The 144,179-nt window shown below is 42.5% G+C and overlaps 2 protein-coding genes and 1 long non-coding RNA gene across 3 annotated transcripts in view; 1 reads left to right on the top strand and 2 right to left on the bottom strand.

Moving 5' to 3' along the window:
* Positions 1-29,500: 29,500 nt before the first annotated feature.
* On the bottom strand, positions 29,501-122,904 carry LOC130080585 (transient receptor potential cation channel subfamily M member 4-like). Its single transcript, XM_056246014.1, has 28 exons — positions 122,813-122,904; positions 116,232-116,293; positions 115,982-116,159; positions 111,891-112,071; positions 111,077-111,246; positions 108,543-108,711; positions 106,052-106,116; positions 105,735-105,968; positions 105,529-105,631; positions 105,265-105,386; positions 71,569-71,805; positions 70,590-70,691; positions 70,321-70,449; positions 69,257-69,386; positions 69,021-69,166; positions 68,811-68,923; positions 59,928-60,032; positions 59,793-59,833; positions 59,417-59,652; positions 57,252-57,367; positions 56,546-56,678; positions 48,770-48,944; positions 48,459-48,624; positions 48,180-48,361; positions 47,856-47,988; positions 32,064-32,136; positions 31,883-31,976; positions 29,501-29,618 (listed from the first exon to the last, which is right to left on the bottom strand). The coding sequence occupies exons 1-28, from the start codon at positions 122,867-122,869 to the stop codon at positions 29,590-29,592; spliced, it is 3,681 nt and encodes a 1,226-aa protein (XP_056101989.1). The 5' UTR covers positions 122,870-122,904; the 3' UTR covers positions 29,501-29,589.
* LOC130080587 (uncharacterized) lies at positions 102,965-103,211 on the bottom strand. The gene is made up of 2 exons (XR_008806682.1): positions 103,102-103,211; positions 102,965-102,997 (listed from the first exon to the last, which is right to left on the bottom strand). It is a non-coding gene; the product is annotated as an uncharacterized LOC130080587 (long non-coding RNA).
* A 13,751-nt stretch (positions 122,905-136,655) lies between the features above and the next one.
* Positions 136,656-144,179, top strand: part of si:dkey-94f20.4 (synembryn-A) — a 15,435-nt gene continuing 7,911 nt past the window's right edge. The window contains exons 1-7 of the mRNA XM_056246013.1: positions 136,656-136,830; positions 138,049-138,134; positions 138,360-138,407; positions 141,152-141,169; positions 142,224-142,310; positions 142,406-142,980; positions 143,670-143,805. Coding sequence (XP_056101988.1) covers positions 136,800-136,830; positions 138,049-138,134; positions 138,360-138,407; positions 141,152-141,169; positions 142,224-142,310; positions 142,406-142,980; positions 143,670-143,805 — 981 coding nt within the window. The 5' untranslated portion in view covers positions 136,656-136,799. The remainder of the gene's footprint in view (positions 136,831-138,048; positions 138,135-138,359; positions 138,408-141,151; positions 141,170-142,223; positions 142,311-142,405; positions 142,981-143,669; positions 143,806-144,179) is intronic.

Raw genomic sequence — 144,179 nt, 5'->3', positions numbered from 1 at the left:
GGCGATGTTCCGTCTTGCTGGTTGTTGGTATCTACTGCAGGCGATCCCAGTGCTAATAACCTCTGCAATGACCCTCAGTACTTGGTCATGGCGCCAACGGTAGCGCCCCTCTCCCAGTGCTTTTGAGCAGCAGCTCAAAAGAGAACACAGTGAAGGATCTTTGTTGCCCCTGAAATCCGAGAGGCAAACATGGGCAATCTATTTCTCTCATCTGCTGAGGTTGCCAAAACATTACAATACCTTAAATAACTATGCTTTCAATCCTTTAAATAGTTATTAGATGTTATCAGAACGTATATTAAAATGTAGTCTAATACAAAAACAACAGGCAAATATAATATCATAAAAAACAACAACAATGAAGAACTCTTAACTCTTTCCCCGCCGTGTTTTCACTTTTATACAGTAGGGGGCACTATTATGCATCTTCTGAAATAATTCTGAATCCCCTTATTAATACAGAGGCAAAGAAGAAGCAGAAACAAGCGATAGCATACAGTGGGGAGAACAAGTATTTGATACACTGCCGATTTTGCAGGTTTTCCCACTTACAAAGCATGTAGAAGTCTGTAATTTTTATCATAGGTACTTTTCAACTGTGAGTGACGGTATCTAAAACAAAAATCCAGAAAATCACATTGTATGATTTTTAAGTAATTCATTTCTCAAACACGCGCGTTCGGTGTTTGTTTGTGTTTGGAGCTCCGTCGAATTGATTCATTAATCCTTGATTTTCTTCTTTACCACTCATTTATTAACAAGCACTTTCTATTTTTATATCGTGTGAACCTATCCTCGATACTATTCCCTATAAAAATCAGATTGCTTTGATATCGCTACTTAGATCCAACTTTGCGAATCTCGGCTACTAGCCTTTAGCCCGCTAGCATTTCACACGTGGGCTCGCGCCTATCGAGCGTCTGATTTTACACCCGTTTCACTGAAAGGATACAGGTTATATCCAGCATTCCAGTCCTAAATTAGTAGTGATATTGGTAGTATCACTACTAATCTACTGTTCATCTGTTATAATGGCGAACATATCGGATGTGTGTCTAACGTTACCTCTGAGTGCAGGTGAGGACACATTCGAGCTGATTTCGGTACGATTGGAGCTGGAATCGGTGGAGAAGCAGATCCGTGGTCTGCTGGAGAAGCAAGCCGAGCTGCGGGATCGCCGATCAGCGCTTGAAGCGTCACGCGCCGATGCTCACAAGTCAGTGGTTAGTAACTTTTTGACTCCGACTTCGTCTACTCCGTGCATTTCTCTGCCAAGGAGGACGCGATCATCTCTGGCTTCATTCACTCCGGCTCCGACACAACACCATGGACCCTGGGTGATCCCACAGCGGAAGACACGAGCCAGGACCAGAGCAAGAACCTCTCCGCCCCTCCCGGTCTTCGAGATCTCCACCCGGAACCGCTTCTCCCCTCTTTGCGAGTCGGAACGTGATGACGCCGTGATCATCGGCACTTCCATGGTCCGTCATGTCCGCGCTACCTCAGGTAAGGGTAAGGTGCGCACTCACTGCTTTCCTGGTGCTCGTGTTCTTGATGTCGCCGCACAGGTTCCCGAGATTCTGAACGGTGACGAGCGCGTCGGAGCCGTTGTCCTCCACGCGGGAACGAACGACATCCGGCTGCGGCAGACGGAGGTTCTGAAGAAGGACTACAGGAGCCTGATCGAGACGGTACGCAGCACAGCGCCTGAGGCAACGATCATCGTGTCTGGACCGCTTCCCACGTACCGACTAGGACAAGAAAGGTTCAGTAGACTATTTGCTCTTAATGAATGGTTAATGTCATGGTGTAATGAACAGAAACTGCTCTTTGTAAATAATTGGAATCTGTTCTGGGAGCGACCTAGGCTCTACCGTGCTGATGGCCTGCACCCCAGCAGAATCGGAGTGGCTGTTCTGTCGGACAACATCTCCAAGACGTTGCACACCCTCTGACTAGTAAGTCAAAGTCCAATACACAGTCTTTGCTGTCCCAACTTAATTGATATAAGTAGTGTTGAACATTATATAGAAACTGTGTCTATTCCTCGTCTAGTGAGGCCAAACAAAAAATCTAGTGTAGGATCTAGGAAAAATCTTATTGTAATTAAACCAGAAAATCTAAATATCAGTGAACAAAAAAAAATTCTAAAACTAGGTCTTCTAAACATTAGATCGCTCACACCTAAGGCGGTTATTGTAAATGAAATGGTCACAGATAATAGCTTTGATGTACTTTGCCTTACTGAAACCTGGCTTAAACCAAATGAGTATTTCGGTCTAAATGAGTCTACTCCGCCAGAATACTGTTATAAGCATGAGCCCCGTCGGATCGGTCGTGGCGGCGGTGTTGCAACAATCTATAGAGATATTCTTAATGTTACTCAAAAAACAGGTCACAGGTTTAATTCGTTTGAAGTACTTGTGCTAAATGTTACGCTCTTAGATGTAAGAAAGAAATCCCTATTATCTCTAGCCTTGGCGACCGTATATAGACCTCCAGGGCCCTATGCTGATTTCCTAAAAGAGTTTGCAGACTTTCTCTCAGATCTATTGGTCAATGTCGATAAAGCAATAATTGTTGGAGATTTTAACATACACGTATAAAACACAAATGATGCGTTAGGGGCTGCGTTTACAGATTTATTAAACTCCTTTGGGGTCAAGCAAAACGTCAGTGGTCCCACTCATCGTCTAAATCATACACTAGATTTAATTATATCCAGTAGCGGTTTTAGGCACGGGCGAACCGGGCAGTCGAGCCCGATCTCATGAAAGTGCGTATCTATACCACGAATGTCATTTCTCGTGCCATTTATACGCCAAAAATGTTTTTTGCGTCTATAGGATACGCAGTTTTCGCGTGCATATGATACGCACTTTATGGCGTGTAATATGCACGCACACCCCACCCCCCTCCCCCCTAAACCTACCCAAGGGGTTTTCAGTGCGTAGCATATGCACGCAAAAACCATTTTTGGCGTATAAATGGCACGAGAAATGACATTCGTGGTATAGATACGCACTTTCATGAGACTGTGTTGGGCAGTCGCCCGGGGCGGCATTTTTTCATGTCACATGGGGGGCGACACGAACAGTTAAAAAAAATCCTCTGCGCCGCGAAGGTTTTCTATTTTCTATCATTTCAATTCAATTATTGGCGCCCCTGCTTGCTGAGAAGGTGCCGTGCACAGAAGCTATGTCAAGGTAGCTAGTTGTGCCCAGTAGCTCACCAAGGGGCCGTTCACATATCGCGTCTTTTGCGCGCTCGAGGTCGTTATTTCAAATGAAGCACGCTCATAATTGAAGCGACGCGCTCATTTTTTCCAGGAGCAGAGAGATGAACATTTTTTATCTTTTCAGTATGGGGGTGCACCCAAACACGTGGGTGTTTTTCTCTTCTCCGTAAATAAATCTTTTAGCAGAGCTACAGCAAGCGTTTTTCTGTGGTGGAAATCCATTAGCTACTAAAACTTCTTTGTTGTTGTGGAGAGCGCAGTGCATGGTTGTATAGCAACGACAGCCATGGGAAAATCGGACCGAATTTTACTATTAATAATAAAAAATAAGCTACTGTGCATTATAAATGTCAGGAATTTATCTTTATTGACCCATTCTATTTATAAAGATGATTTAAAGGCTGAAATATGTGAGGTTTATCTTTTTATAAAACCTTTTTTGTCAAAAGTTTATTTGAATGTGTACATGTTATTAGATAACATAAAACACACTCCTTTAAAATTTGGCCATCATCTTTAATGTTATTAACTTGGTGAATAGATTTCATTGTGTATTAGGCCTACTTTTTGAACAAGATTCTGTGTTTAACCGTGATCATTTTGGTCACTATATTCATGAAATGAAAATAATTTTCATAATGATCAACTAAAATCAACTATAATTATGTGTTTTTACAGTAGCCTATAATATGCAAAGTACAATTTTCTATTTAAAAATAATCTCGGATTCTGTCCTTTTCTCTGACATTTAAGGCCTAAGCTATTTTAGGTCTAAAACAGTTTGGATAGTTAATATTAGAGTTATTAGAAATTATTTAAGAGATAAGTATTGTGTTACTACATAAGTATCTCTCGGCCACTTTCACTTTTAAAAACTCTATTTCGTGACAAAGTATAGTTTAACAAGTCATAACTAAAAGTGTGCCATGCATAGAATTCGAGGCAGTAACCAATGAGCTAATGGTTCCTCCCTGAAAGTTAGATTAATATAGCAAAATAACTGGATTTTCTTACTGTTTTTTTTTCCAAATGAACGGTATGTGATTTTATTGTTGTTGTTTTTTTCGAAGGGGGTCTCGCCCAGGGTGTAATTCAATGTAGAACCGCCACTGATTATATCATACGGAACCAATCCAACCGATATAGATATTATACCGCAAAGTGACGATCTCACTGATCATTGCATGGTAACGTGCATAATACGTACTGCTGAAATTTGTCATGTTGCGCCACGTTATCGACCAGGCAGAACAATCCTTCCAATCACTATAGATAGATTCTCAAATAGCTTACCTGATCTATCTCAGCTGCTCAGTGAACCCAAACAAACAGATGAACTAGAGGAAATGACCAGCAGTTTGAGCACCATTTTCTCTAGTACATTAGATATTGTTGCACCAATTAGATTAAAAAAGGTTAGAGAGAAAACTAAAGCACCATGGTACAACAGTGCTACGCATGTTATCAAGAGAGAAACTCGTAACTTAGAGCATAAATGGAAACAAACTAATTTAGAGGTCTTTAGAATCGCGTGGAAAGACAGTATGTCACGTTATAAAAAGGCTCTAAAAGCAGCCAGGGCTGAGCATCTCCGCAAACTAATAGAAAATAACCAAAATAATCCAAGGTTTTTATTTAACACCGTGGCTAGACTAACAAATAAACAGACATCACCAGAGCAAAATATTCCGTTACAGTATAGTTGGAATGATTTTATGAATTACTTCAATGAGAAAATAGAAAGCATCCGAAATACAATTGTAAATGTACAATCCTCTATGGTGTCTTATGATTCAGCCTCAATTATGGCCCCTCAAGAACAACTACACCACTTTACAACTATAGGACAAGAGGAGCTAAATAAACTTATCTTTGCATCTAAACCAACAACATGTTCATTAGATCCAATACCCACTAAACTACTGAAAGAAGTGTTACCTGCACAGAAACTCCGCTAGTTAAAATTACAAATGATTTACTTTTAGCTTCTGACCAAGGCTGTATCTCAATACTAGTTCTACTCGATCTTAGCGCTGCGTTCGACACTATAGATCATAAAATACTCTTGGATCGACTACAAAACTACACTGGTGTTCAGGGACAGGCATTAAGCTGGTTCAGATCATACTTATCAGACCGTTACCATTTTGTCTGTTTAAATGGGGAAAAATCGAAGATAACGTCAGTAGACTATGGAGTGCCGCAAGGATCGGTGTTATGCCCTCTGCTATTCTCAATATATATGCTGCCACTTGGTAATATTATAAGAAAACATGGAATTAATTTCCACTGCTATGCTGACGACACTCAATTATATATTTCATCACGACCAGATGAAAACACTAACTTATCTAAATTGACAGAGTGTCTTAAAGATATAAAATGCTGGATGACGTGTAATTTCCTGCTATTAAATCCAGATAAAACGGAGGTATTACTTATTGGTCCAAAAAACTACCCACAAAATCTCTTACAATACAACTTTAATTTAGAAGGATGTCCTGTTACCTTATCCACTACAGTAAAAGACCTGGGTGTTATACTAGACCGCAACTTGTCTTTCGAAAATCATATTTCATATGTTACAAGAACTGCCTTTTTCCACCTTAGAAACATTGCTAAATTACGTAACATGCTATCTGTTTCTGATACAGAAAAGTTAGTTCATGCATTCATGACCTCGAGACTAGATTACTGTAATGCTTTATTAGCTGGTTGTCCTGCATCCTCATTAAACAAGCTACAGTTAGTCCAAAATGCAGCTGCTAGAGTTCTTACTAGGTCAAGAAAATATGATCATATAACACCGATTTTATCATCTCTGCACTGGTTACCTAATAAGTTTCGTATCAATTACAAAGTACTACTACTGACCTATAAAGCCCTAAATGGTTTAGCTCCTGTGTATTTAATGGACCTTCTATCGCCCTACAATCCATCGGGTTCTTTAAGATCCCTAAATTCGAGGCTTCTGGTCATTCCTAGGATATCTAAGTCCACTAAAGGAGGGAGGGCGTTCTCACATTTAGCTCCTAAACTCTGGAATAGCCTTCCTGATACTGTTCGTTGCTCAGACTCGCTCTCCCAGTTCAAAACTAGATTAAAGACGCATCTCTTCAGCCAAGCATTCACATAATGCTTACCTTTTATACTACTGTTGAATCAGATCAAATGCATTAATATTATGAACAGCAGCTACGCTAATTATTTCCCATCTGCTTTTCTGCTGTTATCTCGGGACGCCAGTCCCGAGGTAAATAGCGTTCGTCAGCTCCAGTTTGTTTATCAATTTACCTGAGATAAAATGATCGAGCAGACTTTATAGTGTCTAACGTTAACAAAGATGAACAAATACAATAACACATGTATTGCTCATGGTTAGTTCATGTAAGTTAACACAAACGCTTGAGCCACTTGACACACAAGATGGCGCCGTAAGGAGTTACGGGAGAAATGTGACGTCATCGTAAATCTATCTATAGGCTATTGTTATTATTTTATGCAGCCATATGCCTACAAGGCACAACATACCCGGTGTTCATTATATATATATATATATATATATACACAGTACTTTTTTTTATTTATTATTATTGTTTGCCCACAGTAGAAATTTTACATTTACAGTATCACAACATAAAGTTCTATTCGTATTACAGGGTGTACAAAACATAAAAGACAGGAATAAGTGAAAGAAATTAAAATAATAACCACGGATAAACAAGGTCACATTGACTTAGAGCAGTAGTTCCCAAACCTGTCCTGGCGACCCACCAACACTGCACGTTCCCTTTCAAGGGAACTTCGAGCTGCGTCAAACGCTGTGGGAACGCCCCTGCGTTGTGCGTCATGAAGCATGTATGGAATCAGCCCAATGGAGAGACGGAACGTCATAGGCGGGTGACGTCATCAACCAGGAAACTATACAGCACCCCAAAAACACAAGCGCATCAGCTTCTGTGCCTTCAGTCGCGCTATATGTGAATCTGTCTGAATGTAACACTGTGTCTGTCTTTAGTATTTGCTAGGCAGGAGTTATCACATTTACACCACACAAACAATTTTGTATGAGAGACTATGGCGAGCGAACGGCATTTAAGAAGTGTGTTCCTCCCTGCTCGCGCTACCTAACGGGCGGGGGTACACACGTTCTTTGTGTTGTTTGTTTGGGAGTGCAGCATGCCCAGTCAGCTCTCGAGGGGGCTGGCTGCGAGCATTGCGAGCGTCTGTTATGGACGCTCCGCTCCCGCCGGGCGCTCTTTGAGGAGAGTGCTCGGTGCGCGCTCCCCGAGGTTCGAGTCCCGCTTCTGCCGAGGCTGAGCGGCGACGCTTATCGTGGGGATCGCAAATGTATCTTTCAGCGGGGTTAGAGACGGGCTCTGCCTTATCTCTGCCTTTACCTGTTAGATTCAGTGTCTCAGCCCGGTTTGGAAGCACGCTCTGCGGTTTCTTCCGCCCGGGCTGAGGCACCAGTACTGGGTACAACTATCTAACGTTTGTTATAAAAACTAGGAGATAAAAATAGCAGTATTGACGTGGGAGATGTGGAGGACTCGCCACCTAACACTCCCGAAAGCGAAGAGCTCATGGAGGTTCTCACTCGAGCTGTATCAGAACTAAGCATTGAGTGGCCAGTGGCTATAGGCAGGAGTCTGTTATTAAATCTAAGTTAGATGAAAGATTTCTCCCTTCCCGTGTGCAACCTCCATGCCGGTGCTTGCCGTTTTTTTTCATGATCTCCATACTGAGGTGTCGAGATTATGGAAGAAGCAGGCTTCTGATATAATTTTAGCCCCCAATCATTCACATATTCAGATTTAGCGGGGGCTAGGGTTTTGAAAAGAAAAGATGGCGCTTTGCCGCGGGTAGAAGAGACGCTTGCGAGCTATCTCTCTTCCGAGGCTGCATTGTCATTTAAAGCACCGGCATTACCTTCCAAGCCATTATGAAATATTTCGGCTTTGTAAAGTGTATTTGGCGGCAGGTCAGGCTGCGTCGTGTCTGCATACAATGTCTATATTGCAGGCATATACCAGGCTGATTTGCTAAAGGACGTGAGCGTGAGTGAGGAGGCAGTACTGATGTGGTTCGAGAACTGCGTCAGGCTGCCGATTTGTGGTAAAATGATTTTTTCCAACATGAAACAGAAAGAGAAAGCTTTCTTTTAGATGATCCTCTCTCCCCTGCGGGGTAATTCAGTGACTTAGTTAATACTGTCATTGATAAGCTCAGGAAGAAAAGAAGCAGGCAGCAGCTTTTAAAAGGTTTCTTCCATTAAAAGTTCACGTCCACGGGGCTGCTGGGCGGGAGCAGCCCCGGCCGTCCACGAGCTCATCGCATAGGCGCAGCAAAGCAGAGTATCGCGTCTATCAGTATACTCTCACTATCAGCAGAGTATCGCCGATTTTTCATCGTTCCAAAGTAGATTGGGGGTTGCGTCCAATTTTAGATTTGCGCCTATAAAATCGCTCGGTAGGGAAGCTCAATTCAAGATGCTCACTATCAAGCAGGTCGTGTCACAAATCAGGTCCGAGGGCTGGTTTGTCACGATAGATCTAAAGGACGCTTACTTCCACATTTCCTTACTTCCACAACACAGGAAGTTCCTGAGGTTTGCCTTCGGGGGCAAGGCATTCCAGTATATGGTTCTTCCGTTCGGTCTAGCTATCTCCCCGTACTTTACGGAGCAGATGGCGGTTCGACATCGAGATGTCGTCCTCGCGCATATCAGGAAGTTGGGGTTGAGGCTGAATGCGAAGAAAAGTGTTTATCTCCTTCCCTGGAGACCACTTTTCTGGGCGTTGTTTGGGATTAGGTCACCCGCATTGCTTCGATTCTTCAGCCTTGAAACAGTAAAGCTAGGCCAGCTACTCATTGTAAAGCAGTTTCAGAAACTGTTGGGTTTGATGGCAGCAGTGTCCAACGTTATACCTTGGCCTGTTGTACATGAGACCGCTGCGGTGGTGGCTCAGGACCAAGGGATTCTCCCCGAGGGGAAATCCACTCCGCACGATCAAAGTCACGCAGCGCTGCCTTCGTGCTCTGGTCTTGTGGAAAGAAACTTGGTTCCTATCCAAAGATCCTGTGCTGGGGGCTCTTTGTCGTCGCGTAAAGCTAACGACGGATGCTTCCCTCACAGGGTGGGGGGCGGTCATGAGTGGTCGTCCAGCCCAAGGTCTGTGGCAGGACCATCATCTATCAGGGCATATAAATTGTCTAGAGATGTTGGCGGTGTTTCAGGCTCTGAAACACTTCCTAGCAGACCTGAGAGGTCATCATGTGCTAGTTCAGTCAGACAACACGTCGGTGGTCTCTTATATAAATCGTCAGGGGGGCCTGCGGTCTCGCCGGCTTTACAAGTTGGCCCGTCAGGTCCTCCTGTGGTCCCTAGGGAAGTTACTATCACTGAGAGCAATGTATCTTCCTGGGTATTTGAATGTGGTAGCGGACTCTCTGTCGAGGCAGGGGCCGAGGCCGGGGGAATGGAGACTCCACCCCCGAGGTGGTGGAGCTCCTTTGGGTTGAGTTTCGGTCGCGCCGAGGCGGACCTATTCGCTTCCAAGGAGATATCGCACTGTCGTCTATGGTTCTCCTTCAGTCATCCAGCCCCTCTGGGGTTGGACGCTATGGTGCAGCCGTGGCCGAGGTCACGTCTGTACGTTTTTCCCCCGATTGCTCTGCTACCAGGAGTTCTGGAGAGGGTTCGCCGGGATGGGGTCAGCCTACTATTAGTAGCCCCGTTCTGGCCGGCCCGAGTATGGTTTGCGGACCTGGTTTCTCTCCTGGACGGCTCTTCTTTGGAGCTCCCGGTCAGGAGGGATCTACTCTCTCAGGCGGGCGGCATGATATTTCACCCCCGCCCAGAGTTATGGAAACTGTGGGCTTGGCCTCTGAGGGGGCCCAGCTCTTAGATTCCGGTATCTCAACCGAGGTTGTTGAGACCATCCTTCACTCCAGAGCTCCATCCACGAGGAAGCTATATGCCTTTGAAGTGAAAACTTTTCACTTCTTGGTATGGAGAACACCTGTAGGACCCAGTTAACTGCCCAGTGGGTGCAGTGCTGGAATTCCTGCAGGAGCGTTTCTCCACAGGGTTATCCCCCTCCACACTAAAGGTGTATGTGACGGCACTGGTTGCTTACCACGTCCCTTTCAGTGGAGTTTTTCTTGGGAGACACCCGCTTATAACTCGTTTCCTTCGTGGCACTTTGAGGCTGAGGCCAGCAGTTCGTGCCTGGAATTTTCGCCTGGTATGGTTAAGGCTTTTCTATACCCTAGGCCAGGTTATGTTCCTAAGGTCCCTACTAATGTTGTTAGACCTACAGTTCTGCAGGCTTTCTGTCCTCCTCCATTTCTGTCGTCAGACCAGGAGAAACTTAATTTGCTCTGCCCAGTGAGGGCGTTAGACGCTTATGTCCACAGAGCTGCCCTGTGGAGGAAATCAGAACATTTATTTGTATGTTTCGGGCCACCCAGGAAAGGGTGTCCTGCGTCTAAATAGAGAATGACCAAGTGGGTGGTCGAGGCTATCTCACGTGTTATGAGTCGGCTGGTCAGCCTTTACCTTTGGCTGTACGAGCCCGCTCTACTAGGAGTATGGCTGCATCCAAAGCTTTATTGTCAGGAGTGTCCCTGAGTGAGGTTTGTGATGCGACTGGATGGTCTTCACCGTGCAGGTGCTCTCGTCCGCTGTGCGCTAGATCTCACATGACGGTCACTTGCTCCTATGGCGACGTGGGTATTCGCGTTCCCACAGCGTTTGACGCAGCTCGAAGTTCCCTTGAAAGGGAACGTCTCGGTTACGTATGTAACCCTAGTTCCCTGATAGGGAACGAGACGCTGCGTCGTTCTGCCATACTCCCGGCATTCCCGTTAAGCGCTCCTTCAGGCCTATCAGAAGCTGATGCGCTTGTGTTTTTGGGGTGCTTTATAGTTTCCTGGTCGATGACGTCACCCGCCTATGACGTTCCGTCTCTCCATTGGGCTGATTCCATACGTGCTTCATGACGCACAACGCAGGGGCGTTCCCACAGCGTTTGACGCAGCGTCTCGTTCCCTATCAGGGAACTAGGGTTACATACGTAACCGAGACGTTTCTTTGTCTCCCTAATCAAACACACCTGATTCAACTCATCAGCTCATTATCACATGGGTTAATGAGCTCCTTTTCAACAATTCATCCCTCTGATGTTCAACAAGCAATCTTAGAAATAAAATCTTCTAATGACGCTGGTCCTGATGGTCTGAACATGAAGTTTATTAAACTTTCTTCTCATGTCCTAGCATTTCCTCTTTGTGATTTATTTAATTTATCACTTTCAACCTGTGTAATTTCATTAATGTGGAAATTTGCGAAAGTAATACCACTACACAAAGGTGGTGACTCACTTGATGTCAACAATTATAGGCCAATTTCTATAATCAGTAATGTAGCTAAGATTTTTGAAAAGCTAATTTTTAGGCAACTGTCCAAATATATTAATGACTTTTCCCTCTTGACTCCAAATCAATCTGGATTTAGACCTTATCACTCTACAACAACAGCCCTTACAATATTTACCAATGATATTTTTTCTGCACAAGATAATTACAAGTCCACTGGTGCAATCTTTATTGACCTCACTGAGGCATTTGATATGGTCAATCACTATATTCTTTTTGACAAACTATATGCTATTGGTCTTTCCAAATCAGCTGTTCTCTGGTTTAATTCATATCTTCATTACAGACGTCAAAGTGTGTCTTTTAATGCTGCTCTCTCCCAGCCTAGAGTAATGGAAACAACGGGTGTCCCTCAGGGTTCTTCCCTAGGGCCCCTTTTATTTTCTATTTTTATAAATGATCTCTGAATTATGGTTTGGGTAATTCTTTAATTAGAATTACGATTTGGGTAGTTCTTTAAGTAGAATAATTGGGTTGAGAAATTTGGATTGGATTATTTGAGTAAAATAAGTTGGGGAGTGTCATATAAAAGGATTTGTTTTGTTTATTTATTTTGATTAGTGGTTTTTGGACTGGAGAGAGAGAGATAAAACCAACCGACAGTCGCACTAAATTGTTTAGATGTTGCGGTTTAGACTGCAATAAGCCATATAACCCTGTGTTAGGCTGAAGAGCGCTTAACGCTTTTTTTTATTTTAGTTTGTTGTGTTTGGTGCGTCGGACGCGGGTAGACTGGTTAGCAGTTGAGCTGCATGTGGGCGTACTGAAGACTAGGGTTGAGTATAATTAGTTGTTTATGTATTAGTTAGATACGGGGTGGCTTTTCTTCTTGCAGTTAAAGTGTGATCTGTTGGATCTGGTGAGTTGTCTATTTGGTTGTTCAAATGTTCTTTTAGTAACAACAAAATAAGGTAAAAATGGAATTGTTACAGGATTTTTTAATTGCTCCTACGATGGGAAAATTAGGGTGTCTTTCAAAAGAGCAATTATTTAAAGTAGCTGAACATTTTGATCTCGAATTAGCTTTAACAAAAAGTAACAAAGGTACAACCTCTTCGAGAGGCTGTAGAGGAGAAATTAAGAGAGATACTAATTTTAACTTCAGAGACACATCCTGAAGAAGAGTTGACACCTGCAGGTATTTCGACGCCTCGTGCGTTGTTAGTGCCTATCGGGTTAACATTCGAGCAACAGTTGGAAATCCTTAGTATACAAAATAAAGAACGTGAATTGGATAGACAACTTGAATTACAGAAATTGAAAATCCAAGAGCGAGAACAAGAACGAAAATTTGAAACATTTAGAATGCAACAAAAAATGGAAGAAGCTAAATTAGAACAGGAGGCAGAACGGTTAGGATTGATCGGACAAGGAAAGCTTTCTGGTGGTAATGTTGATTCCTTAAATGAGCAGGAACTTGCGGGGGCAAGTGGAAATCGAATGACAGGTTTAGTACAGATGATTAAACTCTTGCCTAAATTCAATGACCGGGATCCGGATGTGTTTTTTTCTCTGTTCGAAAGCTTGGCTGAGGATAGGGGTTGGAACGATGCTGAATGTACACTTACTTCAAAGTGTTTTGGAAGGTAAAGCTCAAGAAGCCTTCATCTCACTTTCTTCTGAAAACCAAAAGAACTATAAGGTAGTAAAAGAGGTTGTGTTAAAAGCATATGAACTTGTCCCTGAAGCGCATCGGCGACGTTTTAGGGGATGGAAAAAAGACGAGCGTAAAACGCACGTTGAAGTGGCAAGGGAATTGGCAAGTCTTTTTAATCGTTGGTGTACATCATTGTGTGTTAGTGCATTTGAAGAGCTTTCTAATCTAATAGTTTTGGAGCAGTTTAAAAACATTATCCCAGAGAGTGTCGCGATGTATGTAAATAAACATAAGGTGACAACGGCTGCTGAGGCTGCCATTCTTGCGGACGAATATGTAGTAATTCATAAAAGCACCGGTGATTATTTTTATAAAAGGCCAAAAAACAGCGGAAATACAGTAAGGATGAGTCCGAACAAATCAGAGCATGCTAGAAAAGTGGATCCAGATTTGAGTTGCAGGTATTGTTTGGAAAAGGGTCATTGGAAAAAAGAGTGCCCTATATTAAGAAATAAGTTCAAGTCCGTGGTTCCAAAAGCCGTTGGTCTCCTGTCTACTACCGGAATGAGTTTAAAATCAGATGCAGGAGAAGTAAAGACTTACGGAAGGAATAAGGTTCCCCTTCGAGGGAACTCGAACTGCGTCATCGTTGTGACACTTTGGGGAACGCCCCCAGCGTAGCGCATCTGAAGCATGAATGAAATCTGTCCAATCCTGATTGGTGCTGCGTCATGACGTAGTAGATGACGGCATAACCGGAAGATACAAAGGTACGCTTGGCAAACACAAACACTAGCTTTTTCGCTCTTCAGCAAGCACTCTGTGTCAAACTGTCATCTTATTTGGTGTTGTTTGTCCCATAAGAATTGCAATATAGAATCTATAGTGGCTCGGATCTCGCGTTTGCCGAGGCAGCGCGTTGATTACGGGCTACTCTGCAATAACGATTCTGTGAATGGGATCTCGCGTTGTTGAGGCAGCGCGCAGATTAAAGGTCTGCATTGCAATACAGAATCTATAGTGGCTCGGATCTCGTGTTTGCCGAGGCAGCGCGTTGATTACGGGTCTACTCTGCAATAAAGATTCTGTGACCTGATCTCGCGTTGTCGAGGCAGCGCGTAGATTAAAGGTCGTACATTGCAATACAGAATCTAGTGGCTCGGATCTCGCATTTGCCGAGGCAGCGCGTAGATTACGGGTCTACTTTGCATTAAAGATTCTGTGTGTGTGCGAGGCATGAACAGTCAGCTCCTGAGGGTGCTGGCTGTGTTCATTGAGAAATATCTCGACGCGCACAGCCGTGCGTTTTCGGGTGTTTCAGCCTCGCGGCCGTTGATTTTCTTCTCGAGAGATGAAAACCAAATATATTGTGAACGACTCGAATCTCGCGTTTGCCGAGGCAGCGCGTAGAATACGGGTCTGCAATGAAGGGTACACACGCGATCTGTGAAATAATACTGTTTGGGTGCGAGGCATTCACAGTCAGCTCCTGAGGGTGCCGGCAGCTGTTCATTGAGAAATATCTCGACGCGTATATCTGTGCGCTGTCGGCTGTTTCAGCTTTGCACCTATTGACTTTCTTCTTGAGGGATGAAAGCCAAATATATTGTAATGACTCGAATCTCGCGTTTGCCGAGGCAGCGTGTATGAGATCATATAACACAAAACAGTATTCTCTGGTAATTATGGCTGCATTTAATTTTAAGAAATTAAAATGATGAAATATTATCTGACTTTAAGGAAGTTAGATATTTTAATTCAGCCTACCACTCAGACCGTGTTTCACATGCAGTGTTCCTTCTGCACATCAAAAATCGTTTTTCGATTTTTCCCTGCCGGTCCTCCGCTTCAGGGTCGAAAACGAGACAAAAATAGCAGGGCTATCCCCCCCGTGAAGGGACGAGCGAGAATCGCTCCTCCGCGGAGCCCTCAGGAAATCGATGCTTGTATCCAGCGTCAAGTGCGCTTCGGGACACATCGGTTTTCAGCGAATGCACGCTGCAGTGTCCGCCCCAAGGGCTTGCGGCCAGGCAGTGCTCGTGTTCGCCCATCGGGAACGGTTTTCGATTATTCCCTGCCGGTCCTCCGCTTCAGGGTGTCGAGAACGAAACCGAAAGAGCCTCCCTTCAGGGAAGCCCTCAGGAAGTCGATGTCTGTATTCCGGCGTTAAGTGCGCTTCGGGACACATCGGTTTCCAGCGAACGCACGCTGCTCTGTCTGCCCCACAGGCTTGCGGCCAGGCAACAATCGCGTCCGCCCATCGAGAATCGTTTTCGGTCGAACCCTGCCGGAGATCCGCTTCAGGGGGTCGAGAACGAATCCCGATTAATACCCGAAGCCAGCCTCGAGAGGCTGGTTCCCTTAGTAGATTATCTCGGCGCATGGTCATGCCTTCCGAATATATCTGCGTGGGCCCTGCGTACTGTAGAGCTGGGTTACAGGCTGCAGTTCAGCTCCCCTCCCCCGAAGTTCAACGGGGTGGTCTGGACTGTGGTCGGCCCAGAGCAGGTTCGGGTTATGGAACAGGAAGTTAAATCCCTGTTGGTTAAGGAGGCCATAGAACGTGTTCCTCTGCCAGACAGGGAGTCCGGGTTCTACAGCCGGTACTTCATAGTTCCCAAGAAGGATGGGGGGTTGCATCCAATAATAGATCTCAGGCACTTGAATCGGTCTCTGAGGAGATTCAGGTTCAAAATGCTCACAATTCCAGCCATCGTGAGTCAGATCCAGTTCGAGGACTGGTTCATCACGATAGATCTGAAGGACGCATACTTCCATATTTCCATCCTTCCATGTCACAGGAAGTTCCTGAGGTTCGCTTTTGGGGGCGAAGCGTACCAATATCGGGTTCTTCCGTTCGGCCTAGCTCTCTCCCCTCGCACTTTTACAAAATGCATGGATGCAGCTCTAGCACCCCTGAGGCTCGAGGGCGTCAGGGTGCTCAACTACATCCACGACTGGCTGATACTGGCCCAGTCGCGAGAGCTGGCGATTCGGCATCGAGGTGTCGTCCTCGCCCACATCCAGAGCCTGGGGTTGAGACTCAACACAAAAAAAGAGTGTGTTGACGCCCTCCCAGAGGACTACGTTCCTGGGAGTTGTATGGGACTCCACGACGATGCGGGCACAAATGTCTCCCGCACACGTGGAGTCCATACGGGCGATGGTCTCCAGAGCGAAGCTAGGCCACAACCTCACTGTGAAGCAGTTTCAGAGACTGCTGGGGCTCATGGCAGCAGCGTCCAGTGTTATACCTTTTGGCCTGCTACACATGAGACCCCTACAGTGGTGGTTGAGAACCAATGGATTTTCCCCGAGGGGAAATCCGTTCCGTATGATCAGGGTAACGCGCAGATGCCTTCGTTCCCTCGTCATATGGAGGAAACCTTGGTTCCTGTCCCAGGGACCGGTGCTGGGAGCATCATGTTGCCGGAAAGCCGTTTCAACAGATGCCTCCCTCACTGGTTGGGGCGCGGTCATGGATGGCCGTTTTGTGAGAGGTCTGTGGGAGACCCGGCATTCTTCCTGGCACATCAATTGCCTGGAAATGCTGGCGATCTACAAAGCTCTGAGGAGTTTTTTCCCGGACCTCTGCGGCCACCATGTCCTGATACGCTCGGACAACATGTCCGTAGTCGCGTATCTGAATCACCAGGGAGGTCTGAGGTCGCGCCCTCTATGCAGACTGGCACACCAGATCCTTCTGTGGTCCCAGGGGAAACTGTCGTCTCTCAGAGCGATGTATATCCCCGGGGACCAAAATCAGGGAGCAGACGTCCTGTCGAGGCAGGGGCTGAGGCCCGGGGAGTGGCGACTCCACCCCGAGGTGGTGGAGGCCATGTGCGTGAGATTCGGCCCAGTGGAAGTGGATCTGTTCGCGTCTCGAGAGACGTCCCACTGTCCACTGTGGTTCTCTCTCAGGTATCCAGCTCCGTTGGGGCTGGACGCTATGACACAGACGTGGCCGAGGCTGCGTCTGTACGCATTTCCCCCGATCGCTCTGCTCCCGGGAGTCTTGGAGCGGGTCCGCCGGGAAGGGATCAGCCTACTTTTAGTAGCACCCCGCTGGCCGACCTGGATATGGTTCTCGGACATTGTAGCACTGCTAGACGGCCTGTCTCAGGCAGGGGGCACAATATTTCACCCCCGGCCAGAGCTGTGGAACCTCTGGGTCTGGCCCCTGAGGGGGCTCGGTACTTAGAGGCTGGTCTGTCAGCAGGTGTTGTCGAGACCCTACTTAGCTCCAGGGCTCTTTCCACTAGGAGACTGTACAGCCTAAAGTGGAATGTGTTTTCCACTTGGTGTAGAGAGCGTGAGGTGGACCCAGTTAACTGCCCAGTGGCTTCAGTGCTGGAGTTCCTCCAAGATCGTTTCTCCGCCGGTCTTTCCCCATCCACACTTAAGGTGTATGTGGCTGCCATTGCGGCTTTCCACTCACCTATAGGTGCTGGGCCTTTGGGAAGGCACCATATGGTTGTACGTTTCCTCCGTGGGGCTCGGAGGATTAGGCCTGCGGCTCGCTCCAGAGTCCCAACTTGGGACCTGGCGGTGGTTCTTGAAGGGTTGGCTGAGGCCCCCTTTGAACCACTGGAGTCGGCTGAGGCAAAGAACCTGACCTTCAAGGTGGCCTTTCTCCTTGGCATCACTTCTCTGAGGAGAGTGGGGGATCTCCAGGCCTTGGCTATGTCGCCAACTTGCCTGGAGTTTGCCCCTGGCGGAGTTAGGGCCATCTTACATCCTAGACCGGGCTATGTGCCCAAGGTGCCGTCTAGTGCGGCACGGTCAGTGGTTCTTCAGGCCTTCCATCCTCCACCTCATGGGACGGCGGAAGAGGGGAGACTTCACCTGCTCTGCCCAGTCAGAGCCCTAAGGGTTTACTTGGAGAAGTCTTCTCAGTGGAGGAAGTCAGACCAGTTGTTGGTGTGCTTTGGTTCACCCAAGAAAGGGCTGCCTGCATCTAAACAGACAATCAGTAATTGGATTGTCCAGGCTATAGCCACGGCTTATCAGGTGCGCAATTTGCCTTCACCTATGGCCGTGAGGGCACATTCCACCAGGAGCATGGCCTCCTCGGTGGCCCTCCTTTCTGGCGTCTCGCTTCAGGAGATCTGCGAGGCGGCCGGGTGGGCCACCCTGCACACCTTTATACGTTTTTACAGTCTGCAACTCCCCGTGACGCCTGGCACCAGAGTGCTCGCGTCCTAAGTGTGCCTGGTCTTCCAGCTTCACACTAGGGGCGGGCGTGATTACGGTGTGGCATAGTGGGTATTTCGTTCCCCAAAGTGTCACAACGATGACGCAGTTCGAGTTCCCTCGAAGGGGAACGTCTCGGGTTACGACTGTAACCCTTGTTCCCCGAGAAGGGAACGAGACACTGCGTCTCGTCGCCACACCTATCACAGGCAGAGCGCTAGCTTCATCGCGAAGAGCTAGTGTTTGTGTTTGCCAAGCGTACCTTTGTATCTTCCGGTTATGCCGTCATCTACTACGTCATGACGCAGCACCAATCAGGATTGGACAGATTTCATTCATGCTTCAGATGCGCTACGCTGGGGGCGTTCCCCAAAGTGTCACAACGATGACGCAGTGTCTCGTTCCCTTCTCGGGGAACAAGGGTTACAGTCGTAACCCGAGACGATCTTTTGCGAGCAGGATACGAACCGTTCATAACTATGGGGACGGTGTCTTTGAAAGATTTGATGAAGGTACCTGTTAAGATATTACCTGTTATATGGATAGTAGGATGAACCCAATAGCAGACAGCAGATAACTCAAACGGGATTTATTAAATACAAAAACAGAAAACAATACCCACAATGGGGCAAAACAAGACAGGATAGACTAGACTAAGATTCAGACTAATAACTAGGGATGGCTGCCGCGAAACAGTCGTTCCGAAGCTTTGCGAGATCCCGAAGCGCAGATGTTTCGAAACACTGATTCGAAGCATGATTCAAAACACCCATGTCACGTGACTATGGCCAAACGAAGCCTCAAAGTGTTTCACTATGTTTCATCAGGTGTGATCCGCCGAATCAGCGTTTGATTGACACGGTCGGAAACAGACCACACAATCGCACATCTGTATAAAAGTGAAATCAACGCATATTGACCTCGTGGGTTTTTGTGAGAGAAGTTTGATTTTGAGATAGTGGATTTTTGGTGATATAGTGCGATTTGTTTAGTTATATTTAGGCTTACATTTAAATTTACACAACACATTGACTGATAGGCTAGAGACACAGAGTATACATATAGTGACACATTAATAGATATATATAAATATATATAGACAGCTAGATTAATAGATAGATAGATACATATATAGATAGATTAAAGATAGGCTACATAAATAAATACATAGATTATAGATACATTTATAGATACATATCTAAATACATAGATAGAATATAGATACATATATCTAATTACATAGATAGATTAGAGATACATATCTAGATAGATTTGGATAGATAGATAAAATGGAGGCTCCCCAGAAGAGATGCCGTACATCTGTGGTGTGGGAGCATTTCCATTTAGAAACCCCAAATAAAGTGAGATGTGTGTATTGTGATCGGCAGCTCGTCTACTGCAACAATACATCATCCAGTAGAAACACAGGACAGTTTATGGGAGCTTTTTGATACTCGTATCCATCAAACCCAGATTATACACAATGCTACAGCTGATGCCACAGTGGAAGTGAAAAAATACATCAACGATGCGTATTTGCTCAGTACTCATGATCACCTAACTTACTGGAAAGAGAGAGCAGTAATCTTTCCTCATTTGTATGTATTAGCTAAAAAATATCTTTGCATGCCAGCAACAAGTGTCCCTTGTGAGAGGATTTTTTCAAAGGCTGGAGAAATTACCTGTAAATAAAAAGAAGTAGGCTAAGTCCTTCCACAGCAGAGAAATTAATATTTTTTAATAAAAATATGTACAAAAGTGAGACATTGTGGCTTGATTTATTTTATTAATATTCATTTTGCAGGACCAAAATAACATTATGCACAGTGAGGAGCCTATAGGTTGCAAGATTCACATATTAGAAAAGTACAATAATAATAAAAAAAAAAAAAATTCATGGCTCGTCAAGGTTGTTTCAGATCAACACCTGCAAGTGACCACTAGGTGTCACCGTGGAGACAGGTGTCGGATTGATTCAAAGCCTCGAAACAATATGGAACATTTGGTTCAACTGTTTTATTGCTTCACAAAGCCTCGATCTGCCCATCACTACTAATAACTAAGACAGGAACAAACAAACACTTCTTTGAACAGACTTCCAACAAGTAACTTACGGTTGATTGACACAAAGTAGGTCACTACATCAAACAATGAACCGGCACAGGACAGCAAATACACAGGGATTAAATAGGGGACACTAATGACGAGGAAAGGTGAAACTGACTAGACAATAATGACGAGACGAGGATAACAAGGGGGCGGGGTTACGTAACGAGACAACACAAGCACATGGCCCAAGCAAAAGGCCATGAGCTTGTACACAAAACACGGATCTGTCATGATTCTGCCACAAGACCAGAGAAATCAAAAAACATTATGGCAGAATCATGACATTACTTGACACGGGATCTTCTGAATCTTTCTTATTGGATTTGAAACTGCCGTTTTCTTCTGAAACAAAAACGGGTAAAAGCGTTCTAATTCAAGGTATAGGATTAGATATATTTTCGGCTCCTCTGCATCGAGTTCAGCTAGATTCTGAGGTTGTGAAAGGAGAGGTAGAAATTGCATTAAGATCAGTTTTGCCTATCGAGGGGGTGGATTTGATTTTGGGAAATAATTTGGCAGGGAGTAAAATATGGGGTACGGAAGTGTTTCACATTGTTAAAACCACTCCGGTCTGCTCGGTAGAATCAGACAAATGTGTGCAAGAACTGCCTGAAGTTTTCTGTTCCTGTGCCATAACACGAGCAATAAATAAGAACAATGATACGGATGAGTATGAAGGCCAAGAGGAATCTTCAAATGATCTTTCTAAGAATTTGTCTTTGCTTGTTCCGTCGATTTCCCAGCAGGATTTGATTGTAGAGCAAAAAAATTATGCGCCGCTAAAAACACTGTTTGAATCTGTTAAAACAGAATATGAGATGAAAAGTTTGGCAAGTGGATATTTCACACAGAACGGATTATTACTTCGTAAATGGACGCCGTGTTATGATAAGATTCTGGGTGAACCGGTGTTTCAAATAGTGATACCGAAGGGATTACGGGAGTTAATTTTGAGAACTGCTCACGGTGACATAGCTGGTCATTTTGGAGTGAAGAAAACCTATCACAGCGTTATTTCTTTTGGCCTCGATTAAAGAGAGACGTGGCTGCTTTTATAAGAACTTGTCATGTCTGTCAGTTGGTCGGAAAGCCGAACGAAGTGATCTCTCCTGCTCCGTTGTATCCTATACCTGTGGTGAAAAATCCCTTTGAGCATCTAACTATTGATTGTGTGGGGCCATTACCTCCTTCTAAAACTGGTTCCATCTATATATTGACGGTGATGTGCCAAACTACGCGATACCCTGCTGCGTATCCGTTGCGAAATATTACTACAAAGTCTGTAGTGAAAGCTTTGACTCAATTTATTTCCATATATGGAATTCCTCTAGTTATCCAGTCTGACAGGGGAACAAATTTCACATCTCGTATGTTTGCCCAGTTGGGCTTCTCCTTGTCTTCTAGTTATGAAACCGGATGGGACATTTAGGTTTTGTACCGATTATAGAAGATTGAACGCTGTTACTAAATCCGACTCTTTTCCACTTCCACGAATTGAAGACTGCATTGATTCGGTGGGGTCAGCTGAGTTCGTTACGAAGATTGATTTACTTCAGGGATATTATCAGCAGTGTTGGGAGTAACGCGTTACAAAAGTAATGCATTACAGTAACATATTACTTTTTGCTGTAATGCAGTAATGTAAGGCATTACTAATCAATTTTCAGTAATATTTTACTCGGTACATGTTCAGTAAGGCTTGCGTTACAACAGACTTTTAGTTTTAATTGTAAAACAAAAACAAAAAAACAGCAAGACCGCGAGACATTAACGAATGAAAAATGCAAGTAGGCTAAATAACCTGTTCGTGGTCAGTCAATAGCCGCGTGTGGTGTCCAAGTCAGTAAATAAAGACTAAATGGCAGCGTCTGATATATTTGTATAGCGATTTATTTTTTACAGGAGTGCCGTGAAGTATGATTTCGGCCTCTGTGCTTGCGCTGGCCAGTGGAAAAGCGGTTAATGGTGAAGCTGGCATGAACGTCCATCTCGCGAATAGTCTTCTTCATCATGAAGAAGACTATACACATTCGCGAGATGGACGTATGCGCATTATGCTATTCGTTCTGTGTTTCCTTTCTAAACAGTTAGGCTATGTTTATGTGGTATTTTTCATGTTTTCATCACGCAATCATGTTTTTGATGCGGTGGTGACGCGTTCATGTAAGGGCGGCGGCGCTGCCGATAAAGCACCTAAAAGCTGTCACAAAGAACCGGCAAAAGCAATGATTATGAATATGTCAAATATAGCAAGGAGACATTTTAATTGTTTATTAATAAAGTCAAGATGAAGTTGACGATGCTGACTCGCGATCTTCGCAGCTAGTGAATGCACCAGAGAGAAATGCACATTTCATTTCATAAGCAGAGTCTGTTTTCTTTCGTTTTGAATTGTTCTGTTTACAAGTAGACATTTCAATATAGATATATTTTTCAGGTCCGTGAATAGGCTACCTTATACGCTGAGTTTCGGTTCATTTATTATGAGACGCGCTCCAGTTGAAGTAGGCTATATAGCAGACAATTATAGATAGGCCATCACGACACGGAGGTGAACTGGAGCGCGTCTCATAATAAATGAACCGAAACTCAGCGTATAAGGTAGCCTATTCACGGACCTGAAAAATATATCTATATTGAAATGTCTACTTGTAAACAGAACAATTCAAAACGAAAGAAAACAGACTCTGCTTATGAAATGAAATGTGCATTTCTCTCTGGTGCATTCACTAGCTGCGAAGATCGCGAGTCAGCATCGTCAACTTCATCTTGACTTTATTAATAGCTGCGAAGATCGCGAGTCAGCATCGTCAACTTCATCTTGACTTTATTAATAAACAATTAAAATGTCTCCTTGCTATATTTGACATATTCATAATCATTGCTTTTGCCGGTTCTTTGTGACAGCTTTTAGGTGCTTTATCGGCAGCGCCGCCGCCCTTACATGAACGCGTCACCACCGCATCAAAAACATGATTGCATGATGAAAACATGAAAAATACCACATAAACATAGCCTAACTGTTTAGAAAGGAAACACAGAACGAATAGCATAATGCGCATACGTCCATCTCGCGAATGTGTATAGTCTTCTTCATGATGAAGAAGACTATTCGCGAGATGGACGTTCATGCCAGCTTCACCATTAACCGCTTTTCCACTGGCCAGCGCAGGCACAGAGGCCGAAATCATACTTCACGGCACTCCTGTAAAAAATAAATCGCTATACAAATATATCAGACGCTGCCATTTAGTCTTTATTTACAGACTTGGACACCACACGCGGCTATTGACTGACCACGAACAGGTAATTTAGCCTACTTGCATTTTTCATTCGTTAATGTCTCGCGGTCTTGCTGTTTTTTTTTTGTTTTTTTTTTGTTTTTTACAATTAAAACTAAAAGTCTGTTGGTCTGTTGTAATGCAAGCCTTACTGAACATGTACCGAGTAAAATATTACTGAAAATTGATTAGTAATGCCTTACATTACTGCGTTACAGCAAAAAAGTAATATGTTACTGTAATGCATTACTTTTGTAACGCGTTACTCCCAACACTGCTAATATTAAATATAAAACGCATGTGTAGACTGATATTTTTCTAATGTCTGGACTCCTTTCAGGGAGGAGCCTATGGATAAACAGACGTTTCAATATTTTGGTATTAATGCATTTTCTGAGAATTTATATTTCAAGTTTTGACTGCAAATGTCATGTCCATAACGCTGGAATTCCCAAATTTTAAATAATTTATCCTCAACTAGTTTTGTGGTGTAGGTCTACGTATTTTATAATGTTAAGTTAACTTCAAATAATACTAATAGTAATTTAAAGATGTGGTAGCATTGGATCTGGAAGGTATGGATAACGCTGGGAGTTGGAAGAGTGTCGCGATTTCGGTTTCATATCGCATATCGTTACAGCCCTAGTCATTTAGAATGTTAAGTTCTACTTCTGTATAGTTATTTTGGTGAAAGTAACTCAAAAGTAATACAGGAGTAATGTAACGCATTACAATTCTGAGACAGTAATATTGTAAGGTAATGAATTACTTTTAAATAACAGTAACAAGTAATATATAATGTATTACAGTTTGGAAGTAACTTGCACAACACTGATTATCAGGTACCCCTAACTTCTCGTGCTCAAGAAGTTTGTGCTTTCACAACGTCTTCTGGATTATATTCTTATAAACGCACGAGTTTTGTTCTTCGAAACGCTCCAGCTACATTCCAGCGCCTGATGAATCTGGTAATCTCTGGGCTTGAGGGATGTGCTGTATATCTGGATGATGTGGTGGTGTATAGCCAGACATGGGAGGAACCTCTTTGCAAATTGCGCGCTTTATTTACTCGTCTTGAGAGAGCAAAGTTGACGATAAATTTAGCGAAATGTGATTTTGCACGTGCCACTGTGGTCTATTTGGGAAATGTGGTAGGACAAGGTAAAGTGTGTCCTGTTAGGGCAAAAGTCCAGGCCATTGATCATTTCCCAGTTCCTTCTACGAAGAAAGAGCTAATGAGATTTCTAGGAATGATTGGGTACTATCGAAAATTCTGTGAAAATTTCTCAACAGTGGTTGCTCCTTTAACGGATTTGTTAAAAGGAAAACAGAAATATGAATGGTCCTCAAATTGTCAAAATGCTTTTGATAATGCCAAACTTCTGCTGAGTTCTGCTCCCGTGTTAACGGCACCTCGTTGGGACCGTCCTTTCCATTTAAAAGTGGATGCGACTGGGTTGGGTGCTGAAGCTGCATTATTGCAGAAGGATGACAACGGCATTGATCAACCAATTGGCTTCTTTTCTAAGAAGTTTAATTTGTGTCAGAGAAATTATTCAACCATTGAAAAGGAGTTGTTGGCATTAATTTGGGCTTTACAACATTTCGATGTGTATGTGGGGGGAGGTTCTGTCTATCTGGTAGTATTTACAGACCACAACCCGCTTACTTTCTTACAGTCCTTGAATTGTCCAAATCAACGACTTATTCGCTGGGCTTTATTCTTGCAGTCTTACAGCTTGGATATTCATCATATTAGAGGGGTAGATATATGGCGTATACCTTGTCACGAGCTCCATTGAACTAGTGCTCTATCACATTTTTGTTGGTTCTTCTCTTTATCTTTCACCTCATCTTCGTGTTCTCAAGGCGCCTAAGAGCATTAGGAGGTGGAGTAATAAGGGGTAGGTGGTGAAGGAGAGAGGGTAAGTGGAACCAATAATTTTGTTTGATTTCTAAATCTGGTTAAATCTTATCCTGTGATATATCTATGTTCTTTGTATGTGTTTTTCTGTATTATGTTTACAGAGTACCTTTGTATAAGGGCCTCTGTCTTTAGGAGGGAGGTGTGATGGATCACGGGGTGTAGTATTTTATTTTGTCCAGTAGGTGTCTCTGGGTAACACTATTTGTGTCCTCAGGTTAATTGCTGTGAAACAGGTGTGGAGAATTGACGGTGATTAACCATGCTGCTCATAAGAAGCTGGAGGATAGCTGCTTGGTGTTGGCTGCTAGGAGCTTGGTCTTGCTGTTTGGTTGTCCTGTTGGCTTTCTCACCTTGATGTTGTTGTCTCACCTTTCAAGGCTTGATGTTGTTGTTTTTGTATCTTTATATTTTATGTTATACTTTAATGTAGTTATGTTTGTTTTCTTGATTAAATACACATTTGTGCAAATTTGATTATGTTGTATGGCCTCTCCATTCATGTTGCTACTCCTTGAGCCAAGGGGTCGTAACACATATTTTTTAAACAGAGTGTTCACATTAAGATTCAATAAATACAAAGCTTGGGTCATATCGAAGTGTAGTCCAAAAAGATCTTCCATTACACTATGTACTTTCTTCCAGTATGACAAAATTTTGTCACAGTACCAAAATCAATGCATGAATGTGCCTTTATCTTTATTACACTTGAAGCACAGACCTGTAGCGTTGGTAAACATCTTCTTAATACGCATCGGCGTAAGATGTATTCTATTGAAGAATTTGAAATTGAGCTCATGGATCCCAAGGGAGGTACATTTAGGGTACACATTTTCACATACAACAGTCCAGTCATTCTCTTCAATGTCCTTCTCCCAGACTTCACATTTTTAAATTTTAACCAGAAAAATCTAAAATGTATTCCCAAAATCGTGCCTTCTATAGTTTATCTTGATATCAGCATGTTCACAGTTGTTTCGGTTTTTTATTTATTTATTTTTTACAGGGACCAGATGCCCCACTGATACGTGTCCTGCTGACTTAAACATTCACATGAGAAATGAACATGGTAAAATGAAAAATCAAACACCTTGTAGATGACAGGTATGTACTATGTTTCAGGAATGGCACAAAGGTGTGTGACTGTTCAAGTCTCTGTCTTTAGATTAAGTGTGTTCAATAATGTGTTTTTTTGTCCTTTGTTGTGTATCTTTGGATTCTGTTGTGTTGTAAATAAGTCCAAACAATCAAAAAAGCCAGTCTTTTTGAAATTAACTCCTCATTCTTCCTCATAATGATAGGGCCTGATAGCACCTGATAAGGCCATTATGGGAGGGTCTTTGTCTTTCTCAGGTGTGAAACACTCAATATTAATGGTTGGTTCACGCCTCTTCGCATAAAGCTTTCTTACACAAAAACATGTCTTACAAATTTTAAATCAATATATTGTTTTATCTGAATGAGTATGCAGGATGATTTTCACATAGTTTTGGAGCAAATTTTCTAGGCTACGCGATACCATTTTCAAGTCTTGAGAAGAAATCAGTATGGGTTTCATGACCTTATTTCAGTGACAATTTTTTTTTTCACAAACCACGCATAAACCTCATTATCTTAAAACTACAAACTTTTACATACATGCTGCTGACATATTATTGTAGCAGAGATTGTTCTGAATACAGTGTAATAAGACTTTATCAATGAAAATGTCACAAGTAACAGAAATAAGCACAAATGTCAGAGCATGTCAGAACACCTCCAGGGCCCAGAAAACACCTCAGACCCCAGAGGGTTCATCAAACAGACTCAAACCTCTCCACAATGGCCAAGACCAGAGAGCTGTGTAAGGACATCAGGGATAAAATTGTAGACCTGCACAAGGCTGGGATGGGCTACAGGACAATAGGCAAGCAGCTTGGTGAGAAGGCAACAACAGTTGGTGCAATAATTAGAAAATGCAATAAGTTCAAGGTGACAGTCAATCTTCCTCGGTCTGGGGCTCCATGCAAGATCTCACCTCGTGGGGCATCAATGATCATGAGGAAGGTGAGGGATAAGCCCAGAACTACATGGCAGGACCTGGTCAATGACTTGAAGAGAGCTGGGACCACAGTCTCAAAGAAAAGCATTAGTAATCCAAGGTCCCCCTGCTCAAGCCAGCGTATGTCCAGTCCCGTCTGAAGTTTGCCAATGACCATCTGGATGATCCAGAGGAGGAATGGGAGAAGGTCATGTGGTCTGATTAGGCAAAAATAGAGCTTTTTGGTCTAAACTTCACTCACCGTGTTTGGAGGAAGAAGAAGGATGAGTACAACCCCAAGAACACCATCCCAACAATGAAGCATGGAGGTGGAAACATCATTCTTTGGGGATGCTTTTCTGCAAAGGGGACAGGACGACTGCACCGTATTGAGGGGAGGATGGATTGGGCCATGTATCGCGAGATCTTGGCCAACAACCTCCTTCCCTCAGTAAGAGCATTGAAGATGGGTTGTGGCTGGGTCTTCCAGCATGACAACGACCGAAACACACAGCCAGGGCAACTAAGGAGTGGCTCTCTAAGAAGCATCTCAAGGTCATGGAGTGGCCAGTCTCCAGACCTGAACCCAATAAAAAATCTTTGGAGAGAGCTGAAAGTCCGTATTGCCCAGCGACAGCCTCGAAACCTGAAGGATCTGGAGAAGGTCTGTATGGAGGAGTGGGCCAAAATCACTGCTGCAGTGTGTGCAAACCTGGTCAAGAACTACAGGAAACTTATGATCTCTGTAATTGCAAACAAAGGTTTTTGTACAAAATATTAAGGTCTGCTTTTCTGATGTATTAAATACTTATGTAATGCATTAAAATGCAAATGAATTACTTAAAAATCATACAATGTGATTTTCTGGATTTTTGTTTTAGATTCCGTCACTCACAGTTGAAGAGTATATGATAAAAATTGCAGACTTCTACATGCTTTGTAAGTGGGAAAACCTGCAAAATCGGCAGTGTATCAAATACTTGTTCTCTCCACTGTAGGTAAGAAGATGCATATGAAAATTAATGTGATCATCAACATTAAATTGCATATAAATCAAAACTGTCTAACGGTCCCGAATGAAATGTCGACCCAGGAAGAGCTACAGGACTGTAAATGTTTGGGGGTGTTGATGGACTCGATCTACTCCATCTGTGTTTTGATCATCGTTCTGCATTGTTTGCTCAATTTAGCTTTTTCTTTAACTTAACGACATTCAAATGTTGATTAAAGAAAGAATGCATGAGAATGAAACAGGGTTGTTGTTTTTTTAAGCAGAGGCTCTGTTCTTTCCTTTGATATAGCCTATAGCCGTGTTCAGATATTCATATAACAAAATATTCTGGGGGCTATGAAACTTGTGAAAAAATTATCAAAAATGCTGAGTAACTTTCTCAAAAACGCTGGTGAGGAAAGAGCCATCACTCTTGGTGATTGCATAAAATGCCATCACAAAATGTAACTATATAAATATCCAACAAAAAAATTGGAAACAACTGATCCAAAAAACATGCAAAATCCAAGAACATCGTTACAGCATGCAAAAAAATTTCAAGATTACATGCATCTAATTAATCTATGAATGTAACAAAGAAAGGGCAGGTTGAACCATGGTAAGGCCAGGATGAACAATTTAAAAATGGAAACCAAAACAATGAGGGTATTTTTTTTTACTAAGTCATCATAATTAAATCTTCACCCCTCCTTTAACTGGCTCTCTGTGGCTTCTTGCTGAATGTGTCCGTGAGAGTGAGAGACAGAAGACGAATACAGCAGAAAAGGCTCTCTTCATTTCTCAAGGGAGGCTGAAACAACAGCTGATGACAGAAAGACGAATGTGACAACATCAGTACATGTTGGAAATTAAAATGATTGTCAGCCAATGGCAAATACATCCACTAAAGCTGTGGTTCTCAACTGGTTTGATTGGACACTTTTTTTTACATGAACAACATCCTTCATTTTAAAAGCTGATAAATATATTTATAATGCTATCCTAACTATGCACGAGTAGTTACAATTAATTGTATTTTACACATTGCATCATTTTCAGACAGAAGTTTATGGCATTTTACCAGTAATGCTCCAAAATAAAAGCTTTATTATTAGAAATGTTAAATGCTTGAGAGTGAGGAATTTAAGACATAAATATTAGTATTATAACTTTGTGTAAAATAGAAGTTATGTTTTTATTTTACAGTACAATTGTAATTTACAACAGTAATACATCTTTATTTTTTTATTATTAGAATTAAAACTAACAACAATAATAGTTTTATTATATATTTTATTTAACATTTCTTTTAAATAATTTAAGAATTTAAAACAATCCAAATAAAACACTTGAGGTAATAAAAAAAGATTCAATATTTTATCATTGTAATTTCATATCATGTGACCATTAACCGATATCAGAGAACCGTAAACATGAGTATGTTGTTAAATTATTCAAATATTAAAGTCCCTGTAAAGTCAAAATTTTGTATGTGTTCTGAGTTTGTCACACCACAGAAAAATGTGTTATTAGCCACCCTGCCAAATTTGAATGATAAAAAAAGCCAGCAAGTACATAAAATAAGCTATCAAAATCTTGAAAAAATGAGCAGTAATCTCTGCTCTCAAACGCTGGGGGCGTGTCCGCTGGCTGCGCTGAAACCACGCCCACTCGCGGGAAAGCTGCCGTCCACACTCAACTCTACAGCCGGTGTTCTGACGATTTGTGCTGCCTTGTCGAAAAATGCTACCGTTACGCGAATCGATCACAGAATGTCGATTAATATTATATGAAATACAATTATAATACAATTCTAAGTTATGAGTAGCTACTGTATACTGTAGACTACTGTTTTTATTTTTAAAACGGTGTGAAAATTAAAAATTATCATCAAATATTCATCTTTGACTTGTCAAAGCACACTTTTCCTTAGTAACTGAAACTTTCAGTTATTATTGTTCAGCTGGCTGACCGTACACATATTCATATGCTAGTTAGCATTTTTAAAGGGAAATTACAATATAACACATGAAAATGTACCTTTTGTTAAAAAAAACTGTGCGTCTGCACATGCGCATAACCATTAAGTAGCAAATCTCGATGGGTAGCATGAATCGTCAGAACACCGGAATAGATGCTCGCACGGTGGGCACGCACTGCCGATGATGGCACCAGTTGTCGGCGCGACGGGAGGATGAATGCCGAGGCGGGAGATAGTCGGTTCGGCCCCATTCACCAGTAACAACGGATTATCAGTGAATGTCTCAGTTTTCTCCGACGAAAGTTTATAAAACTATCCTGTGTAAAATGATCACTTACAGAGGCGGGTTTTGGCAGTGATCCTCAGCTCTCCATCAAGGTTGGCTCTTCACAAAATGAATCCACTTCTTCTTAATGTAATCGTTTTTCGGAAATTTAAATAAGGACACCGATCTGTTTTGTATGTGATCCGGTGATCGCATCCAGGTAGTAGGCCTACGCATTTCCGTGACGAAGGCATAGCTAGCTAGCAATCTGTAGGCTGCTGTAGTAACTAATAGTACTGACCGTAACTCACGATTGAGCGGCAAAACTGATGTGAATGTGCTCTATATTGTTAGGGGAGGGGCCAGCCTCAGTGGCCTCAGTGCGTCATCAAGTAGGGGCGTGTCCAGGAGCTCAGGGGCTCCAGTGCGTCATCGAGCCCTGTTTTAGCCCCGCCCAAAAAATCCGGAAAATAGCAATGGTGAAAAACTGTTTAACGGTCTAACTCCACAATTCAGTACTTCACAGTTCACAGTCTTTGTAATATGTTTTAGCAATACATTTCTAACATTTCTAATGTGTTTAGAATTTTTTTTTTAAATTGCCTTTACAGGGACTTTAACTTCAAATCTCTCTTGGGGTACTTAAAGTAAATTATTTTAAGAGTAAGTTGTTGGACTAACAAAAACGTTTCGAAGCCCCTTATTTAAATGATAATTTATTATTATTATATATATATATATTTTTCCATGCTATACTTGATGCTATTATTTTTAAATTGTGACCCACCAGTTGAGAAACACTATTAAAATGTATGTACTGCGACACAACAAACAGGTGTACCTTTGCGTGTCGGGTGTGCTTTAGTGCCCTTCGCCGTACTGCTTTGAGACATAGCTTCCATCATCCACTGAAGAGAAGATGTACAGAACTCCATCTGCATATAGAGGAGTATTCCTCTTTGAGCAACAGCTTCTACAGTCTATATACAGTGCAATACAGATATCACATCATGTGTCTTTACCTCTGATTCTAATGTTTGCAGTCTGCGGTCAACATCTCTGATCTCGCCAACCTGTTTGAGGACACCATCCACCCTGAAACATGCACAAAACATCAACATTCCACATTAATCTGAGGTAAAAGGTTTACAATCACATCTGCCCCAATAGAAAAGTAGCAACACATGTTTTCTTCCATATTTCGACATACACCCGAGTGAAACGGATTATATAAAAAAAAAAAATTTAGGGCCAGGACTTCAGTTCTATGTGCAGCTGAGTGTGAGCTTGAAAATTTCACCGGAAAGTCCAGTAATGACATTTTGATGAAACATTACGAGGTCAAAATCTTTATAAAAAAAATGCATCCATCCATGGATGATTTGTTTACAATGAAGGTGTGGTCATTACATTGCTTGAAGAAATGTTGTGGTTGAAATCCATTCATTTTAATAGGAATATGTGTGATCTGAAAATTCACGTGAGGGCAAAAAAGCTTCCAACACAGATTGAATTGCAGGGTGGACCAACAGAAAGCTACTTGGTTTGAAAGAGACTTCTGTGTGAACAGAGCTTCATAGATCGATGCTTTTTGGTCTGTAAAATTCCACTGAAACTGCACTAATGTAACAGCACCTTAAGATCTAAAACATGCTTTAAGCAAGCAACTTTATTTATATAGCAAATTTTCAAACAACAGACGTTGCTTTACAAAAATGAAACAAAACAAACATAACTCATTCAAAAGCTAAAGAAAATAAATACGTTTTTAAATAAGACTTAAAAGTGGCTATTGATGGAGCTGACCTTACACGGAATGGGAGTGTCACAGTGTTGTGTTATGTTCCCTGGTGTCCACTTAAGGTCCCCTTCCCCCACGGTGTCATTCTCATTAGGAACTACATTCCCCATAATCCCCATCTGCACTTATCACGGTTCATTACACTCAGCTGTTCCCTGTCATCATTTGTCCCAGCTGTTTCTTGTCTAGATCATTGGTGTCTGTGTATTTATACCCTGTCTGTCTTAGTGTTTGTCACGGAGTCCTTGTTTTATGACCCACACTTCGGATGTTGGTTCTGTTTCTTGTTTCTCGGATTGCCTTTGTATGGATTTTGACCTTTGCCTGAACTGATTGTGAGTACGGATAACCCATTAAAATATACTGCACTTGGATCTACGTGTCTTGTGTGTGTGTCGTGACAGAAGGACTCCGTCACAAATGTATAGATCCAGCAGTTCGGGGTTCCGTAACCCTCCTCCTATGAATGGGGGAGGAAGGGGACCACAGAGAGGAGGTTCGCAGACCGGGGAGGAAGCGCCCCGCTTAAACATCTTTCAATGTTTTGCTTTATGGGCCCGTCAAACTGAGGAAGCTGCGGCGGCAAAATCTCCAGTGACCACGTCCGTTAGAGATGGTGAGTCGTTCGAGGGGACTCGTCTGGCCAAGTTCTCCGGAGCTCGGGGAGGTTGCAGGGGAGGAGGTGGTCGACAAATTCCACGACATCGTCCTCCGCCTTGCCATGTTCCTGATCCGGAGCCGCTGGTCTGGTCCAGCACAAGACCTTCGCCACTGGTTCCGCTCCGCACAAATCCATCACCGCGGGTCTCATCTAGCACAAAGCCCTCACCACTAGTCCCGCCCAGCACAAGATCCTCGCCGCTGGTTCCGCCCAGCACAAGATCCTCAATGCTGGTTCCGCCTAGCACGAGGTCATCGCCGCTGGTCCTGTCCATCATAAAGCCCTCACCGCTGGTCCCGCCCAGCACGGGGCCATCATTGCGGGTTCCGTCCTGCACAACGCCTCCATCCTGCACAAAGCCCCCGTCGCTGGTTTCGTCCAGCCCAAGGTCTTCACCGCTGGTCCCGCCCAGTCCAAAGTCCTCGCCGCTGCTCTCATCCAGTACTGAGTCTGCACCTCGCCATCAAGGACGGAGGAGGAGAAGGACTTCTTACCTCCCCAACGCCCCGGTGGTCGTTCCCGAACAGCCTGCTGCCGATCCTGAGACTGTTCACGTCACGTCTGCCCAGCCAGAGACTGTTCACGTCACGTCTGCCCAGCCAGAGACTGTTCACGTCACGTCTGCCCAGCCAGAGACTGTTCACGTCACGTCTGCCCAGCCTGAGACTGTTCACGTCACGTCTGCCCAGCCAGAGACGGATCAGGAGAGACCCATTCTCGCAGCCGGGGGTATACTTAGCCGGGGGTGTGTGCAGTCTTACAAATATCTTGGGACAATCATTGATTCAAAGCTGAGTTTTGAAGCCAACTGTGAAACAGTGTGTAAAAAGGGGCATCAACGTCTGTTCTTTTTAAGGAAACTGTGTAAATTTCAAATTGACAAAACTCTGTTGATTATGTTTTATCGCGCTTTTATTGAATCCGTACTTTCCTTTTCTCTGGTATCTTGGTATGGGAACGCAACGTTAAAGAGCCGGAACTCTATTGGCCAGATTGTGAAGTGGTCTAGTAGGTTGATTGGGGAACCACTACTGAACCCATCCTCTCTGTATACCAGGCAAGTACAGCTTATGGGTATTTCAATTTCGAGTGACCAACTCCATCCGTTGTATTGTGAGTTTCAGTATCTGCCGTCCAATCGACGGTTTAGAGAAGTGCGGTGTACAACAAAACGATATAAAAACAGCTTTGTTCCAGTAGTGATTCATTTCATGAATAGTATTAAGATGGAGTAAATTATTGTAGTGCGATTTCAGTGTCTTGTTCTGTTTGTATGGTGTTATCGTCTATATGTTTGAGAAATTGCCTAAACTTGTTCTCTGGAACTTAATTTACCTACGGGTACAAATAAAAGCAACCAACCAATACTTATGGACTATTTGGAACGTATGGCTCGGATCCTGGACATGTCAGTATCTGCTGTTCCAGAGCCGGAGCCAGTGCCTGTTCCAGAGCCAGAGTTTGTTTCTGTGTTTGTATCTGTTCTTGTGGCTGTTACAGTTCTGGTGTCTGCTGCTCCTGAGCCGGTGTCTGCTGCTCCTGAGCCGGTGCATGTTGCAGTTCCTGAGCCGGTGCATGTTGCAGTTCCTGAGCCGGTGCATGTTGCAGTTCCTGAGCCGGTGCATGTTGCAGTTCCTGAGCCGGTGCATGTTGCAGTTCCTGAGCCGGTGCATGTTGCAGTTCCTGAGCCGGTGCATGTTGCAGTTCCTGAGCCGGTGCATGTTGCAGTTCCTGAGCCGGTGCATGTTGCAGTTCCTGAGCCGGTGCATGTTGCAGTTCCTGAGCCGGTGCATGTTGCAGTTCCTGAGCCGGTGCATGCTCCTGTTCCTCCGCCCTGGCCGCCCGAGGGGCCTTCACCTCCCTGGCCGCCCGAGGGGCCTTCACCTCCCTGGCCGCCCGAGGGGCCTTCACCTCCCTGGCCGCCCGAGGGGCCTTCACCTCCCTGGCCGCCCGAGGGGCCGTCTGCTTTGCCCTGGCCGCCCGATGAACTTTCTGTTTCACCCTGGTTCCCGGTTAAACCCTCACCCCGTTTCTGTTCCCCTCCATGGACCTGGTCCCCTATCCCGCCCCTTGGTCCTCCACCATTCCATCCCCCGCCTGGACTCTTGTGTTGTTGATGTCTAGTCTTGGAGCGTCTGGTAGCCGCTCCGTAGATGGGGGGTTATGTCACAGTGTTGTGTTATGTTCCCTGGTGTCCACTTGAGGTCCCCTTCCCCCACGGTGTCATTCTCATTAGGAACTACATTCCCCATAATCCCCATCTGCACTTATCACGGTTCATTACACTCAGCTGTTCCCTGTCATCATTTGTCCCAGCTGTTTCTTGTTTAGATCATTGGTGTCTGTGTATTTATACCCTGTCTGTCTTAGTGTTTGTCACGGAGTCCTTGTTTTATGTCCCACACTTCGGATGTTGGTTCTGTTTCTTGTTTCTCGGATTGCCTTTGTATGGATTTTGACCTTTGCCTGGACTGATTGTGAGTACGGATTACCCATTAAAATATACTGCACTTGGATCTACGTGTCTTGTGTGTGTGTCGTGACAGGGAGACTATTCTAGAGTTTAGGACCTACCACGGAAAAAGCACAATCTCCTTTTGATTTTAAATGACAACTAGGGACCGTTGATCGGAGGACCTGAGAACTCTAGAAGGAGAGTAGGACATAATAAGATCACTGATGTATTGGGGGGCAAACCATGATAGGGCCTTGTAGACAAACAAGACAACTTTAAAATCAATCCTGAATTTAACAGGAAGCCAATGTAAGGATTGCAGTACAGGGGTCTCTTCTTCTCACCCCGGTTAAAAGCCTTGCTGCTGCATTTTGCACTAACTGTAGATGGACTAGCATAGTCTGGGGGTGACCAATATTTAAAGAATTACAATAGTCAATCTTTGAGATAAAAGAATGAACCATAATTTCCAAGTCCTTCCTGGATAGAAAATGCTTTACTTTAGCAATTGATCTCAGGTTAAAAAAGCTACCTTTAACAACGGCACCAATCTGTAACAGTTCGAGTAAACTGTTACCTGTCTCCTATGTTAAATGCAAGTTGCAATTTCACTCCCAGCCTTTATCTAGGGAGCCATTATCCGGGAGATCTCTCCAGACCAGAGAGTAAAAGGAAGAGGGAAGTGTGAGTTAGAAATACCTGTTAGTTGAGAGCACATGCTCTTTCCATGCTTTCATTTGGAAAACCCTGTTGAGGAACATTTGTGTTCAACATCTCAATGTGATTTGTTTCTTTATCATTAACAAAGGTTAATAGTGCGAAAGTATTTTTCTTAATGAACCTCATGTTGTATTTGTTTTATTTTGACCAGAGGGTTTTGGTATCTGCTTGATTTTGAGGGCTTCTCAACTGGTTCAAGTTCTTTGTGTTATCTTCAACGTGGAAGTATATCCGAACTCCTGAACGAAAAGACACTTTTTCCTTGGATTAACCCTTGTTGAACAAACGTGGACGATGTTCTTCTAACATCTTAAACACTTACAATGGTGTGATGGACCAAGGACAATTGTGGTAACTCTGGACTTTGATATTGGGTGCAGATTTATAAGGTTTTGCTTCCAAATGCTCTGCCTCATGTAATTTTGTCAAGACATTTTGTGTGATCAAAAAATTTATTTAACTTTATTTACTTTACTTAAGGGAAATATAACTGTTGGTAAATGGTGATTGATCCCTCCTCATTTATTTATGTGACCCTTGACGTTAGTGTTACAAATCTGTTTATTAAAATGTAATTACCATAATTAAAGTCCATAATTACCCCTAAACACATTACATGATCTTCAATCTTTAGGGACAAAGAACCTAAATGATCAGGAAAGGTAGGTGAGATGGGAGAACCTACAATCAAACCTCAGTTTTACTCTAATTTAATTAGAGAAAATTGCTAGAAAGCCAAAGTTTAATCTTACTGTAACATTCCTGTACTTTGTCCAGCAAACAGGTATTATCTAAGAGATCGTCGGCATAACAGTGGTATGCAATACTTCCGAAAAATAGTGCTTAGAGGCAGCATATACAGAGAGAACAGCAATGGTCCCAAAATCGACCCCTGAGGAACACCAAAAACTAAAGGGGAACAATGTGTAAGAAAAGTCTCCCAGATTCACAGCAACTATACTGTCTTTTAAATATGAGGCAAACCACTGAAGGGCTGTACCCTGGACACCAACCCAACACTACAGACAGTTGAGAAGAATCGCATGGTCAATCGTATCGAAGGCAGCGCTTAGATCCAATAAAACTAGAACAACATGTGATCCTGAGTCCAACGATAATAATATATCATTAGTGACCTTGAGCAATGCAGATTCTGTGCTGTGACAGGTCCTAAAGCCAGACTGGAATGTGTCTAAAATATTAAAAGTATTCAAATATGAATATAGCTGTGAGTAGACCACTTTCTCTAGAATCTCGGAGATAAAAGGCAGTTTAGAAATAGGTCTATAGTTGTTATATACTGTATGATACGAATTAGTTTTTACGATTATCGTAATAAATAATTACCGCATCGCGGCTTCTCCTGCCCACGATCAGGTCCCAGTGCTTGAGCTCTCTGCTTCCGAGGAAGTAGATGTGCTCAGTATTGATGCGGATGACCGTGATTTGGGCGCGCCAGTTCACGGCCAAGGTTATGAGGAGCTGGTAGAGGTTGTGACTCGTGCTGTGGCCAGAATTAACATCAGCTGGCCACATGATGAGCAGGGAACGCAAGTGAAAAGTAAGCTTGATGAGCGTTTCCTGCAGCACAGGTCACAACCTCAGCGCCGGGGTTTGCCGTTTTCCCCGATCTCCACAAAGAGATCTCGAGATCCTGGGATAAACCGCACTCGTCCCGTGTCTCCAATCCCAGTATGGTGGATTACAGTAATGTTATGGGGGCACGGGACATGGGTTATGGGAAGATGCCTAAAGTGGAGGAGGCTCTAGCGGGTTATCTTTCCCTTGAGTCGGCATCTTCCCTAAAAACCCCGGCGCTACCTGGTAAGCCCAGCAGAGATACATCTAAATTAATAGGCAGGGCTTACATGGCGGCAGGTTGGGCTGGTTCATGTCTGCACTCTATGGCTATCTTGCAGGCATACCAGGCCGACCTCCTGAAAGATTTAGACGAGGGGGAGGGGCCAACTCCTGAAGATATTTCAGTGTTGAGGAAAGCCACAGATCTGTCTCTCCGGGCCACAAAAGAGACGGCCCGCGCCATTGGCCGCTCTATGGCAGCTATGGTGGCCACGGAGAGACATCTGTGGCTGAATCTATCTGGTATTAAGGAGAAAGATAGATCCTTTCTGCTGGATGCGCCGCTTTCGCCTTCTGGCCTGTCCGGCGACGCCGTTACTTCGGTCGTCGACAGGTTTCAGGAGGCAAAGAAATAATCTGCGGCGTTCCAGCAGTACCTCCCCGTAAGGCTAAATCGAGTAGGGTGGGGCCAAGAGATCAGCCCCAGCCGTCATCCAGCTCCTCACACCGGGCAGAGCAGAGAGAGAGCGTTTCCTCTAGAGCCCCTCCTCCTGGAGCTTGGCAACAGAGGAAACGCTCTTAGAAATCGAAGTCGTCCAGCCAGAAAGGCGACCTGAGGGACGTCATTCAGGCTAGAAGGGCTTCGGGGAAGAGGTCCTAACCGAAGTGGTAGGACCTCTGAGGGTTGTCCCCTCCGCTGCAGAGCAACCGAGGTTGTTCTCGCAGCGGGGCCCTCTAGGAAACGATGTATGTTGCCCGCCGTCAACGACGCTTCGGGCCGCATCTCTTTCCAGCGAAAATATTCTAACAAAGAAAAAGCATCAATTATGGTCACAAGAACCATATCGACTACAGCCTGCCAGTATTCTGCTTCAGGGAGTCGAGAAAGATGCTCGAAAAACACCAGAGGCCAGTCTCGAGAGGCTGGTACCTCTAGTAGATTTTGTAGAGGCATGGTAACATCTTCCCAACATATCTGCATGGGTCCTGCACAGACCTGCAAACTCCTCAGAGTAAAAAAGGTGACAGTGTTGCGTGGGGGGGAGGGGGTTATGGAGGGTGCTTGCAGTGGCAAAACTCGCCGCTCGGTTGCTAGGATAGTTGCTACAATGTTGTACATGATTACATACGAGCCAACAACAATGTCTTAACGATGTTGTGGAGCTGCAACATGGCTTCTATATGTTGCAATATGGTTGCTAGATAGCTTTAAACGGTTGCTAGGGTGTGGTTACACAGTTACATGTTGTTCTGGATGAACACTATACTGTATATATAATTATCATAGGATTGGCAAAGGAGAAAAAAGGCAGTAAAATATAAATGAACCATGACGAGCAATACATTTGTTACTGTATTTATTATTCTTTGTTAATAAAAAATACAGCTGTTCGTTTGTTCATATTACTTCACAGTGCATTAGGCTAACTAATGTTAACAAATAGAACTTTTAATTGTAATAAGGCTACTAGTAAATAGTGAAATTAACATTACCAAAGATTAATAAATGCTATTTATTTATAAAGATTAAGAAGTGCAGTTTATGAATAGTTAATATTAACTAGTTTGGTGTTATCGATTTGTTATACACCGATTCAGATCTCTTTTGAAGAGACAGATGTTGGACAGATCAGTTATTTTAACCATTCATAAAAGTAAATCGGTTCAAATGAGTCATTAGTTCGCGAATCGGACGTGCCATTAGCTGACACACACGGCACGCGTTGTGTGATCATCCCAGCAGATAAGGACATCGCACAAGATTTGTCTCAACTCTCAACACAGAAAACATTTAATCACTGGATAGGTTTTTTGTTTATTGAAAATGTGGTTTATGTCAGCTGAATGTGCGGAACGCTTTTCAGAGAGGATAGGGCAATTTTAGTAGGCTGCAATTCACACCCAGCGGTAATTCAGGAAAAAAAATCTCCACGTGAAACTTTGGTCTTTTGATCTTTTACTATCGTGTCAATTCTCAATAGATTTTGATTAATATGCGCGATGGAGGGAGAGCAAGGCAGTTTGAATACAGTGAGCAACATGACATCATGACTTTGCGTAAACATACACGCCACTTTCAAGTCAAGTGGCGTGTTATCTATACGCATTTTGAGCTATCCGCGTGTATGTCCACGCCGAAACGAACCGTCATCTTTTGCGTGTATGTCTACGCCGTTAAACGTCCGAGTGATTCCGCGTGTGTGTGTACGCCGTTAATTGTCCGAGCGAAACGAAGCAAAATTCATATCTACATCTGTGGAGCAATATTTTTTTTCCTAGGATGATAGGGGAAGAATCATAAATAGTATTAACCCCAGTGACGGGTAGGTTTAGGGACGGGGTTGGGGTAGGTCATATATTTATATATATACAGTAATGTAACGTTAAGTCAACGGCGTTGATAAACACGCTGAAAAGCGATTATGCGTGTTGATAGCACGCCAAAAATGGAAATACAAATTGGCGTGTCATACATACGCCATTTCATGAGATCAGTCTGCAGTGAGAGTGCGCGCGCGACCGGCTCTCTCTCTCTCTCTCTCTCTCTATGCTCGTTCTTTCAGCGCCCTGTCACGAGCGCAGCATAACAAAGCGGTAGCTAACGTTAATTGAATCAAGCAAACAACTAGCTGTTGTTTTTGCTCCAAAAAAGCTTGATTTACCTCGAATTTCACATAAGATTCCTTCACGTTATGAGTTTCCATCAGACTCGCGTGGTAGCCAGGTGTCTCATCCAATGGCGATTCTGACGCAAGTGCTAAGATTCCGATTGGCCAAGAAAAAAAGTACTAAGATTCCGATTGGCCCCGAGAAATGTCAATTATAAGAATTATCCGATAATGTTTCGCAATTCTAGCCTGCGTGCAGATTAAGGGCAGCCTATCTCCCCCCCCCCCCCCCCCCAAAAAAAAAAACTCTCCGGTTCTACGCGATTCACGTGAATGTCCCAATTGAACAAGAAACCGGCGATTATCGCCGAAAAGCGACAAGTTTGCAGGTCTGCCTGCATATAATAGAATCAGGGTACAGACTGCAGTTCGCGCACCGCCCCCCCCCCCCCAAGTTCTCTGGGGTGGTGCAGACTACAGTGGTTCCAGAGCAGGCTCAGGTGATGGAACAAGAAGTACAGACTCTGCTGCTAAAGGAAGCCATAGAACGTGTTCATCCTTTAGACAGGCAGTCCGGGTTTTACAGCCGGTACTTTATAGTTCCAAAGAAGGATGGGGGGTTAAGGCCAATTATAGATCTCAGGGTTTTGAACCGGTCTCTGAGGAGGTTCAGGTTCAAAATGTTAACCATTCCTGCAATCGTGAGTCAGATCAGATCCGAGGACTGGTTTGTCACGATAGATCTAAAGGACGCCTATTTTCACATCTCCATCCTTCCAAGTCACAGGAGGTACCTGAGGTTCGCTTTCGGGGGCGAAGCTTACCAATATCGGGTTCTTCCGTTCGGCCTAGCACTCTCTCCCCGCACATTCACCAAATGTATGGATGTAGCTCTTGCTCCACTGAGACTTCAAGGCATTCGTATATTGAATTATCTCGACAAATGGGTCATTCTGGCTCAGTCTCGAGAAATGGCAGTTCGGCATCGAGATGTCGTCCTTGGCCACATTCAGAAATTGGGGTTGAGACTCAATACAAAGAAGAGTGTGCTAGAACCATCCCAGTGCACGATGTTTTTGGGAGTCGTGTGGAACTCGATTACGATGCAGGCACGAATGTCTCCCGCACGTATCGAGTCAATTCTGGCGATGGTATCCAGGTTAAAAAGCTAGGCCAGGCCATCACTGTAAAGCAATTTAAAAGAATGCTGGGCCTCATGGCAGAGGCATCCAACATCATTCCTTTGGGCCTTCTACACATGAGGCCCCTTCAGTGGTGGTTAAAAACCAAGGGGTTTTCTCCCAAGGGGAATCCGTTTCGTATGATCAGAGCAACGCGCAGATGCCTTCATTCTCTACAAATATGGAAGAAACCTTGGTTCCTATCCCAAGGGCCAGTGTGGGGAGCGTCATGTCGCCGGAAAACCGTTTCGACAGACGCCTCCCTCACTGGCTGGGGCGCGGTCATGGACGGCCGCTTTGCCAGGGGTCTGTGGCAGGACCATCATCATTCTTGTCATATAAACTGCCTAGAGATGATGGCTGTGTTCAGGGCTTTGAGGAGCTTCCTCCCAGACATCAAAGGTTACCATGTCTTAGTACGATCAGACAATACGTCAGTGGTAGCATATCTGAACCGACAAGGGGGACTCAGATCGCGCCCTCTGTGCAGACTGGCGCATCAGATTATTCTTTGGTCCCAGGGGAAAATACTGTCTATCAGAGCAATGTATATTCTGGGGGTTCAGAATCAGGGAGCAGACATCCTGTCGAGGCAGGCGCTGAGGCCCGGGGAATGGAAACTTCACCCAGAGGTGGTGAAGTTAATATGGGAGAGGTTTGGACCGATGGAAGTGGATCTATTTGCGTCTCGAGAGACGTCCCACTGTCCACTTTGGTTCTCCCTCTCACATCCAGCCCCACTGGGGTTGGATGCCATGGTACAGGCCTGGCCGAAGCTTCGCCTGTACGCATTTCCCCCGATCACTCTGCTTCTGGGAGTCCTGGAGAGGGTCCGTCAAGAGGGCATCAGTCTACTTCTGGTTGGCCCAATGTGGCCGACCCGAGTATGGTTTTCAGACATAATATCACTCCTGATAGCTCCGCCATGGCAGATTCCTCTGAGGAGGGATCTGTTGTCTCAGGCGGAGGGCACTCTCTTCCACCCTCACCCAGAGCTGTGGAAGCTGTGGGTCTGGCCTCTGAGGAGGTTCAGTACCTAAATGCTGGTCTATCAGCCGGGGTGGTTGAAACCATACTTAGCTCTAGGGCTCCGTCTACTAGGAGATTATATGGCCTCAAGTGGAATGTGTTTGTAACTTGGTGTAGAGAGCATGAGTTAGATCCAGTCAACTGCCCGGTGGCTTCAGTTCTAGAATTTCTTCAGGATCGTTTCTCTGCGGGTCTCTCCCCTTCCACGCTTGAGGTATACGTGGCTGCCATTGCGGCTTTCCACTCACCTTTAAGTGATGGGCCTCTGGGGAGGCACCAGTTGGTCATTCGTTTTCTCCGTGGTACTCAGGGGATGAGACCGGCAACCAGGTCCAGGGTTCCTGCCTGGGACCTGGCAATAGTTCTTGAAGGGTTATCCCAGGCCCCCTTCGAACCTTTGCAGTCGGCTTCGCCTAAGGACTTAACGCAAAAAGTGGTATTTCTTTTGGCTATTACCTCACTTAAGAGGGTGGGAGATCTCCAAGCCCTGGCAGTGACACCAGCTTGCTTGGAGTTTGCCCCTGGCAGAGTGAAGGCCTTTTTGCACCCGAGTCTGGGCTACGTGCCTAAAGTTCCATCTAATACATCTCGATCTACAGTCCTTCAGGCATTTCATCCTCCACCTCATGTGTCGGCAGAAGAAGAGAAGCTTCATTTGCTCTGCCCCGTCAGAGCTTTGAGCGTGTACCTTGAGAGGTCCTCTTCTTGGAGAAGGTCGGACCAATTATTAGTATGTTTTGGGTCACCTAAGAAGGGGCTCCCGGCATCCAAGCAAACTATTAGTAATTGGATTGTTCAGGCTATTACTGAGGCTTACAAGGTGCGCGACTTGCCTTCACCTTTAGCCGTGAGGGCTCACTCAACTAGAGGCATGGCTTCTTCTAGGGCCCTTCTTTCGGGAGTACCTCTACAGGAAATCTGTGAGGCAGCCGGTTGGGCTACTCCACATACTTTTATTAGGTGTTCTACAGTCCCCACCTTCCTAGTACGCCTGGCGCACACGTGCTCAGTCCTTGTTGAGTGCCTAAACAGTTTCACTCCGGGACAGGCCTATTCGGTGCGTGGCCTAGTGGGCACTCGTTCTGCTACGCCCCTTGAGGCCTTGGAGCGTCTTGCTTCATCGCGAGGCTAGTGTGTGTTGTGACAGCGTCACTTTTATACTTCCGGGTATGCCGTCACATGTTACGTCACGACACAACACCAATCAGGATTGGAATAGTTTCATTCATACTTCAGAGGCGCACGCTTAGGGAGCGTCCCCAAAGTGTCGATTCTCGACGCAGTGTCTCGTTCCCTTCTCAGGGAACAAGGGTTATAGTCATAACCAGAGACGTTATCTCTGTATGTAACGTACATTTTAGGCAACAATAAAACGAAATATGTTATAAAACACCACTCTGCTTCTTTTCGATTTCATTAAATACATTTTAAACATTACAAGCACACAAATGTGGTTCAGGCAACGCATGGCCTATTGATTTTATTCACTGCATACGTAGCCTATATTTATAACAAAACTAAATATAAAACACAACCCTGCCTCTTTTCGTTTATTTAAAAAAATATTAAACATATTCCAGGCAATATGTGCATTGGTACAAATGTTGCAATAAACAACATTACAGATGGTCTTGTAATAAAGCAAACAATTCAGTCAAATATACAAATTCAGCGCTCAAATATATGAAACTTCACTTAGCCTTCTGCCAAAACTATTGGCCAGAGAACGAATTATAGATTCACGAGACCAAAGATCGCCTGTTAGGTCTATACAAGACGAATTATATCTCATGTTTAACCACTACAGAGACGTCAGAGTCAGCGGAAAACATCAGAACGACTAGCCGAGGAAAGGCTGTTCCAGGCGGGGTAATTGAGCGCCGAACGCCGGTGATTGCTTGGAATGGATCTCAGTCAAATTATCATAAATCTATCAATAAACCACAGATTTGAGCTTTAAAAAACTACATTCTCGCCTGAAAAAACTCTTAAAACTACATTTTGTGACACGATAACAGTAGTATTATATTTCAACTGTATATTAAAAAATGGCCCTTCTAATGCCCTTGTAGCACGCGCAAGTGACGATACTCTGTCAACCAATCAACGTTCTGCAGTGAGTCTAGCTCCTCCTTTTAGTACCGTACCACTGTGCTAGCTACCCCAACGGAAGGATACCCAAAAAGTGGTACGGTACGGTTCGGCTTTTTGGTACCATTCACAACTTTTGACAGTGGAAACGCAAATAATTGCGTACCGTACCGAACTGTACCGTACCGCTCAGTGGAAACGAGCCATAAGAGTTCATTCTATAGGTATGCGCGTTTGAATATATGTGCGCAGGCATGTAGTCCTTCCCTAAAAAACCAACCCTCAACAAACTACTTGTCTGGCCTTAAAATTTATAATACAGAATTTTATTGCTTCGGCGTAGCCACGTGAACCTGAATTATCCCGACAACGATTATCTGTACAGAGGTAAAGGGAAGGAGGCCTTCAGTGATAAAGGGAGAGACTAGTGACACTTCAGGACTGTGTTGTCGTCGCGTCCAGGCGCAGGTCCTTCATCAGATCTGGATACAGCCTGGATCCAGCGGACTGCGGTAAACCTCGGAATAAACACAGAGACTAATATTAGCGTAGATGCCATTCTTCTTATGATGTAACGAGTACATCAGGATTTATGGGAAGTGTTTCCGGTTGTCTGTAACGTGATAAATAAAATTCAGAAAAAGGTTTTGCATTTGAAGAATTGATGGACCTAGCATAATGTCCATCATTATAAATAAAATTCAGAAAAATGTTTTGCATTTGAAGAATTGATGGACCTAGCATAATGTTATTATTGGCTTAGAAGAGGTTGGATGGATATAAGAACAAACAACATCAAATACCACTGAATAATGTTATGAAATGCCTTCATCTGAAACCACCAAATTAGATACTGAAATACCAAATGATAACACAAGATCTAGTGTATGACCTTTCTTATGAGTTGTGTGAAATTAAAAGACTAAATAAGAGAAAGAAATGTATTAACCAATGGCTTTGATGGGCAGCATAAATAAGCATTAAAATCCCAAAGGACCAAAAGTTTATCACAGCAAGACACCAATCCAGAGAGAAAATCAGACAAATGCTGAATGAAATCCTTATTCAGTTTAGGAGGTCTATATACCAAAACACAGAAAAAAATATCCAGAGTATCAATCTTTAGTAACTGTACCTCGAAGCTCGAATAGATTTCTATGGATCGTAATCTGCATTTAAAAGTGTCTCGGAAAACAGTGGAAACACCTCCTCCTCGTCCTGTGGTCCGAGGGGTTCAAAAAGTCACAGCGGGGTAGTGTCAACTCACCCAGAGCCATCTGATCGCCAGGATTCAACCAAGTCCACCGAACACGATGTTAAAAAGTAATTCAAAATAAAAGCCTTGTTTGATGTAGGACATGCATTTAAGAGACCCATGTTTATGGATGTAATTTCTCTTTTCCAACGGGACACTGGCAGTATATTGTAACGCTAAGATTGTGTCAGGGTTTCTGTCACCTCTGTTTGGTTTACATCTGGTTTGGTGACAGAGCTCTGACATTCCCGGTTTGTCATGTGTTTGTGTTTAGTCTGGTTTGTTGTGAGCACATGGCTTGTCATGTATTTCCTTGTGCCATGTGCTCTCCTGTCAATTGTCTAGCTCCGCCCATCTTTTTTATCTCATTATTGATTAATTTGTCCCACCTGCCTGCCTCGTTACCCTCTTATGTTTGTTTCCCTATTTAGGCCTTGTCCACACGGACACGGGTATTTTTATAACCGGAGTTTTTCCTACAGCGTTTTTAAAAAAAAATCCCGTCCACACATGCTCGGTCTCCGTCTACATGAAAACGCAAAAACACGCTATCAAGCGCGGTCAAGAGCATGCCACGCCAGCAGGCGGCGATATAAACCTTAACCGTAAAGCCACGTTGGCCAATCAGAAGCTCAAATCTGACGTCAAACACAGCGGATAACGGCGCACACTCTGACGTCGCAAGGCAAAAACCCCGGTTTCACTGTCTACACGACAACACTGTAACCGGCGTTTCTGAAAATCCTCACCCTGGCAGGGGTTTTCAAAAATGTTCGGTTTCAGTGCGTTTTCGTGTGGACGAACGGCCGAACCGCGTAAAAAAAAGTCACGGTTATAAAAATACCCGTGTCCGTGTGGACAGGGCCTTAGTCTCCTGTGCTGGTTCGTTGTCCAAGTTGTCCATGTTCCGTGTGTTTCCTGATTCTGCCTGTTATCGTTCTCCCCCACGAGGGAGTTTTGTGTTTGTTTGTTTGTTTACTTAATAAATACTACCCATTGTTTCTGCACTTGAGTCCTCGCACCTTTAATCTACCCATTCCGTGACAGATTGCTGGCGCTTTTAAACACTTTTTTTTTGCAACCAAAAACAACCATCATTTAGTTTGAGACATGTTTCTCCCCCTCTTTATCCACTTTGTGAAAGACTTGTGAGAAAGTTGAAAGAGTACGTCTATACAGGAAAATTTTATTTTTAATGCAAGTTGGACTCACTTAGCACTCATGCGTTTCAGCCTCTCAGAGTCGGTCCCTTTTTGTTTTTTTATCTCGAAAGCCAGGTAGTTCTCCTTCTGCAAGGTCTCCCATTTCACCAGCTTGTTAGCCTCTCTACCCTTCAAATGAACGGCTATTAAAGAGAGACAAATTCACACAAACATTTACATTACATCATATTATTTTAAATCTGCTTTTTGAACTATAATCAAATGGAGGGAAGAGGGGAGGGGGACGGGGGAGTGGGTGTTCACTAGGCATGTTAAGTTTAATTATAACGTACTCTGGTGCGATTGTTTTGTGCGAATGTTTACAATAATTTACCAAAATGGTGGATTTTGGTGGATGGCTCTTTGCGGAGGTTTCTTTTGATAAAGACGTTGATGTGGGAGAGGATGATGAAGGGTGGAGCGAGATTTAGACGAGAATGATACTCCACTATTAGATTATAGCGCTGAAACTTCCAGTATGTGTCACTGCGCTCCTGAACCTTAGAGAATGTATAGCTGCACAAACAGACACAAGGAGAAGAGAAATACATGGATGGATGGATCATTTGATGGCTACATTCACCAGATGAATGAATGAACAGAAAAAGAATACCTGAATGTGGCAATAAGCAGGTTGATAAGTAGGATGTTGGTGACCAGTAGGAAGATGATCAGCAAAATGACCACAAGCCAGTTGTTGCTGGTGTCTCTACATGGCTCTTTCCCTTCATCAATCAATGTGACATTATCTGTGCAGTCCCTATCCCAATACTCACCAGCTTAACACACACAAATATACAATATAGTCAGTGGATGCTAACAAAAACTTGCAATATATATATATAATATGTATATAATATGTATATAAAATATATATAGCATATATAATGTGTAAAGTGAAGTGTGAATCAGAAGTGAGCATACTGTCTATTTCTTCCACAGGGATGTGTCCAAATATATGCAAATATGGTCTGTACAATACTCGACGAAACACTCTGGTAGGGCTTGGATCGTATGTATATAGTAGAGCTTGATTGGCCACTCCATACGCACTCAGCCACACCGCCAGAAAGAATAAGAAGAAGAACGCATCCTTTATCTGTGGTTCAAAAACATTCATACAAAAAATAGAAAGAGGAGTGATTTAGTGGATATAGTGCTCTCCAGTACTTTTCAAGAATTGAATTATTTTTATTTATTTTTTTACATCTGGAATATGTTCGACACACAATGGAATTTTAGTATCTAAATAAGTCAATAAAGACGTTTATTGAACAGAACAGAATGATCAATTAACCCATTTTCAACTCTATAGATAGAAACTGTGACATGATGTTGATTACCACAGAACATAATTTCAACTTGTTCCTCAATTCCTAATATCAAACAAAAATCATGGTTTATATTTTTATATAAACACACTTTATATTAAGGTACACATATAGAGTGCTGAAGTGATGACGTCACTTTGTAGGACTCGGAAGCTAGCGGTGCATGGGTTCCCTCGATCGAAAAGCTATGCATTTTCCCCATAGACTTTTGGAAAATCACAAAAAATAAGATCTGTGTTTAACAAAGAGTTGTGACCCTTACACGTTCTGTCAATCAAGATAATCTTTACAAGTTAATCCAAAATGTATACATTTTGAAGCCTATATAAAGTTTTTAAAAAACACAAGCAGACACAATAAAGTTTAAAAAACCACAAGCAGGTTATAACTGTGTGTTCTATGTCATAGATCAAAAATATTTAGAGGCTTTGTTCACCACAGACCTTATTTCGGGCGATTTAGCAAAAACCCATTCAAAAATCCCATAGACTTTAGAGCGAGGGAACCGGGAGTGCTAAAATGCTAACTCACTTCCGCGTTTTGGCCTACAGAGTGACGTCGTAACTTCGGCACTCTATTCACTATTAATATTACTAGCACATTATTATATGAAAACTCTGTTAATGGTCTATTAGTTGTAGAATATGGTCATGCAGGATAATGCATTCATATGTCCTTTATAAGTATGAATGTGTCAGGAGTCTAGTCTTATTCCTCTGCTTGTCTCTCTCTCTCTTTCACTTGTGCTCTTGCACAGCTGAACCCATTCTTAATCAGCGTTCACTCTCCTGCTCTCCTCACACCTGTTTCCCTTTTGCCCTGATTTTCTGGCTATTTAGACCTCATGTTCTTTTCCCCTCTTGTCGGTTTATTGTTTGTTCGTTCATGTCCGTTACTGACGTCTGTGTATCATTGCTACTGTTTCTTGTCCTGTGTGTACGCATATGTCAGATGAGTTACTGCTCCGGCTATCCTATGTCAAGTCTGATTCTCTGTGCTGCGGTTACTGCCTGGTGGAGTCTGCGCTTGCCTATTCCTGCGAGCACTACCTGACCGCGAACCTGTGACGATCACCCTGCCTGGTTTCTCTCTGGAGATCATTTTCCTGTTCTGCGTTCAAGACTACCTGTGATCGGCAGACAGCCTGTGTTGCATTTATCATTTTCCTTTTCAATAAATCATTAACCAGCTTTCGCTTTTGGGTCTATTTCGAACTGTTACAGAATAAACCGACCATGACGGACCCAGCGAACGATATAACCATCCGCTCGACTGTTGAACTGCAGGGTGCACTGCTGGGCAGACATTCCGATGAATTAGCCGCCGCCAGACACGCCGTGGATTCACTCGCTGCCCAGGTGTCGGATTTGACTGGTCAGCTTCATCACCTGCGCCAAGACCAGTCTTCTTCTGGGTCGCGACACACCTCCGAGCCTCGTATCAACAATCCTCCCTGCTACTCTGGTGAGCCTACTGAGTGCCGTGCATTTCTTACCCAGTGTGAAGTCATATTTTCTCTTCAGCCTGTCACGTATGCCTCCGATCGTTCCAAGGTCACGTATGTGGTTTCCATTCTCATTAGTCGAGCCCAGGAATGGGGAACGGCTGTCTGGGAGGCTGGAGCTGATTGCTGCGACCAGTTTGATTAATTCAAGGAGGAGATGTTGAAAGTTTTCGACCGTTCTGTCTTCGGGCGCGAGGCTTCTCGTCAGTTGGCTGTGCTTCGTCAAGGAAGACGCTCCGCAGCTGATTATGCCATTGAATTTAAGACTTTATCTGCTACCTGCGAATGGAATGAGGCAGCGCTCACGGCACGTTTTCTGGAGGGCTTGAATGATGAGCTTAAGGACGATATTTTTGCTTGAGAATTTCCCTCCAGTCTGGATGATTTGGTTGAATTAGCCATTCGTTTAGACAACCGTTTCGACTTACGCCGACGTGCTCGCTCTGACGTCACGGGATTCCGGGGAGCCCCATGCACTCAAACTGCGTCACCTGAACCTCATCCTGAATCTGAGCCAATGCAGCTAGGGAGAATTCACCTCTCTTCTGCTGAACGCCAACGCCGTATTCGAGAGAGGCTGTGCCTTTACTGCGGTGGCTCGGGTCACTTTGCTGCCACATGTTCGGTAAAAGAGAGAGCTCGCCAGTAGTTAGGGGAATATTGGCGACCGCTACTCCACTATCCCCATCCTTCAGTTCCCGCTCCATGATTTCAGCCGTCCTCTGCTGGGGCACCACTTCTGTTGTCTGCTCTGCTCTTATTGACTCCGGGGCTGAGGGGAATTTTGTCGATGAGAGGTGGGCTATTGAACATAGTTTGCCCCTTCATGAATTAAGAGATACACCCACAGCCCTCGCCCTGGATGGCCGCGTTCTTTCATTCACCCGGCTACTGGTCTGATAGTTCTATTGTTTCTTGGAGCTTGTCTTGTCATACCAATTGTCTTGTCTCTGCTGTTCCCTCTGTTTCTTCTTTGCCTGTTTTTCAGGAGGAGTCTATTGATGTATCTGGGGTCCCGGAGGAATATCACGATCTGCGAGCGGTGTTCAGTCGATCCCGGGCCGCTTCTCTCCCTCCCCATCGTCCTTATGATTGTAGTATCGACCTTCTCCCTGGCACCACTCCTCCCCGTGGGCGTTTGTATTCTTTATCCGCTCCTGAACGTGAGGCGCTCGAGAAGTACCTTGATACTTCGCTCATGTCCGGTACTATCGTTCCTTCCTCCTCCCCCGCCGGTGCGGGATTTTTCTTTGTGGAAAAAAAGGACGGCTCTTTGCGCCCCTGCATCGATTATCGTGGGCTGAATGACATTACCATTAAGAACCGGTATCCTTTACCCAGGGAACTACACTGCGACCAAAATGGTCGCATATGCGACCTTTTGAAATGCCATTGCGACCCTAATTTTTAATGGGTCGCAAATGTATCACCGTTTGATTATTTTTGTACCTACCTAATGTTTTAGGCAATATGCTATGATTTACTATGAGCATTTATTAAAACAGAAATGTGTATTTTAAGAATACATTTTATAACGCGCTCTGAGCATTCAACACATCAAGTTGGCTTCGCGGATTCGCGCTTGTTTAACTGAGAGAACGAGCAGAGAGAGTGAAAGCCCCAGTCGCGCGCGCGCGCTCTCTCTCCCTCCCTCGCTCATAATAATGAATTGAGTTGACTGAATATCTTTGAGAATACACGATGGTAAAAGTTTTTTTTTTTCTGAACTACCACTGGTTGTGAATTGTGCTAAAATAACGTTGCCTCATCTTCTCTGAAAAGCTTTCCACACATTCAGATGGCATAAACCACTCTTTCAATAAACAAAACAAAAAATCTATCTGGTGATGAAATGTTTTCTGTGTTGAGACAAATCTTGTGCGATGTCCTAAACTGCCTGGATAATCACACAACGTGTGCCGTGGTCCGTTAATGACACGTCCGATTCGCGAACTGACTCCTTTGAACCGATTCACTTTAATGAATGGTTAAAATAACAACTGATCTGTCCAACACTGAACTCAAGAGTCATTCTAGAATGATTCATTCTTTCCAAGTAGAGCTATTCAAGTCATCTGGTGAAATTGTTTTTATATCGCAATATATATCGCAGAAAAATCAAATATCGCAATGTCATTTTTTTACCAATATCGTGCAGCCCTACTGTAAATTCTGTGGGCCTTCAATTGCAGGACTGTCCAAATTTGTAACTGCGTCAAAACAATTCAAACACGAATCATTGAAGCTTCACAATGACATATTATATTTATTTTACTTTTCCTTAAGAGTTCAGAAGTCTGCCCATCTGTGCCAACCATAGCATGGTGAAATCCAAAAGAAATTAATTTAGCACTTTATTGTGTAGGCTACTGTATTTTCTATTGCAGTAAATCTATCCCAACCATTTTCAAAGAAAACAAGAAGGCATGTGTTTTAAAAGATGGAGAGTAAAATAAAAAGCACATCTGTATGCAATACAGTTTCACTATTGGTCATTATTATCCAGAGCGGCTTACTATATAAATAATTTGTGCGACCAAATCATGTTTTGCGCTAGTAACTGAAAAAGTTAGTAGCGCAAGTGCCACCAGTGGAAAATGTTAGTGTAGTTCCCTGCCTTTACCGTTGATGTCATCAGCCTTCGAGATCTTGCAGGGGGCAAAGGTTTTCACGAAGTTAGATCTTCGTAACGCGTACCATTTAGTGCGCATCAAGGAGGGGGATGAGTGGAAGACGGCGTTTAATACTCCGTTGGGGCACTTTGAATATCGGGTTTTACCGTTCGGGCTGGTAAACGCCCCAGCCGTTTTTCAAGCGCTCGTAAACGATTTATTAAGAGACATGCTCAACATTTTCGTCTTTGTGTACCTGGATGATATCCTCATTTTCTCCCCCATCTCTCCAGGTACACACCCAACATGTGCGCCGCGTATTACAGCGGCTATTAGAGAATCGCCTCTATGTTAAGGCAGAGAAATGCGCATTTCATGTCCAGTCAGTTACTTTCCTGGGTTCGGTCGTGTCTGCGGAGGGCATAAGCATGGACCCCTCCAAGGTTCAGGCAGTCACTGACTGGCCTGTTCCTGAGTCTCGCTCGGCGCTTCAGTGTTTTTTGGGGTTTGCAAACTTTTATCGCCGTATTATTAGAAATTTCAGTCAGGTTGCCGCCCCTTTGACTGCGCTCACGTCCGCGAAGTGTCGTTTTGTCTGGTCCGAGGCGGCTCAATGTGCATTTGTGCATCTTAAAGGTTTGTTCACATCCGCTCCCATTCTGATTTCGCCTGATCCCAAGAACCAGTTCATAGTCGAGGTGGACGCGTCTGACGTCGGGGTGGGAGCGGTTCTCTCGCAGCGCTCTGCTCTTGATCAGAAGGTTCACCCATGCGCATTTTACTCGCATCGACTCTCGTCTGCCGAACGTAATTATGACGTGGGTAACCGGGAGCTTCTTGCTATTCGACTGGCCCTGGAGGAGTGGCGCCATTGGTTGGAGGGATCCTCCTGTCCATTTATTGTCTGGACTGATCACCGTAATCTTGAGTATATCCGCTCCGCCAAGAGGCTTAACTCTAGACAGGCTCACTGGGCTCTTTTTTTCGGGCGTTTCAATTTCACTATCTCTTACCGTCCCGGGTCAAAGAACATTAAGCCTGACGCTCTTTCTCGCCAGTTCTCTTCCTCCGAGGGTCGTCCCACCACTGAGACCATCCTACCTGTGGGATGTGTGGTTGGGTCCGTCACCTGGGGGGTGGAACAGCTGGTGCGAAGGGCTCTTTCTCACACTGTCGTTCCCCGTGGGTGTCCTGAGGGGAAGCTATTTGTCACCAAGTCCGCTCGTCCGGCTGTCCTTCGTTGGGGTCATTCATCTAAACTGGTCGCTCATCCGGGGGTGGGTCGTACTTTGGCAGCTGTCCGCCAGCGATTCTGGTGGCCTGTCATGGAACGTGAGGTACGCCGGTTTGTTGCGTCATGTTCTGTCTGTGCCCAGCAGAAGTCCAGTAATTCGCCTCCCGACGGTCTGCTTCGCCCTCTCTCTATTCCCTCCCGGCCTTGATCCCATATTGCCCTGGACTTCGTCACGGGGCTTCCCCCCTCCAGCGGCAATACGGTGATTCTCTCTGTCGTTGATCGGTTTTCTAAAGCGGTTCACTTTGTTCCACTCCCCAAGCTTCCGTCGGCTAAAGAGACTGCGCAGGCGGTTGTGGACCACGTCTTTAGAATTCACAGGCTTCCTTCTCATGTTGTTTCGGACAGGGGACCCCAGTTTGTCTCTAACTTTTGGAGGGAATTCTGCAAACAGATTGGTGCTACTGCCAGTCTGTCTTCAGGGTTTCATCCACAGAGAAGACAGACTTCAGGGTTTCATCCTCGGTCGGATGCTCCGCTGTTTGGTGGCTAATAACCCCACCTCCTGGTGTGAACAATTGACATGGGCCGAGTACGCTCATAATTCTCTGCCATCGTCGTCCACTGGCCTTTCCCCGTTTTCTTGTTGTCTGGGCTACCAGCCACCTCTGTTTTCCTCTCAGGAACCAGAGGTTGCCGTCCCCTCGGTCCAGGCCTTTATTCAGCGCTGTCGTCGCACTTGGCGGAGGGTCAGCTCTGTGCCGGACCAGGGAACGCACTTGTCGTATCGCCAATCGTCGCCGTTCCAAAGCTCCCAGGTATGTTTGTGGGCAAAAAGTTTGGCTTTCCACACGTAATTTACCCCTTCAGGCACCCGCTCGGAAACTGGCTCCCCGTTTCATTGGACCTTATGCCATCACTAAGGTCATCAGTCCAGCGGCTGTACGGCTCAGGTTACCACACTCTCTCAGACGTGTCCATCCTGTTTTTCATGTCTCGTGTATTAAACCTGCGCTCCGCCTCTGTTCTCCTCCTCTCCTTTCCCCCATCCCCCCTCTTGCCCTTGCTGCTAACCCTCCTGTCTTTAAAGTTAAGAGGCTGCTGGACGTCCGACCCCGGGGACGGGGTTTTCAATATCTTGTCGATTGGGAGGGATACGGTCCGGAGGAGAGAAGCTGGGTACCGGGAAGGGATGTGCTGGACCGCTCACTTATCAACGATTTCCTCCGCTCCCGTCAGTACCCCTCCAGGGCGCCAGGGGGCGCCCGTTAGGGAGGGGGTACTGTCAGGAGTCTAGTCTTATTCCTCTGCTTGTCTCTCTCTCTCTTTCACTTGTGCTCTTTCACAGCTGAACCCATTCTTAATCAGCGTTCACTCTCCTGCTCTCCTCACACCTGTTTCCCTTTTGCCCTGATTTTCTGGCTATTTAGACCTCATGTTCTTTTCCCCTCTTGTCGGTTTATTGTTTGTTCGTTCATGTCCGTTACTGACGTCTGTGTATCATTGCTACTGTTTCTTGTCCTGTGTGTACGCATATGTCAGATGAGTTACTGCTCCGGCTATCCTATGTCAAGTCTGATTCTCTGTGCTGCGGTTACTGCCTGGTGGAGTCTGCGCTTGCCTATTCCTGCGAGCACTACCTGACCGCGAACCTGTGACGATCACCCTGCCTGGTTTCTCTCTGGAGATCATTTTCCTGTTCTGCGTTCAAGACTACCTGTGATCGGCAGACAGCCTGTGTTGCATTTATCATTTTCCTTTTCAATAAATCATTAACCAGCTTTCGCTTTTGGGTCTATTTCGAACTCTTACAGAATGAACAGCCAATATGCTAGTAATATGCATGCTAATAAGCATTGAGTAAATAGTGAACACGTGTACCATAATACCAAAAATTTTTACCGAGCTGTAAAGTTTTAAAAGTCTAAATCGTCCTTTTACCTCTTTAGGCAGAACCAGTGTTCGTATTGAGGGAGGGTTCTAATTGAACGCTTAATTTTCACTAAACGTTTGTCTCACCATTTTAACAAGTATGATGATTTTGGGACCCAGCTGTCTGTGAAAAGCGAAATTGTGAATGAGTCGGAGTGTGAAGACCATGTAGTCAATACACAGTATACCACGTCCCATGCTGTATGACGATTTGAACATCCTGAGACAGACACAAAGGCACACATATACAGATGATTACACAAAAATGTAGTAGGAGGTATGATGAATATTTAGTAAACAATAACTGCTAAATTGTGACACCATAGCCTGCTACTAGAGTCTGCAATACTTCAGAAGTTTTCATGTATCATGTGTTTTTAAAATATAAAAAAGAAAGGTCTATTAAAAAAAAGTATGTTAAAATATACTGTATATATATATATATATATATATATATATATATATATATATATATATATGCAGGCTTCGTATATTTGATTAAAAACAGTAAAAAAAACAGTGATATTGTGAAATATGATTTACAATTTAAAATAACTTTTCTATTTAAATATATTTTAACATAATTTATTTCTGTGATCAAAGCTGAATTTTCAGCATCATTACTCCAGTCTAGTGTCACATGATCCTTCAGAAATCATTCTAATATGCTGATTTGCTGCTCAAAAAAACATTTCTTATTTTTAATCATAAGAAATCATAATCAAAATTTTAAACTTTTTTGCTGATAAATATTTTTTTAATGGAAACTTGCAGGACAGTCAAGGGCCATTACCTGCAGCACAGACCAGCAATGAAGAGGGAGATGGCAAGAATATCACACTTATTCCACACATCCTGAGCATACAGCATCAAACTCTGAGTAAAAGTCTTACTGCCCACAATAAACGCCTGGGAATGAAAGACAGGAGAAAGTAGAATAAATGGATGGATTAATCATTATACTCAACTGAAAAACTTTTTGTTTCACTTGCAGTGTTGGGCAAAGTTACTTTTAAAAGTAATGTTATATTATAAATTAAAAATTACATTGTATTATATTATATTATGTTTTATTATATTATGCAATATTGCGTTACTCCCTAAAAAAGTACTAATTGCATTACTTAATTACTTATAAAAAGTAAAGCTGTAGGAGCCATACACTGGGTTTGACTTGGTTTCTATTATATTCCCTCTTTTCTGTGTACTGTGGTGTATGTGCACATGCATCATGACGTCATCGGTTACTGTGGGCGGGACCGGGGGTGTGGTGTCTGTATTAATGTGTGTGTGCTTACCTGTGTGTAAAAAGCTTGGGGTTTGGATTATGGATGTTGGGTGAGCATGGGGTGAAACTTTCTGTTGACCGTCACCATTGTTAACAACTTCCACTGATGTATCTGAGGTACCTTTGCACGGCTTATGAAATGCATCACTCAAAGTAAGTGTTTCGGTTTTCTAAGTATGTGAGATAGCATAATAAAGAGATCCCAGCATGTACAATGGTTCAGTGTGACGCGTCTTCAGTGTAAACCCTCATGTTTCAGCCTGCTGTGGCGTTTTGTTTGGTTTGGTTTAGTGATATAATACGGCACAATAAAAGCTTTTAATTATTAAATGTATTTAATTATTAAAAGTTATTACTTTTGCGTTACTTTTTCTCACCTGGGATGAGCTCACTTGTTTGTTTTTAAATAACAAGAAAAGAAAAAGTTCTATTTTTGGCAAAAGTAAAGGAACTTTCACACCAGAAGTCAAATGAATCGCCTCAGGCTGAAGGAAATGCAAATTCAAGCCTGTACAGTAGAGGGTGCTGCCCATTCTGGATCACAGAAGAATAGGATTGCAAAAAAAACTAAGAAACACAAATGTGATGTTTAACTAAAGTGATTTTTACAGATTTGTATGGTGGAATTGGACAATCAAAGGTCAGTAGCAAAGACATTGGTTAATAAAGTGAGATTAAAGACCCACTCCGATGAAAATAATGTTTTTCTAGGTGTTAACATGTTCTTGTGGCATTTTTCTGATGTTAGAGGACATATCTTGAGAAAAATAAGCTCAAAGTTGTATTTCTGAGTATTTCTACATTCAAATGGCCGTGAATCAGTAGCAGACGCTAAAATGCCGGCTAAAATAGACTGGAGTTGTGACGAAGTAACTCCACTGGGCGTCTCCACACGCGACGTCTTGGAGTGAAATAATGATCGGTGATCGGTGATAACTTTGATTAACTTCTGATAATAATAATTAACGTGTATATAATACTGTTGTCCCACCGGTATTGGGGGTGTAAGCTAGCGGGAGAGACAGAGCTCTCAGCAACGGGCAGGGGGAGGGTCGTCTCCGTGCCAACGGCTCCGCCCACAACGCAGAGGCGAATTGCTAATGAGCTACTGCCGCTCTGCTGAAGCCGGCACAGGTTTTGTGATTTTGGCTAAAAATGGCACAATCATAATTTAAAGACCACTGGGAATGTTTAAAAATAGCTCAAAATATGATCGGAGTGGGACTTTAAATACATAAAGTATATTTGTATTATTTAACATTTAATTATTGCAGGTTTGTGTAGTTTTCTGAGTTTGCATTTCCCTGTTTTATTCATTTAGAAGAATACTGTATGTGAGTATATCTGTAGTCTAGAACTACAATAACATGTCCTATGAAACTCAAATACTATAGTATCATGTTTACACTGCGCACAAAAAGCCTCTGCACTTACCCAACACGTAGGCAAGAGAGCTGTCATTCAATAAATAGGAAAACAAAAGTAACTTGAGTTATTTATTTGAAAAAATAACTTTGTTGTAAATTTAAAAGTAACACATTATTTACTAGTTACTTGAAAGAAGTAATCTGATTACATAACTGGCATTAGTTGTAATGCGTTAACCCCAACACTGATCACTTGTAAGCTGATTTTTTTTACAAGTGAAGCATCCGTGTGTCGGCACCTACCTCTCGAATCTCCTCACACACGATAGTAAAAACCCAGAAATACAGCACGTACTCCGAAGGGGCAGGACCATAAGGGGGAGGTGGCTTGAAGTCGACCAATAGCACGTAGGCGTACAGAAACAGGAACAGGAAGTACATCAGAACGTTGCCGATAAATGAAGTGACAGGAGCGTACCAGAACTGCCTCCAGCGGGAAAACAGAAAGGGCTCCTTAGGTTTGACATGTGCAAAGGTACCTGATACAGGAAGGAAGAAACAGGGAAAAGTAATAAGGGCAACAAATTTCGGTCAACCCGATCAAATAAAAGACCAAAAAATGACTATTAATGAACAAAATTGTTCATTAACCCATGGGTTTCAAACTGAACAGTCAAACCTTTTGTTGGTCGTCTGATATGATCCTCTTGCTCTGCTTCACTGCTAAATATCATAAGAAGATCACAGATAAAGGTATGTTTGTCTACAGAGATCTTATATTTATGCATGATGTATTAAATAAAAGCTCATTTACTGGTGTTTGATGTCACTGAAGGAGAAGACAGTTTCTGTGTAGTGACAGTCTGTTGCTGAGGGTGGAGGTACCATCACAGATTTGTCTTCTGCGTGACCCTCTTTCCTGTGAGAAATAAAAATTTCGGTCACTCCTAGTAAGCAATACATTTCAAATGTTAAACTCACAGCTTGTAAAAATAGAAGTAGTTAATTATTCACTATTAGTTAGTGATTTCCACATCACTGTGTGATGTTCTGCTAATTAATTTTCCAGGTGTTACTTCATTTGTTTCTTTTCTGAAATTAAAACAAAATGTTTTTTTGGGAGTGTTGTACAGTACCTGTCATGTTTGGAAACATGAAAAAAAAAAAAAAATTGAAAGAAGTCTCTTCTGCTCACCAAGGCTGCATTTATTTAAACAAAAATACAGTAAAAGCAGTTGTATTGTGTAATATTATTACAAATTGAAAGAACGGTTTTCCATTTGAATATATTCTAAAATGTAATTTATTTCTGTGATGCAAAGCTGAATTTTCAGCATCATTACTCCAGGCTTTAGTGTCATGTGATCTTTCAGAAATCATTCTAATTTGCTGATTTGATGCTCGGATAACATTTCTTATAATTGTTATTATCAATGTTGAAAACAGCTGCTTGACATTTTTGTGGAAACAGTGATGCTTTTTTCAGAATTATTTGATACACAGTTAAATTAACAGCATTTATTTATTAAATGTATTAAAGCATTGATTAAATAGGCATCTTTTGTAACCTTATAAATGTCTTCACTGTCACTTTTGAAATAAATGCAGCCTTGCTGAGCATAACAGACTAGAAAAAAAAGATTGACCCTTTTTTGACCCAGATGGGAGCTAAAAACCTTAAAAATGTAATCTTCAAGTTTGTTCAAAATTCTTTCAGTTTCCCCACAACATTGGATCATATGTATGGAATGTCAAAATTTTGTATACTCGAGTTCTGTTCGGGTCAAATTTCTGCAAATATTAGCAATGGATTTGAATTCTGTGATGATTTGTGGCATTAGTTGGTTTGTCTCTTACTCCATCCTGTCAAATAAAATGACCAACATTGGTATTAACAATGAAAAATACTTCTAATGCATTTAGTAATCTTGGTTAATGTTAATTTCAACATTTACTAACACATTAAAACGAAGTTATATCAGTTAATAATATTTAACAGACCTGTGCTAACATCAACTAACAATGAGTACCATATTTTACGCACTATAAGGCGCACCTTCAATGAATGACCTATTTTAGAAAAAATTTTGTATATATGACGCACCGGATTATAAGGCGCATAAGATACTGCAGTCAAACGTTTGACTGGGTTTGCGTTATGCATCCACTAGATGTGTAGCCTGGATGCCAGCCCGAACCCCACCCACAACATTTTTTGATCGGGAAGTTCGGTCTGGACTCGCTCCATTGAGGAGTAATTATGATCGGTTCAGAAATCGTCGGGCCAATCAAATTGCCAGGGCGGGCTTTATACAATGATGGACAGATGATCTGCAGGGACGTAATCCTCACGTTATCAAAGAGCGCTTGGGTTGAACTGGTTTCCCTCAGAGATGACTGCCGCTGGAGAACTGAGATGTAGAGATTCCGCTATCGCGTCCGTTGTAAAAGAAATCGACAGCGCATTCATTTTAAAAGACGAACATAGAACTGCAATCAAGGCATTTGTCGATCGGAAAGATGTGTTTGCCGTCCTTCCTATGGGATTCGGCAAAAGTTTAATTTATCAGCTGGCTCCGATGGTAACTAAGAAGATGGGACGCAATGAAAACCCTGTGGTCGTTGTGGTTTCTCCTTTGGTCGCACTCATAGAGGGCCAAGTAAAAGAAGCAACACTCGTTATTTTACTTCTTCCAGCGTGCGTGCATTTGAGTTCTGTAGTTGACAACTGTGCTATGCAAAGTAGTTGACTTACTGCGTTGCTCTGATTGGTTGTAGGTCTATCCAATTGAGTGCAGCGTTTTTTTTTCCCTGGTTCGGTTAAGACACGCCTCATAATCAAAGCCCTATGAAGCAGCATCAGACTCACATTCTGACTAGAATATGAGTATGACGAAGTCAGGCTACTAGATGTGCTAAAGGGAATGTCAAATGTATGTGTTGGGGATTGGGCCGAGAGCGAGAATTCTATACATTCCACATGAATTGCATGACAACCCATAGTTCCAGAGTGATTTGGTATGCCAGCCCTCTGAACATTTGAGTGATCTGATAGTAAGCGCGCTTGCTCGTGAGCGAGCTCGCGACATGCATTCACAATCTGACCAGTATGAGTGCTTAGATACGGCGGCTCGCTGACAGCGATGGCACGCTGTTTCATATATGGTCCAAATGACCAATTGATCCATATATAAGGCACTCCGGATTATAAGGCGCACTGTCGTTTTTTGAGAAAATTAAAGGCTTTTAAGTGCGCCTTATAGTGCGGAAAATAAGTTGTATTTTTTATTAACTAACATTAACAAATAATAAATACTGATGATCTGAATTAAAATTATCATTGTTAATGTTAGTTAATCCATTAACGTCCCGGGTTACGTATGTAACCCTAGTTCCCCGAAGGGACGGACGCTGCGTGTAATCGCAGTGGGAACGCCCCCCAGCGTAACGCGTCTGAAGCATGAATGAAATCAGTCAATGGAGCGTCACAGCGAGTGACGTCACCGACCAGGAAGCTATAAATATCCCCTGAATACACAAGCCACCAGCTTCTAATGTTACTGAAGCAAGCGATCCAAGGGGATGCCGGGAGTATGAAAGGACACGCAGCGTCCGTCCCTTCGGGGAACTAGGGTTACATACGTAACCCGGGACGTTCCCCTTCAGGGACTACCGCTGCGTGTAATCGCAGTGGGAACGCAATACCCACATCCCCATACGACCAAATCCACGTCCTGTGTCATTAGGAGACACAAGCCGACGAGAGAACCTGAGCCCCGGGAGTGGAGCTAAGGTCAAGGGAATAAAATCTGACGAAAGTGTGCGGTGAGGACCAGCCTGCCGCATCACAAACGTCCTGAAGAGAAGCTCCTGAAAGAAGAGCTGTAGAGGCAGCCATGCTCCTGGTGGAATGAGCCCTTACAGTTAAAGGTGAAGGCTGATGGGCCGAACCGTAAGCAAGCGAGATGGCCTCGACCACCCACTTGCTCATCCTTTGCTTAGATGCCGGACACCCCTTCTTAGGTGACCCAAAACAGACAAACAATTGTTCTGATTTCCTCCACAGGGCAGCTCTGTGGACATACGCATCTAAAGCCCTAACAGGACACAGCAAATTAAGTTTCTCCTGGTCTGACGTCAAAAAAGGCGGAGGACAGAAAGCCTGCAGTACTATAGGTCTAACCGAAGTGGTTGGTAACTTAGGAACATACCCTGGTCTCGGACAGAGAAAAGACTTTACCATACCAGGAGCAAATTCCAGGCACGAGGGAGCCACCGAAAGTGCTTGAATATCTCCAATTCTTTTTAGAGACGAGATAGCGAGAAGAAGGATAGTCTTTAGTGTAAGGAACTTTTCCGAAACTTCCTCGATGGGCTCGAAAGGAGCTAGGGAGAGACCTTCTAAGACGATGGCCAGATCCCAAGCTGGTACCCTCGTGCGAACTGCAGGCCTCAGCCTCAAGGCGCCACGAAGGAAGCGAGATATAAGTGGGTGTCTCCCGAGAGAACCTCCGCTCGAAGGGTCGTGGTAAGCAGCTAAGGCCGCCACGTACACCTTCAGTGTGGAGTGGGATAACCCTGTGGAGAGACGGTCCTGCAGGAAATCCAGCACTGTACCAACCGGGCAGTTAACTGGGTCCTGCTGGCGCTCTCCACACCAAGAGGTGAAAAGTTTCCACCTCGCGGCATATAACTTCCTCGTGGCGGGAGCTCTGGATTGGAGGATGGTCTCAACGACCTCAGTCGAGAGACCAGAATCTATGAGCTGGGCCCCCTCAGAGGCCAAGCCCACAGCCTCCATAGTTCTGGGCGGGGGTGAAGGATCGACCCACTCGCCTGAGAGAGTAGATCTCTCCTGATCGATATCTCTAGGGGAGAGCCGTCGAGGAGAGACACTAGGTCCGCAAACCATACTCGGGCCGGCCAGAACGGGGCTATTAGCAGAAGACTGAGCCCGTCCCGGCGAACCCTCTCCAGAACTCCCGGGAGCAGAGCGATCGGGGGAAAAGCGTACAGACGTGACCTCGGCCACGGATGTACCATCGCGTCCAACCCCAGTGGGGCTGGCAGGCTGAGAGAGAACCACAGTGGACAATGTGATGTCTCTCTGGAAGCAAATAGGTCTACCTCGGCACGACCGAAATGTTCCCATAGGAGCTCCACCACCTCGGGGTGAAGACTCCATTCCCCGGGCCTCGGCCCCTGCCTCGACAGGATGTCTGCCCCCTGATTTAAGTACCCTGGGAGATAAATAGCTCTCAAAGAAAGAATTATCCCCTGGGACCATAGGAGAATCTGACGTGCCAGTTTGTAAAGTGGGCGAGAACGCAGACCCCCCTGATGGTTGATATAAGAGACCACCGATGTGTTGTCTGTTCGGACAAGAACATGGTGGCCCCTTAGGTCTGGGAGGAAGTGTTTCAGAGCCTGAAACACTGCCAACATCTCTAGACAATTTATGTGCCATAGACGGTGATGGTCCTCCCACAGACCCTGAGCTGGGCGACCACTCATGATCGCCCCCCACCCCGTGAGAGAGGCATCTGTCGTTAGCATAACGCGACGACAAGGAGCTCCCAACACCGGGCCTTGGGACAGACACCGAGGATCTTTCCACATAACCAGGGCGCGAAGACATCGTCGCGAACTCATGATCATGCGAAGCGGATTTCCCCTCGGGGAGAATCCCCTGGTTCTGAGCCACCACTGTAACGGTCTCATGTGCAGGAGGCCAAAAGGTATCACGTTGGACGCAGCTGCCATGAAACCTAACAGTCTCTGGAACTGTTTTACAGTGGACGACTGGCCTAGCTTGACCTGATCTACTGCGGCGAGAATCAAAGCAACACGAGCAGGTGACAACTGTGCCTGCATCGTCGTCGAATCCCACACTACACCGAGAAAAGTGGTTCTCTGTAATGGAGAAAGAACACTCTTTTTGGCGTTGAGCCTCAACCCCAACCTCTTGATGTGAGCAAGAACGACATCTCGATGCCGAACCGCCTGTTGTTCTGATTGAGCTAGAATTAACCAATCGTCTATATAGTTCAGAATACGAATGCCCTGCAGCCTCAGCGGGGCTATAGCTGCATCCATACACTTCGTGAATGTGCGGGGTGACAGTGCTAGGCCAAACGGAAGAACCCGATATTGGTACGCTTCGCCCCCGAAAGCGAACCTCAGGAACTTCCTGTGTTGAGGGAGGATGGATACATGGAAGTAAGGTCCTTTAGATCTATCGTGACAAACCAGTCCTCGGATCTGATTTGTGACACGATCTGTTTGAGAGTGAGCATCTTGAATTTGAGCTTCCCTACAGTGCGATTTAAGAGACGCAGATCTAGAATGGGACGCAGCCCTCCATCTTTTTTCGGAACGATGAAGTACCGGCTGTAGTATCCTAACTCCCTGCTGGGCGGAGGAACCCGTTCTATAGCCCCTTTTTGCAGCAGAGTTTTTACCTCCTATTCTAATACCAGAGCCTGCTCGGGGCCCACCACCGTGGGCAGAACCCCTCTGAACCGAGGTGGACGCGTTCTGAACTGAATAGCGTACCAGTTCTTTATAATATTCAGGACCCACTGAGAAACATTGGGAAGCATTTCCCATTCCGCCAGGAACTCTACTGAAGGGTTGGTCAAAATCCCTTGCCTCTTCAAATACATATATAATCATATATCATTTTGAATGGTTATATACTTCCTTTATAAAAATCAATAATCAAATATATTCATTATCACATAATAATTTTTATATTCTTGTGCTTGTGAAAATATATTTTCTTAAATGCATGGATGCAAGTAACCAGTTTCTTTTAGGTGCATTCCAATCTTACTTTGAGATTGCACGTAGTACACGCAGGACACGAAGGCCACGTAACCCACAAGGCCGTTTGTCTCTTTCTCTGGGATCAGTAGAAAGGTTAGAGGGTCCTAAAGGCAGCGTGGGCACATATGATTCTTCGCTGGACATATGGTCAAGCTATATTGAGCGTTACTATCAAACTTTAATTGTTGTATTAAAATGTATTCTTTCCAGTGTATTTCCTTCCTTGGGAGTAAATGTCAGTTATCTGTTTTTCTCCCAAACGAGTGAATGTTTTAGCATTATGTTTTGGTATACTTAACTGATAATAAGGAGCTCAGACTCTCTTCAGCCTTGATGGGAGCTGTTATTTGCTAGTGTCTGTTATTTGTGTGTGTGTGCGTATGACATTCTATGTAGGTTCTGGACGGTCGGACCAGACACCCCGGCGCCCTTCTCTAACCTGCGAGGCCACCACAGACCTAAATCCAATGAGTGGACGACAACTATCTTTACTAATGGCGATAGGCACCCCTATCTCCTCACATGTGTTAAATTGTTTAGGCTTTCATGTTTCTTAGCCAATGAGAATCATTCAACCTGTAAGCAATGACGTAGCTTAGACCTTGGAAATGGTATAACTGCTGTGATCTTTGTAACTGTAAGGGGGGCGGCCTACGAACTCCTGTGGGAGTCTTGAAGCTGACTTCTGCTGATGAAAATGCAAACTATCTTCAGTAAAACTTTTCTTTAATTTTTTATAATTCTGACTCCGGGTCTTCATTCTTCATATCTGGTTCTGGGTCTTTGACTGTATACCCCTTACACTACTAAGGGAACCAGCCTCTCGAGGCTGGCCTCTGGATGAACATCCCAAACAGCTGGTCTGAGCACTCCACAACCCTCCTCGGAGGGGGCGAGCGTCCCTCGGGAAATCGCTCGCCGAGTCTCTCTACGCCCTGTATAGGCAGGGTTAGTAGAACAGACCCCTGAGGGCATCGAGAAAGACAGGGTGCCGTGTTTTTGAGCGGCGAACTCAAGTCTTTCCCGATGGGGACCACCCTCAGAGTCCTGACGTTCAGCCCGTCAGGACTTTTTCGACGCGGCCTTCCTGGCGACGATGACTGTCCTCAGATCAGTCCTGCCCCGAGAAGGCCGCGCCGGAGAGCGCCCCGCCTCGTCCCTCCAGTTTGTCTGCGGGGGGGGGCACGAGACGCGACACTCCGCTTCTGCTGTGCTCTTTTAGACGACGAACTCGACGGCTGGGACTGCCCTCGCTCAGCAGCCCCAGTGACGCACTTTGAGAGGGATAAACTTATGAAAAGCAGCCGCCTGTTTTTTCTCCTCCTGGAACCTCTCAGTGACAGAGTGAAGAGCGTCACCGAAGAGGCCCGCAGGCGAAACGGGAGCATTTAAAAGGAGAGATTTATCTTTTTCTTTCATAGAGGTTTGACTCAACCATAAATGCCTTTCTGTGGCCACCATGGCTGCCATAGACCGGCCGATAGATTTAGCTGTCTCCCTGGTGGCCCGGAGAGTGAGATCAGCAGTCTGCCTGAGCTCATTAATCGTATCTGCCGAAATTTCTCCCCCCTCACTCACATCTTTGAGCAGGTCGGCCTGATAAGCCTGCATAATGGCCATTGTATGCAAACATGCAGCCGCCTGCCCAGCCGCCGAGTAAGCCTTCCCCACCAGCACAGAAGTATTTTTTAGTGGTCTAGAAGGAAGAGCCGGTGCTTTAAGCGAAGATGCCGAGGCAGGAGAGAGATAGCTCGCGAGCATCTCCTCCGCCTTCGGCATCGTCACATATCCAGCAGACTTTGCACCAAAAATATTACCATAAGCATTGGATTGATTAGTATATATTCTGCTCGAAACCGGTCTAACCCAGGTCTTTGAAACCTCAGCATGAAGATCTGGGAAGAACGGTAAGCACCGGCGAGAAGGCTGAGGACGTGCAGAGAGAAATCTATCATCTGGTTTGCTTTTATTTCTAGATTCCTGTCTATCAGTTGCCCATTCAATACTGAGTTTTTCAACAGCCCGAGATAACACATCCATCAAACCTTCTTCAGCAGTATAATGAAGTGAGCTAGTTTCCTCTGATGCCAAACTTTCGACATCCAGCTCCTCAGAACTGGATAATCTAAGTTCCACATCATCATGTGCCTCAACCCGGGCAGAAGTAACGGCCGCAGCGCGTGCTTCCAGAGCCGGATGAGAGGCACTGGATCCCGCCGGAGAAAGCTGAGATAGGGCGGGGCCCGTCTCAGCGTCGCCAGTGAGATCCATCTGCGAACCCCAAGACAAGCACCGCCGCTCTGCCTCAACAGAAGCGGGACCCGAGCCCTGGGGAGCTCGCACCAAACCACTCTCCTCGAAGAGCGATCGCCGCGAGCGCAGAGTTCTCAAAGGAAAGCGCTCGCAATGCTCACAATCGACTCCCTCGAGAGCTGACTGGGCATGCTGAACTCCCAAACAAGCTACACATAACTCGTGTGAATCCCCACCCGTGATGTAACGTGTACAGGGGGGACCACACTTTCTATACTGCTCGCTCATTTTGTTTTTTTTATATATATATATAGTGAAAAACTCCTGACAGAATCAGACAAACACAATCGAAAGATTTCAGACACACACAGAGCGCTGCTGAAGTAACAGAAGCTGGTGGCTTGTGTATTCAGGGAATATTTATAGCTTCCTGGTCGGTGACGTCACTCGCTGTGACGCTCCATTGACTGATTTCATTCATGCTTCAGACGCGTTACGCTGGGGGGCGTTCCCACTGCGATTACACGCAGCGGTAGTCCCTGAAGGGGAACTAATGTTCACTAATGCGACCTTTTTGTAAAGTGTTACCGGAAATTTACATGGTTGACATACTGACCTGAATTTGATGAGGTTGGTGTAGCAGAGAGGAGGAATGACCATAGTCAGAGCAAGTTTCCAGAGCTCAGTTCCTCTCTCCATCTGACCCCACCAGATCTGAGACAGCAGCGACTAAAAAAAAGAGAACGTTTAAGAAAAAAAGGGGACAGAAACACTTACCAAAACCAAACAAACAATGTTATTAATGACTGTTTGCATGTCAAAAGACCTGTACTCCATCGTGGCTGAAGAAAATACGGGCGTCAGCAGCCATGGCCATCTTCAGACAGGTGGCGTCACCCCACATATCAGACTTGCGAATCAGTAGCTTAAAGGAATCACTGGCTTTGGTTTGGTAGCACATGCTAAACACATCTGTCAAAAAATGCCAAGGAAGAAAACAGAGGGATTTATCACTAGAACATTTATAAGATGCCAAAAACCGAACATTTTCACGCATCATACCGTGAGCCATATTCTCAAACTTCTGGGCCAACTCCTTAATGGAAAGCTTGGCCGCTGTCTCAATCCCCTGTTTAGACAGCTCCCTCAACAGTTTACATCCTCCCAGAGCCGTCAGTACCGACTCGCCGCACTGAGAGAGAACGGCAGTACAGATCAGAGAGATGCTGTGCAGAACATTTCCTTTTATACATTTCACTTTTTATAAATGGCTGACAAATAAGGATTCCTTACTATTTCCTATGAATAAATAAGTAAAACTAAAATTGGTCATTTTAATTGCTAAAAGTAAATTTAGGCATTGTATATATACAAATATAAATACAAATAAATTTGTATTGAGCTTTTCTCAATACACATTGTTTCAAAGCATTACAGAAAATGATGTTAATGTTTCCAATATTTTAATATCTTCATGCCACATAGTTGCATTTAGAAGATTAAAGCTTGCTGATAATATAGTTAAATCTAGAAATAACAGTGATAACAATTTTGCAGCAGTTTCAAGCAGTTGCTTTTTGCTATATAGTGTATATTGCTGTATGTATACGGATAATGTTGGACATTTTTATATCCAACTTTATGTAAAGAGCTGGGTGATAACAATTACATTTTAAGATTAAATAAAAGTCAGGCAGTTGAGATTTGCTATATAGTATAAATAGTTTTATGTGAGTGTACCGTATTAATGCAGGTAAAGTTAAAAATTAATAAAGTCAAGCAGTTGAGGTTTATTAAAAAGTATATCGCTTTACGCGAGTATAGTGTATGTATGTTGATAAAGTTGGATAAAATACATATCAAACTGTATATGGAGAACTGTGCGAAAATACAATTTGTATTTTGCAACAATTTATTATATATAAAAAACACATCACACACCTGAAATGTGTGACGTTCATTTTGAGGTTTGCTAAAGATCTTACTTTGACAGTTAATTAATTTGAATATTAACTTTAAGTGAGTTTTCAAAGACAGCACATTTAATCTAAATATAAAACAATATGACTAATAATGACAGAACATTAAAATCGATAAAAATTGATAACTCATCAGAAGCATGTTACCATTTCCCAGCAGAAGATGGCCATCTCACTGCGGTTCTGCAGCACTGCCCAGATGAAGAGACATAACCACGCGTGCTGACATGGCTGCTTCCGATAGCTACACTCCCCCTGCAGGACCTGGCATGCTTTCTGAAGGGTGGTTTTTAAATTTTATTTTACATTTTATTTTTCTTTAAAAAATAAAGAAAATGTATTTTCTTTATTCCTTTATGGGGGGATTCAGACTAGACATAATACATTTCTAAGGTACTAGGTAATAAGTCTGGTACCTTAAAAGCTTTTCTTTTGGTAGAACTATTGTCCAGCATCAGTACAGACTTGTAGAAGGGCTGGCATACCTCCCCTAACAGATCCTCCAGGAGTTGGGACACCTGGGATGAAAAATCGGTGAAATTTACAACAGTGCATACCGGTATTCATAGTTTTCAGTCACATGACTAGCTGGCAAAACATCTAAAAGAACTGCAGCACAGGTCTGTCAATTTTGCAACAGTTTCGATCCACAAATATTTACCTCTCTTTACTTGTCTCAAAAACAAAGATATGTGAACAAACTGCAAGTTTTGGCCACTTATGATCCATATACAGCCCTCATCACAGTATTTCATTAAAAAACAGTGAGACATTCTACAATGCCTAACGTAAAAATCGCTTAATATACTTAGTGATTTTAAAAGATCAGATTCAGTATTATTGGCCCAGAATATGAACAACACAATCAATTTCATGTTATGAGTTTACTTTATAATAGTTTTCAAAGGGAAAACCCTTAACATAAAACTTTGCATGTTTCGTTCATATTATGGGTTTATCTGCTTGCCTGTAAAGAGTATTTTTATCAATAAGGAGTGTTATTTGGTCCTTACGTCCATATGCATTTACTTTATAATGGTATTCAAATGGGAAAATGTTTAACATGCAAGTTAGCGTGTTACGTTCATATTCTGGGCTCATTTGCTTGCCTGTATGTATTATCAATAAGGTATTTACTGGATTTTGTCTTTTGCGCTGTTTTACAAGTACAAAACTGGTAAGAATAACTTGTGAGTAGCAAGGGAAATCCTAGTTATGCCCTCCAATGGGTGTTACTATAGAGGGGTAATACCCCAGACAGCAACATAGTGTCAGCCCAGATCCGGCCCACATCTGGTACGGGTGGAATCCACATGTACCGGAACTGGGCCGACACTGTGTTGCTGTCTGGGACACTAATCTGCTGATATTTGTCCAATTATTTTCAGATCTCACCTCATAAATGCTAATGCGGTATTTCTTATCATTGCTGGACTCGTTCCTGCGCTCCTTCAGGATATGCTGCAGCAGTTTGCCGGCCTGGCTGTTGTCAGGGATGGAGTTGTAAAGATCTTCCAGTTTTTCGTAAGTCAGGTAGCTCACAATGTTCAGACCATGATCAATGAAGAGACGCACAAACTGGGGTTTATTGTTCATCAACGCGTCAGTCATGGAATCTTTCAGATCATCGTACTGCATGTGCCAGGAAAGAAATACCAGGTTATCACCACATACCAGAAAAACTGCTCACCAAGGCTACAGTTATTTTAACAAAAATAAAAACAGTAATATTGTGAAATATTATTTAAAGAGGTGTTGCTGTTTGAGCATAAAAAAAGATCTGCAAGGTTACAAAGCTAAAAGTCCACTCCAAAGGGAGATTTTATTTAACAGAATCCACTTACCAAGAACTACAACAAACGACTAATTTGGACTACAACGTGTTTTTTCTGGGCTTTGTCATAATGTTCCTCATTTAAATAAAGCCCGCCCTTTTAAATACACAAAAAGGCGGACGAGGCCTGGTTGAGCTGCGTTAGAGAAGACAGTGTTGTCGCTGTCAAAGTGAAACTGTTTCCAAAGCTCATTTGTTTGATCTTCCTAAGGCTGATTTTAAACACTGTTCCTGAACATTATAACCCTAATGTTTATCTGTGTGCAGCACATTTGACGGCAAACAGCTTCCAGAAACTAAGAGAGTACAATGCAGGCTACGCACATACGCTTTTCCTGAAATGGAGCAGATTCCACTTTTTGTCAGGACAATCTGTTGTTTGTGGATCACAACTTCTAAGTAAGTCTTGTAGTGATAATCAGATGGGTAGTTGAGCCAGCTCTGGTATGTTGGAGGAAATTAACTAGATTCTAATTCAGTAAAGTTCCCCTACACTCTTGCATTCGTGAAACAAAGGGACAGCGTTTTGAATTGATTAAATCATTGACTCTGATTCGCACATGCAGCGTTTTCCTCTAATGAATAAAGAAAGGAATGCCCTGTTTACGACTGGTGACCAAAAGGACATGTGACTCGAGATGACATCTCACGAGTCCGGCCGAAGACCACGCGACCCCTTAGGGGTCTCCCCTGATTTGATCACCTCACAAACAGAACATTGTGTAGTGAGGAGCTCCGGCTCACTCATTACACAAAGCAGCCTAAACTCTGAAGAACAATCACATACACACACACATGCTTTAATGTACACTCATACACGAACTTTGAATATTAAAACTTAGAATATAAGCATGTCATATTTCATGTGTGTTTCCCAGTTTATAGTCACTTTGTGTATGACGTGTGTTTGAAGGAATGAACTTGCTTTGAAGGAACTAAATGCTTATAATATGCATATCTTATGTATTCCTATATCGTCATGTGACGTGTTTGATATGTCTGTAATTCCCTCAATCTAACGGAGCCGAATTCCGATAGCAGGCTGCAGTAATGTGCATGCTGGTACACCTTTTTTTATTCCTGAAGCCGAACGGATCAAATACAATCTCCTCATGACTCAGTCAAGTGGGCATCCCCCCACACGACAAAGAGAACTTTGTCCGCTTCAGATTCGCGGACGGTCATGTGTGGTTCGTGCAAACAGAGGCGTGAACCCAGTTGTTCCATAAAAGACTGACCCCTGGAGCACTAGAGGGCTTTTGCTTTTTCCTGTGAGAGGTTTCCGGTTCCATGGCTCCTTAAGGGAGCTTTACGCCGTGTTTCTCCGTTTTCTTTAATCTTTCTTTATTTTCGTCTTCGGACTTTCTTACGTTTAGTTTCAGTGAAATGAACGTAATCGGCAACTTCAACTTTAAAGAGACTTTTTGAACCAACCCGCAACTGCACCTCAAAGGACATTCAAACTAACGCGCTTTGCCTGCTCTGAAAGACCACGTGAACGCGTGACACGAGGACAGAGATACACACACACGCCTTCTTCACATCGGCCACACCAAAGAGCTTTACCTGTGCAAGTACCCGTTTTACTATGCTTATTTAAGATCTGTTGATTCTTGTTGTCTCAAAGGTTCTGTGTCTGTGATGAATTTTGCCAAACCAGAAGATCTCTCCCGATCTTCTTCCTCTTCCTTCTCTCTCTCTCTCTCTCTCTCTCTCTCTCTCTCTCTCTCTCTCTCTCTCTCTCTCTCTCTCTCTCTCTCTCTCTCTCTCTCTCTCTCTCTCTCTCTCTCTCTCTCTCTCTCTCTCTCTCTCTCTCTCTCTCTCTCTCTCTCTCTCTCTCTCTCTCTCTCTCTCTCTCTCCAATCTTTCTCTCTCGCAACCTCTCTCTCTCTCACTCCTGTTTGTTATTCGTCTGTCTCATTAGTTTTACTGTATACTGTACATATATATGAAAGACCATAAAATAACACTCTTTAATGTCTGACCAGCTAGTTGTGCCTCAGGCTTGTTACATCTGGCCCGGCCCTCTAGCTGCTACCGTAGGCGCACACCAGGCTCAACACCCCCTGGTGAGTCGGTACAGTCAGCAGCTGCCAACGCCGAATCCCGGGCGGCGGTTAACTAACCCGGAAAACTCAGCTTGTCTGAGTCTGGGCCTGTGGAGCCCCTGATGGAGGAAATTCCACCAAAATGAGTCTTTTGACCTTCCACTGCAACCAGAATCATCTCCAGTCGTCTTGACTATGTCTTGCCACTGGGTACAGATGAGGCTGGTCGAGAGAGTGAGATTGAATGCTGCGCAAATCACCCTCACTTAAATCCAAGTTCTCTGCGCAAGTCATGGCACTTTATCTTACCATCGTCATTATCTAAGTCCTGTGGCGATGGGTGAGCGACGAAGCAGCAGGCACGGATATGCTGGAAGCTGTAGCCGACCTGCACGCAGGCGGCTCAGGATATTGGTCGTTCTCGCACTGGACTGAAGCAGCAGTGAAGTCCGGCAGCACCCTGAGTGACTGAGCAGCCCTATTTAGGATTGCACTGCTCACCTCCGTTGTGAGGAAAGGGTTAGAAAAGGTACCCTAAACATTGTCTGCTTCAAAACATCCTGGCCAGCCTACCGCAGCTGGCGGGATCCCATACTTGCGGTCGAAAAACAAATAAAATGAAAAAGACCAAAGTGATACCACTCATTGTTGGCGCCTGGAATGTGCGCACACTGATGGATACATTTGGATCAAAAAGACCTGAGAGACGCACCGCCCTCGTGGACAGAGAGCTAGCCAGATATAATGTGGATGTTGCTGCCCTTAGTGAGACCTGACTGGCCGATACTGGACAAGTGACTGAAGTGGGTGCAGGTTATACATTCTTTTGGAGCGGACGAGGCCAGGAGGAGAGACGTGATGCTGGTGTTGGTTTTGCAGTAAAAAATCACCTGGTCAACCAACTGGCAAGGCAACCCAAGGGGATAAACGACCGTTTAATGACTTTACAGCTCCACCTGTTTGGTAAAAAGGCGGCCACCATCATCAGTGCCTATGCCCCTACCATGACCAACTCTGACGAGATCAAAACCAAGTTCTATAATGACCTGGAAGTCATTATTGCTGCTACAGCCAGCTCGGATAAACTCCTGATACTGGGTGATTTCAACGCCAGAGTTGGAAGTGAACATCAATCATAGAATGGAGTCATTGGTGCACATGGTATTGGAAAATGTAACAGCAACGGTCTTCTACTGCTGCAAACATGCTCTGAATTTGACCTGCTCATCACCAACACGATATTCCAACTACCAAAGCGCAAGAAAACTTCATGGATGCATCCTCGTTCACACCACTGGCACTTGATTGACTATGTCATCGTGAGGAGAAGCGATCGGCACGATGTCAGGGTGACCAAGGCAATGTGTGGTGCTGAATGTTGGACTGACCATCGTCTCATTATCTCCAAATTAAACATCCGGATTAAGCCTAGCAGACGCCCACAAGGACAAAGACGTGTTAAGCGTCTTAACATTACTCGCCTACAACAGGAACATACCAGACTGGCCTTTGTTGAGGCTTTAGACCATCACCTGGAGTCTCTAAGCTTTGAGCATACAGACGCTAAGGCAGATTGGACTGCTCTCAAGACCGTACTGCATTCTACAGCCCTTGAATCACTTGGTGTTCCATTACGTACACATCAAGACTGGTTTGATGAGAACGATGCAGAAATCCGAGCACTTCTTGACGAAAAACATCGCCTGCATAAAGCATATCTAAATGACAGCAGCTCAAGTTTAAAGAAAACTGCCTTCCTCAACATTCGCAGGATTGTTCAGCAGAGACTCGGAGTCATGCAAGATGCCTGGCTGTGCGCAAAAGCTGAGGAGATTCAATCTTACGCTGACAGTAATAACACCAAGTGCCTCTATTATGCACTTAAGCAGGTCTATGGTCCGCAACACTCAGGAACTTCATCTCTCCTAAACTTAGATGGAACAACACTCCTTACGGAGAAGGACAAAATACTTGAAAGATGGGTCGAACACTACAGCGCGGTCCTCAATCGGCCATCATGCATAAATGAGGAGGCAATTGCGAGATTGCCTCAAGTTGAAATAAACCAGTCCTTGGCTGTTCTACCATCCACTGAGGAAACCAGCAGAGCCATAACACTTCTTTCATCAGGCAAAGCTCCAGGGTCCGATGCCATTCCAGCAGAAATCTACAAGGCTGGAGGGCCTCGCTTAGTCGAGAAACTGACCGATCTCTTCCAGGCCATGTGGAAATTAGAAGCTGTTCCTAAGGAGTTCAAGGATACTATTATAATCAATCTATATAAAAGGAAAGGCAATCGGCAGGACTGTGACAACCATAGAGGCATTTCCATACTATCAGTCGCTGGCAAAATCTTGGCAAGAATCCTTCTGAACCGCCTAATTGTCCACCTAGACCAGGGTCTGCTACCTGAGAGTCAGTGTGGCTTCAGAAAAGACCGCGGAACCACTGACATGGTATTTACTGCTTTGGCAGTTACAGGAGAAATGCCAAGAACAAAATGTTGATCTATATATGGCTTTCTTTGATCTAACAAAAGCATTCGACACAGTCAGCCGGGAGGGCCTATGGAAAATCATGTCCATGTATGGGTGTCCAGACAAGTTCATTGGCATTGTGCGCAATCTCCATGATGGCATGATGGCCAGCGTCAGAGATCAGCAAGAACTCTCTGATCCGTTCCCAATCACAAGCGGGGTGAAGCAAGGCTGCATTTTAGCGCCAACGCTCTTCAGCATGGTGTTTTCTGCCATGCTGCAAGACTCGTTCCAGAATCACAACACTGGGATTAACACCATCTACCGTTTTGATGGCGGGCTATTCAATCTGCGGAGGATGAAGCCTAAAACTAGAGTGGAGGAAGTCACTGTTCGAGAACTCTTGTTTGCTGATGACTGTGCTCTGGCTGCTGGCTCAAATAAAGATCTACAGGACAATATTGACCACCTCTCCTCAGCTTGCAACAACTTCGGCCTAACAATTAGCACAAAGAAGACTAAAGTCTTATACCAACCTGCTCCTGGGAAACCCTATACTGAGCCAACCATCCTTGTGAATGGGCAAAAGCTTTCAGCCGTTGACAAGTTTACCTACCTTGGTAGTACACTGTCTTGTGCTGTGCACATAGATGATGAAGTTAACATCAGGATTGTCAAGGCCAGTGCAGCCTTTGGACGTCTACGTGACTCAGTATGGGAAAGGACTGGCATCAAGCAGGAGACAAAATTGAAGGTCTACCAGGCTGTTGTTTTGCCAACTCTTCTTTATGGGTGCGGAGCTTGGACAGTCTACCAGCGCCATGCCAAAAAATTGAATCATATCCACTTGAGCTGTCTGAGGAAACTGCTGAGGATCAAGTGGCAAGACAGAATTCCTGACACGGAAGTCCTCAGCAAGGCAAATATCCCAAGCATCTACACCATGCTTGCGAAGGAACAGCTTAGATGGACTGGTCACGTGACTAGAATGTCTAAAGTGAGACTTCCAAAACAAGTCTTATTTGGCGAGCTGAAAAAAGGCAAGCGAGCACAAGGTGGCCCCAAAAAGCGCTACAAGGACACTCTTAAAGTTTCCTTGAAGAGTTTTGGACTCGACCTGAAAAGCTGGGAATCCCTAGCACAGGACCGATCTGCCTGGAGTAGAAAAGTCCAGGACGGTGCAATCCTCTGTGAGAGCAGGAGAAGCTCCTGTGCTATCTTGAAGAGGCAGCAGCGCAAAGTTACCAAGAAAGAACAAGTGGCTGCACCTCAGAGTTATACATCCTTCCTGACCTGTCCAGTGTGCCACAGGGAATTCCAGGCTCGGATTGGTCTCTTTAGCCATCTGCGCACTCATCAAAACCCAACAAAATGACAAACGTGCCATGGTCATCATCAACTTCTGATGGACGAACAAGGAAGGATATATTCTGTGTGAATTGTAGTTCAATGTATTATTAGTACCATTATTAAAGCCATTATATTCTTGATTGACAGTATTTCACGGGTCGTGTATTTCGTGACCCACACTCTGGCTGGGAGAGGACGCTGGCGCGTTTATTTGGCTGCCGCTTCTCCCTCCGGGAAATCAAAACAAACCTTCTTATTGAATAAAAACTACCTCAGCACTTACCTGGACCTTTTTCGCCTGCACGTCTCTGCTACCGAAGGACCCGACCCAGTTTGGTTCGGCTGCGTTTTGGGACTACGGATTGTATAGTTGGCAACGCCGCTGGATCGAACGGGTTAAACACCCGCGCTTTCGGGCGGCTACGCAAACTTCTCCTGCCCAAGACGACTCAATCTTTCCTCCCGGACGATGCAGTACTTGGTCCTAGTTCTTTTTCTGCTCTTCATCCTGCCTTCTTGGTTGCAAAAATCCACTAACAACTTCATGGTTTTCCGGTACTCGGCCAAACAGCTACTCCAGCTAAACTGTTATCCATCGGCTACCCCGGAGCTCACCGCTGAAATAAAAGCCTTCGGACTACTTCAACGCCACCGTTACATCCACAGAGGCTCCCGTAGAAACTTAATACACATATCCACCGGGAATGACAGCTTCGGCGCAACACTTCCTCATTGCTTCTCTTCTGCGTCCCGGCATCAAAACAGCAACGCACAACGTCATCAGAGCCAACGTCACGTGAACCATTTCAACCTCCGGTCAGTTCCCATTTCCGCATCATCCCTTTCAAAACAAAAGTCTCTCAAGCTTGGACTATTGAACATAAGATCCCTTAACAATAAAAGCATCATTCTCAACGAATTCATCCTGGACACACAACTCGATTTAATCTGTTTAACTGAAACCTGGCAAATACCTCATGACTATTTCTCCCTCAACCAAGCCACCCCCACTGGATTTTCATACATGGACCAACCTCGTCCTGAAGGCAGGGGTGGTGGTATTGCTGTCATCCACAGACAGTCTCTCAAGCTTCGTCCTCTCCCCATCCCATCTGTTCCCTCTTTTGAACACCTATCATTTAAACTCTTAGGCCCCACTCCTCTGACTATTTCAACAATTTATCGCCCTCCCAAACCCAATCCTTCCTTCCTGTCAAATTTCTCTGAATTTATAACTCAACTTTGTACAACTTCATTAACCATATTACTCGTAGGTGACTTCAATTTCCATATCGACTCTTCCACCTCCAAACCCACCATGGATTTCCTGGACATTATACACAGTTTTAACTTCACACAACATGTCAATTTCCCCACCCACACCCGTGGACACACTTTGGACTTGGTCTGCTCTACTGGACTTAATATTGACACTCTCACACACACAGACCTGGCCATATCTGATCATCTCGCCATAACATTTCACATCAACCTCCACAGACCTCACTTCAAGCAGACACGCACCATATCTTACCGAAATCTAAAGTCCCTCTGTCTCACCGCTTTTTCCTCCCATATCACAAACACAACTTCCATACCCAGCATCCCTGAAAACTCAACCACCGCCGACCTAGTAGCTCACTACAATTGCACACTCACATCCAGCCTCAATACTCTCGCACCAGTGAAAACTGCAACAGTTACTTTTTCCCGTTCTGCTCCCTGGTTCACTCCTGAACTGCACAAACTCAAAAAAGAACGCAGACAACTGGAACGCCTACATAAGAAAACTGGACTCACTGTACACCTACAAGCCTACAAGGATCACAGCCATCATTATAGATCAGCGCTCACATCAGCCCGCACAGCATTTTACTCTGAGATCATTCACTCTGGATCCTCCAACCCTCGGACTCTGTTTGCCACAGTTAATAAATTACTCAAACCCATTGACAATATCACTCACTTATTCACCATGGACAAATGCAATAATTTCATCGACTTCTTTAAATACAAAATCGACAGCATTCACAAAGAACTCTCTGTGAACATTTCTCCCAGCACAGACCCTCAATCTGACTCATCCATTCCATATCATATCATTCTTCCCTCCCTATCAGTCATTACAGAAACCGATCTCACTAACCACTTCAAAGAAATTCACCTAACAACCTGTCCCCTGGACCCCATTCCATCTGCACTGGTCAAGCACTGCCTCCCCTGCCTCAGCCCACTCATCATGGCTATCATCAACTCCTCTCTCACCTCTGGAACAGTTCCTTCTTCCTTCAAAGTTGCAGCCATCACACCAATACTTAAAAAACCTGGCCTGGATCCTGACAACCCCAACAACTTCCGCCCCATCTCTAATCTACCTTTCCTGTCTAAAATCCTGGAACGCTCGGTCGCCTCTCAACTAAAACACCACCTCCTATCAAATCAGCTCTACGAAACCTTTCAGTCTGGATTCCGTACTCATCACTCTACTGAAACTACACTACTCAAAGTAACTGTAGCAGCCCTTGGATCCAAAAAAGAGAGTCTCGACTGATGCAAGGTGGCCTTTATTAAGTTCGCCAAACCATGACGCTCAACTATTCATCATCACCATAGCACCGTGAAAACTGTATTGAAAACATATACACAGAAAACATTTCACACTTGGTTTCACGGTTACAAACATCATTACAAAACAAACATATCGACAAACATTTATCATACAGCTAATAAAACCATACATATGGGCTGTATATGAATGATCAATGAATGAAAACATATCATACCTCGCTGCGCTCACCAAGGAATGCAAACAATTTTGATAATCCTCTCTTCCGTCATAAACGGGCGTCAAATTTCAAGTTCATGAATAAAACACGAGATCTCAGATAAAATACACACATGTAGGCTCAAACACACGGCTGCTCCCCATTCACACCGCCAGCTACTGAGCTACCCTCAAATGTTCATCGTCCCTTGTGCAAATCTACGGTGTCACCAAAAGGACAAATCTCAGTATTACAGGTGCACCAAATTTCCGGTCAAAACAAAAGCACATACAAAATATTTGAATAAGTTACAACATTTACACAAATATTTTACCAATAACCCAACTCATACTTAATTTAATAAAAAGTACATATTAGACTCTCAAAGAGGTCCTTTACAGTAACAAATGACCTCCTGCTCGCCTCTGACTCTGGTTCCCTTTCCATTCTCATCCTACTTGACCTCTCTGCCGCCTTCGACACCATTGACCACTCCATCCTTTTACAACGCCTACAACATCTTGGCATCTCTGGCTCAGCTCTATCCTGGTTCACCTCCTACCTCACCAACAGATCTCAATTCATATCCATCAACAACTGTACGTCCCACACCATACCTGTCAATCACGGAGTCCCTCAAGGCTCGGTGCTAGGTCCCCTTCTGTTTATCCTGTACATGCTTCCACTTGGACTTATCATTCATAAGCATGGATTAAAATTCGATAGTTACGCAGACGACACACAATTATACCTCAGCACCAGATCCATCACTCCTGCCACAGTATTAACCATCGCAACCTGCCTCTCTGCAATAAAATCCTGGATGAATGCCAACTTCCTTAAACTAAATTGCAATAAATCGGAAATCATCGTCATCGGTCCCAAATCACTTCTCCCCTCCTTCCAAGATTTCACTCTCTCCGTCGATGACCATACAGTTACCACCTCTCCCCAGATCCGAAATCTTGGTTTCATTTTTGACCCCTCACTCACATTTAAGCCCCATATCCGTCATATCACCAAAACTGCCTTTTTCCACCTACGTAATATTGCTCGTCTACGCCCTACCCTCTCCACATCTGCTGCGGAAACTCTCATTCGTGCTTTCATTACATCAAGACTCGACTACTGCAACAGTCTCCTATATGGTCTCCCATCCTCTGATATAAAAAAACTGCAATACGTTCAAAACTCCGCTGCCCGCCTCCTCACCCACACCCGCTCCAGAGACCACATCACCCCCATCCTACAACAGCTTCACTGGCTCCCTGTACAACAGCGCATCCATTACAAAGTTCTGCTCATCACTTACAAAGCCCTCAATAACTTGGCACCTCCATATCTCACAGACCTCTTGCAGCATCACTGCCCCTCCCGACGCCTCCGCTCTGCCGACTTGGGCCTTCTCAAACCCATCACCAAATCAACACACCGAACTTTGGGGGACCGAGCATTCGCCATCGCTGCCCCCACCCTTTGGAACTCACTCCCCATCCACATCAGAAACTCGGACTCACTGGCCACCTACAAAAAACTGCTCAAAACCCACCTGTTTCACCTTGCCTACAATTTATAATAGCACTCTCATCATTGACTGTTTGTTTGTTTGTTTGTTTCATTTGTAAAGCGTCTTTGAGTTCCTTGGAAAGCGCTATATAAGACTTATGTATTATTATTATTATTATTATTGCTTTCTGTCTAAAAAAGCTCATAATTTACAAGTCAATGAAATGATTGGTCTAGCTACAAAGCTTTACAAGGTGTTACTATTTCAGTAACCTAAATTTTATAAACACAAGAAAATTAATGTTCACGGCCGGAACATTGATATTTCTTGAAGTTTATAAAAAGGGATAACTTCGTTGAGAAGTTGGTAAGTTAATCTTACGGCTGTTTGCTGGACAAACCGATTGTTTGATAACTAAATTAATTCCCTTAAAGTTATCTCATATAATCGATCTGTAATGAGACCATTGATCTATGAATGAGGAATTATAATTCGTTATGATTTACCATTCATATATACGATCGATCTATTTTCAATTTCGATAATTTAACTGTAACATGCAAGATATGAATCATATTCATGATTAATTATTAAAATTCCCTATAAATAATTTGAGCTAATTAAGGCAAATCTCGATGTTGCTACAGTCTTATTATTTATTCTTGCGTTTTCTATTAACAGTTCCAATTATAATTTGAATGTTGTTGCCTCGATGTAAACAAAGGGCAAAGCTGTTGGCTCTTCTCACCTTTTAGCCAACATAATTGTTGATATAGTGTTTACTGTAGCTTATTTTAAGCTCTCGCTTTTGTAAGGTTGTTCACTGCCCCTTAGGAAAGTTAGCCATGGTTTTATGATTGATTACTGTTTGTATTTCCAAAGTTTTCTGACAAATATCATGATTAAATGATGTATAACTTTGCATCTAAAATGTATTAGAAAAAAAACACTGAAGGCATGAAAGCATATTCTTTTACACTCCAAAAACAAAACTTCGTAAAAGGGCATAATAGGACAATCCGTGTATTATTCGTTCAGTCATTTTTTGATTTAATATTGAAAGTAGAAAAATGAGAAAACAGTTTCCTTTTCGTTTTTTCATTTTTTCCAGAAAAACAAGATTTTAGCTGGATTTTTCGTTCTGAGGTAGACAAATTAATAAACAGTTTGATTGTTCGATTTCTACACATGGGCGGGAATGAAACGCCCCTTTCCTTTGATTTGCCGCAGATCAAATTGTCATCAGTTCTTCCTCAATTCCGCACTGCAGAATAAGAGTTCCCCTTCAGGGACTACCGCTGCGTGTAATCGCAGTGGGAACGCCCCCCAGCGTAACGCGTCTGAAGCATGAATGAAATCAGTCAATGGAGCGTCACAGCGAGTGACGTCACCGACCAGGAAGCTATAAATATTCCCTGAATACACAAGCCACCAGCTTCTGTTACTTCAGCAGCGCTCTGTGTGTGTCTGAAATCTTTCGATTGTGTTTGTCTGATTCTGTCAGGAGTTTTTCACTATATATATATATAAAAAAAACAAAATGAGCGAGCAGTATAGAAAGTGTGGTCCCCCCTGTACACGTTACATCACGGGTGGGGATTCACACGAGTTATGTGTAGCTTGTTTGGGAGTTCAGCATGCCCAGTCGGCTCTCGAGGGAGTCGATTGTGACCATTGCGAGCGCTTTCCTTTGAGAACTCTGCGCTCGCGGCGATCGCTCTTTGAGGAGAGTGGTTTGTTGCGAGCTCCCCAGGGCTCGGGTCCCGCTTCTGTTGAGGCAGAGCGGCGGCGCTTGTCTTGGGGTTCGCAGATGGATCTCACTGGCGACGCTGAGACGGGCCCCGCCCTATCTCAGCTTTCTCCGGCGGGATCCAGTGCCTCTCACCCGGCTCTGGAAGCACGCACTGCGGCAGTTACTTCTGCCCGGGTTGAGGCACATGATGATGTGGAACTTAGATTATCCAGTTCTGAGGATCTGGATGTCGAAAGTTTGGCATCAGAGGAAACTAGCTCACTTCATTATACTGCTGAAGAAGGTTTGATGGTGTTATCTCGGGCTGTTGAAAAACTCAGTATTGAATGGCCAACTGATAGACAGGAATCTAGAAATAAAAGCAAACTAGATGATAGATTTCTCTCTGCACGTCCTCAGCCTTCTCGCAGGTGCTTACCGTTCTTCCCAGATCTTCATGCTGAGGTTTCAAAGACCTGGGTTAGACCGGTTTCGAGCAGAATATATACTAATCAATCCAATGCTAATGGTAATATTTTTGGTGCAAAGTCTGCTGGATATGTGACGATGCCGAAGGCGGAGGAGACGCTCGCGAGCTATCTCTCTCCTGCCTCGGCATCTTCGCTTAAAGCACCGGCTCTTCCTTCTAGACCACTAAAAAATACTTCTGTGCTGGTGGGGAAGGCTTACTCGCCGGCTGGGCAGGCGGCTGCATGTTTGCATACAATGGCCATTATGCAGGCTTATCAGGCCGACCTGCTCAAAGATGTGTGTGAGGGGGGAGAAATTTCGGCAGATATGATTAATGAGCTCAGGCAGACTGCTGATCTCACTCTCCGGGCCACCAGGGAGACAGCTAAATCTATCGGCCGGTCTATGGCAGCCATGGTGGCCACAGAAAGGCATTTATGGTTGAGTCAAACCTCTATGAAAGAAAAAGATAAATCTCTCCTTTTAAATGCTCCCGTTTCACCTGCGGGCCTCTTCGGTGACGCTCTTCACTCTGTCACTGAGAGGTTCCAGGAAGAGAAAAAACAGGCGGCTGCTTTTCATAAGTTTATCCCTCTCAAAGTGCGCGTCACTGGGGCTGCTGAGCGAGGGCAGTCCCAGCCGTCGAGTTCGTCTTCTAAAAGAGCACAAGAGAAGCGGAGTGTCGCGTCTCGTGCCCCCCCCGCAGACAAACTGGAGGGACGAGGTGGGGCGCTCTCCGGTGCGGCCTTCTCGGGGCAGGACTGATCTGAGGACAGTCATCGTCGCCAGGAAGGCCGCGTCGAAAAAGTCCTGACGGGCTGAACGTCAGGACTCTGAGGGTGGTCCCCATCGGGAAAGACTTGAGTTCGCCGCTCAAAGACACGGCGCCCTGTCTTTCTCGATGCCCTCAGGGGTCTGTTCTACTAACCCTGCCTATACAGGGCGTAGAGAGACTCGGCGAGCGATTTCCCGAGGGACGCTCGCCCCCTCCGAGGAGGGTTGTGGAGTGCTCAGACCAGCTGTTTCCTGCCAGTATGTTACAGGGCGCTGTGTCTGTCACTCGGGATGTTCATCCAGAGGCCAGCCTCGAGAGGCTGGTTCTCTTAGTAGAGTTCCTGGCGGAATGGGAAATGCTTCCCAATGTTTCTCAGTGGGTCCTGAATATTATAAAGAACGGGTACGCTATTCAGTTCAGAACGCGTCCACCTCGGTTCAGAGGGGTTCTGCCCACGGTGGTGGGCCCCGAGCAGGCTCTGGTATTAGAACAGGAGGTAAAAACTCTGCTGCAAAAAGGGGCTATAGAACGGGTTCCTCCGCCCAGCAGGGAGTTAGGATACTACAGCCGGTACTTCATCGTTCCGAAAAAAGATGGAGAGCTGCGTCCCATTCTAGATCTGCGTCTCTTAAATCGCACTGTAGGGAAGCTCAAATTCAAGATGCTCACTCTCAAACAGATCGTGTCACAAATCAGATCCGAGGACTGGTTTGTCACGATAGACCTAAAGGACGCTTACTTCCATGTATCCATCCTCCCTCAACACAGGAAATTCCTGAGGTTCGCTTTCGGGGGCGAAGCGTACCAATATCGGGTTCTTCCGTTTGGCCTAGCACTTCTCACCCCGCACGTTCACGAAGTGTATGGATGCAGCTATAGCCCCGCTGAGGCTGCAGGGCATTTGTATTCTGAACTATATAGACGATTGGTTAATTCTAGCTCAATCAGAACAACAGGCGGTTCGGCACCGAGATGTCGTTCTTGCTCACATCAAGAGGTTGGGGTTGAGGCTCAACGCCAAGAAGAGTGTTCTTTCTCCATTACAGAGAACCACTTTTCTCGGTGTAGTGTGGGATTCGACGACGATGCAGGCACAGTTGTCACCTGCTCGTGTTGCTTCGATTCTCGCCGCAGTAGGTAAGGGCAAGCTAGGCCAGACGTCCACTGTAAAACAGTTCCAGAGACTGTTAGGTCTCATGGCAGCTGCGTCCAACGTGATACCTTTTGGCCTCCTGCACATGAGACCGTTACAGTGGTGGCTCAGAACCAGGGGATTCTCCCCGAGGGGAAATCCGCTTCGCATGATCATGAGTTCGTGAAGATGTCTTCGCACCCTGGTTATGTGGAAAGATCCTCGGTTTCTGTCCCAAGGCCCGGTGTTGGGAGCTCCTTGTCGTCGCGTTATGCTAAAGACAGATGCCTCTCTCACGGGGTGGGGGGGCGATCATGAGTGGTCGCCCAGCTCAGGGTCTGTGGGAGGACCATCACCGTCTATGGCACATAAATTGTCTAGAAATGTTGGCAGTGTTTCAGGCTCTGAAACACTTCCTCCCAGACCTAAGGGGCCACCATGTTCTTGTTCGAACAGACAACACATCGGTGGTCTCTTATATCAACCATCAGGGGGGTCTGCGTTCTCGCCCACTTTACAAACTGGCACGTCAGATTCTCCTATGGTCCCAGGGGATAATTCTTTCTTTGAGAGCTATTTATCTCCCAGGGTACTTAAATCAGGGGGTAGACATCCTGTCGAGGCAGGGGCCGAGGCCCGGGGAATGGAGTCTTCACCCCGAGGTGGTGGAGCTCCTATGGGAACATTTCGGTCGTGCCGAGGTAGACCTATTTGCTTCCAGAGAGACATCACATTGTCCACTGTGGTTCTCTCTCAGCCTGCCAGCCCCACTGGGGTTGGACGCGATGGTACATCCGTGGCCGAGGTCACGTCTGTACGCTTTTCCCCCGATCGCTCTGCTCCCGGGAGTTCTGGAGAGGGTTCGCCGGGACGGGCTCAGTCTTCTGCTAATAGCCCCGTTCTGGCCGGCCCGAGTATGGTTTGCGGACCTAGTGTCTCTTCTCGACGGCTCTCCCCTAGAGATACCGATCAGGAGAGATCTACTCTCTCAGGCGAGTGGGTCGATCTTTCACCCCCGCCCAGAACTATGGAGGCTGTGGGCTTGGCCTCTGAGGGGGCCCAGCTCATAGATTCTGGTCTCTCGACTGAGGTCGTTGAGACCATCCTCCAATCCAGAGCTCCCGCCACAAGGAAGTTATATGCCGCGAGGTGGAAACTTTTCACCTCTTGGTGTGGAGAGCGCCAGCAGGACCCAGTTAACTGCCCGGTTGGTACAGTGCTGGATTTCCTGCAGGACCGTCTCTCCACAGGGTTATCCCACTCCACACTGAAGGTGTACGTGGCGGCCTTAGCTGCTTACCACGACCCTTCGAGCGGAGGTTCTTTCGGGAGACACCCACTTATATCTCACTTCCTTCGTGGCGCCTTGAGGCTGAGGCCTGCAGTTCACACGAGGGTACCAGCTTGGGATCTGGCCATCGTCTTGGAAGGTCTCTCCCTAGCTCCTTTCGAGCCCATCGAGGAAGTTTCGGAAAAGTTCCTTACACTAAAGACTATCCTTCTTCTCGCTATCTCGTCTCTAAAAAGAATTGGAGATATTCAAGCACTTTCGGTGGCTCCCTCGTGCCTGGAATTTGCTCCTGGTATGGTAAAGGCTTTTCTCTGTCCGAGACCAGGGTATGTTCCTAAGGTACCAACCACTTCGGTTAGACCTATAGAACTGCAGGCTTTCTGTCCTCCGCCTTTTTTGACGTCAGACCAGGAGAAACTTAATTTGCTGTGTCCCGTTAGGGCTTTAGATGCGTATGTCCACAGAGCTGCCCTGTGGAGGAAATCAGAACAATTGTTTGTCTGTTTTGGGTCACCTAAGAAGGGGTGTCCAGCATCTAAGCAAAGGATGAGCAAGTGGGTGGTCGAGGCCATCTCGCTTGCTTACGGTTCGGCCCATCAGCCTTCACCTTTGGCTGTAAGGGCTCATTCCACCCGGAGTATGGCTGCTTCTACAGCTCTTTTTTCAGGAGCTTCTCTTCAGGACGTTTGTGATGCGGCAGGCTGGTCCTCACCGCACACTTTCGTCAGATTTTATTCCCCTGACCTTAGCTCCACTCCCGGGGCTCAGGTTCTCTCGTCGGCTTGTGTCTCCTTATGACACACGACGGGGATTTGGTCGTATGGGGATGTGGGTATTGCGTTCCCACTGCGATTACACACAGCGGTAGTCCCTGAAGGGAAACGTCCCGGGTTACGTATGTAACCCTAGTTCCCTGAAGGGACGGACGCTGCGTGTCCTGCCATACTCCCGGCATCCCCTTGGATCGCTTGCTTCAGTAACATTAGAAGCTGGTGGCTTGTGTATTCAGGGGATATTTATAGCTTCCTGGTCGGTGACGTCACTCGCTGTGACGCTCCATTGACTGATTTCATTCATGCTTCAGACGCGTTACGCTGGGGGGCGTTCCCACTGCGATTACACGCAGCGTCAGTCCCTTCGGGGAACTAGGGTTACATACGTAACCCGGGACGTTCCTCCGCTGCTGCAGTTGTACGGATTCTTAACGTGTTCATTACAACTACATTTCATCTTTTTCTCATCAAACAACCAGACTAACGAATGGCTCGACACAACCTGTACTGGGGAATAGACTACTAGACAGGGCTTTCCTTTGTGTAGGCCAGGAGTTCTCAAGTGCCAGGGGGTTTATTCCTAAGTGACTTAGGCATATATAATACATTTTACTTAAACTAATCTAAATGTTACCTTTCAAAAGTAGGCGAACCAAGAAGGCTAGCAGCTATTCGCTCTAGGCTATTTTGGTTCATTTTTGGTGTGCGCCAGAAAGATGTTCAAGGAGACTGAGATGCGCTAAAGCAGTGCATCATGTTGTTTTCTTTTTTTTCAAAGGCATGACATTTTGTAGTCATTTTGTGTGCCGCCCATTGATCGAATGCGAGACTCCGGTTTCCTTAACAGATGTTTATTAACACCGTAGAACTAAAAGTTCAGATAAACAAACAAAAGACAACATAAAACATTGCAATCGTTGCATGGATCACATGGCTTTGCACTGACGCTAAAGAATACAGAAAAATACTGACAACTTTAGCCTGCTTCTCAATTAACGGCAGAGTCATTCCCCAGAAGCAATCTTCACATTTAAAATACGATTCTTCAACTTGCACACAGTTATAGCAAAACACCATGAAAAAATGAAGTAACAATAAAGAAATAACTAGAAGATAACATCACTGACACATGTGCGCGTTTTTCTTCTTGTCTGTAGCTCACTGCGCAACAGACAACAGACCTTCCTTCCGGTTTTACTCATGTCAAAATAAAAGTACGTATTTTAAAATAAATACAAAAAAAAAACATGGCTGCATTTACACTCCCACCATCACACATTGTGTGATTCACATTGCAACATTGTTAACAGAATCTTGTAAAACATTTATGTAAACACACATATACCTTCAAGTATAAACAAAAACAATGATATTGAAGAACTAACCTACTTACTCAGCCTCAAGCAATAATACTGTTTTGTGTATTGACCTTTCTAAGTAAAGTGGCTTATTTGAGCGTGTACCCTTACTGTCTAGTGTTGTGTCATTAAGTAACAGCTTGAGTTTTCGGACTCTTCCGTCAGCTCCTTGGAAGACTTCAACTACCTTCGCCATCTTCCACTGATTTCTTGGTGAGCCATCATCTTGCAACAGGACAATGTCATTCACTTTATCATTTCTCCTTTCCTTGTTAGGGCCCAAGCCCAAAGGGCGAAGGCCCTATTGTTTTCCTTAGGATTATTTATTATTATTATTATTATTATTATTATTATTATTATTATTATTATTTTTCTGCTACCTTTTGGACACTTTTGGAGGCCTTAACATGCTCAAAAACTCCTGAAACTTTGCACACATGTCAGAACCCGCGGCCATCAGGGCCGGGCTGAAGATGGTACCCGGGCGTGGCAGGGGGGCTCGACAGCGCCCCCTGGAACGGGGTCCGAAAACATGGTCCATAAATCAAACACGCTTGCATGTAATAATATGAAACTCGGTACACATGTAGATCTCCTCGTTTCATATATACTTCACACTCTTACTTTTTACCCCAGCCCAACAGGAAGTCGGCTATTTAGGGTTGTTGGTAAAACACATGCAATGGAATGTGAAATACTCCTCCTAGAGAATTCAAACAAACGGCACGAAACTCGGTCAGCATGAAGTCAAGACATTGAGGATGAAAGTTTGCGAGGGGATTTTTGATATCTCGAACGGTTTGGCCGTGGCGAGGAAACGAATTTATGGCGAGAAACAACAAACAAGAAGTGCGTTATAACTTCTGCATACATTAACTGATCTTGATGAAACTTCAGCAGTGTGATCGCTGTAAGAGGCCGATCACATGGATGTGACTATTGTGAGTCAAAGTTATAGCGCCACCAACTGGCAGCAGGAAGTGTGTCACTTTCTAAATGCTTTTGACAAAAGTGGGGGGGTTAGTTTTATCTACAGTAACAAAACTCGATATGTATATTGTACTCTTCGAGCCGGACAACTTTCTAATTTACCGTAATTAGCTACGACCAACAGGAAGTCAGATATTTTGGTTTGAATGTGGATTTCAGATTCTGAGTTTTTAGCTACTCCTCCTAAGTAGTTTATTTTATTCATGCCAAACTTTTTCAACATGATGAAAATACATTGAAGATGCTAAATTGTGAACAGATATTGAATATCTCAAACGGTTTTGCTATGGTTGAGGGATTCAAGTAATGTCAAAAAAAGAATCAGGGCATGTCTCATATCTTTCTAAAATGTAATTATACACCATTTATTTTTATATAAAATTATACAAATATTAGAACTAAACCCATTTTATTCCTTTTTTTCAATTTAAGAATTATTTTTAAGTTTAAAAACAGCCAGAATGGTTGTTTAGTCAAAAATAATAATAATCCAAATCATATATAGTGCTATACTGCCCTCTTGTGTTCAAAATCAGGTAGGCCTATTGAATTTATAAATATTTATATATTAGGGATGTTACTATGGGAATATTTTCCCACCGGTTAATCAACGTGTGATTGTGTAAACCAATTGTGTAAACCTCCCGCTGGGGGGTTTAAAAACACTAACTTGAAAGCGAAAGTATAATATGGACGTCCGCACAGACATTGAAATGGTGGCGCTCGAATGAATTCCTATGGAAGTAGAAATTAACTAAACGTTCGCTCTGTTCTGCTCGCTCGTCGCCATGGACGCGCACCATTATGAATGCCAGTGCAGCCGCATACTTTTTAGTGTCACTAAAATTAGTGCAATTTCGGGGGCCGATTGCTTGAATTGTGAGTTCAATAGTCTATTATTTTTCACGGAAAACACAACAATAAAAGAGTACAATGACAGATTCGCTTAAATAGGCGTTTTTACATAAAATAGCCTATTCCGTCATCATCTTTTCAGTCAGCTCTTCACTCTCGTGATTAATGAAATTTGACTCCTGTTGCTGATATTTGCTGCAACTTTCGTTCAGCTCACAATTTAGTAAGCAAACACGTTTCAAATGTGTTTTTATTTTATTTTTGTGTATGTGTGTGTATATGTATGTATATATATAAATATAGCTTATGTTTCAAATATGAGTTAATTAACAATCGTTGGAAAGAATGATACTTTTAAACATAACACTAAACCGTCATTAGGTGTCGCCAGGCGACCGTCTTAATGAGCGAGTCATTGATTCATTCGTTTGAACGACTGAGTCATTCATGAATGAGATAGATGTTTATGGATTGATTGGTCATTGAATCTTTGAGTCAACCGATTCGTTCAAAATGCTGAATCATTCAGTAATGAGAACGCGTTGCTGTGAGATGCGCGATGGTTCTGCTGTGATCTTTGTTTAACTATTTTCGCTGCTGAAACAGAAAAAAAGTCAATATTGCATGTAAAATGTAAGTGATTTGACTTGTGTGTGTGTGTGTGTGATTGTGTGTGTGATTGTGTCTGTTACAGTGATAAGAGTTTAACCCTTGTTAAACTTTAGGCCTTGTCTTTTTGGATATATATCTTTTTATATTAAAAAATAGTCATACAACCCATATATTTTAAATGTATTGTTTGCTTTAAATTACATTAAGATTGTATGTTTGGTAATTGAACCTGAATGAATTTTAAATGAATGTGCTATATTTCAGATCATATATTTGTTTTCCTTAAAATTTGAACTAACACTAACTTTATTCTCATCTGAATGATAGATTATTTATTTCTGTATAAAATAAAAACACATTTGATTTTTCTTTTTTAATCAATGTAGAATGTGTAACTGAAAAAATAAACAGATTAGGGCTCTGTTTGATGACAAGAAATGAAAACCAATGCGATATGATGAATGTCCAAAAGATGGCTCCCACAGACTGTTTTTAAATAGGATTGTTTGATATTTTTTGCTTTTAAACTGTGTGTGTGTGTGTGTGTGTAAGAGATTTTGGTTGGGTGACAGTTGTTGTTTACAGTTTGACAAGAGTTTATAGCTTGACAAAAGCACAATGTTGTGTTTTATTGCAAGTGTACACAAATATAAGTAAACACTTTGCAGTTTGAATAATGTCCTGTATGAACAAAAGGACGGAGTATGTTTTTATGTCTACATTGTTCAATTACGCCACACACACACACACACACACAAACACACACACACACACACACACACACACACACACACACACACACAAACACTATTTTTCTAATCAGATCAGGCAAGTAATATTCTGTCTTGTCTCTTAAAAAAACAATATATATATATTTATGTATATATATATATATATATATATATATATATATATATATATATATATATATATATGTGTGTGTGTGTGTGTGTGTGTTTGTGTGTGTATATATATAAATATAGCTGCGAGCAGCGATGAAAGGGCCAAAGCCGGCGGCACCGCCACCCCGGTTATAGCGCCACCAACTGGCAGCAGGAAGTCTGTCACTTTCAAAAAGCTTTGAAATCACCTGATTGCTTCAAACTTCACTACTATGATGTAAACACACGGCAGATGTAGACCTGGATGTAGACCTGACCTTTCAGAAGGTTGCTCTCGCATACTTTGTGGTTGATATGTGCCCTCAATGCACACTTTTGCAGAGCCCACACTGATACAAGCTCTACAGCACACTTCTTTTCGACAGTCAAAGCAGGGTTACGTTTTTGCACGTCGTGCACAATAACCCTAAAGGCACCAGGGTGGCGGTGCCACCGGCTTTATATATATATATATATATATATATATATATATATATATATATATATATATATATATATATATATATATATATAAATATAGCTGCGAGCAGCGATGAAGGGCCAAAGCCGGTGGTACCGCCACCCCGGTGCCTTTAGGTAACTAAAGGCACCGGGGTTGCGGTGCCACCGGCTTGGGCCCGTAATCGCTGCTCGCAGCTATATTTCCATTTGCTCCTCTGCTGCAGATTCAGCAAATACTCCTTTCTCCACCTGGTCCAAAATTCATTGGACAAGAACTGTACTCTCTTCCATCTTTTCTGCAGATAGAGATCTTCCCTTACAAACTCACCAGGTGGTGGAGCGATTATTGATGATTTCATTGTCAATATGTGGTTTGGCGTTATGGGTTCAGGTCCTGATGGATCATTGAGATATTCTGTGGTCAATGGTCGACTATTCACTATAGCCATCACTTCGTACAGGAATGTTCTTAATGAAGAGCTGTCTAATCTTCCAGCAGACTGGTCTAGGATAGATGTGATGACACTCCTTACGGTCCGAATCTGCCTCTCCCAGATGCCGCCCATGTGACTGGAAGCAGGTGGGTTCATGACAAAGTTGCATCCTAGCTCTTTCACACGTTCTCGCTCCATCCCTTTCATTAATTCTTGGAATTCATTGCGTGCTCCCACAAAGTTTGTGCCTTGATCACTTTGAAGCTGGCTTACATTGCCTCTTATGGCAATAAAACAGCGCAACGCATTCAGGAAGGCATCAGTGGAAAGGTCATCCAGTACCTCAATGTGGATGGCACGTGAACACATGCAGGTGAATAGAAGCCCATATCTCTTCAGGTCTTTTCTTCCATCTTTAACATAAAATGGTCCGAAGCAATCCATACCACTATAAGTAAATGGAGGAGTAGCTTCCATCCTCTCTGGTGGAAGGTCGGCCATTTTTTGTTCTTGACTACACCTTCTGAGCTTTCTGCATTTGATGCACTTGAAAATGAGTGATGACACTTCACTACTACATCCCAGGATCCAAATCCCACTGGAGCGTAGTTCATTGATGGTCATTACACGACCCTGATGCTTCACCTTCTCATGATAGTGTTTTATCAACAATCAACACACATGATGTCCTTTGGGAAGGATAGCTGGGTGTTTAACATGAGGGTGAAGTGTTGCTTGTGTCAATCTACCTCCCACCCTCAGGATATCTTGGCTGTCCATAAAGGGGTTCAACTTATGCAGTTTGGTTGACTGGCTCTTTGTACATCATCCTTTTGTTTAAGAGCCTTGATTTCATCCTTAAACGCTTCTTCTTGAACTGCACGGATTATGAATTGTTCAGCATCCATTCTTTCATCAAGTGTCGTAACTTCATTGTAAGCGTCTTGCTATGGCTCTTACGACTCTCTTCCAGTCTGAAAACTTCGGAAGTCGGTCTGATAGGGACCTTTCCTCATTTGCTTTCGTTGCGTGAACATGTGCTCTTTTGATTTCTGGGTCGTCTTCATTGAGTTCTTCCACCTTAATCTCTTCTTTATGGAGGTCCTTTTGCCACAAGAAACTAGGTCCTGAGAACCAGTTAGACTCTACAAGCTCCTTTGCTTTGAGCCCGCGCGAGGCATGGTCAGCCGGGTTACTTTCAGATGCAACATATTGCCACTGACTTGGATCTGTGCTCGACTTAATCTGCTGAATCTTATTGGCTACGAATACATGAAATCGCCTTTCATCATTGTTAATATAACCAAGAACGACTTTGGAATCAGTCCAAAAGTATTCTTGCAGATCCTTAATCTCCATTTCTTTCCTTAGCAGATCACTTGTCCTTGTGGCCACGACCGGAGCTGAGAGTTCCAGCCTTGGGATAGTTATCTTAGTTGGCGCAACCCTTGCCTTCCCCATAACAAGAACGCAATGGACTTCTCCAGACTTCGAAACAACTCTAAGGTAAGAACACATTCCATAGCCAGAGACACTGGCATCGGAGAAATGGTGAAGTTCACACTGACGAACATCCTTGGCTGCCAATGGTATGTAATGCCGTGGTATCTCTACCGAAGACAGACTATGAAGGTCTTGGACCCATGCTTCCCAATGCGGCCTAAGGTCGTCAGGAAGTGGGTCATCCCATCCTACCTTTTCCTGGCACATCCTTTGTAGTATCTGTTTACCTTTCAAAAGGATAAGTGCCACAAATCCAAGTGGATCAAAAATTGAGGCCACTGTTGACAGTACTCCTCTTCTGGTAAAAGGATGCTCTTTTACCTTCACTTTGAACTGGAACTTATCCGAGCTAATGCACCATTGGACCCCAAGAGCCCTTTCTATCTTGTGCTCACCCAAGGCCATGTCCAGTTCCGCTACAACTTCAGCAAGTTCTTGCTTTGGAATTGTGGCAAGAACCTTCTTGTTATTGGTGATGAACTTGTGTAAGCTGAGTTTACCGGTGCTGCAGAGGTCTCTTGCTTCTCTAACAAGCTTGATAGCTTCTTCTTCACTGTCCAAACTTGTTAATCCATCGTCAACATAAAAGTTGCGTTGTATAAACCTTACAGTAGCTTCACTGAACTTGCCTTCTCCTTCTGCAGCCAGGTGTTTGAGCCCAAAGTTTGCGCATCCAGGTGACGATGCAACACCGAACAAGTGAACCCTCATGCGGAACACTGACGGTGGAGCTTCCATATTGCCTCTTTCCCACCACAAAAACCTGAGGTAGTCTTGATCCCTTGGTGCAACATGAAATTGATGGAACATCCGCTCTACATCACACATGATGGCTACTTGTCCTTTGCGGAAACGACACAAGACCCCTACAAGGGTATTTGTAAGGTCTGGCCCGGTGAGTAGATGCTCATTCAGTGATGTATTCTGAAACTTAGCTGAACAATCAAATACCACGCGAATCTTTCCTGGCTTTTGGGGGTGGTAAACCCCATGGTGAGGGATATACCACGTGTTCTGATTGATTACCTCTGACTCTGGAACCCTTTCAGCATCACCTCTTGCTATTACGTCCTCCATAAAAGCCACATAATCCTTGTGATATTGATTGTCTTTCTTAAGACGTTTCCCCAGACATCTGAGTCTATGTTCTGCACACACCTTGTTGTTTGGCAGACTTGGCCTCTCTTCCTTGAAAGGCAATGGCATTTCGTAATGCCCACTTGCCTTTTGCTTGATTCCTTCTTTTAGCTTCACTAAGAACTTAATATCTTCTTGTGAGATTAGAGCTTCTTTACTGAACTTCTCAGTAAAATCTGACTCAAAGACCTTGAGTATATCTGCTGGAGTGATCATTTCCTTGACTTGAGTCCTATAAACAAAATGGACCTCAGACTTGAGCTCAGAAGAGGGCTTAGTAGCTGGCTGAACTTTCTTTATGATGACACGGTGACTCACACCGATTTCATCCTCATCAGCATAGTCAATTACAGTGCCGCTGTAGCCGATAATGCTCCAACCCAACACAGACCTTTGTGCGACCACACTCCTGGATGTACAAGCTCTTGAGTTATGGCCGATTCTAAGGCAGCCAAAACATAATTTCTCCAGTTGTACAAACTTAACTCTTTCTTCAACTGGTTTTTCCCTAATCTTGAGACACCTATGGAGAGTATGGCCTTTCCTCTTGCAAAACATGCATGTGATGCTTGTCTTCACTCAAGTTCTGATTTCGTTGATACTTAAACTGTTCTCGTTCGGTTGGCTTTGATCTTTCTTGTTCAGTTGGCTTCACCGCATATAATGATGTGATGGGGTTACATGCAATTCGAGCCTCCATGTTGAGAAATCTTACGAAGTATCTGAAGTCAGGGAACATTTGGTGTCCATCTTGATAAATTGTGGCTTCTCTATTCCAGCGTGAGCTCAACCAATCCGGGAGCTTGATAGTAATCCTTTGGTTTTCCACACAGTCGTTGAGAGTTTGTAGACCTTGAACATATGGCATAGCTGCTTCAACACTGCTCAAGAAATCAAGAAATCAACAAACTCACGAAGATTTCGCTGTCTTTCGGGCCAATTTTATGCCATGCATGTATCTTGTCACGATATGACTTGGCAACTATGAATGGATTACCAAATCTTTCTTCAAGTATATTCCAGGCAGCACGATAAGCTGCTTCTGTTCCTACAAGGAAATGGCCTTCAATAGCTCTCTTGGCTGAGCCGCCAACATACCTGCGTAGAAAGAAGAGCTTTTCTTGAGTTAGCAGGTTCTTGCGATCAATCAGAGTAACGAAGGAAAGCTTCCAATCGTTGTACTTGAGAGGATCTCCTTTGAAAACTTCAGGTTCTGGAATTGGAAATCGATTAGCTGTGATTGCTTCAGCTAGAGTTCTCACAAGATCATTGGAAGTTTCATGAGAAGAAAACAGAGATTGAGTGGTTGGTGCTTGTTGCATAAGTGGAAATGCAGTTGGAGTGATGACTTGACTTACAGGGACTTGAGAAAATGTGGCTGAGAAAGCCTACACGTCAGCTGGACATGCAGCATCTGCCCTCCACACGATGGCAATTCTGCAGGTTTTCCAGACGCGACTCCTAGGGTCCCTGGATATGGGAAGCCCGGACCCCGAGTTGCTCAGGAAACTGCGCACGGCCGCAGATCTCGCTTTGGCGGCGTCTAAAAAGGTCGCTCAGGGAATCGGCCGTAATATGGGCAGTCTTGTGGCTCTACATCGCCATCTGTGGCTGACGCTGTCTGGGATGCGCGAGACTGACAAGAGGCAGTTCCTGGACGCACCGGTAAGCCCCACGGGCCCCCCACGGCGAAGAGGGCGTGTTCCCGCCCAGAGTTCGACGAGAATGTGTTGACTTTGAAACCGCTGTGTTCTGTTTCAATAAACAAAGTGCATTACATGTCTCAGCAAAAGAGCTTTCTTCCTCCCAACAATATTACCCGCGTCGTAGGCAAAGCCTCTCCCCCGGGAGACGCTTCGCAGAGCGGAAGCTCGGGGAAACCCGAGAAGATGGCTATTTATGTCTCCGTGCAAAAAGCCGCGGACGAGCTATCTACCATTCATATAGCGGTCAATGCTTCCCCTGTGGCTGGCGCTCAGCCCCCGCCGCAGCATTCATTAAAGCCCCCCTTCTCGAGTCACCTGAGCGCGTGGTCGGCACTACCGACGGCATCACATTGGGTGTTAAACACAATAAAACGCGGGTATACGCTCCAATTCGCTCGCAGACCACCCCGCTTCGCGGTGTGATTTTGACAGAGGTGTCAGAACAGAGCGCTCCGTTACTTCGGGCAGAAATCTCTTCTCTCCTGGCCAAACAAGCAGTGGAGACAGTACCCGAAGAGCAAAAAAAATCCGGTTTCTACAGCCGTTATTTTCTAGTACCAAAGAAGGACGGAGGTATGCGCCCTATTTTGGATCTGAGATTACTAAACAAAGCGCTCGCGAAACGCGCGTTCAAAATGATAACAGTGAAGCAGATCCTCGCGCACATTCAGCCTGACGATTACTTCATTGCAGTGGATCTAAAGGATGCATACTTCCACATTCAGATAGCCCCGCATCACAGGCGCTTCCTTCGGTTTGCATTCGAGGGTGTGGCATACCAGTTCAAAGTGTTGCCGTTCGGGCTGGCTCTGGCCCCCCGTGTATTTACAATGTGCATGAATGCAGCGCTTGCTCCCCTGAAGCTCAGTGGAATGCGTATTCTGAACTATCTCGACGACTGGTTAGTCATCGCACGGTCGGAGAGTGTCCAGGGGGAACGCAAACACAGACTCCTCGCCCACCTAAGAGGTTTGGGTCTGTCTGTGAACATGCAGAAGAGCGCGCTTCAACCGTGCCAGTCCATCACATTCCTCGGTATGGTGCTGGACTCACGCACTATGATTGCAAAGCTGTCAGAGTCGAGAATCCAGTCGATTCAGAATACATTAGCCCTATTCGTTCAAGGCAGAGCTATCCCCTTAAAAACGTTTCAGAGGCTACTCGGTCTGATGGCAGCTGCAGCCTCCGTCTGCAGACTGGGCTTATTGCATATGAGACCACTTCAACACTGGTTACACAGACGCGTACAGCCGCGGGCGTGGAGAGCGGGAACGGAACGCCTCATCATAACGCGTTCGTGTCTGGAGACTCTAACGCCTTGGTTCGACACGACCATGTTCGAGCAGGGGGCTGCTTTGGGCAGAGTGGTCAGACGCGTAGTGGTCACTACGGATGCGTCACTGTCAGGCTGGGGAGCCCTCTGCGATGGCAGACCGGCATTCGGTACGTGGAGAGGAGACCAGACGCGCTGGCATATAAACTGCTTGGAGATGGAAGCGGTTCGTCTAGCGCTGCAGGTTTTCCTCCCGTTTGTGAAAGACCGTCATGTTCTCATCAGGACGGACAACACAGCGGTGGTGGCGTACATAAATCGCCAGGGAGGTTTACGTTCGCGATCCCTTCAGGGGCTAGCGAGACGGCTGTTATTATGGACAGACAGAGTACTACAGTCGATTCGAGCAGTGCATGTGCCGGGCAGTTTGAATTACGGCGCGGATATGCTGTCCAGGGATGGCATTGTGCACGGGGAGTGGAGGCTTCATCCGCAGACGGTAAACATGATCTGGAATCTGTTTGGCAAAGTGGAGATCGACCTCTTTGCATCACAGGAGAACGCCCACTGCCCACTGTACTTTGCATTGACGACAGCCACTCTAGAGGGAGACGCACTGTCGAGCCGCTGGCCGAAGGGTCGGAAGTATGCTTTTCCTCCGATCAAACTAATGCCGCTGGTGCTGCAAAAGATCAGGGAGGAGAGATGTGCGTTGGTTCTGGTAGCGCCCAAATGGCCCAACCAGCCGTGCTTCCCGGAGCTAGTGAACATGGCGCGTTTTCCCCCGTGGCGGATACCGCCGAGAAGAGACCTCCTATCTTAGGCGAAGGGCACGATATGGCACCCCAACCCAGAGCTGTGGGACCTGCATGTGTGGCAGATCAGCGCGGAGTATCACAGAGAGTGATGCAGACAATAGCAGAGGCTAGAGCCCCTTCGACGAGGCGCTTATACGCTCTGAAGTGGAAAGTATTCGCTAACTGGTGTGTTGACAAAAAGGAGGACCCCAGGAATTGCGATATTTCCATTATTTTGACCTTCCTACAGGAACGTCTGGATGTTGGCAGTTCGCCATCTACACTGAAAGTTTACGTAGCCGCTATTGCTGCTTTTCGTGATGTGCTGGATGGCCATTCAGTGGGGAAACACCCTTTGATAACGAGATTCCTCCGGGGAGCGAGGCGGCTGGTCGTCTCGTAATACGTTTGCGAGATTCTACAACTTGAATATTCCTTCATTCGCACCACATGTACTGTCAGTGCAGGGAGAGGGAGCTGAGCTGTCATTGGACTAGACTGCAGACACGCCCCGGCTGGCGCCCGCTCTAGCTGCGGTTTCGACCAAGTCTTGCAGACAGTGCAAGTTATTAGCAATAGCTATCATGCTCACTATATTTGTGTCCTTTTTTTATGCCCGCATTCATAAGCCGGCAGTGTATTCCTAAGCACCAATCACATTGCTGCAATCCCCATTCGCTTCAGTTCAGCGTTGCTTAACTATGTGGGAGGGGCTACGTTGATGCTTGTGCCGACTTGGCTCTGTGCCAATAGGTGTTTCAACCAGGTCCGGTGTCTGATCCCGAGCTGTGTGAGGTAAGGACTAGTGCTGTGCTACTTGAGCTCGTTGTGAGCTGGGCAGACTTTTCCCACGCGGCGGGGGTTTTATTGTTCCCCATACGTAATGTCGAGAGACCAACTCGATAAGGGAACGTCTCTGGTTACTCACGTAACCGTAGTTCGTTGAGAGGAGGGAACGAGACATTACGTAACCCAGGGGCGCAACTACCCCGTGTCAGAGGGGTATGCAGCAACAATTTTTGCTAAATAAGTGTGCCATGTAATAAGTGAGTAGGAACGAGTGAGAGCTAACAGATAAAAGTGCAAAATTTTCATTTATTAATACAATTAAACTATAGCTACTCCACCGTGATGAACCCCCCTAAAAAAACTATAAGCTCAATTGGAACAGCAATACCAGTGTTTCTCACAGGATTTTAGGTAAAACTGTGGTAGGTGGACCTCTGTTTCTCTAGGGGGGTTGGGGGGCATGCCCCCCCCCCCGTAAGAAAATTTTGTGTTCTAATGTTAAATTCAGCAGTCTGGTGCACTTTGAGAGTTCAAAATTAAAAGCTCAAACCCATATTCAGGGTGCAAATTAAACAAAGAAAAATTCAAACCTCTTTTAGTTAGTGTCTGTCTACATTACACTACTACATGATAATAGTTATAATATTAATCCCATGATAGTAGCCTAATAGCCATATATTGTAAAACAAATGCACTGAAAAATAAAGGAAACTTTCATAATTAGTTTTGTACTAATTTCTATACTTGAAAGAAATAAGCACATGATGACATGTTTCATGTGCCGGTGTGTCAGAAAAAAAAACTAACGCTGACTTTTTTTGACCAATGCATTACACCGGCACTAACTCAGCGCCGCCAATTAAACAAAAAAAAACAAAAAAAACAACAATAAAAACAATGGGCCGCCGATGTAGGCTACGAGTTTTATGAGCCGTTAAGACAAAAAAAAAAAAAAGTATGAGATGTATCGGCCGAAAAAGCACGTCGGCCCACCGGGAATCTCCCGGTAGTCCCGATGGCCACAGAGATAGCCTATGCCTGGATGTCACACTTTAAATCCTACCTGTTGGCTTTCAGCATGCACTTATTTAGCTGCTGTCGCATCAGTTGACATGCCATCTCCTTTTCCCGCTTTCTTTTTCTATTTTTAGCCCCACAGCATTTTGTTTTATCCATCTTTTTCGACGACAACTCACTACTCGTACCTGCTCGCTCAGCGCTCACGGCGCCCCCGCCCGCTCGCGATATCACCCCGCCCCCCTTCTCCATGAGGGCGCCTACTCTAGCCTGTTAGTCCTCTAAAATTTTATATAACGTTGAAGAAATGCAGAAATGATTTTAAAAACGCACAACAGCAGCTACATATAGAAAATACAATATATATATATATATATTTTTTTTTTAATGAAATTAAATAAAAAAAAATTTACCATCGCTTTGGCGCCCCCCATGGTGCTGCGCCCCTATGTGCCGCATATAGTGCATACCCACTTTTTGCGCCACTGACGTAACCTGCCGTGTGGGAAAGACTTACAGTCTCTTTACTCTCGTTCAGCTAAGATTCTGAGGTTTTTGGCGACCGCCGTCACCTATATTGAGGAGTGTCAGCCAATCAGGTGATGGCGGGATCGCCATTGGCTATTTGCAAGCAAAAGAGTTATTCAAATCAGACTTCATAATTCGAGGAGAAATGGATTCCCCCCATACGTAATGTCTCGTTCCCTCCTCTCAGGGAACTACGGTTACGTGAGTAACCAGAGACTTTTTCACCCGCTCGGAGCCTTCCCCGATGCAGAAGTGTTCTACTGTGCCGCCCATTGATCGAATGCGAGACTCCGGTTTCCTTAACAGATGTTTATTAACACCGTAGAACTAAAAGTTCAGATAAACAAACAAAAGACAACATAAAACATTGCAATCATTGCATGGATCACATGGCTTTGCACTGACGCTAAAGAATACAGAAAAATACTGACCACTTTAGCCTGCTTCTCAATCAACGGCAGAGTCATTCCCCAGAAGCAATCTTCACAGTCAAAATACGATTCTTTAACTTGCACACAGTTATAGCAAAACACCATGAAAAAATTAAGTAACAATAAAGAAATAACTAGAAGATAACATCACTGACACATGTGCGCGCTTTTCTTCTTGTCTGTAGCTCACTGCGCAACAGACAACAGACCTTCCTTCCGGTTTTACTCATGTCAAAATAAAAGTACGTATTTTAAAATAAATACAAAAAAAAACATGGCTGCATTTACATTTTGAATGTACTCAAATAAAAATATAAACTGTTTCGAAAGACATGTGTACTGTATATTGGGACTCGACTGAAGTACGAAGCCTTCTTTACATTAATAGTTAGAATCCAAATGTTACATTGCAAATATGGAAACTTTGAGACCGAATGAGAGATACGCGAAACCAACGTCGGTACAGTTTCAGTTTCGATTCAAATAATTTAATGTAGGCTTGCCGTTTAAAATAGGCTAAATGTTGTTTATAATATAGGGCACAATAGGCTATTTTTATAAGCTACTATATATTTTTATTATACGTGGCTACTTATTTTTTCATTCTTGTTGTTTTCTGAATACCATTTGTTTAAGGATTTGACAGTCTACAGTAAGGGGAAGTAAAATACGCATAGCCTATGTTATTAATATAGTGTTTATAATGTTAATGTTGTATTCTATTTACCGGTCTTTTACACTATTTGTGAATAGGCTTTTTTTGCGTTTTTCAAAGCTGTTTTTGAAAAAATAAATTGCGTCATAAGACGCGACTCTCTGTCGCACAGTACAGAAATTACCGTATAGACAGGAGGAGAAGCTTGCGCGCAATCGGGGGGATGTGGAGGCATAAAGTCAAGGGAGAAGCCCATAGAGAGTCATAAAGTTGCTCCTGCTGCTAGCTCATGGACAGCTAATACTCACGCTCTCAGTCTCTGCAAGATTCGGAAGGGAATGATTCAGATTCCTCTTGGCACAGCAACTAGAAGACGTACAACTGTCAGACAGGTTGCTCACGTCACATCTACGTCATCAAGCTCAGTTTGAGCCTGCGCAGTACGCTTGCCAATCAGGAAGTGAGTGCTTCTAATTGACTTCACTTTTCTCCGTTGAAATCTATGGGGTCGCTGTGTCCATTTCTTTTACTGTCTATGGTTTGACATTTGGCTGACACATCGGTCTGTGTACTTTTTGATCATTTCATTTCCTGTTTGGAATGGAATAACGAGAAATGAAAACCACCCTGTTTATTCAGAGATTTTGTCACGATTTTTTCATTTTTCGTTGGTGGTTTACAAATCGGTTTATGGGTTCGATATTTCATTTGCACAGGTGGGCGGTGCTGAAACGTCCCTTTCATCCGATTGGTCAAACTGCTCAACCTTCAGTACAAGCTTTTCTTTCTGTCAGGCAGAATAAGAGTCAGTACACGGCACTGACAAATGCATTTTAATAAAATAATGTCTGAAACCACCACTCACTGTTAACTACGCACAATATTTGAAGCAGAAATATGTTGCTGGTCATGTAATTCGTGCTGCTGCGACTTGCAAGCGACCCCATTAATGTAAGCCACAGTAGGCTTACATATGACAGATTATTTTAGCATGATGTATTTCCCATTGATAAATACAGTGCAAATAGTTGCGTCTCTTTGGATAAAAGGGAAGTAGAAATAAAAATCAATAATAGGCTCAGTGTCCCATCATCCTTCAGAAATCATTCTAGTATGCTGATTTTCTGCTCAAGAAACACTTTATATTATAATGACTATTAAAAACAGCTGTGCTAAATGTCTTTACTGTGACTTTTGATCAATTTAAAGCGTTTAATGTCTTGTTTTAATTTCTTACTTTAAAAAATAAACTCACTGACCACCAACTTTTGAATTTGAACAATAGTGTATATAAACATTTTATCCCTCTGTTAGATAACATTTTTTAAATGTTGCCACTTTATCCAAAGTGACCTATATCAAATATATGTAATCAGTTCAAGCATTCCCTGGATATCAAACCCATGACTCTAGCTTTACGAGAGCCCTGTTGTACTGTTTAAAGTACAGGAACACTCGAAGACAAGTCCTAGTTTAAAAGCTAATTTATATTTCCCACAATCCTCTACCTTCCAGTCGATGTTTCCATTGAAGAGTTCACTCTTGGCAATGTCCACTCTGTTCCATGTTACAGCAAGCTTCAACTCATCAGTATAGGGATTAGAATTGCCCGTAGCATGTTTTTTACTCGCTAACACACACACACACACACACACAAAGAGAGAGCAAAAATTATATACAGAAAAAGATTTAATGAATAGGTCCACTGTAGACCGAAGGGGTTCCAAGTTGAAGAGATGTAGAAACACTATAATAAACAGTTTAAAGTTTACCTTGAACAAGGACTTTAAGCATCACAGTGTCAAAATCATCCGCTCCTTCCTGTTCCGCGTTATAAATGCAGATGAGGTCTTTGTTTTGGTAGATGCTGAAAACCTTTCAGGTACCAGCCAAGCAACAAGAAGAAAAAACAGCACAAAAAACAATTCAGTTTTAGTATTTTGATGTTATATGATCGAATAAAGAGTGTAACATTTACCCTGTCAACATGTTTGTCCATCTCCTGCTCTGAAGGGAAGTATATCTTTACTTTCTCCGCCAATCGTTCTCTAAGCTCCATGTTGGGAGTCCCTTCCTCCTTCTCTGCTCCTCCAGTTGAGGGCATCGGAGCAGATTGTACGTTCTCCACGATGTCACACACAAGATTGGCAAGCCCCCCCGAACCAGCCAAGACCAACCAGGGCATGGAATTCTTCAGAGAGATATCTAATACCTGAAATGAAGAAACGTTGTAAGAGAGAATTAAGACATAGGACTGATGACATTTTACATGTAATTAAACTGGAATCTGCTCACCTCCAGCATGGAAGCTTCTCCAGATATCAGCATATTCAGAACAGGAATGTTAATACTTGCACTGCCTGCACATGAGATTGCGTTTTTTTAAGCAATTGCATTCAAGTATATAGTCCTCGATGCTTTTATTAAACAGATCTTAACCTTAAAATATAACACACATATATACATACAGAGGGCTGGATGATATGAATATTATCACAATATTTTTTTCCATATTATACGATATCGGTATATCATGATATTTATCACAAAATTAATTTACCATTAATGGGGGGGGGGGGGGGGGGGGGATTCTGTGTTTTATGATTTAATACAAATTGAAATAAACTTTACCAATTTAATCAAGTAATTGAATGAAAAATAACAATCAATTTACAACAAAACATTGCATTTGTATCATTTGTCAAATAAGACGCTGTAAAACAAAACTATAAATTTAAAACATTTCTACAATATGGAAAGGAATACAATTCTTACTCCTTTAAGATATTCTATGAACCCTCTGTGATATTCCTTAGAAATATTATTATTACTTTGAGAAGTACATTTTAGTATACAGTAGTGATATACACTCACCTAAAGGATTATTAGGAACACCATACTAATACTGTGTTTGACCCCCTTTCGCCTTCAGAACTGCCTTAATTCTATGTGGCATTGATTCAACAAGGTGCTGAAAGCATTCTTTAGAAATGTTGGCAAATATTGATAGGATAGCATCCTGCAGTTGATGGAGATTTGTGGGATGCACATCCAGGGCACGAAGCTCCCGTTCCACCACATCCCAAAGATGCTCTATTGGGTTGAGATCTGGTGACTGTGGGGGCCATTTTAGTACAGTGAACTCATTGTCATGTTCAAGAAACCAATTTGAAATGATTCGAGCTTTGTGACATGGTGCATTATCCTGCTGGAAGTAGCCATCAGAGGATGGGTACATGGTGGCCATAAAGGAATGGACATGGTCATAAACAATGTTCAGGTAGGCCGTGGCATTTAAACGATGCCCAATTGGCACTAAGGGGCCTAAAGTGTGCCAAGAAAACATCCCCCACACCATTACACCACCACCACCAGCCTGCACAGTGGTAACAAGGCATTACGGATCCATGTTCTCATTTTGTTTACGCCAAATTCTGACTCTACCATCTGAATGTCTCAACAGAAATCGTGACTCATCAGACCAGGCAACATTTTTCCAGTCTTCAACTGTCCAATTTTGGTGAGCTCTTGGTAATTGTAGCCTCTTTTTCCTATTTGTAGTGGAGATGAGTGGTACCCGGTGGGGTCTTCTGCTGTTGTAGCCCATCCGCCTCAAGGTTGTGCGTGTTTTGGCTTCGCAAATGCTTTGCTGCATACCTCGGTTGTAACGAGTGGTTATTTCAGTCAAAGTTGCTCTTCTATCAGCTTGAATCAGTCGGCCCATTCTCCTCTGACCTCTAACATCAACAAGGCATTTTCGCCCACAGGACCGCCGCATACTGGATGTTGTTCCCTTTTCACACCATTCTTTGTAAACCCTAGAAATGGTTGTGCGTGAAAATCCCAGTAACTGAGCAGATTGTGAAATACTCAGACCGGCCCGTCTGGCACCAACAACCATGCCACGCTCAAAATTGCTTAAACCACCTTTCTTTCCCATTCTGACATTCAGTTTGGAGTTCAGGAGATTGTCTTGACCAGGACCACACCCCTAAATGCATTGAAGCAACTGCCATGTGATTGGTTGATTAGATAATTGCATTAATGAGAAATTGAACAGGTGTTCCTAATAATCCTTTAGGTGATTGTATTTCTGTCATAATTTCTTGAAGTTAAACCGAACTTTTATTTTTTACGGTTTGTCGTGAATATCTTTCAGTTTTAGTTTCAGTGAATTAGCAACATTCACTGACGGGCTGTTGTTGCGTTTATTTCCCCTGTGTGATAGACTGTTTGATTAATCCAACAGAGTAAAAATGTCCACAGCTTATTATCGTTATCATCGTTATCGCCCAGCCCTAATACACACACAAACACGCGCACACACACCCACACACACACACATATATATATATATATACATATATATTAATTCATTTTCATTGATTTTCATTAATATTTCAGTTCTCTGTATCACTGAACTCATATTAATGTCATACTTGAACCTCATACCTGAAAATGAACCTTCACATGACCTTCTACGAACACTTTCTGAATGGTTCGCCTAGTAGCCTTTTAAACTAAAAGTTTGGTCTTCTCTTGTAATACACCCAAAATAGCCATTAGGTGGCCAGAAATCTAAACCTCCCTTGTTCAAACCAAGTATTTGCTAGTTACCGTGTTGCACTCCTGTTCAATGAAATAACTGCACTGAAACCATATTATGTAAACTCATCTCTACATCAGTAATATTCTATTAAACATAAGCATCTCATGAACATCAAGTTTAATTCTGTAAAGCACGCAAGCACGTAAAATGGCCTTAAAGCAGCATTTTATTTTGTACCTGTGCGCTGACGTGAAATGTAATCCTCCAGACGGGCTCTGAAGGCAACCTCACCACCTTTACGCCCTATGGTCCCATCATCCACCAGAAGGAAAGCCTTGTAATTATTATCCAGATAGCAAGAGTCCCGTGCTCCGTTTTTGACTAAATACTTTGCGGGGAAACTTCCCTAAGAGAAAGAATGAGACACTTCTGAAAGACCATATGCAAATGCAGTGTGGAATGGTAGTTTCTCTTCAAATTGGGAAATTGCATACACCATACTACTGCTCTATTAATGCAGTGCATAGCATGTGGACTTATTGGTACCCCTAGAAATTTTTATGAATAAAATATCTCATTTTTAGCACACCAGGGTGACTAGGAGCATGAAATTGTCGAGCCATGAAGAGTATAAATATGAGGTAACACAAAGGTCAAATTCCATAGATAATACATCACAATGGGTAAAAAAAAAAAAAAAAAAAATAATATCTAGTTTAGTTATTATTAAACTCTAGAGGGCACAGGCTGAAAGGTCATTTACATGCAATCTACAAGCAATCACACTGTGGGCGACAATCTGAAAGCCAAAATAATTTGTCGGCCGAGAGACTGAATAGAGCAGTGGTTCTCAACCCTGTCCTGGCGTACCCCCAACACTGCACGTTTTCTTTGCCTCCCTAATCAAACACACCTGATTCAACTCATCAGCTCATTATCACATGGGTTAATGAGCTGATGAGTTGAATCAGGTGTGTTTGATTAGGGAGACAAAGAAAACGTGCAGTGTTAGGGGTACGGCAGGACAGGGTTGAGAACCACTGGAATAGGGGAAACTCATTGCCAGACGCGCTTGCTCAATGAACCTGAATCCAAAGACTGCGTTTTGTAGATTTATTTGTGTTAGAAATGAACAAGGTTGTGTGTCCAATACATTCCATAGTAATTGTTTCACTGGTATACGAAATGGTGTCCAAACGGCATTAAACAACATTAGAAGTGTTCTACAGCGGTCAACAAAATAAGACTTCCCCCGTCACCCCCTCTCTTCCTCACGAACCCCACAGGTGAGAAGATGATATAGTCTCACTTCCTCCACCACCACCAGGTGCCTTAATTACCGTAAGTAACCAAAATAATGTGTTCATAAAATAAAACAATACCAGGCTCTTACACACACTATTGCCACATTGGCAGAGGGTGATTGGCCTATGCTGATCCTGCAGCCAATGAGATTGCATGCTCAACATTTAAATAGTCTGGTTCAGTGTTCGTTGTAACTAGTCCTGCATCACCCAGAGTTCCTCTGAAACCCTCCACCTCCCCCAGCTCCACCTGCCTAGATCTCCTACGGGACTTATGTACGTCTATTTATGCAGTAGCAGCAGCAGCATATCTTACATGCTCACAGCTGCGTGTCTGTGTATCTATTAGCAGTAGCAAGTCCATACTTTCTCTGCAGCAGCAGCAGTAGTGGATGTGTAGCTGATCTAGTCCCCAAGACCAAATGCATCAACAATGCCATTTTCAATAACATGCTAAAACTTTTCCGGGATTTGGCATGACTGAAATGTAGTTCTGATGTGCAGCAAAAGATTGTTGAGCTTCACAAAATTAAAAATGTGGCTGTAAGAAAATGGCTAAAGGATTGAAATTTCCCATTTACACCATCAGGGCAATAATTAAGTTCCAAAACAGGAGATGTCATGAATCTGTCTGGAAGAGAACACGTGTCCGGCTACATTGTCTTAATACAAGTAAGGAGGATAGTTCGGGTGGCCAAAGACTCTCCAAGGATCACAGCTGGAAAATTGCAGAAATTAGTTGAGTATTAGGGTCAGAAAGCCTTAAAAAAAAAAAAAAAAAAAAAAAAAAAAAAAAAAAAAAAAAACAGCACCTACATCACAAGTTGTTTGAGTAAGGAAAAATCTTCTGCTTTCATCCAAAAACAAACTCCAGCATATTCAGTTGCCAGACACAGCTGGAACAAAAAGAGCTTTTTGGCAGCAAACCCGCCAGATGGGTTTGGTGCGCACATGCATAAAATAGTACCCCATGTGTACAATTAAATAATAAATATACTGCTGTTGTACTTCCGGAGGATATGGAGATCTTTTTGAGATACATGGCATCATGGATTCAATTAAATACCAACAGATAAAAAAAATCAAAACCTGACTTATATCTTATATCGTGCTATGGTTAGATCTTCCATCAAGACAATGATCCAAAACAAACTTTAAAACCAACACAAAAATGGGTCACTGATCACTGATCTCGTCAGGTGTTCTTCAACCTCACAAGGTTGCAAAAAGTATTGAATAAAAGGGTGCAAATAATTGTGGCTAATGTGTATTGGAGAAAAACATTTCATAATGAGATTTCCCCCACATTTTCCAATTGTTTTACTTCAATGAAAGGTTCGATTTTTGTGATTTTTAAAAGAGATCAAAAGGATTAATGCAGATTTTTCTTCACAGGTTTCTTTGTTCATTCTTTGTTAGGGTGCCAATGATTCTGACCAGGACTATTTATTTTTTAAGATGCGTTACCTCAGGGTTGACGAGCTGTTCCCGATTCCTCACCAGGCCCCAGGGAGCGATGCCAATAAGTACCACTTTACTGAGAGTGACAGTAGACGTTGCGGTGGCATGATCTTTCACAGCTTTTCCTACACACCTGCCGAGGCCTTCCATCAACCCTCCGGTTATGATCCACGCACCTATATGTAATGTATAAGGTGTATGTAAGCCACATAGAAAATCTACTTTTTTTATTTAATTGGTGATATTTACTAGTCATAATTCTTATGAATTCTTATTATATTTTATTGCTTTTTATATATTTTTATGTAAATATTTTGTTTTACCTGTCACAGACCCAAACATTCTAAAAACATGAATTATGTAATATTTAGTTATTTATATTATTTATTATATTTCCATTAAATTGCTTTGTGCATTTTATTTTTACTATATACACACAGAGAAGAACTTGCTAGGCGACTTTCCAGACATACACCAGGTTGGTGAAATAAATAGTCCTGCAGGAATTTATGTCCTGGTAACTGGGTCTTTAATGACTTGCGGTTACTCTAGACATGAATGTATGATTCATATTCATACTTCTTGCATCTTGTCAGTTTACAATAGAATGCAGAGTTGAAGTTTGCTCAAATCACTGTGGTCATGCAATTTTCGGTTGCTCGTCAATCATTTCAGGTATGACATTTACGAACAAAGAGTCGCATGACAAACCTTTTGATAATTACAGTCTGGCAGTAAATCAAAACTTCTATGTAAATGTATGAAAAACATGAAAACAGATATGAATAATATTATGTGTGCACGGGAGAGAAGACGGCACCTGTACTCTGTGCAGCTTTAACCAGCCCCTGCCTCAGCACGTCTCGCACCCAGGTCTTGACCTCTGACTTTTTCTCACCACCAACCACTGACACCACCAGGTTGGGCTGCGGCAGTTTCCAATGCTCCCTCATGATATTGAAGACCCTGGAAGAATCAGCAGTGCTGGAGAGACGCAAAAACTGGGATAAAGAGAAGGGGAGTGAGATCAAAACGGGAAAGTTACAGAAACAAGCTACTGATTTGTTCAATGTGGTTATTTCCTCAACTTTGGGAAATTGTTATGCCCCTGGGGTTGATTGATAATATTAAATCTTTTTGTAATATGAAATTTAGGGTACGTTTACATGACAATGATGTACTAAAAATGGAAAAGTTTTTCCTTTGCATTTTTCACATAGATCTCCGCTTCGTCATGCCCCTGATGGACCCTTGAAAGTTACATCAACTGTGCGCTGTGGACGAATGGATCCGTGTTCACAGTGGGCAAACCAGAGGATAACAGCAGCCTTGTCCAGCCACACCTCAGAGACGTCACCCAACCAATTAAACACTTTTAACATAATCTTCTTCGTCATCGTCTGCATCTACAACTATGTGTGACAATTCTTTCTGTGTGGAGTTTGTATGTTCTCTCTGTGTTGACGTTGGTTTCCCCCAAAATCCAAAGATATACAGGACAGGTGAATTGGAGACTGTTAGTTTGCCTGTAGGTGTGAGTGTAAATATGAATGTGTGTGTCGTCCCTGTGATGGACCGACCATCTGTCCAGGATGTTTTCCTGGCTACGAGCTGAGATGATGGGAAAGACTCCAGTCTCCCCACGACCCTAAACATGACACGCAGGGATGTAGTGGAGGCTAAACGCACGTAAACCCCGTTTTCATTACTGAATGATTCAGCATTTTGAACGAATCGTTTGAATGAATTAATCAATGACTCACTCATTAAGACGGTCGCCTGCCACCACCTACTGGCGGTTTAGTGTTATGTTTAAAAGTAGTATCATTCTTTCCAACGTTTCTTATTTGTAAATTTAAATCAATTTCATAACATTATTTTATGCAATTGTAATTTTTCAGTGTAAATGATTTAATTTGATCAGCCCTATAGTTTCTTATTATTTGAAATAATTGAATTTATTGATCAAATTTAGAAATTTAAAATAAAAGATGAAGCATACATTTAATAATATTGGGGGAGGGGATGCCCTTTAAAGGTGCAGATATTACAATATGCCGATTTAAATATCAAAGCTGATTGAACACTGATGAGAATATTGTTTCAGAATAAAAAAAAAAAAACTTTTTTACTCGGACAAGTGAATGACAGATTTACTTGTCCGAAGGACAAGCGTATGAAAAGGCTTAATGTCGAGCCCTCCCTATAGCAATGTCATCAGGATACACATACACCGGTAGGTGGCCCACCTTACCGGGTGACCACGTCGTGGTCCACCAGAATTTATAGTTTACCCACCTCTTTTTTTACCACTACACCTCTGATGACAAGTGCTTTGGATGGATGGATGGATGGATGGATGGATGGATGGGCTACTCTTCTTTCCTTACCAATGTGTCTTCCTTGATCCATGTTTCCAAACAAAATCATTCTGAAGCCATCACCATTTACCAAAAGATGACTGAAAAAAAATTACTACTGTAATAGAGACTAAAAATAGGACACCTGGGTTGTCTTTCAGATGAAATTGCAATTAGTTGTGTTTGTATTAATTATTATTTAATTTCATTGTAAATATTCTGCAAAGATTTTTTATTTCAATATAATTCCTGTAAAAATGCACAGAGTTTGCCATCATTCCGATTTGAACGTGCCTATATCAGTTTTGAAAGCAGTGTGTTAGCATTCAAAAATGTGCTGAGAATATATAGTGTTTGACAAAAGTGTTCATGGATTTTAGGAAATGTGGTCATTGAATTCATTTTGTGTGAAAGCAATGAAAAAAGTATTCACAATTTGGTTTGCATAGACTTCTGTTTCACTGAATGTGTGAATAGTTTTCGTCAGTAGCCGCGTTTCCATTACCCTTCAAATTGCGCAAATTGAAATTGTGAATTAAAAATACGCTCAATGGAAACACGTCCATTTCGCAAAAACTCCCGTTTATCGCAAAAAAGGTTTTACGCTCGCATGAGGAGGTTTTTCAGGCAATTCGAAAAAGGAATATTTCGCAAAACTGCAATGGAAACAGGTTTTGCGCATTTACAGTCACCTGACTTAGAAGACACGGTGTGTTTGGGGTCCGCAAATAATAATAATAATTATCATCATTATTATAACATTTATTAGGCTACATAATGTAGAAGACGCTTTTATCCAAAAAAAGGAACAATTTCTTATAGTTTATCACAAATAAACAAGATTTTGACGCATATCCAAGTGTTTCTGCGGAGAGCGGAGCGCGCACTGCATGGCAGGGAGGCGCGGGCGCGAACACTTGCATTTTCCTATCAACAGTGGAAACAATTTAAAATACTCTATCATTTCTGGTCATACAGAAAATAATAATACATTATTCGCAAATACTTTTATTTGTGTAAACTCACAATAACAAGAAAACGTTGTGCTTTTGTAAAATAAAATAAAACAATCAGGCGTGCTTTCATGGTCTCCGTGAACTGAAGCGCTAGAACTGAAACAAAATATAGCCTAAGCTAAAGCTTGAAATGTCCACTTTAAAACGAAAAAATTCAAATCGAAAAGCTAATACCTTCTGATTATGTAATCTGTATGAAATGTGCATTTCTCTCCAAAGGTGCATCCGCCTTATACAGCGGAGATGGAGATGTTTTAGCCGACACTGATTTTTTATTTTTTATTTTATAGAAAACCAGTAAAATCTACATTTTTTTCATATTAATTTGTCAATATTTTAAATATTTAATAAAGGGCCAAAAAGTCATAAACAAAAATCTGAAAATTCGTCGATATTTATTTTTTTGCGCAGCATTTGGTGTGTAGGTACAGTTCAAATTAAAATTTTGGTGTTTAACTTTGCGTTTTAAAAATACAACCGTTCATTTTTCGTTTTGCAATTACGGTTAAATAAGGAAAAACGAATGGACACAAAAGTACACTGACCGTTTGGACATAATACGAGACAGTTCTTTATTAAATTCATAAAAGAAACAATTAGAGGAATACTGGATTCTAAACCTCAAATGCCACAATCAAGACCTCGGTGTCAGGCGTTATGCAGGGTTCAGAAGACGAGGACGAAAGGAACTCAATTTAGATGCTTTATTTACAAACTTAACGACAGGAAAACACTCCAGGACTTCAAACTCACAACTATACATAGACGACGACCGACAAAGACTGAATGAACAGAGGCAAACTAAATACAGAGACAAATGAACATTAATGATGTGAAGACAGGTGACACAGATGATAATAACGAGGAACAGGTGGATGATTGAGGGAGTGAGTTCAGGTGTGGAGACAAGAGGATGCTGGGAAGTGTAGTGAAGATGAAGACAGAATGGTGCAGACGATGACTGTGACACTCGGAGCAGAAATGAGGGAGAAACAGCAGGAACTCCTTAGGATATGTGCCGTTCTCAGTATAAGGGTCTTTCCCTGCCATTAATGCTTGGATAACACACCACGTCTCCTTCCATTAATAATAATAATAATAATGTCTAGTGCGGTGGCTGTGATATAGGCTATAAACATACCAACATCCGTTACCATGATTTTTGTAATGACTTATCGCGAGAGGAAAAAAATACATTTTAGTCGCATAACATCGGTTAATGGAAACGCCGTCATTTCGCAATAGTTTTTTATCGACATTTAGAAAAAAATCGCAAAAGTTTTGAGCATATCTGTAATGGAAACGTGCCTAGTGGCGAAACTGACATCACTTGCAGAGGAAGCGCAGGGAACTGAGCGTGCAAGTCTGAGAGTCCAAGTGCAAGTCTGCAGACGCTATTGGAAAGTTGGTTTGCTTGTTTACCAAAGTGTATTCTCTATAATCTCTATTTTCCATGTGTTCCAGATCACTAATATCTATAACTCTATAGCTCATACAGCTCATATACAGCCCATCCACAATGGAGAGGTACTCACATAGCTGTGTCTCTTGCCGGTCCCAGCAAACTCCAGCTCTCCATAGGCGTCTGTGGGCTGTTCGGAGGAGTGCTGTGTGCTGTCCCAGTGACTGACCATGGCTGTGCTGAAGTTATCGCCCAGGGCCACTGAGGGGTGTGTGTCTCGCGTGGACCCACACTGACACAGACCACCATTGCTACAAAACAACAGACGGATCAGAAGGAATCTAACAAGACATACTGAATACTCACCAAGTCAGACATCTTACCTGAAAGAGTCCTCCACAAATGTTGTGCACACTCTCTTTTTAAAGAAATCTGGAATCCAACTCTAAAATCAATAAAAGAAATATTTTTTAATGAATGCACTAAAAACATCAACCAATGTTGCTAGTACAACAGTGGTCTTGGGCTTACGGTGACAATGTCACTAAGTTAGCAAGATTAAGTATATTAAGCTGATCATGTGATCTATTGAGGGAAAAATACTGAGTGCAATTTCAAAGCTTGTAATACTATCTTATCTAATGATTTTGAGCAAGGAAGGTCAGAATGAGAAAACCACAACGCTAGGGTAAACAGCTCACTTTAACTCCTCCTTTAACTGTTAATTTCATCATTATATCCCCACCTGTAGGCGTTTGGTTAAATGATTAAGCAGTTTGTTTATTACGAGCCACCGTAGTGTGTCGTCTCATCCAGTCAGAATGCCCAGTGGCCTTGTTCACTTATATCTGGTCTGTATCGGCTGGCAGTTATCTAATGTTCAGATTAAATGCAGTCATTTACATTCCGTGTGATCATTGACTCATTCCAACAAATACAAATTTTCTACATGGTGTCAGAAGCGAATACGAAGTGTTTTTCTTTTCTGTCGTCGTTGAACAACCTGTTGCATTGGACTGTGCTAGCATAGCTATACCCAGTTAACAACGTTGTTTTCCTCTTCCCAACGTGATGGCGGATGGATATCGCAGACCCGACCCTTTCTTTTTTGATGGAAATATTGCAGAGAATTGGCGTATTTTTGAGAGGGAGTGCGATATTTTTATTGCTGCCGCACATTCGGACAAGTCAACAAAAACCCAAGCTTATATCCTTCTCAACATTGCTGGCCCAGACGCCATCGAACGAGAGCGTTGTTTTGCCTACGCTGCTGAAGTGCGCGCGCCTGGAGATGGCGGAAGGATCATCACCCCTGCTGAATCTCGAGAGGACCCCGAATGCATCGAATCATTCATTAGTGATTTAAGGATTAAGGCTAAAGGCTGCCACTTTGGAGACCTAACAGAGGAGCTAATCCGCGACCGCATCGTGTGTGGCGTTACCAGTGACACGTTGAGAAAAGCTCTGTTAAGAGATAGCGAGCTAACACTTGCCAAAGCCATTTCAATCTGTCGGATACACGAGATGACCGAGGAAAGTAGCAAGACGTTAGCATCACAAAGTAACTCTGCCAGTGTGAATGCAGTTAAACTAGTTTCAAACAGAATGCAGTGGCCAAAGCCCCAGCCCCCCTCACAGACTATCATGAGGTGTAATAATTGTGGAGACAGCCACGCAGCTAAAAGTTTAAACCGTGCAGACAAGATAGGCAACATCCTGGACAGAAAACTGGCAGACAGACCGTTAATGAGATAGAAATAGAGGAACAAACATGTGAAGATGGAACGTTTTATGTGGACGGCGTTAAAGTTGACAGTCATGCAGATTGTGTGAATCTAAAAGCCATTGAAAAGGATGAAGGATTTGTCACAATGCATATAAACGGCAAGCCCACTGAGATGAAAGTGGACACAGGAGCAAAATGCAATGTGATGTCACTTGACACCTTCAGAAGACTTAATGGCAGCGAACAACTTGTAAAGCAGCTAGCCTTGTTGCTTATGGAGGCACCAGAATCGAGACCAGTGGCATCGCCACACTGCGGTGCTGCTTAAACCACTCATTGCCGTTTTTTATTGTGGACAGAGCAGTGCAACCACTGCCAGGATGTGCGTGCATGCATGGACATGGGGGTTGTGAAAATGAGTCCAGACGTCCCCCAGATCAGCATGGAGAGCAGGACCTTAGTGTGTCGTCTCATCCAGTCAGAATGCCCGGTGGCCTTGTTCACTTATATCTGGGGTGTTTCTCAAAACCAAGAATGCAAAGAACGGACTTGTGTTCTTGGGGAGAATGCTCTTGCTAGTTGTTCTTGGAAGAATGAGCTCACAAGGTGACGAGCACACAGAACGCTGCTGACAGTTTGAGACGATGTGTTCTTGCTGGTATTGTGCAATAATACCCCCGCACAGACACCGTCTGCAGTACCCAAGCATAACGAGAATTATTGACGATAACAGCCAGGCTGCAATGGTCTCTTGACTGTGGGGTAAAACGAGTCTGTGAGCAGACTGGCCGGTTGGCTCGCTATAGCTAACTTAACACCCGCAGGCGCTTATGGAGATTCTCACTTCCGAAAACATTTGAGCACATTTTCGATTCGCCATAAATTTTCGTAAAAATGCCAATATTTGAAATCTACAGTTGATTTCTCGCATCAAATGTTCTCAGAAGTGAATTTAGTGATGAAATAGCGGGGGGAAAATTGTAGAAAAACTAATTACTGTATTGACCTGCTTCTCCTTCCTAGAATGCCAAAATGAATGCTGGGATATTTCTGCCGTCAAGTTCACACAAGTTACCAACCGATGCATCCTTGGTAAAATGGGCGTGTCAAGAACAGGATTTTCAGGCGTTCCAGGATTTTAACCGTTCTTGCAAAAATGTAAATTTGTGTATTGGGACAGTAGCCTACTTGGGCAACAAAAGATGAAGTTTCACAAGAACACAAGAACACAAGTACAGACAAGAACACAGATTGAGAAAGGCCCCCTGGTCTGTATCGGCTGGCAGTTATCTAATGTTTGGATTAAATGCAGTTATTTACATTCTGTGTGATCATTAACTCATACCAACAAATACAAACTTTCTACACCACCCATCCCTTTCATCAGGAAAGCAAGGCTGTTTTAATTAAAAATTAGTGTTTTAATTTTTGTGTTTAGTTTCCCTGTTACATTGTTTGGTACACTGAAACACCAAAGCACAAACTTCCCAGATAGCATGGTGACATTGATACAATGTTGAGTTTTGATCTAAACCATCATTTTGGTTGAGATTGACATTTCAATGTTTAAAGTGTGCTGGATCAGCATTGAAATTTTGATGAAAGCCAACAGCACACATGGGTGGAGACAGTGACATTGAACTAACAGTGATTTGTAGTTGATGAGCACAAGATCATTCAGGCGTATCTCTGCAGAACACTAGTGGGTGTTTCTCGATCAGTGGGGCGTTTTCAAACCACAATGGGCATTTTCAACCGCTTTACCCGATTTGCTGTAATCCACTGTGGGCTTGGTTTAGGGGTGGGCCTTAATGATTTTAGCAAGTCTGTTGAAAAATGGTTGAAAAACATTTACCTGTATTGTAGTTTGAAATTGGCCACTGATTGGTAAACGCCCCTTTTTGTCTTTGCATGTGCACTTTTCAATAGTCTAATGCTTCCTCATTAGAGAGAAAACAGGTGCATCCTATACAGACCTCTTGTTTGTTGAATCACCTGACTTACATGACTTCTCTAGCACAGTTTCAAACAATGGTGCATCTACCTTATTTCTCTGTTCCTTTGTTTTGCATGCTTATTTGCGTTTGATTTGTGTTGTTACTCAATATAATTAGATTACAAAGTTATTAAAGTGTTTGAATAAAGCATCTATTTTTCTACATTCTTAAAAAATGCATCTTGCTTTAGTAAAGTTTATTAGGAATTTCCTGAATAAAGTTATGTCATTTAACAGATTTCTTAAGGTGCAAGAGACATGAACATGAGCAAGAATGTTAACATAGCCCATGTCTTGTCTCGGTCAGTGCTTGCATGCAGAACACATTGCTCCTTTAGTAGGAGTGAAGGCAGATGAAGATGGACATTTAAAAAAGCACCCTCCTGATAATGCTGACATTGATCATACATTGAGTTGTTGTCGACAGCATAATCACCTGACCTGGGACTTGATGATATCCTGTATCTTATCACTGCTTAATCAGGTAATCATTCATATTCCTGAATCTGTATTAAATTTGAGAAATAACTGATTTCCATTCAGTTTAGCTTGTTTCCACTGAAACACAATAACAAAAAAACATCTAGTGTTTATTAAGAAACTGACTGACATGGCTATTTTGTGATATTTAAAGAGATTAGGGTCTACATAAGGTGAATCTGCAGCTTTAAAGAGATAGTTCAGCCTGAAATTAAAATTATGTCATCATTTATTTACCCTCAAGTTGTTCCAAACCTGTATGAATGTCTTTCGTCTGCTGCACACAAAAGAAGATAGAGTGAATAATGTCGGTAACCAGACAGTTGATGTTAGCCATTGACTTCCATGGTAATTATTTCCTATATGGAAATCAATGGCCACCGTCAACTTTCTGGTTACCGACATAATTTAAAATATTTTATTTTGTGTTCAAAAGAAGAAATAAACTCATACAGGTTTGGAACAACTTGAGGGTGAGTAAATGATTACAGAATTTCTCTTTAAAGAAATTTTCATTGAAAAAAACTAAGATATTTTTTATTCTACAAGATAAAAGTGTTATTTGAATGCTGTAGTTTCACAGAAAATGAACTAAGAAATTTAATGGCTATAGCTCAGAGGTGTTTGTTCCTCTTCATGAAGAGTTTAGCTCCAGCACCTGGAAGTGTTTATTGAACTGATGACCTTGATTATCTGCCTCAGGTGTGTTTAATTAGGGCTGGAGATAAATCCGACACCCCTGCTAGTGTTTTCTTTTGATATTAAAGCATAGAAATAAATAAACAGAATTTTACGATACTATAATCGTGGTTAGAATTTAAAAAAAAAAAGTGAATCATATTGTGTTTAGTATATTAACATTATTGAATGTGACTGTATGTATTACTACTGATTTGACTCATTCTTGAGTAACATCATGCTTTCTTTTTCAGATTCCAGAGAACTCAAAGGAAAAGAGGCAGAATCTGATGATGCAAGACAGATTTTTAAAAACCTGAACCGCTGGACCTGTAGTTATGATGACATCAGACTTCTGAAGCCAATTTTATTTTTAAAGGTTGAAATGCTTTTGTCCTATTTCTCCCCCTTTCTTAAAAAAAAAATGATATTTTAATACATTTGTTGTCATTGATTGATTGAATAAAATAAATTGACTCAACTGCTGGAAAGGTGTCATTTATATTTGAAAAGGTTTTTGACAAATTTTGAAATGGTCAGGAATTTGTTGACGCACCATTGAAGTGTGATTGAAATATTAATGTTGTTTCAACATTAATTGGTACATCAGATGACAATATTGTTTGACATTCCTTTTCAGTCTTTCAACAAAATGTATTTGGAATCAACATCACATTGTAACATTGATCAAACCATATTACTAAAGATTAGTTTTTGTTAATTTCAGTGTTAATTCAACAGCAGTGATTTAGATTCAACATCATAGTGTAACGTTGATTCAACAATATTACCATTGATTAGTTTTGTTAATTTCAATATTGATTCCGCATCAGTGATGTAGAATCAATCATAGTGTAATGTTGATTCAACAATATTACCATTGGTTATTTTTGTTAATTTCAATATTGATTCAGCATCAGTGATATAGAATCAATCATAGTGTAACGTTGATTTAACAATATTACCATTGGTTATTTTTGTTAATTTCAATATTGATTCAGCATCAGTGATATAGAATCAATCATAGTGTAACGTTGATTTAACAATATTACCATTGGTTATTTTTGTTAATTTCAGAGCTGATTCAACAGCAGTGATGTAGATTCAACATCATAGTGTAATGTTGATTCAACAATATTACCATTGAGTATTTTTGTTAATTTCAATATTGATTCAACAGCAGTGATGTATAATCAATCATAGTGTAACGTTGATTCAATAGCATTACCATTGATTTTTTGTTCAACATAGTTTCAACATTAACTGAGGGTGCAAAAGTGATGTTGATAAAATATCACTTTGTAATGTTGAATCAATACTATTACCGTTGATTTTTGGTTGAATTCCCAACATTATTTCAACATTAACTGAGGGTGCAAAAGTGATGTTGATAAAATATCACTTTGTAATGTTGAATCAGTACTATTACCATTGATTTTTGGTTGAATTCCCAACATTATTTCAACATTAACTGAGGGTGCAAGAGTGATACTAAAGCAACATTACTTTGTAACGTTAATTCAATGCAATTAGCGTTGACGCATCAACACTGAGTCAACATTGTTTCAATGATTACATGCTATCTGGGTTTATTGATGCACAGTACAATTAACTATTACTGAACAGTTCTCCTGAGGAATTTGCATAAAACCCGTATAATAATTTGAATGCAACTTTGAATGAAATGATAATGTTTGATTTAATGATCATTTAGATGAACCTCAGGTTGCTACAGGGTGACTGTAAATCAGACTTACTTCCATAAAATACTTTTTGTTCGTTTAAAAAATGTAATTGCACTTTAATACATGAACACTGCAGTTAGTAAAGTGAGACCATACGACAGAAGACGAACATGACAAACACACGAACTACAGTCTTGTTTTAACCCATGGTATGTTGTTTGCTCATAGCCAACACTGAAGCTTAGCGATACTGAATGCTTTAAAATACTGACTCTTTAAGAACATTATATATGACAAGCAAACAGCTAAAGCGTGTTTGTAGCGACGATAGAAAAACAAATGCAAAAAGGTGCTCCTGTTGTGCATTAGATGCTGTAATCAACTTTCTGACAGACCTACCAGATCTGTTTTCGGCATCACGGCGACTCCACCTTGTTCAATGTCCTTTTCATTCATCTTGGTTGGTTTATGGACTTTATAAAGTCGCTGTTAATTTGTATTATAAGTTTCACTTCAAAGCGCTCTTCAGCAGCGCGTAACGTCCATGCGCTAAGAAGAAGTCCGGAGACTGTCGGGTTACCTAAGAAAAACAGGTGTAACCAGCGGTGTGTGGCTACATAGATGTTTTAAGTGTGTGTGCGTGTGCGTGTGTGTGTGGTTGTTCAGGTTGTTAAAAAAATCACCGTCAACAAAATGCCAGGTTATAGTTGTTTTTATGTGCTTATTATGTTAGGGCTAATTCAAGATAATTGGAACATTTAGATAATTTGAGTTATCTCAGTGCCAAAAAAGTGTCCTAATTTACCTGATGTAGGAGCACGGGGCTTACACAGTGTTACAACTAACCCGCTAAGTGTACAATGATAATCAAATGAAAACAGGGAGCCACACAACTTTTCAAGTTTGAGTATTTATTTATATATATATTAAAAAAAATTGTGGACTTTCACAAACAATGTTGGAATTTAAAATGTTTAAAATTTAGTTTACTATGCATTGATCACTTGTTTATTTATTAAAAATATGGGTAACACTTTACAATAATAGTACATGAATAATCATGTACTAATACCTGAATTAATAATTACTTTACTATGAACTAATGATGAGTTAAGACATGTAATGAGGAACTAACCTTAACTACGACATGATTCATATGAATTCCTGCATGAATATACCATCTACACGTTAGTACATGCTTGTTAAATAATATATAACATTTCCGGGTAAATCAAACTTGCTCTAGAAAATGGACACATTTTGTGGCCCAAAAGAAGAGCAAGAACCCTAACTGACTAACATCCGACTGCATTATGATATAAAGACAGTAAACCAATCCATAAAATAACCACATAAATAACCATCATCTGTGCTAACACTGATTTTAATTTTGAAAATTGCATCTAATGGCAGCAGTGGAATCACTTAAAACAGAATGAGATTAAGTTTTTAATGATGAATGCATCAGTGTGTGTTCAATGAGTAAGGTTAAATATTGCAAGACATCTAGTGTCATTCAATGATGTTTGTGACAGTTGCTGGTGGCAAATTTATGAACAATTTTACATTGTGGCCTTTTAGTACATCTTTCTTCTGATCTAGAACATGTTTGATTTAGTTTACCCCGAAATGTTAATTAATGCATTAATTAACAAGCATGTACTAACGTGTAGTTAAAATGGTATATTCATGCAGGAAATCATATGACTCTGTCATGATTCTGCCATCTTGTCTTTGATTTCACTGGTCTTGTGGCAGGATCATGACAGACCCATGTTTCATGTGCAGCACATGGCCATTTGTTTGGGCCATGTGCTTGCGTTGTCTCGTCTCTTTACCCCGCCCCCTTGTTATCCTGATTTAGTCATTATTGCTTTATCTGTGTCACCTGTCATGTCATGATTATTCTCCCTATTTTATCCCCTTGTGTTTCACTGTCTCTTGTCGGTTCATTGCCAAATGTTACTTGTGAGTACCCTGTGAAAGTCTTGTCATTGAAAGTCTAGTCTTTGTTAGTTTCTCTTGAAGTGTTGTTTGTTTTCTAGTGTTTTGTCAGTGTCGTTGTCTAGTTAGTCACCGTAGTCCTGTCTTGTTTTGCCCCCTCGTGGGCTTTGTTTTCCCGGTTATTTGTTTAATAAATCGTGTTGCCTTGACTACTGTCTGCTATTGGGTTCATCCTTTCTCATCCACATAACAGAATGAACCGACCAGAACCGAACCCAGCAGACATTACGTCCTCTTATGTCAGGCATAACCATGATGATCTTAAGGATTGGTGGCACAGGACCATCGCTGACTCTAAGAGGGGCAAACTCCCGATTCCCTCCCAGGGAGAGTTATCATTGTGTGAGTATGCCCGGGTCGCCAACGAGAGGAGGTTTTTCCTGCCTGATCACCTCCTAAACCGCTACCTCATTGCGGATCTCAACTCTCCTCCACCCCAGGCTGAACGGGAGAGCCTGGTTTGCCATTCGTTCGCTGATGTGGTGGATTGTTTATCGAGGAGAGAGTCCCGGGGGTCCATCTTGTCTTCACCACCAGTCAAGCTGCCAGTGATTCCGGAGGGTCGTGTCCTAGGCGTCGTTTCCCAGGGGAATCAAGCTGGTTCCACTCCCGTGACGTCATCCGGACCCGAAGGTCTACTCGGCAAACGAGAGAGACGGCTGTCGTGGGAGTCGACTTCGGAGTCCTCTTCCACTGAGACTGCAGTCCCTGCTGTGCTTCCGCAACTGGTCACAAGCCCGGCTATGTCCTCTGCACCGCGACCCAGGAAGAAGAAGAGGAAGAAGGGAGCCTCTTGTCCTCCGTCTCTGTCTTCCCCAGAGCCCGCTCCAGCGAGCGCCGTCCCAGAGCCCGCTCCAGCGAGCGCCGATCCCAAGTCAGCTGCTGTGAGAGCTGCGGCCGATCAAGCTGCAGAAGCAGTCCTGCGATCGGTATCCGCTCGTCAAAGGATGCCTGTTGTCATTGCCGCTGAGGCTTTAGCTAATTATTTGTCAAGTCTTGTCAAAATCCTTGAACCTGTCTGTCCTGCCTTGTCCTCAACACCCGAGCCTGTCACGGTGAGCGCAGCACCCACGCATGTCTCCGTGAGCGCTGCACCTGGTCCTGTCCCTGTGAGCACAGCACTCGATCCGGTCCCTGAGAGCGCAGCCCCCACGCCTGCCACAGTGAGCGTCAGACCCACGCCTGGTCCTGTGAGCGCTGCTCCCGAGCCTGTCGCCATGAGCGCTACACCCAGTCCTGCCCTGTCACCTGCCATGTCCCCCGTCAGAAGTCCCGTTACCTCATCCTCCGTGTCCTCTGTGTCCCCTGTGTCTGAGTCTGTTGCTGCAGCATCCCCGACTGTTTCCCCGTTCGTCCCGGTCTCCACCAGCCCCCGGACTGTTTCCCCGTTCGTCCCTGTCTCCACCAGCCCCCGGACTGTTTCCCCGTTCGTCCCTGTCTCCACCAGCCCCCGGACTGTTTCCCCGTTCGTCCCTGTCTCCACCAGCCCCCGGACTGTTTCCCCGTTCGTCCCTGTCTCCACCAGCCCCCGGACTGTTTCCCCGTTCGTCCCTGTCTCCACCAGCCCCCGGACTGTTTCCCCGTTCGTCCCTGTCTCCACCAGCCCCCGGACTGTTTCCCCGTTCGTCCCTGTCTCCACCAGCCCCCGGACTGTTTCCCCGTTCGTCCCTGTCTCCACCAGCCCCCGGACTGTTTCCCCGTTTGTCGTCTGGAAGCCGCTCCTTAAGGTGGGGGTTCTGTCATGATTCTGCCATCTTGTCTTTGATTTCACTGGTCTTGTGGCAGGATCATGACAGACCCATGTTTCATGTGCAGCACATGGCCATTTGTTTGGGCCATGTGCTTGCGTTGTCTCGTCTCTTAACCCCGCCCCCTTATCCTGATTTAGTCATTATTGCTTTATCTGTGTCACCTGTCATGTCATGATTAGTCTCCCTATTTTATCCCCTTGTGTTTCACTGTCTCTTGTAGGTTCATTGCCAAATGTTACTTGTGAGTACCCTGTGAAAGTCTTGTCTTTGAAAGTCATTGAAAGTCTAGTCTTTGTTAGTTTCTCTTGAAGTGTTGTTTGTTTTCTAGTGTTTTGTCAGTGTCGTTGTCTAGTTAGTCACCGTAGTCCTGTCTTGTTTTGCCCCCTCGTGGGCTTTGTTTTCCCGGTTATTTGTTTAATAAATCGTGTTGCCTTGACTACTGTCTGCTATTGGGTTCATCCTTCCTCATCCACATAACAGACTCATGTCGTAGTTAAGGTTAGTTCCTCATTAGTACATGTCTTAACTCATCATTAGTTCATAGTAAAGTAATTATTAATTCAGGTATTAGTACATGATTATTCATGTAGGCCTACTATTGTGTTACCAAAATATGGCCTGTTTTTAATGCAATAAACCCTTTAAATTTTTATTTTAAGCTCATTTGTATTATTATTACTGTTATTAATAATAATAATTTTACATGCAGCTGCCACACACAAATCTAATTAAATTGCAATTACAATATTTTATGATTTTATTTATTGCAAAACTGTGCAGCCCTTTTCTATGTCTCTATCCATGATATTGATTCATAATAGAAGGATGATTGGATGAGGGATGGATGGATGGATATATATCTATACAGATGCACAAACAATATCAAACTATACAAATAAAATAGTACTGAATTATGAGTGTTACACACAAGTGTTACAACTAACCCCTCTGTCTGTTACAATTAACCCCGCATATGGGGTAAGTTGTAACATTTGCACTTCTGTCACTTTCAGTGCAACAGTACGAAAATGGTCGGTCCTAGAACAAAACTTTAAGTGTTCATTTGTAGCAGAGATGTCTGTGTTGCTTGTGTAAAAAAAAAGTTGAATCTAACTTAGTAATTTTTTTAATAATTGAGCCAAAACCAAAATGTGTTAGGTTGTGCCCCGCTCTCCCCTAACGGAAGGAACTAAAATGCCATTTGATCTGGTGGCAATCTTGTTTTTCTTTTATAAATATATAAAATTGTTATAAATGTTATTTATTTTATAAAAATCATATTTTATTATTTTCATATATATATATATATATATGTGTGTGTGTATATATACAGAGAAAGAGAGAGAGGGAACCAAAACAGCATTTTAGATATTAAATTACAAATTACATTAAAATAAAATATTGCACATTAAATAATAAATTACAATTAAGAAGGTAACATTAAATTAACTTTCCTCAATGCTGAAAGACATTTTACTCTAAATGTAAGGTAAAAGATGCCCCTCGTCACCTATTTTTAATAATGAGATTAATAATAAATATAATAATAATAAAATATATAATCTTTTTGAATAATTGTATTATTTATTGTTTATTCAATTATGCCAAACATGCTGAGTGCCAAAATATTTTACAATCAAAAAAAAAATATTTATTTACACAGAATATCTAAATATTCAACAACAAATTGTCAGATATTTTGGTACTCAAAATATTTGACATTTTCCTTTAGTTAAAAGCCCTATTGTACTTTTCATATTCACAAGAGCAAAATGAATATGCCTGGCAACGAAAGCTACCATGTTGGACAATACAAATTATAAACCTTTAAAGTCGTTACGTTTTTTATTCATTATACTTTTGTCACCTGTATATACAATTTTTAAATAGAATGCATACAACTTTTATATAATAAGAGCAGCCTAAACAAAGTATATGCAATATCTTAGTAAATTAGTTAATATAATATAGAATAGTTCTCTTATTTGAACTCTTTTTCATATCCTGAGCAGTACCAGTCAAACACATTCTGTCCTCTGATGAATGAGCAGAAGCTCGTCTGGGATGTTTAGTCTCAGCGTCCATATCCTGTTGGGTCGTTGGACTTTTTGGATTCGTCTTTTCCGTTGCTCTGACCCATTCGGTATAACTTGTTGGCCAGGTTGTGTACCTGACATGTTCCGAGCTGACAGCCTCTCTGAGCTGCTCGCTTTCTGACAGAGAGAAGACAAATGTCAGTCCATGGCCTTCTGCATTTATACCGGTCTATGATTTAAGATTTACTAATGCATTATTAAAATTAAAGGTTGTATTTGTTAGAATAGTTAATGAACTGTGATTCATGAATTTTTATGAACTGACATTAAAAAAGATGAATAAATACTGTACCAAATGTATTGCTCATTGTTAGTTCATGTTAGTTATTAACTAATATTAATGAAACCTTAATCTACCGATATTTGATATGAGACAAACTTTTTGTTTTTTTGTTAATATTTTTTATTAACTTTAACCCCAAGCAGCAGACAAGGAAAACAAAAATGTGTTTATATTCTTGCATATAATATTTATACACTACTGTCAAAAAAATTTAATAAGTAAATCTTCTATTCAGAAAGGGTGCATTAAATTAATCAAAAGTGACAGTAAAGACATTTATAATGTTGAAAATGTTTCTTTTTAAAAAAAAAATGCTGTTCTTTTAACTCTTCTATTCATCGTGATCAAAGAATTCTAAAATATTTGGAATAAAATACATTTAAAATATGATAAAATAGAAAACAGTTATTTCAAATTGTAAAAAAATATTTCACAAAATCAGTGTTACTGATTTTTTTAATCAAATAAATGCAGCCCTAGTGAACATAAGAGACTTTTTTTAATGTTTGAAGTATTGTTTGATAATGTTTAGCTTTGGACAGTGATTGACTTACTCTCTGGCGTTTTGAGGGATGGTTTGTAGAATCAGAGAAGAGGCTGCGTCTGGATCGGGTTTGCTGGTCGCTTTGGTCTCCATTGATGGAGTCTCTGTCTCTCTGTCAGTGCCGACCAAGGTCACGTCCCTTGACCTCTGTATGCTCTTCACTAGTGAGAGGCTTTCTGTCTGTGTCCTGTTTAATACATGTGAAAATACTGTGTGAGATTATGTAGCATAACGAGGATGGAAATACCAGAAATCCTTTTCCTTGTGGGGACATGGAAAAAAAATGTGTGTGTCTGTGTGTGTGCGTGTGTGCGACATGTGTGTAAATGCACGCACCTCCGTGTCTGTCTCACTTGTGTGGCTGTGTTCATCGGTATAGTCAGCAACAACAAAACAGCCACTTCCATAATGATATGACCTTCAGGGATGCAAATTACACAATCAATCAACCAACCAATCAATAAGTGTTATTGTAGTATCATTATATACACTGTAAAAATATTTGATTACACTTTATTTTAAGGTGTCTGTGTTACATTGTAACTATATATTTAAGTACTGAGTAATAGTAATTAACAAAATGTACTTACTATTGGGTTAGGGTTAGGAATAGGGTTTGGTTTAGGGTCAGTTGTAAGCAAAAGTACAAAGGACACTAAAAAAATTGCAATATATTATTATAGTTGTTGTTAATATATATATATATATATATATATATATATATCATATTTTCATTTTATATATTATATAAATAAACTAAACTATATTGTTTTTATATTTAGTGTATTAAGTTAACTCAAAAAAAATTAAATATTGCTTGCCAACTGTTTTTTTTTTATTGTATTTTATGTCAGTTAATGTTTAATTTATTAATGTTCAATAAATGCTTTTCATGGTTTTAGTTGATAATAAGCCTATAAAAGTGATCAGTTGACATTACTTAAAAAATCAAGGAAACCCTTTGCCTTAAAATTATTAAGTAAATAAAGTTCATGCTTAATTGAAAAAATTAAGTAATGTGGAATTGTCAAGTTCACATAACTTATTTTTTTTCAATTAAGCATTAAGAAACTTAATAATTTTCTGGCAACGGGTTTACTAAGTTTTTTTAAGTAAGTAACAGATAATATGCCTCATCATTCTGTTCTCAATTAAATGTTATTAACGTTTTGTTGATCTCTTTAGGAACTCACCTTGCATTGAATGGAGACACTTGAGAAGACTTTTCGTCCTGACCATCAATCCTTAGAAACGGTGTCACACTGGTGAGGAGAACGGAATATGATCCACTTGGTCTTTGACTATGAAAAAAGCATGTAAGTTCTAGAGTTTCCTCTGCCTCCTCTGTATTTATATGACAGTGGGGAGGGGGCGGGGCTACACAAGGGGGTGTGTCCTCACTGCTAATTGTAGTGGATTAGAATATATTTGTACCTTTCTTCTTATAGACAAGTCTCCATCTTTGTTTAAACTGGTACAGATGTAACATCTAAATGATAATACACATGATATGTTTCTCTGTCTAACCCTGACGCGGTCATACTTTCTACAGTACCTTCCTCTTATGACTCACCACCTCTTTACATCTCAACTGCTGTTTGTTCCTGAAAGTTTGTTTTTTTCCTCAGCTCTCTCACCTGCCGGAAAGCCATCTCTTAAAATAGCCCCTCCTCTCACACAGCTTTCCTTTATCGCTCCACTTTTCCTGTCGTTTTGTTCCCCTAACTTGAGTCACTCTTTTTTCCATGTCTTTCTTGTTTTTTTTCCTTCATGCCCTTGGCACTTCAGATCCTCTCCAGTTCTCTCAAAACTCATCGGTGTTTCCAAGCGAATCGGTGTTTTTTTCTCCTTTTTTTTTACAGGAAGTTGCACTCTCAACAGTCTCCAAATAAAATCTTTTCAGATAGCCAGGAACTTTCAGGAATTTTGAAGCGTCATTTGAATTGAGCTATATAAAGGAGATGACTGTTCATTCACAAGCCTTTCCCCTATTCTCATCCTCTTTTCTTGACTACAGTGTTTCCCACCCTTATGCTTGTTCGCCGTTTCCCTATAGACTCTATTGTGCACTTTTCCTGCTTTGGACATCTGGAGTTGTTTTCCCAGTCGGAGTAGCTGCTGGGATACCTAAGGTTTTTTTTAACCAAGTGCAACATGCAAATATTTATGTATGTCATATACAAACATGTATCATATATAGTGATTACCTGTTAGATAAAGGACAGAAAGTCATAATTCACCTGACTCAGTTTACATAATTACTCTAGTTCATATTTACTTTTCCTGCTGTTTCCTTGTAACCGTAACATTAATATGCAACAGGTTGTGGAATTTTAATGATATTTTTTAGTGTGGACCTAATAGAGGCCAAATGTGCTCTGTCTCTCATTCATTTTTGCAGCCTATACAAAGTAAATGTAGTGGTTTGTGGTTAAAACAAACTCAAATGCTGTTTGATAATTCATACCATGGTAGTTTTCTAGATAAATAGAAAGCCAAGAAATGTAAGAACTCTATCTCATCTAATTATAATCATGTTAAAGAAATGTTTCTGTACATCTTGTATTAATTTCAGTTTATTCTCAAAAAACATGCAAGACATTTAAAACTCAAAATCCAAACAGTGTTGTTATTCTCTATTAAAATCAGTTTCAGTCATTTAAATTAAAATGAAGTAAAACAAAAGTATTAGATGAAAAACTTACATTTTTAAAAACTTGAAAATTAGAAATGTTGCCTTGGCAACTACTGTAACTAAAATAAGTTGAAGTTGGGTAAAGTTACTTTTAAAAGTAATGTGTTACTCCTTAAAAAATGTAGCAATCTCTGATCATTTCTGTATATTCTTTGATATATTGATCTTTCCAGCCATTGAAGCTAGAATTGTGTCTGTCAAGAAGAGATGCTTGAATGAGAACACTAGTGTACTATTTATCAAGGCTATATCTTTAATCTGCTGACTCTGTTGATTTTCTCCTTGATTTTTTAAACTCAAAAGTTAAAAGTGTAATTGATGATATTGCTCCAGTGAAAGTCAGGAAGAAGAGTGGTAGACAAAAAGCACCTTGGAAAAACTCAACAGCTGTGCAAAATATGAAAAGACAATGCAGAAGAGCAGAGCGCATGTGGCGGAAGACAAAACTTGTAGTCCATTATAACATCTACAAAGACAGCATCCATGCTTTCAATATGGAACTAGGCAAAGCTAGGCAGACTTTCTTCTCAAATATTATATAAAATAACACTGTCATCCAATGAGACACAAATGTCCTTCCAAATACGACTGTTTTTTTCCCCTCAAATTTCAGTTCATACCTACTCTTCTCTATAGTATAAATGTAGGCCTGATAGAAGAAAAAGATGTTAAATCATACTTTGCATTTAATTTGACACTTGATTGGTCTAACGGCTGTCTACATGTTGCCCCAAAAAATCATATATTTTGATATTAACTGTCGATCCTTTTTTTCATTATCTTCCTGTGTCAGTTGTAGTCAGACCAGACATTAACCAACAACCAGGTATAATTATAGCTGTGATTCCTATGAGACTTATTAAAAACTAAGCAGAATTTACTACTCAATGGAGATTTTTGTGCGAACAATTCTATGACACAGACATCTTAAACGTCCCTAAGCTTACAATCATATTTATTATTTATTTATTGTGAAGTCACTGACTTTAGAATTAATCTCATAAAAATAAAATGAGAAAAACATAAGATGCGTGATATTTTATTTTATTTTATAATATTTGAAGTCCCGGTAACAATTAACAGATGTTTGTGACTTTTAATCAGATTCACCTTTATTCATCTTGACTCTGACCATGACACAATCGCTTTTTGAAGGAGCTTGTCAACAGGATGTAAATGGCAGGTGTGGATGCAGGATTTGTGTAACACTTGATTAAGAGTAGAAGAGGAGCTGTTGTTCGAGCACTTGTACGTCATGATTTATGTCTGTGTACGTCAGTTTGTTCAGATAGGGAAAGGTAAAGGGTGTTTATTCTCATATGAATTGCAGTGTATATCATTTCAAACATTCTCCTATCTTTAACAGGCATATCCTGTTGTTGATTGCCATTCAGTGGCACGAGGTGCAGTGAGTGTGTGTACTGTGTCTTTTTTTTGTCGGACACTAGGCACTGATGTGTATCCTGTCAGGAAACACATTGACTAAGTTACATGACAGATTCACACACACTTGACTAACTAAAATGCCCATTCACACACACACACAGACACGCACAGATGCATGCGCGCTCCCGAGCCTCTCTCCTTTTTATATACAGTCTATGCGACGGCACTGGAGCTGACGACATGGAGTCTGATAACACCCAAAAACTCCTGCCTCCAGCACAACACACACTCCAACACAAACTCCACATAAATATAAAAAACAAAACAAAACAAAAATGTATCTGCTGAAGCTCGTCAGGCCAAACGTGAATCGGATCGACTTAGGACGAAAACACGGATCAACATCGGCAGAACGTTTGAATTATGGAGAGACCTCCGATATTTTTATTGTGATAAATTACAAGTTTTCAGATATGCTGAAACAAACTGTAATGAAATAGTAAGGTAAACTACAACATATGAGCAGTGTTGGGGAAAGTTACTTTGAAAAGTAATGCGTTACAATATTGTGTTACTCCCTTAAAAAGTAACTTATTGCGTTACTTAGTTACTTTTTTAGAAAAGTAATGTGTTACGTTACTTTTGTGTTACTTTTTTTCCACCTGGGCTGGGCTTGTTTTTTTATACCAAAAAAGATGTATTTTTGGGCAAATGTAAAGACCCTTTCACACCAAAAGTGAAATAATAAGCCTCAGACTGAAGGAAATGCAGGTTTACTCCTGTACAGTAGAGTACAGTAGTGTTCAGTAGAGGGCGCCGCTCAAACAAACCTTTCAGCTGCTGCTGTTCTGGGTAACAGAAGAAGAGGATGCAGGAGAAACAAATTTAACACTTACTTTACCAATAAAAACATATAAAAAAATCTATAGTCATTTTTGCTTATGGTTTAACTGAAAAATCGGAGGTCAGAAGCAAGTACTTTGGTCAATAAAGATTAAATGCATAAAAATGTATGTTTTATTTAATATATTTAGGTATTGGAGGTTTGCATAGTGTTCTGATTCTGCATTTCACTGATTTTATTCATTTTGAGGAATATTGAATCTTTTGTGTGCAAGTGAGATGAGTAAATCCACGCTTACATTTAATCTAGAACTTTAATAACCATCATGTTTACACACAACGCCTCTGCACTTCGATTTGTCTCAACATTAGGACAGAAGAGCTGTCAGTCAATAAAGGGGAAAACAAAGTAACTTGCGTTACTTATTAGAAAAAGTAACTCAGATATTTTGTTGTAAATTTTAAAAGTAATGCGTTACTTTACTAGTTACTTGAAAAAGTAATCTGATTACGTAACTCAAGTTACTTGTAATGAGTTACCCCCAACACTGCATATGAGACATGAAATGACTACAAAAGACTGTTCCAGGATAACAAAAAGTAGGTGCTTTAGGATGTAACTTTTATTTTATGTACACTCATCCACTACTATCATATTGTTTATAATACACATTTCCAGACACGTTCAGTACAGTAATGTTACTTCCTACGATCTTACTGTTACACTGAAATTGTTCAGTCTAGTCACTAACCGTTTTCGTTATCATATTATAGATTCACCTATGTTGACATTGCTGCCTGATTGTGAAAGATACACGAATAGTTAGTGAAATGCCTTATGCTAGATAACACCACAAATGTAACGTTATCATGGTAAGAACATGGAGCATTAGTTCAACGTCAAGCTGATAAAAGTAGCCTATTATTGTAACGTTGCAGTGGGAGTTTACATGAGTTTCCAGCATGTTGTGTGATGCTTTCTCCGGTGTGTTGAAACTCTCAGTGTGGCCGGTACCATGAGTGCTCGCTCTTGTGTTCGAGCACGAGCGCTCTTGTAAAAATTGGTTGCAATCTGAAACATCACAGATAGAGGCCGCTAAAAAATACATATAGCACCTTTAAGAGGGAATTTCAAGAAATAATGATGTACACGGACAATCATTTATGCAATATTAAAAAAAATCAAGAATTGTCCATTTTGATTTCATGGTGACTTTAAATTTAACTTTAACAAAGCAGCTTTGTCTGTTTACAATATTTTATCTTACTTTTATTAATCTTTTGAAGTTTAAGGTAGGGTAGGCAATTGCAGAGAGGCTAGCAATAGCAAGTTAGCTTTGAAACCATGAGATCCCACCCTCCCTTCAGATATTCTCCAAAGCCACGCCTCCTCCAAAACACATGAACGCACACAGCAGACAGTGTTAAATTACCTCATGTCTTAAATCACATAACATTACAACAAAAATCAACATAACCAACTTGCATGACATAACGCATTAATCCGAGTCTGAGGACGTCACAGGTTGCTATCTCGTAATTACATTATGACATGGCGTGAACGCAACGTAAGCTCGTTGTTTTAGTTCGGAACTGTAAAAGGCGGCTGCTGTTTGTTTTTGGCGCTCAGTGTCTGTCTGTGTACATCTCTGCATAGCCTTATGGTGTCTGCACACCAAAAGCATATTTAATTATTTGCGCAAGTAAATTACATACAAAGTCAATGCACATACACGAATAGATGCAAATTTGCGACGTGAATGACATGTATTGGGCAACACGATTGGCGTGGGTTAGCACTGGCCTTCCACAGCAGGTACAGAGCAGTAATAGTAGTTATCTCCAAAATGGTTGATGATGGAAAAAAATGGCAGAAAGAAATGTTGTTGTTGATGTGCGTGAAAACACTCCTCATCGCGCGATCCAAGTAATAATCAAGAAACTTTACTGCAGTACCATGAGAGCAGCAGGCGTAATGATATGACGCAGCGCCTGAAAATAGGCTACCTTCCGTCAACACAACGGAACTATTTTCAGGCGCTGCGTCATATCATTACGCCTGCTGCACTCATGGTACTGCAGTAAAGTTTCTTGATTATTACGCAGGAATGAGAGTATAGTTCCTAGCCATATCAGCCTAGAAAATCGCAACTTTACATTTTCTGTCGGTCTTAGTGCACGATGTAACTACAGAAGAGTCAAGTTTTAAATAGGAAAAATATCGAAACTCTTTGGTCATTTTTTATGAGAAATGCTAATGGTCTTGTCCACTTCAATGATGTATGCTAAGCTATGCTAAAAGTGGTACCGCCAGAACCGGAGATCGGCTGAATGGATTCAAAAACAGTAAAACTCAACAGTTTAACTCTGGGGGAGTTGTAAATTGAGCCTATTTCCCAAAAAAGTGGAGTATCCCTTTAATGACATATAGATGTTAAATGTGTGACTTGGAACAGTCGCTGGTCGTCATGTCACTGTCTTCAACTGAACCGCCATCTTGTGGTTACTGTATGCCACTGCACCACCGACTGGCTCTCCTGTGAGGTTATTTATAGGGCGAGTGAATCGAGATGAAGTGGAAAGACATTAAAGGATTAGAGCATAACTAATGCAATGCAGGATTACAGAGAAAAGGGGGCAGGGAAAAAGGCAGAGTAAACAGAGAGTGAAAAAGACTGAGAGAGAAGTGGATAAAAGGCCTGGAGGTAAAGAGAACGACTTGTAGTTTAATAGCAAGTGATTCAAATCTAATAGAAATTTAAGATCCAGCACATTGGATCCCGCATGGCGTACTCAGGTGAAGACACACTCACAGGTGAGATGATGAAGAAGACACTTGTTTTAGTTGGAATGGATAGAAATCTGAAATTGAATTATATGCTGGTTTTGGTGTGAAAATTTCATATTAATGCCTTTTTAGATAGGACAAACGTTTAAGTGCCACTCGTGGAAATGTTTCTACAGTATTTTTTTTCTCATTTTATATTGCATTTAGTATTGTTTTATTACAAGTTATATTATCATTGTAACAATTTGAATCAAAAGTTGAATTGAAAATGTTATGTTTTAGCTTCTGGTTTGTCCCCCTTTGTGCTTTAATAACGGATTGATTACATTTATTAATGAATTACTTCTGATTAGTGAACTACCATATATTTCAGTAACACTTTATTTTACAGTGTCTGTTACACATCTTACATGTTACAGTTAACACTAAACCAAACCCTATCCATAATTATAGTGCATATGTACGTATTTCTTATTACTGTACTCAGTACTTATTTAATACACCGTAACAAGGGCAACTTAAAATAAAAGGTTACACTTTATTTGGTAACACTTTATTTTACAGTATTTTTGTTACATATGTTACATGTATTTAATAACAGTAAATTATGCATAATTACATGCAACTAACCCTCAACCAAATACTAATCCTATACCCTACCCTATAGTAATGTATTTAATTAATATTACTCAGTACTTAAATGTATAATTAAATTGTAACAATGACACCTTAAAATAAAGTGTCACCCTTTATTTAAATGTGTCTGTGTTACAGTGTAATTATACATTTAAGTACTTAAAGCGTCAAATATTGAAGCATGGTCAAAATGATTCCCGAGGCGTCAGTTTCATGACGCCTAGGGATGAGAATGGGCTGGTACTGAGTAATAGTAATTAACAGCATGTACTTACTATAGGGTCAGGGTTAGGAATAGGGTTTAGTTTAGGGTCAGTTGCATGTAATTATGCAAAATTTATAGTTATTAGGCTACTACAGTAACTACATGTAACGTGGAATAAGGACACTGTAAAATAAAGTGCTACCAAATAACCAATATTTCTTATTCATTTTACGTTTCACTGTAAACATTTCTTTGTTTGGGATTTTTCAAACCCCTAAAATTGTGTTTATTTTCTTGTTTAAATCACAGATTCTTCATGTGGTCTCAGATTTCTGTATCTCGCCTTTTTTTTGGAGAATGTTTTAATATTTGTGCATGTGTGTGCATTTGTGTTTATCTTGCAGCGATGAATGTGGAGAGGATTATTGAGTTTATCAGAGAGGGCGATCAGAAAGGACTCAAGGCAGAACTACAGCAATTTAATCGAGAGGTACTAACAATTAACAGTGATTATGTTCAGTCCGGTGGCTTCAAAACCACTGTATTAATAACATTTGCACTGACAATACATGTCATTATAAAACAATCTACTTTGCACAAGTTGTGCACACAAAGCTCACATTTTATGTAATTGCTCATTTCTAATTGCTCTCTCTCTCTCTCTCTCTCTCTCTCTCTCTCTCTCTCTCTCTCTCTCTCTCTCTCTCGCTCCTAGTATGCACAGTGCTTCTTCTATGATTTGGAGCAGCGGGACAGAAGAAAAGTAAGGGATATTTGAGTGCAATTACACATACACACTCACAGGAAAGAACAATGAGGTCTCTTTATATATTTAAATAAGAAAAAGAAGCCAGTAGCTCCCAAGTTTCAGAAAAGATCTCAGCAATGTATTTAAAGGTACACTATGTTAACAACATTTAAACAATGAGTCAATACATCATCAGTCCTTCTTCCTAAACATGTTTTTGTCTTACCCTGATTCACTATGTTAAGCCTATTATAAGTGATGGTTTTTGTTGCGTGGCTGGGCATGAGGTTACTTGTCACAACGAGTGAGAAAGGTTGACATGAGCCACGTTTCCACCGAAATTACCCGGTACGATTTGTCCCAGGAACTTTTTTTCCCCCAGACCTGTTGCTGTCTGTGATTCCACCGCGGTCTAAAGTACTGTGAAGATTAGTCAAATAGTCCGGTGACGTAGGACTGCGCGCTACTTTACAGTTCCCGCTGGATTTCATGCTCTGAATTTAAGCTTAATAAAGCCTGAACCTCATCGTCAGTCCATCGGTCGTATTTTTTTAAACTCCATTGTTGATTCGAATAGCAAACAACTGTTACTGCAACAGATGGTGGTTGAAATAAAATGTTGCGTGGAGTCAACCAATCAAAATGCGGCATGAACTCAACCAATCAGCATGTTCAGCGCCCAAGTCCCACCTCTGAAAGTTCCTGAACTTTGAAAAAGTACGGTCTCACAAGCAGGGACTTTCTGAGGGGGGAAATATTTACCCTCAACTCCATGCGGTCCTGCGGTGGAAACACAACAAGTACCAGCCCAAAGTCACTAGATCCTGGGTAAAGTTCCTGCGGTGGAAACGCGGCTATGGTTGACCGGCTAAATCTTGAACCTCCCATTTGGATCTCTTGAAACTCTTGGATCACCCATTTTAAAAACTCGCCGAACAGAGGAGAGTCTGCTGGCAAAAAGAGAAAGCAACAGAGCTTGTAATAAAACAAGAATCAACATTGGCTTGGCTTTGTGGAGGTGGCGAGAACTGAGGGATTTGAAATGTTGTAAAAGCGACACTAAGGTGGCGTTTTTATTGCTCAACAGTTGAATATGGCATTTTATTTTAAAGATAAATTGCCATATGTAGCTTTCTAAGAGACAGAGTTCAATGTAAAGCATTATCTTTTGTGCAGGATCATATTCATCCAGTGTCAAGCAGACCCGAAGCACAACCAAAACTGTGTTCTTCCACAAAATGCATGCAGTTTTGTTTTTAAACGCTAGAGGGATGCTAAGTTACATAGTGTACCTTTAAAATGTTCTCAAATTCAGGGATTTCTATAGCCTGGTTAAAACCAGACCATTCTCAGTTGTAACTGAGTTATGGTCTGGCAAAGCGTCATAGACAAATCATTTCCAGAGGGGCGTCACCAACGGAGTTGCGGATAGACCTAAACCCAATCAGAGCGATGAAGGAGATGACGTATGCAGAGCGGTGGAGTAACATCTCCGAGTGTTGTTCTTTGCTCGGTTTTTAACAAAAAGGAAACGTTCAAATGGCTTAAAACAGACGCGATAGCTGATTGGAACGAGTGATGTTCGACGGCGGAATCCATCTTTGTAATGTAGGCTACAAAATCTGCTTCAAAATCCCAGCGCTGTCGTCATCGTGTAAAGCCCGCCCCAACGTTTCTGATTGGTGCCGCGATTACGACGGATTGGAAATGGGCTTGAATGAGCTCTTTGCCAGACTAACTTTCAGAGCAAATCTAAATTTGCCGGAAGTTGTCTGGGTTTTCCCAGGCTAGGATTTCTATAAATTCCAGACCAAATGTTCTTCCCCGAGCAAATGGTCTATATGTTATGCTATTCATAGCTGATGTATTTTATATTTTGATTTCTCCAAATAATAGATTATTCCCAAATAAACATCTGAGATAACATTTATATTCAATTTACAAAGAAATAAGAACTATAAGCTATATGAAATTGTAAACTTTGAGTCATACACATTTCCTCTGGGCAGGAAATATTTCCCGCATGTCCTGAGTTGTTTGCTGATACTGCAGTAGTTGACTTGATCCCAGGCCTGCAGCTCATTAATATTTAGACCATAAGCTCCCTGCTAATTCCATTCCAGGTAGCATGTCAGTGTTGATGTGTCTACGTTAATTGCATTGAATTAACATTACAATATGATGTTGGTTCAACATCATTTTTACATCCTCAGTAATTGTTGAAACAATGTTGAAATTTCACAAAAGATATATTGAACAATATTGGTACAAACGTTACTTTACGAATGTTACAAACGTTCTAGAAATACTAAAACATTTTTAGAAAAACAAAACAAATAAGTATAAGTAAATAAATGAATGAATAAAATCAGGGATGTTTGGGAAAAACTTCCAGTCACTGATTGGATGGTTGTGGTTTGCTATTGGTCAGTCAGTCTCATGTAAGTGACAGGTTGTCCCGCCCTCGCGATTAAAGATTATGAGGGCACATATAATAAACACTGCAATATTCCATAAAAAATAGGAATTGCCATATTTGATTTCGTGAAAACTTTAGGATGAAAACTCAACATTGTATCAGTATCACCTTGCTGGGATATATTTCTCCTTTCCTGGTCCTTCAGCTTTGTTACTGCTTGTTAAAACATGCAAACACAAAACGCACACTTAGGATAGAAAAATTTATTGTCTTATCTTTTGGGTTGGTTTAATGATTTTCATATTTTTCTGTCGTCTGGCTGCTTGTTTAATCTGAAAAGAGGCAGGAGCTGGAAGAGGTATTATTTTCTAAATTCTTGAATTCCCTATAAGGCTACCGACATCCTGATTTGACCATTATGAACCCTCTCATTTTAGACTAGAAAAAAAAAGTACTTTATCAAAATGTCAAAAAACTTACTGTTTTTTTTTTTTTTTTGTGGTACTTCCTATGTGAACACACACACACACACACATTGTGGAAATGATTAGAAGGCAAAATAGTCACATTTGTGATCTTGACAGTCCAAACTGACCACATAGTAAATGAATGGGGCATATGAAAAACAGAGCAATGATTAAATAGTTTTTGATAATGTCTAAATATGAAAAACCTAATAAAAGTTTGTCTGTAATTATGCCTGAAAATACTGATGAGGAACTAAGTAACACACAGCCCCATAAGGGGTGAACGTGATTTCACATGTTCCTGGATCAACATCTGGAACAACATTCCAATCAACCAATCAGATTTGTAGGGCAAGTTTAAAGTTTGTTAAGTTTAGGCTTACAACCAGGGTTATGTCTTTCTACATCAGTTATTCACCTATCATTTCTCTCTGATTTTAGGGATAAGTTATGGGTAGGGTTAGGTTTTGGGATAGGGTTCCAGGATCAAAAAAAAAAAAAAGTTGATCCAGAAACATGTCTTACTTGGCAAAATCACGGTGGCTATACAGTAGCTATAAATAGGGCCACACAGGTATCTAGTGGTTACACTATTGATTCCACCAAATGGAATCATGCCTTACATTGGATTTTATATACCTTTACTGTATTTTTAACTTAAACACTCACTGTATTAAAAATCTGAAATAATTGTTCTAATATTTATCATTTAATAATGCTGCATAATTTGAAGGTAAATATTGTCCTGTACCATGAAATAAAAAGTTGCCATGTGCAATTTCTGGATCACTAGCACCACCGAAACTAATCACTGTTATATCTTAATCTCTATTGGCCTGTCATGTAACGACAAAAAAAAAACTCCCACAAATTGAATGCATGATTCACAGTATACTCAAAATGGCTCATTCCTATAATCGTTTTTTTGGGGGGGGGTCACCGCAGTTCAGAAAGAATAAAGTGCGGGATTATGTGTCAGACTCGGATTCAGACTACGATGAGTCCAGTGACCCAGACGTCATATTGAGACAGGTAATCTTGGCTTTTATAAATAAATACACAAATAAACCAATCTTAAAAACAACTTACGCCTTGGTTTCGTTTGCATTTCTCTCTCTTGCCCTCAGGCTCTGGCTACAGTTCTGATCAGGTTCCTCCAGACTGAACCGCAAGGGCGTTTGCTGAAAGAATGTCTGAGATCCTTACGAATCCTCTCGAGGGACAAAAAGGTTTTGGGACCTCTCATCACTGACAGAGCACTGCTCACTCTAGCCCACCTGGGCGGCATCAGCAATGCACCTATTCCAAAAGAAGACACCGACAATGATGTTGACCCCTATGATGACGTCATTTTGGCCATTTCTGAGAGCAAATTAGGCAGAGCAGATGAGGATGATAACGGTGGTGAGGAAGACGATGGTTCTGAGGCTGTAACCAGTGATGTGGTCTGGAGCAATTGGTGTGGTGATCGCAAGGCTAGCACGTTTTCAAACATCAGCCTCGTACCTTCTCGCAGGAGGAGCAGCGTTTATAAAGCTCTCTCACCCGGTAAAAGAGACAGCAGAGGAAGCGTTGGAGGAGCGGAGGAAGAGGCAGAAAAAGATGATGATGATGAAGAAGTGACCAGGAAGGAAGTCATGAAAATCTTATGTAACATTGTTTACAATAGTGCTTGGGCACAAGAGAGAGCCAGTGAACTCAGGTATGAGCCATTTCAACATATGATTCAAACTCTTTTTTTCAAACTCAAACCCTGAGTCCAGACCTTAAATTCATTGAAAGCCTTTGGGATGTACTGGAGTAGACTGTGCAGAGATAAATGTTATTTCCATGAAGAGGTGCATACATTTTTGTTGAAGATCTTCTATTGACAATGCAAGAGTCCAGCTCTCTGTAAAGTCTCCTCCAGCACATCCCAAACACTTTCATTGAGTTTAAAATCTGGACTCTGAAAATGATTAGTCATGCTACCTCCCAATCCTTATTTTACAATTTGAGTCTGATGAATCTTGACATTATCATCTTGGAATATGGCCATGATGTCTTGGTTGTTTAAGAAACAAAAAGCTACACACTCCATCAAATAGGGTTATGAGAATGAACTTCATCCCCAGAGCTGCTCTGAGACTCACTTCACCAGCATTTTACCATTTCATTTTAGAAAAACTATCATCAGATACCCACAGTAACTCAAAGGGCCCTACTTGTGCTTACCAGGGAAAGCTTGACCCCTGGGTTACAAGTCATTGCAAAAATGGAATCTATTGCAATGAAATTCATACATTTCTGTTACTAAAGTGTTTTTGGGGGCACTGTATTCACTGAAACTAAATATATTTGCATGTCATATGCTTTTTTTTCTTTTCTCTCCCACTGCTTGCTGTACTTCAGTCTCCTCTGTGGTCTGACAGAAAAGCTAAGTAAGGAGTTTCAGTCTGCATCTTCCCCTTGTGGCCAATTTTACACGCTCCGGTTCATGTTTTTACTGACGGCGCTGAGACCTGAACTCAGAACACAGCTGAAACAAGTATCTACTTTTCTCCTTCTATTATTTGAATTTTGAGGAAATTAATAATAATTAAGTCATATAAATAAATTAATAAAAATTAAGTCATATAAATAATATTTTCTGTTATCATATGCTAACATTCAAAAGTTTGGGGTCAGTGAGATTTTTTTTTCCAGCATTAAATTGATCAAAAATGGTGTTGCAGAAACTGTCCATTTCAAATAAATGCGGTTCTTTCACAATATTACTGTTTTTGATTAATTTTTGATCAAATAAATGCTCCCTAGTTGAGCACAAGAGATGTCTTTCTAAAATATATTTAAAAAATCATACTGAGCTCAAACTTTTGAATGGTAGTGTAAACTGTTGTATATCGACCAACGGCCACATTG

This window comes from Rhinichthys klamathensis, unplaced genomic scaffold (genome assembly GCF_029890125.1).
Source record: "Rhinichthys klamathensis goyatoka isolate OS25496 unplaced genomic scaffold, OSU_Roscu_1.1 h1tg000035l_1, whole genome shotgun sequence".
NCBI lineage: Eukaryota > Metazoa > Chordata > Actinopteri > Cypriniformes > Leuciscidae > Rhinichthys > Rhinichthys klamathensis.
Note: the sequence above shows the minus strand (reverse complement) of the source record. Positions and strands in the feature narration are given on the sequence as shown.

What these genes read in the sequence shown, in the direction of transcription:
- LOC130080585 (XM_056246014.1), bottom strand. Translation starts at nt 122,869, where the DNA reads ATGAATGAAAAGGACATTGAACAAGGTGGAGTCGCCGTGATGCCGAAA. An exon ending in GTTTGAGAATATGGCTCACG is followed by an intron (nt 69,167 to 69,256) that starts GTATGATGCGTG and finishes ATTTTTTGACAG; the next exon opens with ATGTGTTTAGCATGTGCTAC. An exon ending in TATCAGACGACCAACAAAAG is followed by an intron (nt 59,653 to 59,792) that starts GTTTGACTGTTC and finishes TTCCTGTATCAG; the next exon opens with GTACCTTTGCACATGTCAAA.